A 144,179-nucleotide genomic window follows, 5' to 3' on the forward strand; every position below is an offset into this window, starting at 1 on the left:
TACCCAAGAAACCAGCATGGTCTTTCTACATTTTTACTATCTTAAGATTACAGCCCTATAAACTCATTTATCAGCTATCTTCCTTTTCTATATTATTCTTGGCACTCAATTAAGACTGTTGAAGTCGATCGTACCTTGTAATTTTACATTCTCAAATAAGAACTTAAGATTATAAAATGTGCATAAACATTGTGTAAAGTAATTTTGCCATTCCACATATTTGAAGAGATGAAACTTTTATGCCAGAATTTACATAAGAGGATAAATATTATGAAGCAAGCTTCCTTTTAAAGTCAAATGACAGAAAATTCAAACCCTGTGCATTGTTTTAAAGTCTAATAAAAACATTTCTTGGTCCACCAGTCTTGGCAATGTAGAAAAAGTTAAATATTGGAGATGGGATTATGGAGGAAAATATGAAAATTTCAGATGTCTTCTATCTTATGAAAAGTTATTGGCCCGTTAAAGCCACTCCCTATGTGCCAGGAAACGAGCTGGCATAAACCAGCCGTGTCACTAGAGGAGGTCACAGTGACATTTGCGTTCTTTAGACTTCTACTTTTTCCAAGAATAGAAGAAATATGTTTAATAATTCCCCCACCCCCAAATCCTTAAACTCAATATCACAAGCACAGAGTGTAAGCAGATCTGGGATGTTCTTCAACAGATAAGCAAGAGCACAGCTATGTTATTCTCAAAAATTCTGTCTAGATATTCTTTCCTCTAAAATCAAATGCTCAGTGGCCACACTTCTAACAGTCTACATTAGCTGACATTAAATGCATTTATTGTGCCACAAGTCCATCTAAGCTTCCTTTTAGGTTTTTTTTATTTTTATTTTTTTTTGCGGTACGCGGGCCTCTCACTGCTGTGGCCTCTCCCGTTGTGGAGCACAGGCTCCGGACGCGCAGGCTTAGTGGCCATGGCTCACGGGCCCAGCCGCTCCTCGGCATGTGGGATCTTCCCGGACCGGGGCACGAACCCGTGTCCCCTGCATCGGCAGGCGGACTCTCAACCACTGCGCCACCAGGGAAGCCCTAGGTATTTTTTAATATGTCCAAGAGACAGCACCTGCTTCAGGTTTATTTAGGGCCATTGACCTATTAGGACATCAACTCCATTTTTAAGGTTTGACTAACTATTGTGGATTTACTGAAGAAAAAGGACAGGAGAAAAAATAGCAAATCACAACAAACCTCTTGAGGTCAGTTAAAGGCCATATCTCTAGCTAGGATATTAAAAAAATTAATCTCACCAGCCCACACTCTAAAAGTTAATGCCACTTCTAACAATCAACAGCAGGAAAAATAAACCTGCTAACAACCAGACCACTCATTAGCAAAAAGCAGCTCAACTCAAGTGCTGAGACCAAAGTATAATACTACCTACTCAGACTGTCCCACCTACCCTCAGGCACCAGCGAGGGAGGAAGAAATAACTGCTTAACAGAACCAAATAAGCTTAGTATTTCTTAGGAGGCTAACAATGGTCCAACTCCTGAGCTAATACTCAGAAGGACAATAGGTGGCGTGAAGGCAATGTATAGGGATTAGTATCCCACAAAATCTTGAAAAACCCAAAGTACCACAAACACACTAAACTTGTCTGTGAGTTAGAGAACAGGATATTGCTGCTGCTTCTTCTTGTCCTTTGAAGTATACAATACTTTGTAGACTCTGCCCTTCAATGTGAAAGCAGGACATTAAAAAAAAAAAAATTGAAATTGACACTCAAGTTTTTGGGACCATATATCTTAACTGTGAAACTAAACAGATCTATACCTTCTCCTTCCTGCAATCAACCCACCTCACAAAAATAAGAAAACTAAAACAATCCAAACTCGATTAATAAGTCCTTAAAAGTTTAAAACTTTGAGAGGAAAGGGAAGGAAGTTTTGAAAGGAAGAAACACAAGAACAAGGAAGGGGGAAAGCTTTAAAAGAAAAAAAGTGGGGGGCGGGGGCAATCAGTGGGCCTCTCTTTTATTTGGTGGCCAGCAAGTGCAAGAAAGTTCCTCTGTAATTTGTTCAGTTGTCTGTCTTCTGCACATCTGCGTTCTGGCCAGAAGCGACTTGGAGGTTTTTCTGCAGCACATGAGCATAAGCGGGCTCTATCCTCTTAGAGGAGTTCTTCTTTGTCTCAATAATCTCAAAGCCAAGCTTTCTGTAGAAGTCAACTGCAGACTCACCGCTGATCTGGACATGCAGATAGCTGTCAAAACTGCTACCTTGGGCTTCCCTGGTGGCGCAGTGGTTGAGAGCCCACCTGCTAATGTAGGGGACACGTGTTCGTGCCCTGGTCCAGGAGGATCCCACATGCCGCGGAGAGGCTGGGCCCGTGAGCCATGGTCGCTGAGCCTGCGCGTCCGGAGCCTGTGCAAAAAAAAAAAAAAAAAAAAAAAAAGTGCCATCTTTTTCACAGATGTTTAAGACATGATTTAACATTTTAGTTCCTACTCCTAGCCTTCCGTATGGTGCCAGACATCCTAGTGTCATGATGTAAATAAAGTCTCTTCTGATTCAGTGAATGATCCACCCTACAGCATACTGCACCTACTGCAGTATCAGTGAAATAGGCAAGTTTTGCTAGCTCGCCAACCTCCAGCACATCCTTGTAGAACTTGTCATTGTAGCTGACTGGAAAGTTGACCTGGTTTAATCTCTTCAGCTGTTGAATATTGTGTGATGTCACATCTCCCAGCTCGATCCGGCCTTTCATCTTCCCCGCCAGCTGAGGCCGTTGTTACCCCCGATATCAACGCCGTTGTCGTCGCCGCCCTGAGCTCTCCGCGCCCTGAGCTCGGGCCACTCAACCGGGCAAGCCGGCCTCCTCGCCTAGGGCAGGGAGCTGAGCGGGTGACCGAGGCCGCGAGAGTGCAGCGCGTCTCTGCGTCTCCGGAGGGGGCGGGGGTACCTCCCGCCGCCGCGCTGGTGCAGCCTCTTCTCCACACGTGCACACGGGGCACTCGCCTCCCTCCGGCCACGCCGCCGCGCTGTCCATACATTATCTTAAAGTATCTTCCTTTCAAATTCCCCAATGCTGGGATAGAATAAGAAAATTAACGATGGCAGCGTGTTATTTAATTTGTTAAAATCTTTCTTCAGATTGCATTTTGATCTATAATGGCCAAAAATAGTCTCCAAAAAACTAGTTTGGGGAAATTTCGTCCAAGGCTTTCTGCAGTCGTGCAGAACAAAACATTTTTGTTTCCCTTAAATTTTTCTTTAAAAATACGAATATTAATGCTTTAAAAAGTGAAATACACAAACAACTGTGTATGGTTTTCTTTTGTAAGCAGCAGTTCATACCAAACACCTGCAGACAATGCAAATACAAATACACAGAAAAGTAATTTTATTTTCCACTAAAAACTACAATTCACTCATACTTGAGGATCTTCTATTGTTTCGCTTAACTTTTCAAGTGTATGTCATTCATCTTGTCTCAACTAAATCAAATTGCTTTAACATAGGGAGTAGCTCCAAGACTATGATTTAGAACACAAAAATGGACACTTGGCACAACTGGGAGATGATACTTTGTTATGCAAGAATCTATCACATTAATGCCAAGCGGAAAGGATTTCAGGAGTTATAATTTGTCTTGTCTTTCAGTTAAGTGCTTCTGTTGCTCAGATCCTTCTTGCACTCTGATATGTCACTGTCTTGTGTGTAGGTGGTAGACACCACCCAGAAACCTTCATGGCATCCAGAAGCTGTTGCTTGTTGTTTTGAGGTTGTGGGGTGGGGAGAAGCAATACTGACTTGCTAATTCAAACATTCTACCTTTTGGTTATCATCTATCCTGCTGGTTTCTTAAGGACAGACATCCTTACAGTAGCTCTTCAACATCATGGAGACCTCTCATCCATAAACAACTCTCCCTTCTCTCTAGCCATCTGCCCCATCTGTCTTTATTTTCTTATCCAGCTTGAAGCCCATGGCTGATTCATCTTTTTCATAACTAATCCAACTCCCCTTCCACTGCACGCATCTGACAAAACCCCAGCTTTAGAGAAACATGATCATCTATATCAGGGCAGCTGCATCATCCTTGAAACCTTTCTGTCCTTCACCTTCAAACTTTAACCCATCAAGTCCTGTCCATTCAAATGCCAAAAGAAGGACTTCCCTGGTGGTCCAGTGGTTAAGAATCTGCCTTCCAATGCAGGGGACATGGGTTTGATCCCTTATCGGGGAACTAAGATCCCACATGTCACGGGGCAGGTAAGCCCGCTCACCACAACAAGAGAGAAGCCCGAGCACCGCAACGAAAGGTCCCACTGCAACGAAAGGTCCCGCCTCAACGAAAGGTCCCACATGCCTCAACTAAGACCCGACGCAGCCAAAAACAAATAAATAAATATTTTTTTAAATGCCCAAAGAAACCTGCAGTCTACCACATCTTTCTATGACCATTACCGTCCCCATAGTCCAAGCCACCATCGTCTCTTTCCTGAAGTATTGCTTTAACTCCCTAATTGGTCTCTCCACTCTTTCCTTCCCTATAGGCCACTCCCCTCAGGGCAGTGAGATGCTCCTATAAAATGTAAGTTACATCTTACAGCACTTCCTTACCTCTTTTCCATTCAAACAGAAACACAGAATCCTCAGCAGGACTTACAAGAGTACCCATAACGTGGCTATTTCCTACCTTTCCTCCAAATGCCATATCCCTTTCTCTCTCCTTCACGCCACTAGAGTCTCATTACCTTTCTTTCAGTTCCTAGATGATGTCAAACGCTTTCTGCCTGGAAAGTTCTCTCCCTAACTTGTTGACTAACTTCTACTCATCCTTTTATCTTGGCAGAAGTACACTTTTTTCAGGACGATTCTCCTTGATCACCCAAAGTAAAATAACTTTCTCTGTTATGCCCTCTCATAGCACCTGCTATCAATATTTTCCTTTATTGTGCTTGTCAGGCTTTGGTTCCTGTGGTTAACTGTTAAATCTGGACACTTCAGAGGACTGGAAACTCCATGAGGGGCAGAAACCCTTTTTGTCTGTTTACTCTTGTAGCCCCAGCACAGTGCCTGAACACATAAATATTTGTGAATGACTGAGTGAAAGGAATAGGCTAGCAACAGGGTGCTGGTTGGGAAAGCCTTTATCCTACAGCCTCCTTCAGCCTGATGTCCTTTCCTTCAGCTCCTAGATTCATCAGGTTTACAGAAATAATCTGCATCATTATCTTTGTTCCCCTGCTAGGATGGAATTTGGATTCAGATGCTAAGATATAAAAGGAAGGAACAAAATCCAACATGGAAAGAAATATCGAATAGAGAATACTCCCCCGAGTGGCTACACATCTTCGCTGTAAGCAGTAATCTCAGTGTGCAGCTATGGAGGCTTGAGTTATTTACATATCTCTAATCCTTTTACCTTCTAAGTGAGATCATTCCAATAGCTTTGCCTTTAGACTTCCAATTGCCTTATGCATTCACAAGTCATTTCTTTGTCAAATGCTGTATTGTAATCTCCTAGGGAGATTATAAAAAAAGTATTCATTCTTCTTTATCCTAATATAGTTTATCTGTCTCCATCGAAGTTCTGTTTTAAATTTTTCTGTGCTAATGCCTTCATGAAATTAATAGTAAATTTAAAATGAAATAGAAATTAAAATAATTAAAATTAAAACATCATCTATAGGTCTGTATGTTGTCTACCACAGCTTGTCTGATTCAATGAGTTCAGACTTGACCACTTAGAGGAAGCATGTACGGTCTGTGGAGTTTTTCATATAATTTCTCATCTCTTCTTTCCTCTTCCTGCTCACCTCTGAGCAATTTCATTTCTTTCTAACAATGCAAGAATTAGGATGAAAAGATGTAAAAATGGCAATAATGTTTGCTTTCTCTTAGGAAAAATGTATCTCTCATCATACAGATGATGTTTTAAGAGTTGACTAAAGAAAAAAGGACTATTGATATAAAATAAGATTTCAAGTAGATTTAAGGTAGTCATGCATTTATTCATTCAAAAATGTTGAACAACTCTAATGAAATATTCTGTGGGAAAGGTGACATAAAGGTATTTAAAGCCATAATAAACAAAGACTAATTCTTAATGACAAAATCTCTGTGCCATGACCTCCACCCCCATTTTAACTATTTTAGATAATTAGCTACATATTTATTTTGTAATTGTCTTTCTTGATTCTAATCAGAACATACACAATTTTGATACATATATTTATTAGGGAGATATTTATGAGGGGGAGGGAGTCGAGTGGTTGTGATGAGGTAATGTAATGGATAGGCTTTGGGGCTTAGGTACTTGGGCCTATAATGGGCATTGCATCCATTTCAACCTCCCTACTTGACCCCAGATTTTATTCTTGCGTCCCACTCTGAGTACCAGGGGTGGGCCTCATTTTCCAGGAATAAATCCATACCCTTTCCAGTAAATGGCTCTGGAATTCAGGCGCAAATGCCATGTAGACTGGTTCAGGAATGAGTCAATGAGACATTGGAAAAGAAGTATGCTGAGGACTTCTGTGAAAGAATTTGCTTGCTCACAATAGATGTCTACCAGAAGTCATGGGTCCTCTTCTTCTGGACATTGTTGTCCAAATATGTTGGCAGCCTAAGGATGAAGCTTGCAAAAGAGGAGATCAGGTCAAATAACAAGGCAGAGAACAGAGCTGGAGACCTGACTGAACCACGCCTCACCTTTGCCCTTCCTAGACCTTATGAGTATGTTAGCCAAGGAATAGCCTTGACTTTTAAGCAATTTTTTACTTGAGATTTCTGTTTCTGGAAGCCAAAATAAATATTTTAATGTACAGAATCCCAATTTATACATTCTTAATATTGTTTTTATTTTTTAAGGTTGTTTTTCTGATTATAAAAATAATACGGACTCACTGTAGAGAATATAGAAAAGATCGAAAGGTACGAAGAGGATAAAAACCATCTATAAGCCTATTAGCCCTAGATAATTGCTATTGATGTTTTGAATTAGTCTTCTCTTTACATAAACAAACTTACATATATATTTTACATATATATGTATTCTGCTAAATATAGATTTTTTTAATAATGGTGTGTTTAACCAATTACAGTTTAAATAAATGTCTTATATTGATTATTTTGGCAGTATACATGTAAAGGGTTCAGTGTTCACCGGTATGCTGGGTAAAACCCCCTGGAGTAGGGCCTTACTAGATGGAAGTTATATTGCTGTGATAGTACCAATCCCTTCAGTTCTAAATGTCTTCTAGTTTCCATCATGATTTTCTGACCCATATGTTGACTGGAAGACTAGAAATATGGGGGTTTACTAGCTGTCTGTTGGTTATTGATTTCTAACTTAACTACACAGTGGGCAGAGAATGTGGTTGCTATGATACCAGTCCTTAGACATGTTGAGAAACTTGCTTTATGACCCAGTATGTTCAATTTTTGTAATGTTTCACATATTCTTGAAAGGAAAGTATATTCTGTAGTTGCTGAGTGCGATATTCTATAGGTATTCATTAAATCAAGCTTGGTAATTGGGTTGTTCAAATCCTCTAGTCCCTTAAAGATTTTCTGATCCCTTTGATCTGTGTGTTAGTTTCCTGTGGCTGCTGTTAACAAATTAGCACAAATGGGTGGCTTTAAACAACAGAAAGGTATTCTCTCCCAGTTCCAGAAACTAGAAGTCTGAAATCAAGGCACTGGCGGGGCTGCCTTCCCTCTGAAGGCTCTAGGGGAGAATTCATTCTTTGCCTCCTCTGGCTTTGGGTGGCTGTAGGCATGTGGTGTCGGAGTGTGGCTGCATCACTCCAACCTCTGCCTCCGTGGTCACACTGCCTTCTCCTCTTCTGTTTCTGTCTCAGATCTCCTCCTCCTTTCTCTAAAGAGGACACTTGCCATTGGTTTTATGTTCCGCCTGGATAATCCAGGAAGCTCTCCTCATTGCAAGATCTTCAATTACATCTACAAAGACCTTATTTTCAAATAAAGTAACACATAGGTTCCAGGGATTAAGACACTGGAGATATCTTTTTTGGGAGCTACTATTCAACCCACTGCAATGTGATACAGAGATATGTAAAAATCACCTACTCTGATGATAGATTTCTCTTTCTTCATCTACTTCCGTCAACTTTTGCTTCATATATTTTGTGACCATATTTTTAGAGACACATTTATGACTCTCATATCTTGTGTATTGAGTGTTATCTAGGCACACCCACCCACCCACCTCAGAAGTCTATTGATGACAAACTATCAGCGGTTGTTTGTCTGAAAAAGACTATAATTTGTCTTTCCTCTTACATTCTTTACTTGCAGGGCATAGACTTCTAAGGTTGCCTTTTTTTCCTCCTCAGCATTTCACTCAGGTGTCTTTTACTTGAAAAAAATTTATTTTCATATTCCCAAAATGTCCCAGGGCCAGAAAATTAGTACGGTTCCAGGCCCAGAGAATCAAAACCGTGTGCTGATTCAAAAAATATATGTCATTAATTAATATGAGGGAGCATTGTCTGAAATTAAATCATTCTAAGTGATTGGTCAAAACATTTCATTTAGTGCAGAATATATTGGGAAAATATGTGTAGGGAAGATGAAACAAATGTGGACACTGAAGTATATCAGAGACAATTTCTCAGTGACTGAAGTGATTCTTCACTTCACACTAATTGCATATCTGTAGAAATATTGATTCATTATTCTCGTATAATATACTGTTATTGCAGGGCTTCCCTGGTGGCGCAGTGGTTGAGAGTCTGCCTGCTGATGCAGGGGACACGGGTTCGTGCCCCCGTCCGGGAAGTTCCTACATGCCGCGGAGTGGCTGGGCTCGTGAGCCATGCCACTGAACCTGCGCGTCCGGAGCCTGTGCTCCGGCAACGGGAGAGGCCACAACAGTGAGAGGCCCGCGTACCGCATAAAAAAAAAAAAAAGAAAAAAAAAAAAAAATATATATTGCAGAGGAATCGAATAAATTATAATAGAGTTACACAATCTTTCTTCCTTGTCCCTCAAGACTCTCATACGTAATCTCAAATTTGTAGTTAGATTTGTGAAACATACGGAGAGTGGCATTTTTAAGTTTAAAATTTCTGGCCTCAGTGTACGGAAGAGTTAAGGAACTTTTTAAAAGTTCTTGATTAGCTCAAACACATTTATTTTTTAAGCCACTCTGCTGTCTCGGTTGTTTTCCTCGATTTTGAGGGTTTGGGTCGTGTGGGCTGAGGCTCAAGAGCAATCCTGCCAAGGGCCGCCCTGGGCACTCCCACCCGTTTATTATGGCGAAGCGGAGCTTCTACTGGCCCCCTAGCTCCATGGTCAAGCAAAAGCTGGGGCTGCAAGACCCTCTGCAGTGCGAAACCCTGTAAATTGGGTGAGCGGGAGAAAAACACCGGTGAGACGGGAAGCCTGGGGCACACCGACCGAGGGGCAGGCTTTAAGCGCGTCTTCAGTCATCCGCTCACCTCCCCGTAGTCCTGGTAACCAAACTCTGAACGCGCGTGCGCAGCCAAACTCCCTTATCACGTGAGGCCGGGCCGGGGGCGGAGCCGACGAATGCTCCTCCGGACTGGTTGCCCAGTTCCTCTCCGCATGGGACCAGCCGAGGCGGGGCGAACCTCTGCTGTACTGCGTTGGGTGGCTCACAGCTCCCGCCCCTTTTCGTTTAGCTTTCTCGCGGCTGGTTCCTCGCACCACGTGTCCTCCGGGCCGCTCCCCCAGCTGCCTGTTGGAAGCTGCTGTAAAATGTCGTGACGGGCGCGGCTGCTTTACGGCTGCCTCTCCCTAAGTGGAGCCCTGGAGCGCCCACCGCCGTCAGCCCTGTCTCTACGAGTCGGCCGGGCAAGATTGAGAGACACGGCGCGCCGCTGCCCTCCCCGCCGCGCCCGTTCCGGCCCTCGGCGATGTGAGCTCGAGGAGGCTGCGGTGCCCCCCCGGCCTGGGGTTGAGACGGGCGGCAGGTGCCTGTGAGGCAGGCGGGTGCTGGGGGCCTGCAGGATGGAGGAAAGCATGGAAGAGGAGGAGGGGGGCAGCTACGAGGCGATGATGGACGACCAGAACCACAACAACTGGGAGGCCGCCGTGGACGGCTTCCGGCAGCCACCCCCACCCCCTCCGCCCCCCTCTTCGATCCCAGCCCCTGCCCGAGAGCCTCCGGGGGGTCAGCTGCTGGCGATGCCTGCGGTCTCCGTGGACAGGAAAGGCCCCAAGGAGGGGCTCCCGATGGGGCCACCGCCGGAGCCGAATGGGGTGATCATGATGTTGAAGAGCTGCGACGCGGCTGCCGCCGTGGCCAAGGCGGCCCCCGCCGCCACCCCCACCTCCAGCATCAACATCAACACCTCCACCTCCAAGTTCTGTGAGTACAACCTTTCGTCTGCAGCCTTGGCTTTTCTCCTTCCCACCCGGACGCCGAATCCTTCCTTCTCGGCCATCCCGCTTCCTTTGTTTCAGGCCTGGGTCTCTCCTCTCCTCCCCGCCTCCCTCCCCCGCCTCGTTTGGTGTCCGCGGCCGGCGCCGGAACGGCCCTGGCTTCTTGTATTACCTGGCCTAAAAGAGCAGCCTGGTTACGCACACAGCCCCAAGTTCTCCTACAAACGCGAGCCGTATCATGACTGGCTATCTCTCAGCATCAGGAAGCTCTTTTCTTCTCCGTTCCCCCTTAAGTTTCACCCTCAAACGTGAAGGGAAAATAAGGCTGTCCGAGTTTCGTTAGGGAGAGGCCTTCAGTTTGTTTTTTGCAACCAGGGGCAAAAGAAATCTGGCCACTTGTGTTTCTGTGCCTTTAGCCAGCCTGCGTTAAACAAGTCAGGAATTAGAAAGTTGACCTATATCTACGCTTCGTTCTTTCCCTTCTCCAGTGCACGCTTTCTGCATCCCGATAGGGAAATGTATGAGTTGCTTCTTGAGTAACAGCAGCGCAGTGGGAGCTGCGACATCCGTTTTGAAGCTAATAATGTATAAAATTACTTTTTCAATGTCTACACTCATAAGAACAAGCCATTCGGTATGTGTCCAAATCTAAGATTGTGTTCAATGTTGAACTTTTATGTTAGTGATCTGCCCTAACGCTCAGCTGCAGGCAGAAAGATTTAAGACCAAAATCTGTTTTGTAACCGAAACTATCTCCAACCAAGGATGTATGCTTCCACAGCTAGGAAGAAAAGTGCGTTTGCTTTAAGTGGTATTTTTGGGGGCTGGTGATGGTGGAAATTGACCGTCATAGCGAGATTTTTCTCTCCTATTAATAACTGCAAGTTTTGAATGGCATCTGGTAAAGAACTGGAGATTTCATTTCTAGTTGCTAATTTTATCAAGCTGTACCAGTAATTGTCCAGTTAGCTGTGCAGAGAAAATATCTGCCTTGGTTCAGATGTATAGTCATAGCCTTACACATTTTTTTTGTTGTTGTTGGAACAAGCACATAGTCTTATTTATTTGCCCTCAAGATACTGCTTTAGTCAGAGACATTCATATGTAGGTATGGTTGGTAAGATTTGTCTACGATTTTTTCCGTATTATGTGTACATGAAAATAATGTTTATATTGTATAATTTGTGTGTTGAAGTCTATGTAGTGAAACCAGACCTAGGACACAGTGGCAGGGTGACTTATCTAAATGCTGAAGGAAACTTACTTTAGTGTTTCAACCAAGTTCATTTTAAGAGTTCAAAAAACAGCATACAGCTAAGAGCAAAAATTAGTGAAATTAGGAACAAAAGAAAGATTTGCCAAACCAAAAGATTGTTTTTTGAAATTAATAAGCTAAACGGACCTCCGATTTTTTAAATGCAAATACAATAAGTGATAACTGGGAAATAGGTACAAACATGAGGTGTTTAAAGAAGAGTTTTATGAATTGCTATGGGTTTATAAATTTGAAAGCCTAGAGGAAATGTGTAAATTCTTAGAAAACTACAAACTATGAAAGTTGGTAACAGAAGAAGTAGATAGCTTGAGCTAATAATATTTTTTTAATTTATTTTATTTTTATTTTTGGCTGCGTTGGGTCTTTGTTGCTGCGTGTGGGCTTTTTTCTCTTTGCGGCGAGCGGGGGCTACTCTTCGTTTGCGGTGCGCGGGCTTCTCATTGCAGTGGGTTCTCTCGTTGCGGAGCACAGGCTCTAGGCGCGCAGGCTTCAGTACTTGTGGCACACGGGCTCAGTAGTTGTGGCTTGCGGGCTCTAGAGCTCAGGCTCAGTTGTTGTGTCGCATGGGCTTAGTTGCTCCACGGCATGTGGGATCTTCCCGGACCAGCGTTCGAACCCGTGTCCCCTGCATTGGCAGGCGGATTCTTAGACACTGCGCCACCAGGGAAGCCCGAGCTGACTAATAAATATCTAAAAACTGAAATAGTAAAACGTCCCCTTTCAAAAACTCTGGATGAAGATAATCTTATAATTGAGGTGCAGTGAGCTTTTAAATAACAATTCCTTTTTAAAAGTTGTTCTGGGAAATAGGAAAAAGAGAGAGAGAGAGATGCCAAGCTCATTTTATGAAGTTAGTGAAATCTTGATTCCAAAACTAGGTAAAGTTGATATGAGAAAGTTATACATCTGTTTTCAGTTATTAGCATAAATGTAAAAATCCTACACAAAATACTAGCTCTTCAAACCCAACAATGTGTTAAAAGAATCTTGATCCATAGAGTTTGTTTTAGGAATGTAAGTGTGGTTCAACATCCATTTATCTGTTAATGTAATTTATCTTATTAGTAGACTAAAGGAGAGCATATAGGTTCATCATTCTCTCTACTTTTGTATATGTACTTGAAAATTCCCATTAAAAAGTTTTAAAAAAATAGACTAAAGGGAGAGAATTCATCATTATTTCGATACCATAAAATTATTTGATAAGATGCAGCACCCATATATGATAAAAACTCTTGGCAAGCTTGGAACGCAGGATAACTAAATGATGGTCATTACCAAAAACCTACAACAAATAATAATACTTAACAGAGAAATTTCAGATACATTTACTTTAAGGCCAGTAACAAGGGACTTCCCTGGTGGTCCAGTGGTTAAGACTAAGCGCTTCCACTGCAGTGGGCACGGGTTCAAACCCTGGTTGGGGAGCTAATCCTGCATGTGGCACGGCAAAAAAATAAATAAAAAGATCAGTAACAAGATAAGGATGCCCTCTGTCATTGTTACTGTTTAACATAAGAAAGATTCCAACGAACACTACAGGGGGAAAAAATTAAAAGTGTAAGTATAAGAAGGGAAGCAATAAAACTCATTATTTGCAGATAATATCACTTATCTAGAAGAACCATTAGAATCAAGAGACGCTATTAGAACTAGTAAGAGTTTAGCAAGGTTACTGGACTTAAGATCACCCTACAAAAGTTAGTAGCATTTACTACACTAGCAATAACCAATTAGTAAAGGTAATCAAAAGTAAATATTGTAGGGCTTCCCTGATGGCACAATGGTTAAGGATCCGCCTGCCAATGCAGGGGACACGGGCTCAAGCCCTGGTCTGGGAAGATCCCACGCGCTGTGGAGCAGCTAAGCCCGTGCACCACAACTACTGAGCCTGCACTCTAGAGCCCACAAGCCACAACTACTGAGCCCACGCGCTGCAGCTACTGAAGCCCGCATGCCTAGAGCCTGTGCTCCACAACAAGAGAAGCCACCGCAATGAGAAGCCCGCGCACCGCAAGGAAGAGTAGCCCCCACTCAACGCAACTAGAGAAAGCCCGCACGCTGCAACAAAGACCCAACACAGCCAAAAATAAATAAATTTTTTTTAAAAAGTAAATATTGTATACAATAATAGCAAGAAAACTATAGTCTCTAGGAATTACCCTAAGTACATAAGATCTTTAAGGAGAGAACTTTAATAAGGAGCTAGAAGAGGACCTAAATAAATGGGAAAACTTTCCATGCTTTTGGGATTGGATTACTTATTGTTGTAAGGAAGTCAGTTTTTTCCATTTTAATCTATAAATTTGATTAAACTGCCATCAAAATTCCAGTTGGTTTGTCTGACAAACTCAATAACCTGATCTAAAATTTATATGGCAGGTGGGATAAAGTCTGTGAATAGCTAAATCAGTCTTAAAGTTTTGCTTTCGTGGGGGCTTACCTTACCAGAGGTTAAGATACTGTTTCAAAACTATAGAAATAAAAGTATAAGTGCAAGAACCTAAAAAATACACTGGGGGAACAAATTGGAGAGCAGAGACTTACCTATATGTTCAGGAACTTAAGATAAAGGTGGTATCATAAATCATCAGAGAAAGGAGTCATGTTGCTAGGAAGAGTGGCTTACTTTATGGAGAAAAACCTACCACCACAGATGGGATGAACTATGGATAATTAAAGATCTAAATGTGAAAGGAAAAGTTATAAAATTAATGGAAGACAGTGTTGAAGAAGCTCTTTCCCTAGGGAAAGTTTTATCTCCTAAAACTTACAAAGGTGAAAAAGTAATGACTTTGATTATATAAAAATTAAAGGTTTTCATTCAGTGACAGACAGATGAAAGAATTAGGGAAGATATTTGCAGTGCCCAAAATTGCCAAGGAATTTAGCCTTGAATTTATTCAGCTTTTGTTTGTCCCCAAAAGCATTTTACCTTCATTTTCTAAGGATATTTTTGCTGGATATAGAATTCTAGATTGATAATCTTGTTTTGTTTTTGTTTTTCCTTTCAATACTTTAAAGATATCTTTCCGTTGTCTTCTGGCCTGCATTGTTTCTTTTAATAAATGTCTGAATATTCTTATCTTTGTTCCTCTCTAGTAATGTGTCCTTTTCTGGCTGCTTTTAAGATTTTCACTTTATCTTTCACTAAATCAAATTTAATTTGATTGTGATATTCCTTGTGGTAGAGTTTTCTGTAGGCTTATTCTTGTTAGTGTCCTCTGAGCTTCTTGGATTTGTGGGGTTCTAGAATTTGTCAAATCTGGAACATTATCATTCATTTTATATTTTTTCAGAATTACTGCCCCATGCCCCTCAGTTGCATATATGTTACGCCACTTGTTATTGTACACTAAATCACTGAGGCTCTGTTCATTATCTTTTTCAGCTTTTTCACCCCCCTCTGCTTCAGTTTAGATAGTTTCTATTGCTGTGTTGTCTCTGGTGTCTAATCTGTTGTTAATTCAGCAAGAGTTCCAACTGTTTTTAACATAGACTCTCATTGAGTCCAGGTTTCAGTCAGTTAACTGAGCAAATTGTTACAACCATATCTGGTTTCTTGAGATACTGCAGTGAATGAAGAATCTTCAGTAAGTGTATTCCTTTTGATAACTTAAGTCTTACCTAAAGTTATGTTTCAGTCTTTAGAATTCTTAATGTCTTCTGAGAGTCCACAGTGGTGTACCTCAGAGATATTATGGGTTCTGTTCTAGACCACTGCAGTAAAGTGAATATCACAATAAAGTGAATCACACAAATTTTTTCATTTCCCAGTGCGTATAAAAGTTATGTTTACAGTCTAGTATAGTCTGTTAAGTGTGCAATAGCATTATGCCTAAAAAAAATTGAACATATCTTAATTGAAAAATACTTTATTGCTAAAAACTGCTAAATATCATCTGAGCCTTTAGCAAATCATAATCTTTTCGCTGGTGGAGGGTTTGAAATATTGCGAGAATTACCAAAATGTGACAGAGATGCAAAGTGAGCAAATGCTGTTGGAAAAATGGCGCCAGTAGACTGGCTAGACTCAGAGTTGCCGCAAAACTTCAATTTGTAAAAAGCGCAGTATCTGCACAGTACAATAAAATGAGGTATGCCTGTAGTTCTTTTGGAATGAAGGCTGGCTCCTGTTTGTTTAGATTTGGTGCTTCTTCCCCTGGGAAATTTGATTTATAATAGTTGGAGGTTTAGAGGCGGTGAGAGCTGCTTGGAGTAAGGCATGAGGAGAATCTGCATTCCCTTGCAAGGCTCCAGTCAGTATTACAGCAAGGGAGCAGGGGCTTCAGTCAAGTAAAGATTAGCCTCATATTGGGTGGGAGGGGTGCTTCTCAGGTAGGGAAGGCTCAGTGAGTTTTGTGAGGTCGGGGTTCTCAGATTGATCAAACTCTACCAAACTGACCCCATTTCAGGCCTCAGGGTCTTATCATTTCACAATCAGTGCCCTAACTTTTACTTAAGAGATTATTTTTATATGGTAATTCTGTAACTTGCAGAATCACTCTGTTTGATTTTTGGCTATATCAACCCTATACCTATAAGAATTAAGAGGTTCTTTTATGCATTCATGGATGCTCTTTGGTCTTCTGTTTATTGAGTTAATCATTTTCTTAAAGCTTTCACCTGTCCTCAGAATCAGCCCACTCCACAGTCCTTGTCTTTCTTATTTCCATCATAATGCACTTAGCAGTCTGCCATGCTGTTTTCTTCAAGAAGAACTTTATTCCAGGTATCTACAGGTGGTAAGTAATTCTTTGCTGCTACATGCCATATACTATTAGTATTATGTTATCTAATGGTGGCAGTGTCATCATTGCCTTTAAATCCAACTAGATTGGAAAACCAAAGCCAGGTTCCTAGCTTTTAAGAGTCTGTGTCCTGTAACTACTCTGGTACCAAATACTTTAATCAGTCAGTTCAGTGCAAGAAAATACTCTAGGTATCTAAAGCAACAGGAGTTCTAATAGCAGAAATTGGGTCCATTGTAAATTGCTGGAAAGGTCAGAGGTATGAAGTCAGTGAGGCTGCTCACCTAAAGCTGCATTCCAGCGGACAGGCTGCTGCTGCTGCTGCCACCACCGCCATTCTTACATCGTCACACTTGCCTCCCTCATCCTTGAAGTTGGTGACCAGACACTGGAACTTGGAGTTCGGCTGCCACAAATTCTGATGTCTCTAACCTTACTTGCCAGAACCACCAGCAGCAATAATCTGTCCTTTGCCTCCCTTTGGCCTTCCAAATCTCATTCAAATGTATCTCATTGATGGAATGTAATTTGGGAAGTGTAATTACTTAGTTCAGTTTTTCATTGAACATTAGTCAGCTTGATAATTACCCCCAAATTTCAGGAGCTTATGGACCAACAAAGGCTTATTTCTTGCTCATGTTGTGTTAGTGGCTGACGGTTGTGGCTTTTCACATGTCATCCCATTCTGAAGCGCAGCTCTTTTCTGGGTCCTGTCAGTCTTGGCAGAGACAAAGAGAAGAGAGTGGACAGCAACACACAATGGCTTTTAAAGCCTCTGCTCAGATGTAGCATATGTCACATCTGTTTATATTCCAGATACATTAAACAGGCTAGAATGGTTCCCTGTCTGAATGTGTTGGGGCAGGTGGGACTGGAGCGTGAGGATAAAAGGCACCGAATGGGGCTTCCCTGGTGGCGCAGTGGTTGAGAGTCCGCCTGCCAATGCGGGGGACGCGGGTTCGTGCCCCGGTCCGGGAAGATCCCACATGCCGCGGAGCGGCTGGGCCCGTGGGCCATGGCCGCTGGGCCTGCGCGTCCAGAGCCTGTGCTCCGCAACGGGAGAGGCCACAACAGTGAGAGGCCCACATACTGCAAAAAAAAAAAAAAAAAAAAAGGCACCGAATGGCTAGATGGAAGGGGGTTGCGGGGGGATCTTGCCTTGACTGATGGTACTGTGCCATGATCTCAGGATAATTATGAATCCACTGCACCAAAAGCTTCTCCAGATGAATAAAAGCTTCACAGTATTTTTTAATTGAACTCAATGAAATTATTCTTTTCTTTAAATTAATGACTCAGAAGTATGTTAAAATTGACTTTTGAATTTAGTGAAAGTGTTAACTGACTTTAGTAAATCCTAAATAAAGTTGCTCTACTTGATCAGGTCCTACCTGCGTTTCCAGATTGGTTGATTCTTTTACAAGTGAATCAGTTAATGTATTCAGGCCTTAAGATATGCACCGTTTGCAGCATCCGTGGTGGTTGTTTGGTATCTTCCTGCCTTCCAGCTTAGTGGAGCTGTGCTGCAGCAAGCATCACTGTGGTATCGATCGATTGTCCAAATTTCAGGATCTCGTTGGGGATCTTGTCTTGCCGTTTTTTGACATGAATCGCACAGTGACAGTGATGAAACTGTAAGAGAAAGCCATTGTAATGTTTATGTAAGGCCCAGTCCCAAATCCCTAAAGAAAATGAATGCTGTTCCCTTTCTCTTTAAACTGTAACTCTGTAAGCCACAGACCATATATAATCACATTGTGAACTGTTAAATGCTATATAAAAAATGATTGTGGATATTCTTTTATAATATGCCTTGGCAGGGAAAACTGGCCTTCCGTTTTTCTTCCTACTTTTGTAGTTGTTTGCCTATTAACCTCTGTAGTTAAGAGTACAGATAAGTAACTTGTAGTTGCGTGTGTGCTGACTAGAATGGCATTTTATCCAAACAGATATTTATTTATCGTCTTCTGTATGCCAAGGTAATATTTTAGCCTCTGGTGATGAATGAGACAGAGTTTAATGTGGTGGTTGATGGACAGATGATTGTGATACATTATAATTAAGTGCTGTGGTAAAGTTATGTATGTACATGGTAGCATAGAGGGAAAAAGAATCTTTGTTAGGAGGACTGAGGTGGCAGGGTTGGGCTTGAAGAGACTTCCTTTGCAGAGGGAGAAGCCTGTGTGGAAGACCCAGAGTTGAAATTATTGTAGGAACATAGAGTGTGAGGAGGGGGTGGCACAAATTAAACCTAGATCGATAGAAAGGTCTAGATGCGAAGGGCATGCTAGGTTAGAGATGGGATTTTCTTCTGCAGGAATAGGGGCCACTGAAGTATATTAAGGGAGCCCACTTGGTAAAATTTGTCTTAGCATGTTAATATAGATTAGAAAGGAGAGAGAATGGAGGCAGAGAGACTGGTTAGGGGGTTTAATTATTGTCTAGGCAAGAGATGACAGCCTGAACAAATAAAGCATTGGAAGAGAGGTGGTTTCCGACTTTGGAAACATTTGGGGACTACAGTCTGTAAAATTTGGTTGGGAAGAAGGGAGGATAAGGATATGGTAGGCGTATAGGTAGGGGTGTGTGTGTGTCTTTTTTAAGTTGTCTGTGGAACATTTGGGTGGAGAGGTCCAGTAGGCAGTGGGTAAGCTGAGCTTTCTCATTTCATGCACTTTAGAATATTGGAAGTGCTGAAACAAAAATTTAGTTTCACCAGATTTGTTTTTACCTTTCTGAGGATTTGAGTTTCACCAAACTTTTTGGTCTTAGAACAAAACAGCACAGAACTTTGCTTTTATATAGGCTTATACTTTAAAAACTTAAACTGTATGAAAAGATATATAATGAAAATCAGTGATTCCTTCCTTGTTCCTTCCCATTCCTGGACCTGTGACCCAGAGTCAATTATTTTTAATTCATTTAGTTGTCTCTTCTGGTATTTATCCACACATTTCAATGTGTTAATATTGTTATTAATTAATTAGTTAGTTTTATATTACCTGTTGACCTGTTATTTCCACGACGTTTTAGTTCTCTTATACCTCTACACGCCTTACCTCTTTAATTCTTTAAATAACACAATTTTTGGTTCAAAATAAACCATATTTACATTACAACTAAATAATCACTGAAGGGCCAGGAGTGTACTCAGATTGCATTTTCTTTCACATCAAACTCTGCTATTAAGTTGCCTTGTTTATACTTGCATAGTTTTTGAAAAACCGATTCTTAAAGTTTTTCAGCATCTTTATCACATCCACCATATACCTGTCACTGGTGTTTTTGAAATGCTCAGTTAATCAATATTTCCTTTTTGTCTGCTTGTGGAGCTGTTAATCTTCTTGTTCCTGTTTATTTCTTAGGGCCCACAGTTGCCACTCATGGACTTCCCAACAGGTGGAATGATTGTTACTTGATGTCTTCCTTTTTATTTATTTATTTATTGAAAGTTTTGTTAAAAGTTGAAATATAGTTGATGTACAGTATTATGTTAGCTTCAGGTGTACTGCATAGTGATTTGACATTTGCATACATCATGAAATGTTCGTCACAATAAATCTAGTAACCGTCTCTCCCCATACAAAGTTATTACAATATTATTGACCACGTATCTTAAGCTGTATATATGGTACAACATATATACATATGTGATTGTTTTCAGTTGATGATCTCTTAGGTTTGAATGCCTTCTAACAACGATACATTTTTATTCCCCCCATCATGTTGAATGTTTTTGATGTTGTATTTTCCATCTTTTTGTTTTGTATATCCCTTAACTATTTATTGTGGTTTTAGATGATTTTACTACTTTTGTCTTTTAACCTTCCTACTAACTTTATAAGTGGCTGATCTACTACCTTTACTATATGTTCGTCTTTACTAGTGAAATTTTTCCTTTCATAATTTTCATATTTTGAGTTGTGGCCTTTTCTGCTTAGAGAACCCCTTTATCATTTCTTGTAAAGCTGGTTTAGTGGCGCTGAACTCTTAGCTTTTGCTTGTCTGTAAAACTCTTTATCTCGCCTTCAAATCTGAATGACAACCTTGTCAGGTAGAGTATTTTTGGTTTTAAGTTTTTTCTTTCATCACTTTGCAAATATCATGCCATTCGCTTCTGGCCTGCAAAGTTTCTGCTGAGAAGTCAGCTGTGAGTCTTTATGGGAGTTCCCTTGTATGTAACTAGTTGCTTTTCTCTTCTGCTTTTAAGATTCTCTCTTTATCTTTAATTTTGCAATTTTAATTATTATGTGTCTTAGCGTGGACTTCTTTCAGTTCAACTTGTTTGGGAGTCTCTGTGCTTCTTGGAATTGGATGTCTGTTTCCTTCCCCAGGATAGGGAAGTTTTTAGCTACTGTTTCTTCAAACAAGTTCTTTGCCCCTTTCTTCTCCTTCTGAGACCCCTGTAAAGTTAGTATGCTTGATGTTGTACCAGAGGTCTCTTAAACTATCCTCATTTAAAAAAATTTTTTTTTCTCTTTTTCTGTTCAACATGGGTGATTTCTACTACTGTCTTCCAGATCACAGTCTGTTACTCGGTGTCATCTAATCTACTGTTGATTCCTTCTGGTGTAATTTTAATTTTAGTTAATTGTATTCTTCAGCTCTGTTTGGTTCTCAGTATTTTCCAGCTCTTTGTTGAAATTCTCACCATGTTCATCCATTCTTCTGGGCTAGGGAGCATCTTTATGATCATTACCTTGATCTCTTTGTTGAGTAGATTGCCTGTCTCCACTTCGTTTAGTTCTTTTTCTGAGGTTTTGTCTTGTTTCTTTGTTTGGGACATGTCCCTCTGTCTGCTCATTTTGCCCAGTTTTCTGTGTTAGGTTGGTTACATTTCCCAATTTTAGAGAAGTGGCCTTATGTAGGAGACATCCAGTGGGTCCCAGTAGCACACTCCCTTCTGGTCACCATAGCTATATGCTCAAGGGGTGCCCCCGTAGGGCTGCCTGTGCCCTTCTTTTATGGCAGGACTGCCACGGTGGGTGTGCTGGTAGGCGGGGCTGGCCCCCAGCCTGACTGTGAGGCCCTGCCTCATGCAGTGGCTGCCGGGCTGCTGGAGGGCAGGGTAGGCTTCCCAGCTGTCTGCCTGGCCCTGGGGCTGGGGCTGGCCTGTTGGTGGGCAGGTAAGGTGGGCGGGTAAGCCCCCAGTGCTAATAAGCTAGGGGGAGGATTCCAAAATGTCACTTGCCAGTGCGGTGTTATCTTGGTAGAACGAACTGCCCAAAATGGCTACTGCCAGCATCTCCATCCCCAGGGGGAGTTCCAGTTGCCTCCTGAGGAGGCTCTCCAAGATCAGCAAGTGGGTCTCACCCAGGCTCCTTTCAGTTTACTACCTCTGTGCTGAGATTTGAAGTGTGTGAGATTTAACGTATGCCCTTTAAGAGCAGAGTCTGTTTCCTACAGCTCTCTGGCTGTCCTGGACATAAGCCCTGCTGGTTTTCAAAGTCAGATGTTCTGGGGGCTCATCTTTCTGATGCAGGAACCCTGGGCAGGGGAGCCTGATGTGTGGCTCAGAAAGAATCCTCACTCCTTGGGGAGAACCTCTTTGATTGTGATATTCCTCCCATTCGTGGATCGCTGACCTGGAGTTGTGAGTCCTGACAATACCGCGTCTCACCCCCTCTTACTCAGCTCATTGTGGTTCCTTGTTTAGGTATGCAGTTGTGGAATATCTTTTCTGCTAGTTTTTAGGCCGTTGTCATAGATAGTTGCTCTGTAAGTAGCTGTAATTTTGGTGTATCCATGGGAGGAGGAGTGAGTTCAGGGTTTTCCTACTCTGCCATCTTGGCCTCCTCACTTCATGTCTTTCTTTTTACTGGTGTGTTCCCATGTATGTGTGTGTATGTACAGAACATATCTGCTGGCAGTCTGTTGGGAAAATGTGTATGGATAATAATATCAGGTCTTGAATATATAAAAATGCTCACTTGATTGACTGTTTGGGTATAGAATTCTTACCTAAATAATTTTTTTAAAATTTTATTTATTTTTGGCTGCGTTGGGTCTTCGTTGCTGCGCATTGCAGCGAATGGGGACCACTCTTCACTGCGGTGCGCAGGCCTCTCACTGCGTTGGCTTCTCTTGTTGTGGAGCACTGGCTCTAGGCATGCAGGCTTCAGTAGTTGTGGGACATGGGCTCAGTAGTTGTAGCTCCCGGGCTCCAGAGCGCAGGCTCACTAGTTGCAGTGTACGTGCTTAGTTGCTCTGCAGCATGTGGAATCCTCCTGGACCAGGGCTCGAAACCGTGTCCCCTGCATTGGCAGGCGGATTCTCAATTTCTGCGCTACCAGGGGAGCCCCCTAAGTAATTTTTAAAGTGTTGCTTCATTGACTTTAAGCTTGCAGTGTTACAGTGGAGAATTCAGGTGCCGTTTTTATTCTTGTTATTTTGCGTGTGGTCTTTTTTTCCCTTTGGAAAATTATTGGGATGTTTTCTTAGGTAAATGAGTCAGTGTTTTTCTCCCTTTACATTTTCTCTCTTCTCCCTTTTCTCTGGAATTATTGGTAGTCAAATGTTGAATTTTCTGTTTTGATCTTCTAAGTCTGTTAACTATTTTTTAGTATATTCTATTTCTCTTAATGTTCTAGGAGAGTTTCTAGGTGTTTACTTTTTTCTTTTCGATTTTTTTATGATAAAGGCATTTATGATGAGATAAATGCTTTTATTTATTCATTCATTCATTCATTTATGGCTGTGTTGGGTCTTCATTGCTGCATGCGGGGTTTCTCTGGTTGCAGCGAGCAGGGGCTACTCTTTGTTGTGGTGTGCAGGCTTCTCATTGCGCTGGCTTCTCCCGCTTCAGAGCATGGGCTCTATGATGCGCGGACTTCAGTAGTTGTAGCACATGGGTTTGGCTGCTCTGTGGCATGTGGGATCTTCCTGGACCAGGGCTCGAACCCGTGTCTCCTGCATTGGTAGACGGATTCCCAACCACTGTGCCACCAGGGAGGCCCTTCTTTTGGATTTTTAACAATGGCTGTATTTTTAATTTTAAGAGCATTTGGAATTCTCCTTTTTAATTACTGTTACTAATTTTTATCTTCTCAGCATAGTAATTATAGGTTTTTTAAAAAGTTTTCTTTTGTTCTTTTAGTTCTTTGCTTTTATCTTTGCAGTTTTTGTTTGTTTTGATCTCTGATGTCTGAGACTTTGCAAATATTCGTGATCCTTAGCTGTCTATTCCTATTTAAAAGTGAAAAAGGCTAATTGGTAGTTCAGTGTTTACAAGGGACCTTGCCAAGTGTAAGTGTTGGGCTTCACTTTGGGTTAATTGGATGCAAAGCTGCTATTCTTGGGGAACTGCCAAATAGTATGTGAATGTCTTTTCTCTGGGGCTGTTCCGTTTCTCTAGGGAAGGATCTTCTTCCTTTCTGGGAGAATGGTAGGGTTGGGTAGGTGGGGCAGGAAGTAAAGACACTTCTCCTGGCCGATGGCATTCTAGAATTAAAGAAAAGGAGCAGGGTTAGATGTTCGAACATTTCTTATTTTGACTTTTGACTTTACTTAAATCTGTCAGCCCTGTGCTTCCCACACACCCACACACCCACCCGCCATGTATCTGTCCTGAAGTCCCAAGCTTTTACCTTTCAGTTTCTGTGCAGGATAACTCTTCTCTTTTTTACTGTTTAGTCTACAGACTTGCAACCAATCTTTACCCTTCCCACTCCAGCCACCAGCTCTCTGCCTCTAAACCTCGCTCATTGTATCCTGTCCTTAGGTCCTGAACTTCTCAGGGTCCTGCAGGGCAAGATTAGCTCACTATTGGTGTTTCCACCTCAGCACACACTGCCTTATGCTACTACTTCAGAGTTACTTTCCTGGTCTTAATGCCATGGAGAGTTTGACTAGTTTAAATCTTGCAGGAAAAACAGAATTTTAAAACTACGGCAGATGTGCAGTTAGCATGGTTTGCACATATGTAATCACAATTGAGCAGATACTTTCTATTTGAATATTGTGAGATTCTGGATTAGTTGGAGTTGGAGCCATAATGGATGTTTTGATAGCACTTGACCTTTTCATATATGTATTTTCATAACATGTTCATAGTGAGAACTGTGTCACAGGCTCAGATGTGACGTTGTAATTGTAGCATAATGTAGTGCAGTAACTATTCTACAGTAACGTACTGATAGATTTCAGTCTTGCCGGTAGGTCACTGCAGCTACTTTCTAAGATAGTAGTGATGAAGGAAGTTTCTACTGTTCTGTTTTTTCCTCAATTTGAGAAATGTGTCATTTCTAAGCAGTAAAACAACACTGGAGTGTTTTCTATACAAGTTTTACAGTGTTTGGGGGAAAGAAACATGTCATTTGAAACAAGGCAAAGCAGGTTATATGGTTTCATATAGTTAGTATGTTATAAGCCTTATCTGGGCCAAAATGTTATGTAGTTATTTGTTTATATAAATGTAACTTACCCTAAACCCCAAACCCTATAACTTAGAAACTTCCCAAACACATGCAATTTAGAACTTAAAACTTAGAAACTCCCCATAGAGCATATAACTTTTAAAAGTTTTTAGCTTACTTCAGAAACAGTTGCTTCATTAGGACTTAACATTAGCTATCATCTTTTACTGGCGAGTCAAAATATACCCGAGTAGCTGGCACAGCTTTTGTTTTTTTCCTAATATGGAAAAGGATCTTTAAAGGATTTGGTCACCTCTATTACTGTTTTTTTCCCAACTTGGCAGTTCTCTTAGGAGCAGCTAAGTGTTACTTTTTCCTTTGCCAGGATCAAATTATTTTCCTTTTGAGAGAAATAAGTAACAGGGATTTTGTTTTTTTTAAATAAAGAGTAAAACTCCATTTATTTGTTAGACTACACAGCCTTGTTCTGATTCTGATTCTCTTCCACTCTGACTGATCTTTTTCTTTATTCCCAAAGGCTTCTCCCCATTCTGCAGGCTTTGTTCTTGGCCTTCAGCTTCTCTCTGTCCATTACTTGAAAGATTTCAGACATCCCCTTGTGCTGGAGGAAGAATAATATTCTACCAGGTGGTAATGTTTTGGACCACACAGATTTACAAGATTGTTATGGGCTTGCTGTGACAACAAGAAGTCGTAATTTTTCTCTTAGAGCACATACCCTAGCCAGAGTTAAAAGGAAGGCCCAGAGCTTTTTTCTACTAGTCCATCTGTCAGATTATCTAATTGTAATTAGTTACAATTAATCTGAAAGGTCACTATGTTTGAGACACAATTTAGCCTGTTTAATTGGGCTTAATCATTTATTTCATAATTGCCAATACTGTATTCTTCTTAAGGAGCCAGTTCTTAATGAAAGTGGCCTTTTTGGTGGGGAGAAGGGACATGGAAGAGTAGAACTTTAATGCTTTTTTGACATAAAACAGTTCCTAGCTGCCCTTTAAATTTTTTTCTGTGCTACGTTTACACCTTTGACTCTCCAGTTCGAGTTTTTCGGAACCAACAACCATGTGCTAGCAGTGGAGAACAGAGGAGCACCTGTGACCCTTGGCTGTCCTGAGCTTGAATAGGAACATTAGGCAGTGGTTCTCAAAGTAGCTGGCATAAGAATCACCTGGAGGGGGCTCCCCTGGTGGCCCGGTGGTTGAGAGTCCGCCTGCCGATGAAGTGGGACACGGGTTCGTGCCCCGGTCTGGGAAGATCCCACATGCCACGGGGCGGCTGGGCCTGTGAGCCATGGCCGCTGAGCCTGCGCATCCGGAGCCTGTGCTCTGCAACGGGAGAGGCCTGCGTACAGCAAAAAAAAAAAAATCACCTGGAAGGCTCAAATGGATTTCTGTATCATGTGTTATACGCTCCCCACTTTTCTGACTCCCTAAGTCTGGGTTGGGGCCTGGCAGGTTGCATTTACATTAAGTTAACAAGTTTCCAGGTGATGCTGATGCTGCTCTGGTATCGGATTTTGAGAGCCACTGATAGTAGGTAGTGGCCAGTCTTTGCAGTAGACCAAGAATGAATTAATAATACCTGCTATAGTTTCTGAATATATCCTCCCCTTACAAACAAATAACAAGAAAAAAAACTCAAAAGGAATATCTGGTAGGGCTTACCTGGTTTGCTTTAGCCTGTGTGAAACCAAATGCACTTCAATTTTTAATTCCAGAGCTACTAATAAGTAGTATGCCTTGGACTTTTTATATTAAACATTTATTTTGACTTCCATTAAATTAATTTACTTCACATACATTATTGAATACCTGTCATATGGTAGTTTGGAGCTGGGGCTCTAGCGCTGAATTCCTTCTCCAAGGGCCTTATGTGTAGTTTGAGGAAGAATGATAATAAACGCATAATGTGTCAAGTGTTGATAAGTTACTTGGATAACAAAGTATGAGAGTTGAACATATTTATTCCTGCCTGGTATGAATTACATATCCCTAATAGTTTCTCATTTATTAGCAATCTGATAGTATTTCCTGAACCTTAGATTCCAGCTATTCCATGTGTTTTAGATTTTATTTCACTTTATTTTAGTAAAGGTCAGTTGTAGTACTTTCTCAATAGAACTGAGGCTGTGTGAGCTTGTTATCTTATGAGTTTCAAGGTTTAAGCCTTGTGGCGTGATGTTATGAGGGCAACCTGAGGGTTTTTACATTTTGTGAACTTGAATGTCTCTAGAGGGCATATGCCTTCTCCAGCTCATGGAAATGCTCACTGCTCTTTTTTATTCTTATACCAGGCCTGTTTTACTCACTTATGTTAATGGCCTAGGCCTTGTAGGCATTTGAGATTAGAATACCTTCTTTAAACAGTTTAAAAAATAGTGCACTTTTTTCAAGCTGGAAAATCTAACCTAGGTAAAATGTAGTTATTTAATGGTAATTTCATTTTTGTTTAGGTTCCATGTTTCATTTTGGTTTTGGTTAGTCTGAACTTTTTTGTGGGCAAAGTTGAAAGCGATTGATTACATTTCTCTAGCTAGAGGATCTAGTTTTAGAATTCAGGACTGCACGCACGCACACGCACACACGTACACACACTTTGAGGCTGTGCATGTCAAATGTTGGATAAACCAAACAGCTAATATATTTTGTTTGTTTTAAGTCAGAGATTGGGTTGAGATTAGCAAGAAATTCAATATCTTAACATTTTCTGGATTGTCATTTTAAGTGTTGACCACAGATTGGTATGAAAAACCTTCCTAATCTTTGGCTAAGTGTATGAATACCAGCTAGTGCTCGTTCTTCGAACTCCCTGTAGCTCTGCAGATGCTTCTCTGTGTTCTGCTTTCCTTTGCTACTGTGGTGAAGATTGGGTGGCTCCTGAGAAGAAAGTCATGTTAGCCAGTGTCTTAGTCTGTTCATGCTGTTGTACCAGACTATCACAGACTGGGTGGCTTATTTATCTCACACTTTTGGAGGATGAGAAGTCTAAGATCAAGGCGCTGGCAGATTCAGAGTCTGGTGAGAGAGCCTGCTTCCTGGTTCGTAGAAGGCCATCTTCTCACTGGGTCCTCACATGGCAGAAGCGGTGAGGGAGTTCTCCAGAGACTCTAAATCCATTCATGTGAGGGCTCCGCCCCCATGACCTAAAAACCTCCCAAAGGCTCCACCTCCTAATGCCATCACATTGCGGGTTAGTGTTTCAACACATGAGTCTTGGGGGGACACAGACATTCACTCCATAATAGCTAGCATGTAAGTGAATTGGTTTTCTGTTGTTTTTCAAGCAAAATATATGTGGAAATATAGCTTCTTTTTAGATGTGGAAATAGGATTTAAGATTTTCTACTGTGACTTGGTGCCTTTTTCGTTTTGGTTTGAAAGTCTGTTTTCAAAGATATTTAAAACCAGAGCAGTTTTTGTTTTTTTTTTTAATGCCACATGAAAGATACCTGAGAGGCATCAGAAAGCATTGCTTCTGTGGAACTTCATTCTGTCCTTACAGCTGCGGGACTTCACATCTTAGGTTCTTTTTCCTCTGTCACATCTTTGACTTGGAGATTTGCCAAAGTGAAACGTGTGCTTGGGAAGCAGGTGTCTCCCCAGCCGCAGCACAGGGTGGAGTTAATTGAACCGAGTGGTCCAGGAACCCATGGGGTTAGTGTGTTCATTCTTGGCTTTCAGTACTTGAAGATTTCTTTCTGAGCTTGTCACTTACCTTCCTTAATTCCCAGCGTTTGGCGTAGCGCAGGTGTATGATGTGGTTTAGGTGATAAACACTTGATAGGAGGTTCAATAGCCTAGAATCACATAGTGAGAAAGTTCTTTGTTTTTCAGTTACTAAAAAAAAAATTTTTTTTCTTTTAAATCCTTCTGAAAGCAGAAAGGTGGTATTTTGGAGCTAGCGTGTAACACTTCTCAGCATCTGCCGACCTCCTTTATTCACAGGGAAAGCAAGCTTCACTGAGAACCTTTAAAGGCAGTAGGACCTAGCTAGAATTAACAACACTGTTTATTTCTATGTTGCACATGACACTACTTTTCTGTTTTTGATCAATTCTTATTTTGTTTTAAGTGCGAGTAGTTTTATGCACAAGGGGGTGATTCTAGGAAGCGCCTGCAGGAGTGTGGAGACAGAGACAGGGATGGTAAGGAAGCCATAAAGAAGGCGACACTGCGGCGACTGGAGTGGAATCCCAGTGGGGACTTGGGAGTCAGTGCATACTCACCCAGAGTAAAGGGAGACGCTGGGTATTTACACTGAGTTCTCATTAGTCATTGCTTGATGGTGGCTCCTGGGGGTGTTAATTCTCTAGAACTTCCAACTGGCCTCTCCTTCAGGCAGCGCAACCCCGGCAGCCAGAGAGAACACTGGCAAATAATGGTAGGTGTTGACAGTGGCCTTTGTGGATCACTGTAAATGGGTGGGGTACCAACAGTTTCAGCTTCACTCCCAGACGTGCTAAGCTTCTCCTACATCCTCCTCATCTTAGTCAACGGCAACCCCATCCTTCGGTGCTGAAGGCTAAAAACTTTAGAGTCATCCTTGACCCTTCTCTCACATCTCACATCCAAACCATCAGCAAATCTTGTTGGCTCTACCTTAAAATATATTCAAAATCTGACCTCTCCTCTTGCCCTCACTGCTACCACCTACTCCAATCCCCCATCATCTCACAGCCTTCTAACTTAGTTTATTGCTAGTTAGTTTAGTTTATTATCTAAACTATTAGTTAGTTATTGCTAGTTAGTTTAGTTTATTTAGTTTATCTAGCTTAGTTTATTGCTAGTACAGAAGCTGGAATGATCCATAGAAAATCAAAGTCAGATTACATCACTGCTCAAAACCTTCCACATGTCCTCATCTTAGAGTGGAAGGCAAAGTCTTTCCATTGCCCATAAGGCCCTCCAGCATCTGGCCTCCTTCTCCCTTTTGTGTGTGTGCCTGTGTGTGCACACGCATGTACAGTTCTTTCTGTTTTTAGTCTTATATGTAGTCAAAACATTCCTTTCCTCTCCATTTTCTTCCCTATTTTTTTTTTAGTGTGGGTTATGTGATTCATTTGTGAATTAGATTCATTTGCCACAGTTTGCCATTCCATCTTTACCACTACATCCTGGGTGAAATTTTGTTTTTTTTTTCATACAGTGAATGTACTTTTTATAGTGTATAGTTCTGTTGGTTTTGACAAATGCATGGAGTGGTGTATCCGCTACCACGGTTCCATACAAAAGAGTCCATTGTCTTAAAAATTCCTTCCTGCTTCCCCTTTGCAGACAGTCCTTCCTTCCACCTTCCAGTCCCACGGGCAACCACTGATCTGTTTTCCTCCCTATAGTTATGCCTTTATAAATAAGTGAGAATCTTACCATATGTAGCCTTTTTGGTCTGATTCTTTGATTTAGCAGAATACATTTTAAGATTATTCTGTGTTGTGTAAATCAATAGTTCACTCCTCAAGTGTCCTTTAAGTATATTTAAGCAAAAAAAAAGTGAACTGATTTAAAGAAAATATTGAACAAACATGATATAGGTGGCACATAGACATGAGAAACGTCTTGAACCTGAATGACTAAAATTTGGAAATCAGTAGTGTGATAGAAAGATGCTAGGTCAAGGCTTTGCTTTACCTGGTACCTCTGCCAGTGATTAGCTGTGTGCACTTGAGGAAGTCAACCTTCTGCTCTTGAGTTTCTGATAAAAATAAACCGTAAAATGGCTGATCCAGGGTATCTTAGGTGCTTTGGGTAGCTCTTTTTAACATTAGCATTTCATTGTTGTGAAGCACCCATCACCCCTGGATTTCACAGTTGTTAGGACAACCTGTTACGAATGCTTTATTAAATCTATCATGGAGGAATAAGAGCCAGCCATTAAGAATGAGGTACGCCTTCAATGTAAGGCTCCAGTTCATCCACATTTTTTTTTCTGTTGGGCTTTTCTAAAGGATAGGCTAGGGAGAGCCTGAGTCAAGAGCTGTAGTCATGTCCAGGAGGTACTGGTGGTGCGATAAATCTCTGTGAGTTTTTAGCACTGTAGCGTTTGGAATTTAATTTCCATAGTCCTTTCCCTAGGTAGATTTCCCAGAGCTGTCTGTAAAGATGGACTGGAGGTCATAGTTTCCCAGAACTTTATCGTGGTTCATGCATAGGCCATCTTGTCACATCGTTGGCAATGTGTATTTGAGGGTCAGTGCATGTTAAGAACTCTCCACTGATAACGGAAACCGGGAAAGGGAACCAGAGATAATTGCTGTTTTGTTTTTATTTTTAAAGATGAACAGATTCATAGTCATTCTTTTTTAAATCATAATTAATGGCTGCTTAAAATCCCTGGCCAGGTTGGGATTTTTGAAATTGGAAATGGGATAATAATTGAGTTGTATCTAGGCGACACAGTGTCAGTGTAAAATCAGAGAGTAAGTGGGAGGAATTTGAGAATGCAAAATTGATTTGTGTTTATTTTACATGTGGCACATAGTAATATTAATTTTACTTTTTACTTTTAGTAATGAATGTTATAACTATTGAAGATTATAAGAGCACATACTGGCCAAAATTGGATGGTGCCATAGATCAGCTTTTAACTCAGAGTCCTGGTGACTATATCCCCATATCCTATGAACAGATATACAGGTAAGTCAAGATTTAATTTGCTTGGGTTTTAGAGGGTATAGTGAAGTTTACAGCAACTTGAATTATGACAGTTTGTATGCATATAATATATGATACCTACATTAAGGCTCTGTAAGTTATTTATATGTTCCGTACTTGTGGATTGGGGGTTTGATTTATACTTTTTGCTTCAGAATTGGTTTTCAAATGAAGATAGTGTTAATCCTACCTCAGCCTGCCACGCCCACCATACATAATGCAGGAATTATGGAGGTCAGTGGAAAAAGACAAAAATATGTAGTTTTAGAATCACAGGGAGATGTTAGCTTAATCTGTTGATGTTTGTGGCACACAAGTTTAACTATCTTTGGTTATTTTGTTTCCCAGCTCTTGGTAAATGGAAGTAGCAAATCAGTGAGGACTGGGGTGGGTTGTGAGATCAGCCCAGTCACAAGAGGAGGAAGTGACAGCTGTGCTGTTCTGCACAAGTGATGCACAAAGAGGTTATACAGCAGACGTTTTTGTTAGTGAGAAACCTGCTGATTGTCACTCTCTCTTCCTTATTTTGACATTCATTAAAACGAGAGAGAAACTGGCTTATAAGTAGTTATCATAGTCAGACACTCAGATAATCACCCAATATTAGATTATCTAATACTGATAAAACATTTAATAGAATACTCAAAAAGATTATTTGTAGCTGGTGATAATGTCTCCTCCATATGAACACTGATTGGAGCAGGATAACTTTTTGTTTTAAGAGTTGCAATTAGTCACTTTTTGAGGCCTGAATTAATTATTTGACCAGTGGTTACATATTGAGGGTATGCCTTAACCTTAGGTTGAATTAAGTGCTTCAACCTTAAAATCATTAACTTGGTTTTTTCTGTCTCCCCTCCTCCCCACAGTTGTGTGTATAAATGTGTATGCCAGCAGCACTCGGAACAGATGTATAGTGATCTGATTAAAAAGATAACTAATCACTTAGAAAGAGTCTCAAAGGAGCTGCAGGTAAAGAACTTATGGTATTGGTTTTAGCTTCTTTGGGATTTTCTGACTGGTTGGAATTAGCTTGTATATTATACCTTTGGAGGCTTGTTCATTTGATTATGATATAAATATATAAATATTTTATAGATGAATATTGATCAAATGTCTTATCTTTGGGATGGATTAATTTGAAAATTTGACATAAACTGTGGACATTTTTGAATTAAATGTATTTCCGACTTTAATTCTGTTTATTACCATGCAATATTTCTTTTATGTAAAACCTTATTCTGTTAACCTCAGTATTTGGTGACTTTTATATTATAAACGTGTATATTCTAATTTTTTTCTGGAACTTTTTTGAAAATTATTATCTTTGAAGTGTTATTTGCCTACCAGTTTCTAATATTTGCTAATATAAACAACTGAAGTCAGCATTTTGTTGATAAACCCTCTACAGATGAACATCATCCCAGCTGTAAAATCTGGGGCAAGTTGCAGGAAATATTTTATTTAAGGAAGCACTTGGCTTCTTGATCCTACTCTGCCCCTCCCTGCCTCAGTAAAGTTTCCAGTGCTTGAAGGTCAGGTACTGTCTTTATTCCAGGACCAGATCACGTTTTAGTTGTGGTGTAGAAGTTACAAGATGTGCAGAAAAGTCACTCAGCAGTAGATCACCAGGGGCCACACCACAATTAGGAAGTGCTCCAGCAATTCTGAAGTATCTACAGTTTCTAGCAAGTGCTGGGTTGCTATTTGGATATTCTCCTCACTTACCTTGTGTTTTTTGTTTGTTTGTTTTTTAAGTATAGCCAGAGCTGTGTTTATCATAGCCAAATATATCTTTTTCCTGTTGTTAGTGTAAATTGTTTTCATCATCTTTTTGCCATTAAATACAGAACCTTTATTCATTTAATAAATATATTTAGTGCTAGGCATTGTATGTAAACCATAGATGAAACCTAAGATCTGTGCATTGTAGCTTTGAATGATTTGCTTACTAATTCTTGACTCTACCCTCTCTCTGAATCCCCACGTTTGGTTTACTGCTGAATCCTAGTTATGTTCTATTTCTCTCTTGGCTCCTGTCTACTTGGCCACCACCCAGTCCAGGCCACATCATCTCAAGTGTTTTACTAAAATGCTCATCTTAGTTGGTGCTCTGCCTCTAGTCTTAGCACATCTAACTAGAATCTTGCGTTTCAGTCAGAGTGACTGTTTCTAAAGTATAGCTCTGATTATCATATTCCTATTAGAATAAAGACTAAATTTCTTAATATGATTTAGGAAGCCTTTCACTTTCTGACTCCTGCTTATTCCTGCAGCCTGATGTCTTACCTTTCTGCTCCTGCATACTGAACTTATTTCAGTTCCTTGAACATTTTAGGTACTATCTCACATCTTGGCTTTTGCCATGTTTACTTAACTGTCTGAAACATTCTTCCTTTTCTTCTGCGCTCTTATTTTTTCGGTCAGTGTGAACTTAACATTTAGGTTGCCACTTAGACATCATTTGTTTTGGGAAACATTCTCTGATACCTTGTTCCCCAAGTCAGGTTTGGGAGCCCCTCATCTGTGCTACTGTAACACCCAGTACTTCATGGTAGTTCATTGTGTAATTTCTGGTTTAGCTGTTCCCCTTCCCCACATTCCCCACCCCAGTATTGTGTCCTGAGAGGGCAGAGGAGCATGTCTGTTTTCATTATTGTGCTGTTAGTACCTTGCCCAGTATCTCACATATACTAAGCATCACTTGCTGAATGAAATGTATAGCAAATGAGTGTTTATAAATATTTACTCTCTGTTGGATAGTGAAAGCTTTTCTAGTAGAAATCCGAGTTTGATCTCGTTTTTTAACATGAAGTCTTGGTGGTCTTTGGGGTGCAGGGTGTACCAGAGATTTCATTAGATCGACAAAGAACTCATCTCAAAAAAGATTGTTTTATGAATACTGTTTTGCTATTATTAAAATAATATTAAATATTCTAAAACAGAAAGCGAACCATTTCAATTCAAATTATAAGGATAAAATAATTACTTGGCTTGCTTATAAAAGTTATCTATGAAATGTGAATTGGAAATTTTATAATATGTTTTACACGTATGCTTTGCCATCCTGTGAGTCATTAATTTGACTGATAGAATTATGATTTGCTAGTTATTTGTCATATTGCAGTTTCTGCTTGTGTAGAATTTTTTCTTGTACTTAATTTTGTAAGCACTATACGACTACATTTCATTCTTACAATTAGAATATTACTGTAAAATGTTTTTTAAAGTTAGAGGGCACTATAGTACTGCATTATCAAGCTCAGTCTAATTGGCAGTTTTGGAAGGCCACTTGGCTACATTCTCTGGCGTAAATTTGTTTGATCAATTATCAGTAGTACAAAGGTAACCTGTTACTTGCCCAGGATGGGCTGCACAGGGTACTAATACTTGAGAGTCACTGAGGTTCGGAGAGTAAGTTTCTGAGGTTTTGGAGAGTGAGATCCCTGTCAGTGTGTGTAGAGCTCCTTTATTCTTTATCAGGAATGCATAATAGTTCATCGTACCTTGCTTTACTGATGTACCTCAATTTATTTAACCACTTTTTAATCCATGAATATTTAGGTTGCTTCCAGTCTTTTGCTGTTACTAACAGTGCTACAGGGAATAATCAATCTTGTAAGTTTTATTATGCTTCGCTTCATTGTACTTCACAGATACTGCATTTTTTTACCAACTGAAGGTTTGTGGCAACCATGTACTGAGCAAGTCTTTCGGCATCATTTTTCCAGTGGCATTTGCTTGCTTCTTGTCTCTGTGTCACATTTTGGTAATTCTCACAATATTTCAAACTTTTTCATTATTTCTATATCTGTTATTGTGATTTGTGATCAGTGACCTTTGATATTACTGCTGTGACTTGCTGAAGGTTCAGATGACGGTTAGCATTTTTTAGCAATAAAGTATTTTATTATTTTTTATTATTATTATTTTTAGCAATAAAGTATATTAAAATTAAGGTATGTGCCTTGTTTTTTTTAGACATAATGCTATTGCACACTTAATAGACTACGGTATAGTGTAAATATAGTGTCTATATGCACTGGGAAACAAGACATTCATGTGACTTGATTTATTGATACTTGCTTTATTGTGGCGGTCTGCAGTTGAACCTGCAGTATCTCTGAGGTCTGCCTAGCATGTCATTTACTATGTCCGTATTTTGTGGTTCACAAAAGTTGTACCAAGTTATATGCTTCCACTGGTTCTATACGTTTCAGAGTGCCTGTTTTCCCTACCATTACTAATATGGCGTATTAGGTAACTAAAGAATTTTTGCTTTATACTAATAATAAGAATAATTCTTATAAAAATAACATAGACGGGCTTCCCTGGTGGCGCAGTGGTTGAGAGTCTGCCTGCCGATGCAGGGGACACGGGTTTGTGCCCTGGTCCGGGAAGATCCCACATGCCGAGGAGCGGCTGGGCCCGTGAGCCATGGCCGCTGAGCCTGCGCGTCCGGAGCCTGTTGCTCCGCAACGAGAGAGGCCACAACAGTGAGAGGCCCGCGTACCACAAAAAAAATAAATAAATAAAAAATAACATAGACAAGGGTGATAGCTCTTTTGATGCTAGTATTTAAAAAACCATATTGATAAATGTGAAGGTAATATACGATGTAAAACCAGGGAATTTCGCTTGTTTTTAGAATCCATACATGTCCTATTTTGAGTTCAGCAATATGGGACTATAAAAAACTCTTACTTTGAAATGATCTTTTTTGTAAAAGAATGTAAACTCGAACCATTGTTAAATAGCAGGGTAAAGTGGATAAAAACATGGGGACCTGGGCTCTGGTCTCAACTCTGCCACTCAGCAACTGTGTGCCTCTTGATTAAACATGCTAATACCATCTTGTGAATTTTCTCAACGTTAAAATGAAGTGGCTTTACTGAAACACCTGGTTGCTTTAAGCTCAGTTCTAAGATATTTTTTCTTTGCTTCCTGCTTGGCAAATGCTTCTTCATTCTTTTCTCAGGCTTAAACTCATTTGTGTCCACCTGTGTAAAATCTTCCTGGAACCCTCACACTCCCCTCAAACAAACAAACAAACAAAAAGGCCATTGGAACTTTTTCTTCTGTGCATTCGTAGCGTCTTGGCAATAACTCTGTATTGTTTTTGCGACCATGTCTGGCCACCTCACAGCCCTGTCCTCCTTTGAGGGCTTGTGTTTCTATCCTTAGTGCCTGGCAGTTACAGCTCAGCAAATGTTGAGTGAATGCTCAGCGTCAAATTTGACCAGTGGGAAGAGTAGCATAATTAGCCTTGTATGACCACTAATCTTTGTGTCTCTAGGTGCTTAGGCAATGAATTTATTCATTGTTCAGTTAATCCAGTACATTAATGTATTCAGTGTTGCAAGTATGTGGCATAATCCTGGTGTAATCTCTACTTTATAGAGACCTTAAGGGCAGTTTTCATTGGGGACAGAACAAGAGTGTATGCCAGGCCCCATGAGCCAGAAAAGTTTTATTTGGGTGGAGTGTTTTGTTTGCAGTTGCAGCTCTGATTTTAGTAATGATATATTGTTATTATGAGCTAGAACAGGAGTGTGGGATGAGTTGAATTTGACAGATAATCCGAAATTTAGTGTTGGGGTTGATAAAATCAATGAGTTGAACCTTTAGGGCATCAGCCTCTTATCTCTCAAGGGCATCTTAAAATAGCTACTGGTGTGTGTATAGTTTACAAGGCCCAGAGTGACTTACTTATCTCTATCAAAAGCCACATATCAGTGTTGGAGGGACTGAAGAGTATATAAAATAATGTTTCCTATTCCCCAGTTACTGATTTAAAAGTTAGAGAATGCTGGTTTTTAGAGATTGTAAAAGATTATTTTAATTTGTTGAACCTAAATGCTTTAATATAACAACATAATCTAACTTGCTTCCTCTTTTAAAAAAATAAATATTGTTTTCATTTTGGAAACAATGACTTTTTGACCACTTCGGCAACTTAAAAATTTTACTTGTTAAATTTATTAAACTACTTACATAGCTAAACCTACTTAGTATTCTGCTTACTCTTGTATTTTATTATGTGTATATCTATACTTTTTACTTACTACTAGATTGTTTGAACTGTGACATATATTTTGTGTTAGTTTTTTTTTTAAACCGTTATCTCCGCTTGTGCTTCACTCCTCTGTTCTTTAAATGTGGTAATGAACATCTCTATTTTATTTTCCTTTTTCCATGCCTCCAGAACTTCAAAATGTGAATTTCCAGTTCTGATTTTTTGATATACCAAAATTGGTTTATTAGTTCAGTAAACAATATTCTGGTTAGTTTTGGCAAATTCTGTTGAAACTTTTAGCAATCACTGTACTTTTGGTGAGGGCTCAAACCAGCTTTTCCAAATACCTATTCGACATTTCAACTTGGATTTCTTCTTACAGATACTTCGTATTCATGTCTGAATCTGAATTCCTCTTCTCTCAAATCAGTTTTACTCTCAGACTTGAGATTTTATATTCACCTTTGACTCCTTTTTACTCCCTTACCTGTTATTTCCAGGTGATAGTCAAGGTTGATAGAATACGGCAATTTCATTTGCTTCTGTCCCCTTTCATTCCCATTGCTGTCATCTTTTTCCTTATTATTGGTTCATGCCTGCACTAGAGCAGTACTCTCCTAACTGGTCTGCCTTTCTACAGTCTGTTCTTTTGACTGACTAATCCTCTAAAAACACTAATTTTTGATGGGCATACTTTCTTGTTCCCAAACCTTAAAGACTCCTTGTTGCTTTTCTCAATCACAGTTGATTTCTTGCACAGTATAAAAACAACTGAGCTGGTTGACTGGTTACAGGGCTACCTAGTGGGGAACTTAATATAGCTAGCTGTTTCCTATATAACTATGCAAGGTACTCTGTTAGGTACAGCCGTAGACATATGATTGATAAGGCTAAATAATTTTAGACCAACCCTCCTGCTGAGAACAATTTTTAAAATGAGCCAGGGAGCTAATAAAAAAAAAGAAGAATTGTAGGACCAAGACCTGGGAAGAGAAGGAAATCCAGAGACGGGAGACTAACACTTGTGCCATTTCTCTTCTAGAGGCACCTATTTATTCTGGAAGAAGAGGCTACTAGGCTGAGAAATTAATAGAGCTTTGATGTGTTTATGGGGATAGAGTAATAAAAATTGGAGGTCAGGTCCCACCAAACCTAAAGGATCACATCCCAGGTATAGTAAGAATAATAAGTTACAGACTAGCTTGTTGTAGCTGCCACTTGATTCCTGACTGGATTCAGATGGTCTGGATTTGCTGGCTCCTCTAGTTGCTTACCAGAAGCGAAAGTAAATTCTTCCTGGAGAAAGAACATTATCCTAGACATCAAATTGTTTCCATAATTTTTCATAAACAGTGTCTGATGTTCAGTCAGAAATATGTAGTTATATTAGGAGGTGAGATGATCATAAAACCAAGAGAAATACATTTTTTAGACAAGAATTGGGAGAGTGCTTCCCTGGTGGCGCAGTGGTTGAGAGTCCACCTGCCGATGCAGGGGACACGGGTTCGTGCCCCGGTCCGGGAAGATCCCACATGCCACGGAGCGGCTGGGCCCGTAAGCCATGGCCGCTGAGCTGCGTGTCCAGAGCCTGTGCTCCGCAATGGGAGAGGCCACAACAGTGAGAGGCCCGCGTACCGCAAAAAAAGAGAAAAAAGAAAAAAAAATAAGAATTGGGAGAATTCATCACCAGTAATCTCTAACTTTAAAGAAATACTGGAATGTTCTTCAGGTAGAAAGAAAATGTCCCTAGATGAAAATTTGGAGAATCAGTAGGAATGAAGGAAAACAAGGATTAATATGCAAGTGTAGAATAATAATAGTGATAATGTCTTATAGGGTATAATATAAATAACCCAAACACATGACAGTTGCATGGAAGATGGAAGAAGGTAAAAGGATTTAAAATGTTCTAAGGCCCTTGCATTGTTGAGGAAGAAGTAAAAGTACTCATTTATTTCAGACTATGGGAAGACAAGGATGCAGTCTATAACCTTAGGGTAATCACTAAAAAAAATAGTAAAACGTGTAATTAACAAGATAATAGAGAAAATGGAATAATTTGAAAATAAAGGAGTCAAGAAAGGATAGAGAAAGGTACAGAGAACAGATGGGACAAATAGAAGAATAGTAAGGTGTATCAATTACATGAACTGTTAAAGACAAAATGCTGCATTAAAAAAGTAAATAATTATTGGACTGAATGACATTCTGCAGCCTTATTAAATGCTGCTAACATGAGACACATCTAAAATATAAGGAGACAGAAAGATTGCAAGCAAGTGATGAAAAAAGATACACCATACAAACATTAGCCAGAAAGAAAAACAATATAGCTACATTGATATCATAAAAAGTAGACTCACAGCAAGAAGTATTATTGGATATAAAGAGAACCTTTTATTATGACAGAACGTTCAGTTACTAGGCAGATAATAATTCTAAATTTGTATTGACCCAAAATACCCAGAAAAATCAACAGATCCAAAAGGAGAAACAGACAACTCCACAATCATAGTGAGAAATTAACACATCAGTGGCTTTAGCATTTATCTCAAGAAATTAGAAAAAGAACAACAAATGAAACCCCCAAAAAAGAATTAAGTCACAATCTCTGCTAGTGTACCTTTGGAACAATAAGAAATATTCAGGGAACTATGGTACAAAGCAGAATAAAGAAAGTGCTGTATCAGACTAAAGGTGAAATGATCACAGACAGATGGAGGGATGAAGAGGAAGATGGCGTTAAAAATACGTCATGAAAAATGATATTTGGGGAGGGGGTGTTTTGAGCTGAGAGAACTTCCATAAGTAAAGGCTTATGGGTAAGAGAGGTTTGGGTGACAAGGAGTGGTCCTATGTGGATAGAATGTGAGGTATTTGAGGGAGATTGGGAGGTGATAAGGATGAAAAAGGCAGGCTGGGGCCAAATTGTAGAAGGCCTTAAAGGCCAGGAGTTACATTTTAGGAAGATCGATACAAGATGGATTGGAGTAAGAAAGAATGAGATGTGATTACAGTAGACTAGATGAATTACAGGTCCACAATCCCTTATCTGTAAGTCAAAAATAGAAAAAAAGCTTTGAAAATGGATTTGTTTCTCTCTAAGTTTGGTGCCAAAACTCATTTGGAGTAAAATTTGATTTAAACTCGTGAGGAAGGAACTTAGTTGGGAACATTCATGTATTTTCTCCCAGAAATATCAATGGATTGATATTCCCAATCTCTACTGGGTATTTTACATAGTATATGGTATATATACCATAATACCTTCTAAATCTGAAATCCTCTGAATTACGGCACATCTGGCCCTAGGAATCTTGGATAAGAAATTGTGAACCTGTTGGCAATGAAAAGGCAGAAAGAGATGTCTGGGGCACATTGCAGAGATCAAAGAAACAGGATAGATAAGACAATAATTAAGTTGGAAGAGAAGGTGGGATGAGAGGATTTAAAGATCATTTTGGTTTCAGTGGAATTGTTAGAAGTTGGTAGTGGAGACTTGAGAGAGGGAAGGAGAATGATAGTGGTTTTAGAATGTTTAGTTCAGTTAACATTTAGTGTCCACGTGCCAGGCATTGTGCTAGATGCAAAGGGTACAGTGATAAATAAGATGGATTTGTTCTTTGTACTGTTTAGGGGAAATGTGCAATGGTCATTTTAATATACTGAAATGTGATGAGTAGTAGGATAGAGATATGAAATGAGTCACAAGTCTTGCTGATTTTCTCCCTTGTAAAATGTCTCAAATTTATCCCCTGCTACCCTAGTTTAGGTCCTTAGTCGTACTTTCTTGAACAATAGAAAAAGATTTCTAGTTTGTATCTTGACCCTGCACCTTCCCTCAGTCCATTCTGTTTATTTTTTAGACGTGTCATGTCATTCATTTTCCCAACCTTCTGCCTCTCCTTTTACCTACAGAGCAAAGACCGTACTCCTTAACAAGAATTTCAAGGCTCTTTACACCTGAACTCAGCAAGATAGTCTAACAGTATTTTGCTTTTAAAATTTAAATGTGGGAGAGGATGTCTTTTTATCTTTGTGTATTTTCTTAGTTTCTTGTGCCACTATTTCTTTCCTCCCTTCCCTTTCTGCAGAGGGGGCATTCTAGTTGTCTCTTAGGGTTTTCCCAGTTTTTAACTTCTCTATTCCCGGTAGGCTTAACTAATCACTTTCTCTTCTTTGCTGCTGTAGCACTTTATTTGTGTTGCTGCTAGAGTACTTAGTTTAGCACTTGGGATATATTTAGTTACCAGCAGGACGTCACCTTTGCAACACTGGGAGCTTCTTCTTCTTCTTTTTTTTTTTAAAATAAATTTATGTATTTTATTTATTTATTTTTGGCTGCGTTGGGTCTTCGTTGCTGCGCACGGGCTTTCTCTAGTTGCAGTGAGCAGGGGCTACTCATCATTGCGGTGCGCGGGCCTCACTGCGGTGGCTTCTCTTGTTGCGGAGCAGGGGCTCTAGGCACGTGGGCTTCAGTAGTTGTAGCGTGCAGGCTCGGTAGTTGTGGCTTGTGGGCTCTAGAGCGCAGGCTCAGTAGTTGCGGCTCAGAGGCTTAGTTGCTCCACGGCCTGTGGGATCTTCCTTGACCAGGGCTTGAACCCGTGTCCCGTGCGTTGGCAGGCAGATTCTTAACCACTGCGCCACCAGGGAAGCCCATGGGAGCTTCTTAAGGGCAAGAATCCTGACTGACTTGTTTCTCTTGGCCTGTGTGGTATTGAACTAAGTGCTCATTAGGTAAATATGCTGGTCTTAATGCTATTAATCAGATGTTTCCAGTCAGGAGTGTACTTCTCTATCCCATTGAAGTTAGACTTGGTCAAGTGCTTTGGCCTGTGGATTGTAAGAGAAAGAGAAGTGTGCTTGGTGAGGCGTTTACCCAAAGATCTGAGCCTTTAAGATCGGCAGTGCAATTTTCCATGTCTCCCTTTCTCTGCCAAGTGTTCTAGGTGGTAGAGGCTCCCTTAACCTGCATCTCTGGGTGATTATAACATGAAGCAGACCCTCAAGATGGGTATGTAACATGGGAGAAAGAAAACTTTGCTATATTTTTTTTTCTTTTTAAACACATTAAAATTTTTTATTTTTTTATTGAGATACAATTCACATACCCTAATATTCACCTTTTTAAAGTGTACAACTCAGTGGTTTTTAGTATGGTCATGAAGTTGTGCAGACATCATCACTAATTTCAGAACATTTTAGTCACCCCAGAAAGAAGCCAGCACTTATTAGCAGCCACTCACTAATCTCCCCTCCTGTCAGCCACTGGCAGTAACTAATCTACTTTGTGGATTTGCCTATTCTGGACACTTGATAGAAATGGAATTAGTCAATATGTGACCTTTTGTATCTGGCTTAATTAACTTATTAGCATGTTTTCAAGGTTCATTCATGCTTATAGCATGATACTTCATTCTTTTTGGCTGAAAAACATTCATTGTTTGGTTATACCACATTTTGTTTATCTAAGCTCTGTTTTGTTAAGTCACTGAGATTTTGGGGGGGCGTTGACTGGTAAAATCAGTATTTGAATTGATAATACTTAGAAGATTCTGTTTTATCTCACTACCATTTGGATAATTGAACTTCATGGATATAACATCCTTTACTCGTAAAACTGTTTTAAATGACACTTAGACAATTTGATTATTTTTGTGTACATCTGAATCCGGAATCCACTAGAGCAGTTGGGAGGCATTTTCTCCCCACGTAATGTTGATAAATTTATTGTATATGTTAATATACTTCATCAAATTGAGAGTATATTTTCACTTTGGCCAAATAAAAATATTCTGGTATTTTGATCTAGTAGCTTTATAGTCAGGAACCCACTAGCAAGTGTGTTTCTTCCAACAGTTTCTTTGTCAGTGGTTTGGAACTTAGACTGTACATTACCACCAAGAAACAATGTTTAAACAGAGATTTTGGCTCCCAGGCCAGGACGATAACATTGAATTGTTAGGAACAGCACTGATAATACTAACCTGAGTGCAGGGTCCTGAGGAGGAGAGACCACAAAGACAGAAGCAGAAAAGGAAAATGGTGCAGTTTTTATTCTCAAATAAGGCAGAATTTAGAATAGTTTAAATGAGTATTTGTCAACTATTTTAAAGGAAGTTAACTAATTGCATTTAAACCATTCATTTAAATGAATTTAGGGTAATTTTAATGTCTTATAAGCTAAATATATCAAATATATCTTGGTTGAGTTAAATATAATTTAACTCTCAAACCAATTAATAATGGAAATTAATAGAAACTAAATCATAGTCAGTCAACATGACTTAACTTTGATTCAGTCTTCATAGACCCCAGATGACCTGTAAAAGCTTTATTGCCAAACTGCCAGCAAATGAAACCAAGTTTATCTTCCTGTTTAAAATGAGCCAAGGATTGCTTTGCTATTTGTGTTTTGTCCAGTGGGTGGCAGCATAATTCAACTAGTTGTATGCAGTCATTTGAAAGCTTGTATACCTTTTAAAGGCTATAATTTCTATATCTTTTGAGCTACAAAGTGTGTTTAAAAAAATCTTTCATTCTCCCAAAATAATGCTGTTTACTCCTTGCTATAGTGAGGAAGATTTTTAGATAGTGAGAACATTGTTATCCTTTCTACATAGGTTTCAAGTAAGGTAAATATCACTGCCAACTGGTAACTATCTCTTCACAGAAAGTCTTTCTTTTTTTTAAAAAATAAATTTATTTATTTTATTTATTTATTTTTGGCTGCGTTGGGTTTTTGTTGCTGTGCGTGGGCTTTCTCTAGTTGTGGCGAGCGGGGTCTAATCTTCATTATGGTGTGCGGGCTTCTCGTTGCGGTGGCTTCTCTTGTTGCAGAGCACGGGCTCCAGGTGCGCGGGCTTCAGTAGTTGTGTCACGCGGGCTCAGTAGTTGTGGCTCGCGCGCTCTAGAGTGCAGGCTCAGTAGTTGTGGCGCATGGGCTTAGTCACTCCGCGGCATGTGGGATCTTCGCAGACCAGGGCACGAACCAGTGTCCCCTGCATTGGCAGGCGGATTCTTATCCACTGTGCCACCAGGGAAGTCCCCAGAAAGTCCTTCTGAATCAGTTATTTGGAGATCTATTTTTAAGTCCAAACTAGAACTTAAAGTAGTTGTTACAGCGAAGTTGTTCTTAGAGAATTTGCCAGTGAGACGCCTTAACCCTCTATCAGTCTACAGGCTTCCATTCAGACCATGATTCTAATAAGTTTACTACCATCCTTTGAAGGCAGGGTCTGTGTTTTCTTTCCATGTGTCCTTATAGAACTTAACATAATGCCAGGCCCCAAAGAGATCCAGTAAAAGTACTTACTAGTTGACAAAAATAAAAACCATATGCTTGCCTTACAGCTGAGATTATTAAAAACACCTACTTATTCCAGTTAAAACAGCATCCTTAACTCAGGAAATGGAATTTATGATGAGCAGGAGAGTCAAATCACTTAAATAATGAATAATTATTTGCAGTTGTTTATTATCAGAGTGTAAAGAGTACATTTAGGAGTTGTATTCTTTTTAAAACAAACTTTTTGTTTTGAGACAGAGTTATGTACTTAAATTGGAAGTTTTGCTCAGTGGTAAAAGAGATGAGGCATATAGGAGATTGAGAAGTCCTCCTATTTCATCTGACTTCGGATATTTTCTCTTATGAAGTAATCTTGAACCTTTTGTAACTGTTCTTTGTTACCTAGCTAGTCAGTTAAAAAGCTGAGATTAGAACCTAGGTTTATCTCATTGTTATGTGGATAAGCTAAAGGAATCCAGGATCACAGAAGCTTGGCTTTAATTTTGTTTAGTGTTCAAGTCCAAATAGTATTTGGAAAAGGAGGAAAGTCTTATCTTAGAAATAAGCGGGGAAGAAATTTCCGTATAATTGTAATAGTAATGATAGTAGCAGTTAACTTTGAAAGTTAAGAGACCTAAGAGAGAATTGTCTTCTGCTGTCTTTTAGACTCACTTTGACTTTTTTATTGTTGCTTTTAATTAGAGAATCATCCATACAACTTATATTAGGAGCATCAGATATGTGCATTATAGTTCTTACTAGCTCCCGAGATTCATTTACCTTCTACGTAACCTACCGTTTTTTGGATACTTTACTATGGAAACAATATCTACACAGCAGGAATGGGAATGGATGAGAATATAATGCCAGATGTATGTATTTGTCTATTTGGAAAGAAATTCCAGTTTTATGCAGCATCTCTGTCAGCCTTAGGTGTAATTAGTGTTGCTTCTGGAGCCTTGATAAATCTGTCTGTTGGCAGAGTGGTATTGCTCTGGAAAGTCATGGAATAAGTTGGTTAGACTAAAGGTATATTACACACTATTCATTTTTGCTAAAGTTAGTCATGTAGAGGCAAATTTTTTTAAAAAAGTAATTTCCAGTTTCATTCAGAAAATAATATTAAGAGAGCATTCAGATCCATTTGTATCATATCCATAATGCCGAAGTCATACTTGGTAATATAGGAATAAATGTTAAAATGTTAAAAGATTATGAAGGAACTATTTGAAAACTTTCAGCATTTCTGTTTGACTTAAAAAAAACCTTTTCATTTGTCTGCTGTAATTCCCCATCTTTTTATGCACGTTTCCCACCTCTTCTACTGGGTCATAACATACAATAATCATAGTTATTTCAAAGTCTCTGTATGATAGTTCCAACTTGTGGGCATCTCTGTGTCTGGACCTGTTGACTGTTTAACTCTTGACAGTGGGTGTGTTTTCTTACTTTTTTGGTGTTTCTAATTGAATGCTAGACATTGTATAAAAGCATCAGTAGAGACTGACATAAATAATATTTATGCTTAGTAATGGGCCTGCCACTCTTCTGTTGGGCTGTTGGTGTGAGGAGTTGAATCAGTTGTATTAGTAGTTGACTTGGGTTTGTGTTTTATCATTTCAATAACCAGTAAGGCCTCAGATTCTCTAGCAGTGGACAGTGACTGCTCTGTTCCTAGTATGAATCAGGAGGGGGTTTTCAGTGCTCCTGCTCTATCCTCAGCCCTTAGCAGGCCCTGCTTTGTGGCAGGGGCCTTTCTTTGCACTGTTGCCCTCTCCCAGCAGTGAGTGGATGGCTGTTGCTTGTTACTTGGTGCAAGGCTTCGGGGGTGGGGAGCAGGGTTTTTGGTTTGGGTTTTTTCCCTGGTTCTCTTACTCCTGCCTCAGTCATAGGTAGTCCCCATGCACCTGAACCCTCGGAAGTTGGGCTTTCTCAGTGTTCTCATCTCCCTCTTCCTCACCCCACTTGCAGATAGCCTTTTCCTTCTCAGTTCAAGGTTTAGAACTGGGGTTGGTAAACTTTTGCTGCCAAGGGCCAGATAGTAGTTATCCTCACGGGCCTTGTGGTCTCTATTGCAGCATCTTTAACTCTGCTGTTGCAGCGTGAAAGCAGCTGTGGACAATTCATACATGAATGGACGTGACTGTGTTCCAGTCAAACTTTATTTATAAAAACAGGTGGTGGGCCAGATTTGGCCTGCAGGCTCTGGTTTGTTGACCCCTGGTCTAGAGCTCCGGAGGGTTTCTTGCTTTCTCCCTACCCCTTGCACCTCTTGTCCCCTATACCCTGTGGCAACCAAATTTCGCCTTGCATCCATGGGGGGCTTTAGGAGTGAGCAAGTTTCCGGCACTTCCCTCAGCAGCAAGATGCTTCTGTTTTGTAGTAGTGCAGAAACCTGGGCATGAATGGATTTTCTGCCCCCTCCTCGGTGATTGGTGACCTTTGCCTGTGACAGGAGGGCTAGAGGATTCCCTGTCCATCCCCCCACAGTAGACAGTTTTTGCCTCAGGTAAAAGAAGGGTCACCAGGGTTCAGGTGGATCTCTTACCCCTTCCCTTCAACAAATGGCTTTTGCTTTGTAGGTGAGTAGGGTCCGGCGCATAGGCAGTTTTCATTCATGTCTTCCATTGGCAGCTAATCAGCAGCTGTTTACCCGTGATGGGCCCCGCAGTGTGCGTGGGTTTCCTTAGGGACTCCTGCCCCACCCTCAAACCTTGACAGGCCTAGCACATCTGTGCCATAGAAGGCGGCTCTCTGATCTCTTTCACTGCCCTCAATTATTCATCTCAAAGGCCCAGTGGAAACCCAGGGAAAAGAGCTGGGGAGTAGGTATGGACTGTCCTTGTGTTGAGGCTCCCAGGGATTCTATACTGCTAGTTCACACTTGGCCTTTAGTGGTTGATTTCAGCTTCGGTTGTTCTTGTACCAGCTTTTGTGGCTGCCATCACCAGAGAGAAAACAGTTCACGTGTCCTTTCTTTCCTTAGAAGAGCTTGTAACGCTTTGGAATTCAGTTCACCTGGTTGGACATGGCAGTTGTAAAATGTAGTGACCTCAGGTCTCTGATGAGCTCAGAAAATTGATGTTGTAGGTTAACTAGCTTTTTCTTACCATCAGGGCAGGACTGATGTTCTCTGGTGGCTTTCTGCATTCTAAGTGGAGTTAGAACTTCACCATTGCACTTTAATCACTGAAGTTGATAATAATCAAGAAGCTGTTAAATTAAAAAGAACAATTCACCTATAGTTTTAAAACTAATATAATGTTAGTGTATCATATTTTCATTGATTTCAGTATAGTTTGCAGCTGCAGTGTCACTGTTGTCATGCAATAAATGCCTTGTGTAGGCTGGGTAATTACTGCTCTGCTCTCTCTTGGATCCTCTAGACTTCCTTCCCATAGAGCACCTCTCTTTCCTTTGAAGTGGTCTAAGGTACAGGCTTCTAAATGCTTAACAGCTGCTGGGCCAGCTGTTTAAAGAATCCCCTGAAGTTCTCTTTAAAAATATACACTTCTGGAAAGTTTCTGAGTCTGGACTTGTGGCAAAGGAATCTGCATCATTAACAAGCCCTTCAGGTGACTTGGAGAGCAGCATTCTTTGAAATTCACTGGCCTAGGCAAATGTACCATAGTTCCCGAAACTGGTCTCTCTCAAGCAACTAGTGGTGTCATTTTTTGTTTAAATGTAAGACTGTATTGTTGCTGAAGACACGCAACACATTTGCACCACTGAAGTGCTAATCTGGAGTAGAAGTACCATGCAAACCTGGATAATGCAGACAGCAGAGCTTGGTTTTAAGCACCTAATGAAGAGGGACTGATGAAGTAGACAATGGTGGGGCCATTCATTACAATCACGTTGTTGAAATACATTTGGTCTGTGAGGTGTCAATGATATATATAGCTGAGTGATAATAGCAGATTCCAAAATAATTCCATATTTGTTATAAAACATACACACAGAAGAACAGAAGAAAATGTTGATGGTAGTTATCTACCATTCTTGGTAGTGGTTGTTTTCCTATAATTGCATTTTTAATTTTAAAAATTTCAGTGAACATGTATTACTTCCACAAAGATATATGTTAGTGGCCTTGTTATGTTTATTAGATCCCTCCTTCCCATCTTTTCTTCCTCCTTATCTCATTATAACATATGAAAGTCATTTCTTTATTTAAAGACAACTACAACGTTTTTGTGAACATAAAGGCAAATATTCTTGAATTTTTTTCATGTTTCATTTTGGTGGGATGGGGATAGGGCGTAGATAGAAGAGGAGGGATATAATTATGAAACTGTGGAACTTATTTCTATTTTACATCTGCAATGTCCACTTTGGTTACCATTTAGTCACATGTAACTTTAAAATTAAAATGACATAAAAGTTCACTTTCTTAGTTTGTTTTATTAAATACATTTCAAGTGCTCAGTAGTCACACATGACTAGCGGCTGCCATATTGGACAGTGCAGGTATAGGACGTTTCCATCACAGGAAGTTCTGTTGGGCAGTACTGACCTAGACCATAGTATATTTGTCTGTTGGCTAGTAAAATTATTTAAACAAGTCATGCTGTTCTAAAAATTAATATATGTCTAATTAGAGTAACTGACCAAGCTTCCTTATCTAGCTTTCAAAATTAAAGATAACTAAGGAATATACTTAGTAAGCAAATATATATATATATGTGTGTGTATGTATATATATTTTTAAGGGATATTTAGCAGATTGGTTCTATAAAACTCTTAAGTACCAAAATTATTTTGTTTTTATATGATGATACATGATTATCATCTAATTCTACTTCTTTTAAACTTAATTTTTCTTTAAAATTACTCTCTACAAAATAGCATCTGTATGAAGTAATTCATTGCAACATCTTGTGGTAATAAAAGATTAGCAACAAGCTATCAAATGGGGGACTGGTTAAATAAACAGTACATTCAAACATTGTACTTAAAAGAAGAGATTTCTTTCAGAAGTGGTTTGAGGACCTCTAAGGGCCCCTGAAATCTTTTCAGCGGGTCTGTGAAATCAAAACAGTTTTTCTAATACTACTAAGATCTTATTTTCCCTTTTCACTCTGTGGCTGTTTGGTCTGATGGTGCAAAAGCAATGGTGGGTAAAACCGCTTGGTGCCTTAGCATCTTCACTTCTACAAACTCACGGCAGAAAACAAAAGCATTTCACTTAAGAATGTCCTAGATGAAGCAGTGAAAAATATTAATTTTATTGAATTGTGACTTTGCATATACTTAGAAAAATATTCTTTGTGAAGAAATGGGAAGCTGTATACTAAAGTAACAGTGATTGTTTTGAAAAATAGCACTTCTGTGGTTATATGAGTTTTGAGCTAAACTAGCTATTAAGCTAGTGTTTTCCCCTATAAAACATTCCTTTTATTTGAAAGAATGACTGACAAACTATGGTTATTTAGACTGGTGTTTAACAGACATTTTCTGAAAAATGAAAGAAGTGTGTCACTTCAAGGAAAACAACTGACGGTATTTGTTGCCAATGAGAAAATTTGAGCTTTGAAGTGAAAATTAGAATTTTGGAAAACCTGTATCTACAACGATGATCTTGATAACATCCCAGTACTTAAAAAGACTTTTCTGATGAGATAGACGATGATAACTTTTTTTGATGTTGTATAGTGAAATGTGTCAACATTTAGATCTACATAACTCAGTGAGTCAGTATTTTTCAAATGACAGGTTTATAATGCTATAAAATGTATCTGTAAAAGACCCATTCAAAGTAGAAGATAGAACAATGGGTTTTAATGTAATAGAGTATCAAGAATTCATTGATAGTTTCAGATTTCATATCCCAACTAACCTTTAAGAAACTACCACTTGTCAAGTTTCAGAGAAAAATATCTACAATTATTTGAAAAAGCTATTAAAATATGCCTTCCTTTTCTGACTACCTATCTGTGTGAAGGTAGATTTTCTTCATTTACTTTAGCCAAAGCATCACATCACAACTGATTCAGTACAGAAGCAGATATGAGAATCCAGCTGTCTTCTATTAAGCCACTCTCAAGAGACTTACAAAACTGTAAAAACAATACCACTCTTCTTACTAATTTTTTTGGGGGAAAATATAGTTATTTACATACAACTTAGTTTATAATATAAAATATTTAACTGTATTTTAACATTAAAATTGTTAAAATGTGATGAGCTTATTGTCATTTTAGAATATATTAATACATAGTTTTAAAACCCAGTTTTAGTTTCTAATATGGTAAATACTAATAGATACAACCTACATTATAAATAAAAGCTTTTTGGAATTTCCAGTTATTTTTAAGAGTATAAAGGGTTCCTGATATCAAAATGTTTGAGAAACACTAGAATAAAACAGTCTCCAAGCTACATAGTTAGGAAAAGTGCAGATCAGTATGATTGTAAGTTAGCATTTGTGTGAAAAAGGATATGAATGGGATTCTTATTTTTTTGTATATATGTAAAATTCTTCTGGAAGGTTATAAAGGAATTAAGTGTTGGTTTGTTCAATGCGGAAGGAATGAAAGGTAAATTCTTTACTCTAAACCCTTTTGAACTAATTTGAATTTTAAACCAGATGGATGAATTACTGATTTAAAAAAGAAGAAAAAATTAAAACATTCCTACCAGCTATATTACAAATTTCAGGGAATCTAAGTCTGTTATGAGAAGTTGGAGCATGTTTGGAGTAATGATTATTTTTCTGGCCAATTGCTTTTTCTTATTTTATTTGAGAAGAAAATGAAGCTTGCTTATTTTAGGGGTAAAAAATTTCATTTAATGTCCAATCCAAATACATTCATGGTGAAATTATGTAAATCAAATAGGTAGCAATTTCCACAATGGGACCCAAAGTATACTGAACTGAAGTTTTAAGGAGGAACAATTCGATTAGTTTTGTTACTAACAGGTATTTCTAGGTTTCTAGTAAAGAGCATGGATTTATTTTAGAAGACTATTATAATTTGTAGTCTGTCATTTAAGAGGTTTTGAATAAGTGCTGTATGTAATGTGGAAGTAAAAAAGCTAAGTAAACGTTCTGACATTTGATTCAGTACAAAAAGTACTTTTTAATACTCATAACCTTTGTGGCTTTGGGAAGTCTTGAAAAGAATAACTAAGGAATTCAATTTTATTTATTCTGTCTGCTATGAAGTGTGGCTTTTGATCAATGTTCATACTTTTAACTTTTAGATAAAGTATCCTTTTATGAAAAAGGAAAATCATTTTAATGCAAAAACTCTTCAGATTTTCTTTTTTCATATCATACTTAAAATTTATTTCTTTGAATATTGAAATATCATTTCCAGAGTTCTTCAAAGCAGTTTAGAGAAAGATATTACATGTGATTCTGTTCGTTATAGTGAAGTTTGCCCATAATGTGGAACTATTTTCCCCAATTTTTTTAGTTAACAAAGAATGCCTTTAATAATGTTAATAGGTTTTTCTGAAGTATTAAACAAATAGGTAGTTAATTCCTAAAGGAGTTTACTCTTGCTACTTGCATGTGCATGTGTAATAGTTGACATTTTTCTAAGCACACGTTATTTTCTTTAATTATCAGCACATCTTGGAAATAGCACAATTAGTGTTTTTCTTATTTTTTATATGTATGGAAATTGAAATTCAGAGGGCTAAATGAATTGTCATATAACCTTGTTAAATGATAAAATAGCAATTTAGATTTAAGCAAGGCTAGATTAGATTTAAACAATTTTAGATTTAAGCAAGACTGTCCTAAGTACAAAAAAAAAGCACTTATCTATACCTACTATGCTCGGGTTCTGTGGTCTGCACTAGAGATATAAAGATAAGACACAGATCTTGCCCTCTAGGGGCTGAAAGTTTAGTGACAGAGACTACCCAGTGGAGAAGTGAGTAAGTGTGGTGGTGCCCTGTTGAAGGGCCGTATATCTCAGTTTCGAGGAAGTGAAACAGATCTTGAAGGATGAGTAGGAGAAGTTAGCCAGGGTGAATCTGGTTGAGGGTGGTGATAAAAGGTGTCAGGTAGAAGATACAGTGAAGGAGGCCTAAGCAGCACACGGACATTGTTTGGGAACTGTTAGTAGTTCCATGTGAGGACTGTGCTGGGCTACATGGGAGAATGAGCAGGATGTGAAAGCAGAGAGGTAGATAGCGGCCTAAACTGGAAGTCTGAACTTTCTTCTAAAAGTTTCAGGGTGCTAAAACTTGATTATAAATAGTTGGAAGGACTGAGTTTGAATAAGGTTAGAGTCTTAATTCTTGGGCTTATTAGCTGTAGGACTGTAATCAGTTGACCAAATATTTCTGAGCCCCAGTTGCCTCAGATGTTAAATGGAAATAACGTTCAATTTATTGCAGTAGGAGGACTAAGAAAAATAAATGTTTAAAAAAAAAAAGCACCAAGCGTGCACCAAACCTGTATGTAAGAACTCAGTAATGAATTAAAAGTAAGGACAGCTCACTGCACATATCTAAGCTTCTAAGTAGAACTGGAAAAAATGAATTAAATTTTATTTTAAAATATTATTGGACTATTTGGACATTTCTAAAACAGCTTAGCTGAAATGGTTTTATAATTTCAATGTTTAAATTTAATATTTAGGAGTCTTTCAACGTGGTGTTTCTTTATATACTTGTTTGAAAGCCAGACTTTGTGTATATGATGTGGTTGTCAGATGATGAGACTGTCATGAGATAGCCCTTGTGTAGAATCAGTTTTGTTTGTGTGATGTTTTGTGCCATGCCCATTCCCCCAACTCCCTGGCCCAGGAATGAATTCATAGCTGGAAGACCTGGATCTGTCGTTCTAATTTTAGGCAAATCCTTGCCCATTTGTGTGTTTCTTCAACATTAAAATGGTACTTAATTAATTTAGCTTTAGGGAATAAAATGAAATAGTACATGGATACATTTTTGTAAAACACAGTATCTTAGTCTGCTTGGGCTGCCATAACAAAATACTAGAGACTGAGTGGTTTAAACAACAGAAATTTATTTCTCACCATTCTGGAGGCTGGGAAGTCCAAGATTAAGGTGTCAGCTGATTTGGTTCCTGATGAGAGCTCTCTTCCTGGCTTGTAGACAGCCATCCTCTTGCAGTGTGCTCACATGGCCTTTCCTCTGAGTATGCTTTGGGGGAGGGGAGGGAGAGGAAGGGGAAAAGAATGAGCCTCTTGGTGTCTTTTCTCATAAGGATACTAATCCTGTAGGATAAGGGCTCTACTCTTAAGACCTCATTTAGCCTTAATTACTTCCTTACTCTAAATAGAGCTGCACTGGTTAGGGTTTTAACACAGGGATTTGTGTGTGGGGACACACACACTCACATTCATTCCACAACGTGCGGTTAAATTGGAAGTGTTCTCTGTTGATGGCTTTATGACATGGTGTTTGGTAACAATGAGTTAAATGCCAGTCATGTATTATATTTATTTTAACTGCTCTCCAGAGCTGCAGATGTATATGGACCATTTGAGTCCTGCTTTCTAGCCAATAGGTTTATAATTGGCTAGCTACAGGAGTGGTACAACCAAGTTAGTATTAACTTAGAATATTCCTGTGCCTAAGGTAGTTCTAACATGTCAACAGCCATTCTCATAGTATATTAAGCCTATATCACTTCCTTGAATTTCCCCCCCGTTGCAAGCCCAAATATAGTTTGATTCCCATAGTAAATGTCCATAGTTTAGTGGTGATTTAAAAAATCATATCATTTATCTTAAGTGTAAATTCACCTTTTTACTTGTTAACAGAGCAAAGCCTTTTAACTGACATGGGAAGGTTACACACATTTTAAAGGCAGCTAAATCAAACCTCAGTTTTGCATAGCAGATATTGGAATAGAGATAGAAATCTTAACTAAACTTCAGGATATAAGCCTCCTCTTTTTCTTTATTGTGAATTTCAGTGTGAACTTTGATTGAGTTCTAAGTCTGTTTGCATTTTAGATTGTGCCGGAAGATCTTTATACCTGGTTTCCTGGAATGATCACATTTATGTTCTTTTTCACAGGCCAGCCCTCCAGATCTCTATATTGAAAGATTTAATATAGCTCTTGGACAGTATATGGGAGCATTGCAGAGCATTGTGCCTCTTTTCATATATATGGTAAGTTAGAGTTGTTTCCCCTTTCCAAATACCCCTGTTTATTGGTCTAAGTGCAGACAGATGCAGAAAGTTAAGCATATTCTGTTTTTCTTTTACTATGTATTATGTTAGAAATGGAAATTAATCTATTTCAGCAATGTTCATAGTGTTGGCATAGAAGACTTATTTAGCCTTTCACTGTTTCAAAATTTCATAAATACCATTGCTGAAACAGACAGTTAGGCATTAATAATCAGCAGTCACCCAATTAACATTTTGTTTCTGCCATATGGAAGATACAGTGCTTGGAAAATAAAGATATATCAGAAAGATTTCTTACCTTCAGAAAATAGAGAGTTAAGACATGTATCTAAAAACATGATGTATAATAAATGCCAAGGAAGTAACTCTATAAAAAGTAGAACAGTAAAGTTTGCTTTCATTCTGTTAATCTCTTTCACTTGGAAAATTATGCCATGAGTACGTCTTGTAGTCTGTTGACGTTGTTGAAGTGTCCCCGCCCTGTCCCCCACCCCCCCACCCCCACCTTTTAAATATATAAAGCTATAGGATCTTAATGTTAGTGTTCCTGTTGAATGGGAAGAGCCCTTAGAAACCATTGTCCCACTTTCTCTTTGTTGATTAGATTAGGGAATGGGTTCTTTAGGTTGATCCTACAACCTAAACCTAGAGAATGGGTTGTAGCCTAGAGATAAACTGTGTGTAATACCAATCTTCAAAATGATTTATTCTCCATAAGATATGCTTTACTGAAAAAAACAGAACATTGGGAGGAATCTGTGTTATCAGTGGGAGACTACTATTTAAATAATTTATGGAGGATATTTACTGTAGAAAAATACGCAGTTAAAAATAATGACATGTCAAAAACCCTGCAGAAAGTAGGCATAGAGGGAACTTTCCTCAACATAATAAAGGCCATATATGACAAACCCACAGCCAACATCGTCCTCAATGGTGAAAAACTGAAAGCATTTCCACTAAGATCAGGAACAAGACAAGGTTGCCCACTCTCACCACTCTTATTCAACATAGTTTTAGAAGTTTTAGCCACAGCAATCAGAGAAGAAAAGGAAATAAAAGGAATCCAAATTGGAAAAGAAGTAAAGCTGTCACTGTTTGCAGATGACATGATACTATACATAGAGAATCCTAAAGATGCTACCAGAAAACTACTAGAGCTAATCAATGAATCTGGTAAAGTAGCAGGATACAAAATGAATGCACAGAAATCTCTGGCATTCCTATACACTAATGATGAAAAATCTGAAAGTGAAATCAAGAAAACACTCCCATTTACCATTGCAACAAAAACAATAAAATATCTAGGAATAAACCTACCTAAGGAGACAAAAGACCTGTATGCAGAAAATTATAAGACACTGATGAAAGAAATTAAAGATGATACAAATAGATGGAGAGATATACCATGTTCTTGGGTAGGAAGAATCAACATTGTGAAAATGACTCTACTACCCAAAGCAATCTACACATTCAATGCAATCCCTATCAAACTACCACTGGCATATTTCACAGAACTAGAACAAAAAAATTCACAATTTGTATGGAAACACAAAAGACCCCGAATAGCCAAAGCAATCTTGAGAATGAAAAATGGAGCTGGAGGAATCAGGCTCCCTGACTTCAGACTATTACAAAGCTACAGTAATCAAGACAGTATGGTACTGGCACAGAAAGAGAAAGATAGATCAATGGAACAGGATAGAAAGCCCAGAGATAAACCCACGCACATATGGTCACCTTATCTTTGATAAAGGAGGCAGGAATGTACAGTGGAGAAAGGACAGCCTCTTCAATAAGTGCTGCTGGGAAAACTGGACAGGTACATGTAAAAGTATGAGATTAGATCACTCCCTAACACCATACACAAAAATAGGCTCAAAATGGATTAAAGAATTAAATGTGAGGCCAGAAACTATCAAACTCTTAGAGGAAAACATAGGCAGAACACTCTATGACATAAATCACAGCAAGATCCTTTTTGATCCACCTCCTAGAGCAATGGAAATAAAAACAAAAATAAACAAATGGGACCTAATGAAGCTTCAAAGCTTTTGCACAGCAAAGGAAACCACAAACAAGACCAAAAGACAACCCTCATAATGGGAGAAAATATTTGCAAATGAAGCAACTGACAAAGGATTAATCTCCAAAATTTATAAGCAGCTCATGCAGCTCAATAACAAACAACCCAATCCAAAAATGGGCAGAAGACCTAAATAGACATTTCTCCAAAGAAGATATACAGACTGCCAACAAACACATGAAAGAATGCTCAACATCATTAATCATTAGAGAAATGCAAATCAAAACTACAATGAGATATCATCTCACACCAGTCAGAATGGCCATCCTCAAAAAATCTAGAAACAATAAATGCTGGAGAGGGTGTGGAGACAAGGGAACACTCTTGCACTGCTGGTGGGAATGTGAAATGGTACAGCCACTATGGAGAACAGTATGGAGGTTCCTTAAAAAACTACAAATGGAACTACCATATGACCCAGCAATCCCGCTACTGGGCATATACCCTGGGAAAACCATAATTCAAAAAGAGTCATGTACAAAAATGTTCATTGCAGCTCTATTTACAATAGCCCGGAGATGGAAACAACCTAAGTGTCCATCATCGGATGAATGGATAAAGAAGATGTGGCACATATATACGACGGAATATTACTCAGCCATAAAAAGAAACGAAATTGAGCTATTTGTAATGAGCTGGATAGACCTAGAGTCTGTCATACAGAGTGAAGTAAGTAAGAAAGAGAAAGACAAATACCATATGCTAACACATATATATGGAATTTAAGAGAGAAAAAAAAAATGTCATGAAGAACCTAGGGGTAAGACAGGAATAAAGACACAGACCTACTGGAGAATGAACTTGAGGATATGGGGAGGGGCAAGGGTGAGCTGTGACAAAGCGAGAGAGTGGCATGGACATATATACACTACCAAATGTAAAATAGATAGCTAGTGGGAAGCAGCCGCATAGCACAGGGAGATCAGCTCGGTGCTTTGTGACCACCTAGAGGGGTGGGATAGGGAGGGTGGGAGGGAGGGAGACGCAAGAGGGAAGAGATATGGGAACATATGTATATGTACAACTGATTCACTTTGTTATAAAGCAGAAACTAACACACCATTAAATAAATAAATTAATTAATTAAATCCACTCATGCTGCAAAAAAAAAAAAATGACATGTCTGTATGTTATTTTGGAGAGAATCTTTTCAACATACAATGTTAGGTGAAAAAGCAAGATGTAAAGCAGTGTGTGTTATATTTCATTAGCAAGTGTTTTCTTCTTCATTTTAGAGGAAAAAAAAGCATATCCAAAAAAATGTAAGAACATTTTAGAAAGAATATACAAAAGTTTTCGCAGTGCATAATGGGGCCTTTGGGAATGCGACAGAAGGTCTGCTTGGGAGACTCCTTTTTATTGCATACCCTTCTGCGTGGTTTTATTTTGTAATTAATGTGCATGTTATATATATATATATTTGGCTGCATTGGGTCTTCATTGCTGCACGTGGGCTTTCTCTAGTTGCGGTGAGAGGGGGCTACTCTTCATTGTGGTGCCTGGGCTTCTCATTGCAGTGGCTTCTCTTGTTGTGGAGCACGTGCTGTAGGCGCATGGGCTCAGTAGTTGCAGCACATGGGCTCTAGGGCGCGGGCTCAATAGTTGTGATTCACGGGCTTAGTTGCTCTACGGCATGTGGGATCTTCCCAGACCACGAAATGAACCTGTGTCCCCTGCATTGGCAAGCAGATTCTTAACCACTGCACCACCAGGGAAGTCCCTTATGATTTTTTTAGAGAGAAAAAAACATGTTAAGAATTGAGAGAATCAGTGAGCCAACTTATTGACATTCATTCCTCTTTGTATTTTCCACTCCTGTGCATTGAGTTAACATTTAAACATGAACAAATTCAATCTTTTTTACCTGCCAATCATTCTAATTAGGATGCTTTTGGCTGCAAGAAACAGAAAACCTGATTCAAAGTGATTTGTAAATGAGAAAGGTATTATCTCTTGTAATAAAACTTCAGAAATACGGCAGTTTCTGGGTTGGTTGAATCCGTGGTTCAACAATGTTACCAAAGTCTCAGGTTGTTTTTTGTCTCTTTGCTTTACACATCTGTTTCATCTTGTTCTCCTCATGGTTGTAAGATGATTTTTACTCAAGCCTAGGTTTCCCTTAGTCTGGTTGGGTTACCTTGGATCACTTGTCTACCTTTGAACCAAAGACCATCCATCCCTAAGGAATGCCATAAGCTGAATGACTTAGACTAATCATTAAAGTGAAATGTAGGGGAGTCAACCAGTGCATGCCCACTGCATGCTTTCAGCCTAGATCATTGATAAATAGGGTACCTTTCACTAGTGTTTCCTGGTGTTGCCTTTAGCTGATGATGTAGTCATTTAAAAGGGCATATTAAGTGCCTGTCATACAATATGGTCCATTGAATCCCTGTCTAGTTAATGTTGAGTATCTTCCCGTGTTCTTTTGTATGCATTTATAGCATTTTATCTTTATGTGCTATGAACCCCATGCTAGGAAGACTATAACTAATAGTGGCAGGGCTTTTGTTTTCTGATGTTGGGTTTTTATGTTTTAATTGATGCCTTTATGAATTGTTTCCTAAAATAATTTATTTTTTAGTGCTTCAGTTCATTAGACTAATCATTTCTCTCTAATTGATGCACTGAAAAATAACTTATTTTCTTTTTCAGAATAAGTTTTACATCGAAACCAAGCTTAACAGAGACTTAAAAGATGACCTTATAAAGCTGTTTACGGAACATGTTGCAGAAAAGCACATTTACAGCCTAATGCGTAAGTAATTAATCTTACGGGGATGACATAACAGTAGCAGTGTTTTGGGGTTTTTTTTTTTAATCAAAGAGCATTGGCATCTAAACCCCAATGTTAATGTCTTCTGAATCTTGTAGTGATCATAAAGCCCAATTCTATACAGAGAGACACTGAGGAATTGAAAATGTGACATGAAGATCACCCAGTGAGCTGGGAGCAGCCAGGTCATTGGACACTGCCTTCATATCTGGCATGATACTTGCTGCCTTTTTTTTTCTCTGACATTGGGGGAAATATTAAGGAGTTCACCCGTAACTTTGTTACTGGTAATTCTAGAAGGAGTGTAATGTTAATATCTTTGAAATGGTAGTACAGTATCCTCTCAGTTTACTTATTTGTACTAAAAAAAAAGGTAGATGACAATTAAGCTTTTGAGAAAGTAAATCATAAGTTAAATAAAGCGTATGAGAATTAAACATATGTAAAGTACCTAGCACCTGTTAAATGCTCAGTAAGTATTTTCTTCCCTCTCTCAAGCTACTTCTCCCTCAAATTCCCATTTTCTTTTCCTTAAAAGGGGAGTTCAACTGGAAAATTTTACTTTTAAAGACTTTTCCTACAATGAATTTTAAGTGGAGAGGATTTTAGTGAAATATTATACCTTCTTAACCTTACCTTTTGTTACTGAATGTGATTATTTTCAGTTAATTCATCCCAAATTAATTTATGTCCATTTTACGTATAACTTAACCTGTGAATTTATCATTTCCTTATAGCTATCAAATTTGACATAGGTGGTTATAGTTATGTAGAAGTTGTTTGCAAATGTATATATTTGACCACATAATGAATGTGTGATTGAACATAAAGAGTTAGTGGAAACAACACTTACTGAAAACCAAACAATCGGTCAAAAAGTAGGAGGAAGATGGATTAATAGAGATAGACCCTGGGTTTGGGGTACATGTTGAAATTAGAGAGAACCTTGAGTAGACTAGCCTCTAAGAACTTAAAATTTAGAATTTCAATTTTTAAACATGACATTTTAAAATATGATTTTTCTGCATTGCCTAGCATTGCAAATGTAATTCACGTTGCATGTTTGAAACTACAGAAATCATTGCTGGCCAAGTGAGATGGTGTTTCCATTTTTTAAAAGGTGGGGATAGAAGAAAACAACTTATATAATTTTACAAGCTGGCTTAGATGAAAATTATGCCAAGTTTCATGGGTATTTGGTTAGTAAATTACAGATCTTTGAGAGATGAATTAAAAATGAGCTGTTTTGAGCCAGTAATATCTGTCATATTCATTAAATGATGGAGTTCGTTTATATATGCTTTGTCTAGAGGAAGTATTTGTATCCATTTAACATATTTTAATAATATTTTTGTGTGACCATAGATAACCTAAAAGAAAACTGACTCTGTTGTCATGTTTAGTCAGCGTCACATGGTTAGACAGTGTGATCTCTTGCCTTTACCTTTAGTAAGAAAAAGTACCTGCAGTTGTAGCATTTGGGAAAGTGAGTTTCTGACTCTGATCTCAGTTACTAGAATTACTAATAACATGTCTTTCAGAAAAATTCCAAGAGCCTCATATATGGGTGATTTGGGGGAAAGGGAAATGATTGAGGGAGTTAGAGAATATTTCATTCCCCAAATGTAAATCTTTTGAATCGTGAAGTTAATGGGAAGTATTTATAGCTCACTCACTAAGTACCATGAATACTGTTGCTTTTAGAAAGCTTTACTTATTTTCAGAACCTCCATCAATTGAATCATTTCTGTTCGTGTTTCAACAGATACGCACATATCTACTTGTTAGATTGAGCCTCTACTGCACTGGATTTTAAAAAAAAAATCTTTAGTGTACAACTACTTGGTTTGCCCTCTTGGGCTGTTCTTTTCTTGCCCTTGTTTACCCTTCAGTCTTTGGGAGAAATAGTGATGGAAAGTGAAACCTTGACAATCAATAAAGTGTTGTATCATTTTTATAACCCATTTACTCTATTTCAGCTTTACTTTTAGAAGCCCAGTCAACACCATTTCAGGTCACACCTTCAACTATGGCAAATATTGTGAAAGGCCTGTACACTCTCAGACCAGGTAAACATTCATCATTTCTTTAGGGGTTGGACTTGTTTGTTTGTTTATGGCACTTCCAGCCCTATCTGCGAGAGGATAGTGTTTCTTTGTGTTTTCTGAGGTCTAATGGTATTTGGATTTGTTATAGCAAAAAAATTGAGTATATACTCATCGTTGTGAAATGTAAACTCAGGACCTCACTTGGAAATCTTTCTATGCTAGTGAAAACCAACTAGTTTGGGGAATACAAAAATAGTTTGTAGGAGACACTTTAGATAAAGTCGAATCTTATGTCTGGCATTAATCTCTTTTTTTGTTGTGAGGTTCTTCTTCACTTCTACCCCACATTGCAAATATGCACTGGCATATACAGTCACAACTCCATCTTGTTAGGCCTATTATGTAACTTACAAGGAATCTAGAAGTGTTGGTAAAGTTACAGTCATTTCATAAGGATAGTTTGAGGAGAAAGATAGAATAGCAGAGCCAAAAATCAAAGATCACTGTATTCAAAGGCATGGTTTGTAAATTATCTTAATGTATCTGTCTTGTAATAAAAACATTGTGGGACTTCCCTGGTGGTGCAATGGTTGGGAATCCGCCTGCCAGTGCAGGGGACACGGGTTTGAGCCCTGGTCCAGGAAGATTCCACATGCCGCAGAGCAACTGGGCACTTGTGCCACAACTACTGAGCCTGCGTTCTAGAGCCTGCGAGCCACAACTACTGAGCCCTCATGCCACAATTACTGAAGCCCACGCACCTAGAGCCTGTGCTCCGCAACAAGAGAGGCCACCGCAATGAGAAGCCCGCTCACTGCAATGAAGAGTAGCCCCTGCTCGACGCAACTAGAGAAAAGCCCGCACACAGCAGTGAAGACCCAATGCAGCCAAAAATAAATAAATTCAAAAAAAAAAAAAACCCATTGTGAATTTAAAGGACTCTCAAGATGCTTTTGTATGTATCTTTCTGTTTTTAACCCAGAGCCTCAAACTTAGCATAGTTGTCTAGCCAATTAAAAAATGTCCATAGGAGAGAGATTGCAGAAGTTCAGGGTAGAAAATCATTTTTCAGTGTAGAAACTTAAGGTTTGCTTTTTTGACAGCAATTATCTTTTTATGAAATTCTTTTGTCATTTGAGGATTGAATGAAATAAAACGTGATCTAAAGAGCTTAACATAGTACCTGATAACCTAATGAGCATGCTAATATTAACTGTTGTTACTACTATTCAGTTGGGTCCAGTGGTTATTTTATTTTAATTAATTGATGTCTGAATAGTTTACTTAATTTAAAAGATATATCAGAATTTAGCTTGCTAAAATGGAAACCAGTTTAAAACTGATACTAGGGGTAGACTGTGATACCCAGAAGTACCGTCTTTCTCAGGCTACTTTCAGCATTTAGTGACTTCTAGAGTAGTCAAATGTAATGTTACTTAAATTTGGATCAGTTCTTGCTCTATTCGTCATAATTTTTAGACAAATTATTCCTATAAAGTAATTATTTATATAAAGTAGCAAAAAGGTTGCATGTGTCCAATAAACTGATATATTTCTTTTTCCAGTTGCTTAGAATTTTGAATTTCATTTTACTAAATGTGATGAAAATAGCTCATGAGTTTTTCTTTTAGTGCTGGGTTATGAATGATTTTTTTCTTTTTCTTTTGGAAGACATCCAAATACAGTATGACAGATTTCTAAATTCTCCCTCCCAAGTGGGCAGCTTTATCAGCTCTGGGTTTTATCATAAGTAACAAAATTGCAGAATAAAACTAGTCATTAAGGGTAAAAAAACTTATAGATGCTTCTTTATCTAAATGCTATTTTTATCCAGGTTTGAGCTCTTGTAATAGGTTTCATACTACTTGTGAGGAGAATTCTGTATTTGAGAACTGTCCTTATGAAAAGGTGAATTTTATCACAGACTAACCTTTTGCTGTCCTAGCTGTTTTCTGAGATACTATTAAACATATTTTGACATTTACTTGTCTTGCCCGGGCCCATTGTGTTCCTAGTTTGTTAAAGCAGATTTATTCACCTGACAGATTATGGTTAAACTATTTTAAAAGTTGAATTTTAAATGTAAAAGTTTCTTTCATTGCAGTAGTTCTTAAGTGCTGATTTTTATATAATGAATGCATCTGAATCACCCAAAAAAGTTTGTTAAACTGTAGGTTCCTGGGCCCTAATCCTTGGAGGTTCTGATAACATCTATTATTTAGATGTGTTTCTACCTAGTCTTTAGAAGCTCAGTCTAGGAATAGTTCCCATCATCCCATGCTGCACTTCTTCATTTAATACATGCACTTTTCATTGTTTCTTTATCTTTATTTTAATGATTGCCTGGTGTTCCATAAAATGTCAGACTGGTTTGACTCCTTGCCAACTCTGACTGATGGGTTAGTGGTTCCCCAGGGCACTGAGTTGAAACTCTTTCTAAAGCCATATTTGAACTGAGCTTGAAGGAGGGACACTATTGAGAACATTTTGACATGAATTTGTACAAAGGGTGAGTGGATTGGCCTTGGTGGTGTTTGTGGTGTTGGTTTTTTTTTTTTCCCCCATCTCTAATTTAGCTATTCTTTTGGGCATTTTTTTTTTAAATTTGCCAGTGACCCAGCATTGCATAGCATTAAATGTGTTTTTTTCAGATTTAGAATTATTTACTTAGATTACAGTTTTTAAAATGAGCATGCTGGATTAAATAGAGCATTGACATTTTATGGGTTTTTATATATATATATATATATACAGCCAAGATGTTTTCCAAAAGATAAAATTTGAAAGGGCTCGATTAAAAGAATCCAAAAGGGTATAGAGATGGGCAATATTTATATTTAGTGCTCACTGAGTAGGGGAAGAGTATCTGATCTGTTAAAACGCTTTATAATAAAGATACGAATTTATCTTTGTCATGTCTGATGCACATATTTTCCTTAGACTTCTCTTTGTCTTTTTATTTTGATGAATGTTTATTTTTCTGTAGGTTATTCTGTTGATCTTTTATCTTTTCCTTAATAATTTGATAACCATTTAATTCTGTTTTCTTTCACTGTTACATATGTTTAATTTGCTGTAATTTAATGTGAGTCAAAGTAGGTTTATATTTTTAAAGTACTTACCAGTTATCTCTTCCATCTCCCTCCGCATTTTTGAGGTACTTTTTTTATATGTCTGCTTACTACCATATGTACTATTCTATTCTTAGGCCAGTGTATTGTTTTAATTAATGCTTTATAGGGCTAAGTATTTCCACCAAATCCCTTCCCTCCAAGTCCCCTCCTGCTCAGAACTCTTTGGTTATTTCATTCATGTTTTCTTCCATATTTAGAATTTTTGATAAGTTTCCTTCAAAAATTCTCTAGGGATTTTTGTTAATGTTGTTAAATCATAAAAAATATAAAAATACCCACTTTCTGTAAATTCTATTTAGAAAGGAAACTTAGCCTCTTTATCAGAAGGGGTTGCACTAGTTTTTTTCCCCATTTTAAGTTTGGTTTAATACATAATCTTGTTCTTTGGGAAGAAAACTTTCCCTTTTCTACTTAATTTAATTTGTCTATACGATCTCCTTAATGAATCTTTTCCTTCCCTCACAGAGTGGGTTCAGATGGCTCCGACTCTATTTTCTAAATTTATTCCAAACATTCTCCCTCGTGCAGTGGAGTCTGAACTTTCTGAATATGCTGCTCAAGATCAGAAACTTCAAAGAGAACTTATACAGAATGGTTTTACAAGGCAAGTTTTCTTTTCCTTTTGTGACAAAGTATGTCCATTTCCTTTGGCTTGGCAGGGGAGGGTTGCCAGCATTCTTAGAATGGGAGACGGCTGTGCGAGAGTCAAGGTGGTGTTGCTGGGAGAGGTGGTGAGCTCCCTTCGGTGGAAGTGCTGAAGCTGGGTTTTGATTTTATGGGAGCTGCTCTTCACTTAAGTGGAGTTTGAAGAAGGGATTTCTCATTGGGTGGGCAGTTAGGCTGGACAGCCTCCAAAGAGCTCTCCCAACTTTCATCCGCTTATACTAGTTTTGAATATTTGGAAAAACCTTGTAGAAATTTTATGATCAGTTATAATGTACGTTTATGACTAAACTAGCAAATGATTTTATGACTAAACTAACAAGTGATATTGTAACTAAACTGGTAAAGAGCCTTCAGATTCTGTTTTCATATTTCCATTTTTCCCCTAAATTCTAGTTGTTTCTTCTTAAAAAGTAGGTTATCACTTATATGTGTCCACAAAATTTGCCTCCCTCGATTTTTTATTTTTTTAAAAATTTTCTCGTGTTTATTTTTTATTTTTGGCTGCGTTGGGTCTTCGTTGCTGCGTGCAGGCTTTCTCTAGTTGTAGCAAGCGGGGGCTACTCTTTGTTGCGGAGTGCGGGCTTCTCATTGCAGTGGCTTCTCTTGTTGCGGAGCATGGGCTCTAGGCGCGCAGGCTTCAGTAGTTGTAGCACGTGGGCTCAGTATTTGTGGCGCACGGGCTTAGTTGCTCTACGGTATGTGGGATCTTCCTGGATCAGGGATCGAACCCATGTCCCCTGCATTGACAGGCGGATTCTTAACCACTGTGCCACCAGGGAAGTCCAGCCTCCCTTGATTTTGCTATAAACACTTCGCTAATTTTTCTAAAATTTGCAATTCAGTATCATGGCTTTATCCCAGAAAATCTTTCAAAGTGCATATTTTCAACCAAAATTATGTAAAAATTTTGTGATTCCCTATGGGAAAGCACCCTGTTCTGTCACCAAATCATTAAAGGGTACAGTAGTACTTTTTTTTGTTTGTTTATTTTTGTTTTTTTAATATCTTTATTGGAATAAGTAGTACTTTATAGTTTCATAATCCTGGCCCTCTCCTTAGCACTTTTGCATATCTTCTTTTATTTGAATCCCTCGCCATTAAAGGAAGAAAGTTGTAGAAAGGAAGACACCTGGGTTCCTCGCTGAGGCATAGTTGTGACCACAAGCAGTAGGTTGGGTATTGACTCACTTATCTGGCTGGGGCAGAGGGTGGACACTGTCTTCCGTAGACTCTGAGGCCATGCTCATTCTCAGAATACCAGCCTTGATCAAGATCACTGTTCCTAAGTTTCTAATTTCAGCACAGATTAGAAAAGAAAGCAGATAATTTGTTCTCTGTTGACCCATGGATTGGCATTTATTCCCTTTTTGTCCTGGTGGCATCTTTATTTATGTGGCAGAGGGGGCACTGAGTAATCCATGGGTCATTACTCCCCTCACGGGCAGCTCACACTGGAAAGGTTCAGTCAGCCATCACAGGGAAGCTGTGTAGACAAGCCTGCTAACCCTGCCTTTCCTATGGCAAGAAAAGGCCAGTGGGAGATTCTGCATGTAAACAGCTGACTTCCCTCCCTGATGTCCGGTGGTCAGAGGTCTCCTGACATCAATTGTAATATTTCTAACAATTATTTTCATACACGGAATGAGGCCACTTAATGCTATGGTAATTTCACTCGTTCATTTTTGAAGAGCTGATATATTTATTTATAGGGTGTTTTTAAAAAGGTATAAAAAGTACATACTGAGAAGTTTTATTCCCACCTGTCTCCTTCTCTGCTCCCAGCCTTTAGGCAGCTGTTTTTATTAGTGTCTTATGATTCCCTCCAGTGCTTATTTTATATGCAGATATAATCGAATACAGTATATATTCTTAATTTTTATTCCTTTCTTACGCATTTCATTGTGTAGATGTACTATAACTTATTTAACCTGTCCCCCGTAGATGGCAACCTGAATTATTTCCAGTCTTCTGCTGTTACAGAGAGCGCTGCGTGCGTAACTTTGTACCTGTTGTCAGTATGTTTGGAGAATAACTCCCTTAAGTTAGATTGCAAGGTCAAGAGTAAATGCAGCGGTAATTTTGATTAAATTGCCAAATTGCCCCCCATAGGGGATTGTGCCATTTTGCATATCCACTAGCAAAGTTTAAAAGTGCCTGTTCTTCATGGCCTTGCCTAGAGTATGTTGTTACGCTTTGAATTTTCGCCAATCTGGCAGGTGAAAAATAATTAGTCAGAGTTGGTTTCGTTTGCATTTCTCTTATTATATGAGTGAGGCTGAGCATATTTTCATAGGTTTTTATTGCTTTTCCTGTAAACTGTTTTTGGTTTTCTCATTTTTCTATTTGATTGTTAGTCTTCTTTTCCTGGCTTCTAGGAGCTCTTTCTGTAGTGAGGAGATTGATTGTTTGCCCAAGATAAGAGTTATTTTTCTGTTTCTTTTGACTTCGCTTATGGTGGTTTTTTGTCTTATTTGAAGTCATGCAGACGTTTTTTTACTTTATGTAGCTAACTTTATCAGGTTGTTTTCTGTGTGGCTTATGTATTTTGAATTATAGTTAGAAGTTTTTCCTTAAATGTTTTTAAATAAATGCAGAATACACTGAGTATACCTCTTATGTTTTCTCCTAGGCTCACCATAATTTTGAAGTCTTTTATGCTTTTTTTCATGTTTTATTTGAATGTTTGCTTCTAATTTTAGAGATGAGCTTACTGATGCCTTTAACAAATAAACAGCCTTCTGAAAACTTTTATTTCTGTGAAGCAGTGTAGGAAGATAGCTCTTGTAGATTTCTCTGAACATCTTGAATTCACCTTCCAGAAGAATGTGCGGAACTATTTAAACATATCCAGAGAGATTTTTTTTTTTTTTTTTTTTGCGATACGTGGGCCTCTCACTGTTGTGGCCTCTCCCGTTGCGGAGCACAGGCTTCCGGATGCGCAGGCTCAGTGGCCATGGCTCACGGGCCCAGCCGCTCTGTGGTATGTGGGATCTTCCCAGACCGGGGCACAAACCCGTGTCCTCTGCATCGGCAGGCGGACTCTCAACCACTGCACCACCAGGGAAGCCCCAGAGATACTTTTGTAATCCTAATTTTGGAACTGGAATAAGAGAACAGGGTGCAGGACTGTTTGGTGTGTAGTTGCTTGGGATGACTGACTCCATAAATAGTCTCATTTAACATTGCCTTTGAAGGACTAGCCTAGCACTGTTCTGACAAGGCCAAGTTGGTCATATTCAGGGAAACGCCTTGGAGTTTTGGTGTAAATATGAACTTTTGTTTCTCTTAGTGGAATTCTTTCATATGAACTTTAAATGCTAGTATTCCAAAACTTGATAAAATTAAAATGTTTTATTTTACAAACTGAATTGAGCCATTTCTAGAATTAAGCTAACAAATTATTATACATTTACTATGAGGATTAAAGGCTGCCTCGTGACTTATTCTGATGGGTGCTTTGCACAGAGTAGGCCCCGCTTTACCTGACATTCTGGACTCATGCTGGACTGGCTCAGACTGGTCAGAAAGGGTGTGCCTGCACCATATACTTAGCAACTGAAGACAGTTTGCCTGTGCTTCCAGCACTTGTGTATGGACCTTCCATATTCTGCCCTGCCAAACTTGATGCTGCCTTTGATCATTATTTGGCTAGGATTGTTTTGGAAGAAATGTCCACTGATGCAAAAATATAGTCTAAGCTATCTAACAAAAATTCTGTTACTGGCTATCCTGATATGAGCAGTCATTTTATGGTTTGTGTCTAGCCAATCACATGATTCCTGTTCAGCTTTGCAAACTATTTTTTTATTTAAGGCTGTGTTCCATTTATGTGGTATAGGGAGTAAGCAGCGCACAGCTTTAATGTGGATGGCACAGAGAAAGTCTTTGGAATGTTTTGAAATAATATGTGAATATTATCAAATATATCCTCTTTTGCAGTTAATGGACAGATTCTCATTTGGGCTGGAGTTTATGTGAAACATCTTTAGGTTCATGGAAATATAGCGTGGAGTTATTTCAAAGCTAGAAGTAACGTACAAGCTAAGAGCAATATTTTCTTTTTATGTATTACCTGCATAATTGAATTGCTTATTGGGGGAAGGGCAGGTTGGTGTTTGTTAAAGATTACATTACGGAAGATAAGCTCGTTTGGGAACTTCTAGCATGCAGTCTCTCAGATGGAGCATCCCCATTCAAACCAGCCTATGGGCCTCTTCAGAGGGTCTACCAGATAGCTTTTAAAGGCAAGTAAAATGTTCTTGCTGAGTGATTGTTACCTGGATTTCTGGAACAAAATAGAACCTTGTTAGGAGTATTATTGGTCTTTAGCTGAGAGGGTCACTCCTAGCTGAGAGGATTGGGGCTTTTTCATTTAGTAGCAGGGGTCTGGTTTTGAGGGCAGCTTATAGCTTTCTAGACTTGTAGCATTATTAGGTAATGTCTCTGGCAGCCTCTCGCATGCATACACCACACTTACATTCTTTGTGCCTCCCGTTGTTTTCACATCTGCATTTTTCTCCTGTTATTTTTGCATGTTCCGTTTTTTAAAAAATTTTGGGGGGTGGGAATGAAGGCTGTCTGTAGAAGTTGAGGTTCCAGATACAAGATCCATCCTGTGTCTTCCTTTTTGCTCAGCATGAACTTACTTGTTTCAGAATATTTGGTGAATGCTACTGTGATGATACTAGTGTAAGACTCGCAGCAGGCTTTGGCCGGATACTGCGTTAACAATAGAGGTGTTTAAAAGCAGTATTAAGGCAGATCTGTTTAGGGCTCTTTAGACTGTCTAAAGCTAGTTTGTGCTAAGTTTTCCTCCAAATGCTCAGCCTAGAGAAGAGCCCTGCAGAGACCCTTTGGTGTGTTCTCTTCCTGCCGGTCCTTAAGACTCCTCACCCAGCCCAGCAAGAGGTTTCTGTCCTGGTCTTGAGTGTAACCAGAGAAAGAAAGTGGGAAACTTTGGTAATCTGGAGGATTACACAAAAGCATGAAATAATTACTTGGGCTGCATTTTAATCCATCTGTAGAGGCTATTTATGAATTATTCACTTATTAATTCAGCAAATATTTTGTATTTTCTATTATGTGCTAGATGCTGCTCTAGGTACTGGGTGAACAAGACAGGCAGAGTTCCTGTTTTTATGGAGCTTATGCTCTGCTGTTGGGAGTTAAGTAACAAACATGTAAACAGATTATTTCAAGTAATAATAAGTGCTAGGCAGAAAATGAAACAGATTATGGGATAGAGAGTGAGTGACCAAGGCATGCATGAGGGGCTCTTCCAGCTAACTTGGTGATGTAATGCCCCTAAGGAGGAGAATTCCAGCTAAACAGTAAGGAGATAGCCATGTGGCTAACTCAGGGGAAGAGTGTTGCAGGCAGAGAAAGTAGTAAGTGCAGAAGTGCTAACATGTCCAAGGGACAGAAAGAGAGCCAGAGTGGCTGAAGTATAATGAACAGGGGTAGAAAATGAGCTTGGAGGGGTAGACAGGAGCCATGTCTCACAGGACTGGGAAAATGATTTTTTATATATATAAATTCATTTTATTTATTTATTTATTTATTTCTGGCTGCATTGGGTCCTCGTTACTGCATGTGGGCTTTCTCTAGTTGCGGCGAGCGGGGGCTACTCTTCGTCGAGGTGCGGGGGCTTCTCATTGCAGTGGGTTCTCTTGTTGCGGAACACGGGCTCTAGGTATGCGGGCTTCAGTAGTTGTGTCTCACAGGCTCTAGAGCGCAGGCTCAGTAGTTGTGGCGCACAGGCTTAGCTGCTCCGCGGCATGGGGGATCTTCCCGGACCAGGGCTCGGACCCATGTCCCCTGCATTGGCAAGCGGATTCTTAACCACTGCGCCACCAGGGAAGCCCTGGGAAAATGCATTTGAATTGATTTTTTTTAACTGTGATGGAAAGCCACTGAAGGGCTTTAATCAGGGGCATGAAATAATCTTATGTATGCTTTTACATAAGATTGCTCTGGCTCTTGTCTGGACTAATACTAAGACTCTTGCAGTGGTGTAGGGGAGAGATGATAGTGGTTTGGATTGGGATTATAGCCATGGGGCTGAGGAGTGGTTGGTTTTGGATTATGTGCTGGGACAGAATGCTCCAGAGTGAGGGAAAGAGAGGAATCAAGGATGAGCTAGGATTTTGGCCTGAGTAATTGGACGGGTGGTGGTGTGATTTATTGAAGAAGTCTGAGGAAAGAGTGGGGATGGAGTGCATTCTGGCTGTGGTAAATTTGCAGTAGATGGAAGTCGTCCAAGTGACAGTGGCTGTGAGGCAGTTGGACCTACAAGTCCAAAGTGTCAGGAGGAAATCAGAGCTGGAGATAGAAATCTGGGAGCCATTGGCATATGGATCGTATTTCAAGTCATAGGACTGGTGTGACTGCTGTCCTAGACGAAGGAGAATTTTACATGGTGAAGAAAAAGTGGCCAAGGACGGAGTGTCGGGCAGAGCTCGGAGTGTTTCAGGAAGGAAGAGGTCAACTGTGTAGATGTTGCTAAGAGACCGGGAAAGAAAAAGCTAGTGGATTGGTTATTATTACTCATTACTTAAGCATTTTAGTCATTTGTCTGAAAAACTGGAGAGACAAAAATAGGATTTACAGATAGCATAGGACTTAATCAGACCTCTATTTTATTATCTCTAAAGTGGAACTAGAAATTCTGTGGGTGTTTAAGATGAGCTGGTTATTCTCTGTAAAGGTTCACGTTCTTCTATCTGCGAGAAGGGTATTCATGTCCATTAAGATTCTGAGATTTTTCAAAAGCTTTAAGCAGTTTCTGGTCCCGTAATATGGCTTTTAGCGGAAGTTTTTGAATTTTTCTATTCCATATTTGAAATTTGCCCTGTTATATATATGCAGGTCACCAGGGATGTCGATAGTAGAGCCCAGGTTTGTCTTCAAAGATGTTTTAGTCAATCGATTTCTAGGACCCAGGGTAAACCATCTTTATAGATAGTCCTTCCTTTATTTAATAGCTTTCTATATTTAAAAGATAGCACCTTTTAGCTAAGAATATTCAGGTTATAAATGACTCAGCTACTGTTGTAAGTTTAATGTCTGTTTTAAAATAGGTTGTTAGAATTGAAATACCTGCTCTACTTCCATTGTCAATTTTGCCAATTCATTTCTCCTACTTCGTTGTGTGAAGCTATCAGTCAGTTCTGTTGACTCCCTCTTCTTTTTTTTAATCCCCAGAGGTGACCAGTCCCGGAAGAGAGCTGGGGATGAGTTGGCTTATAGTAAGTAATGATGTTCCTTACCATCCTTGATGGTTTTGTGATGTAAGGCAGCCACTGGCTATAATGATATCCAGTGTTCTTGATGGTGGTCTCCAAGGGCACTGTGTGCAGTCAGGGTCAGACTGTTCTGTAAGCTGTGGCAGCTCTGAAGCCCAGTTGCTGGTGGCAGTTTTCAGGCAGTTGTCAGGAGGCTGCCAGTTCTTTAGTCTCCACTAGACTGAGATAAAGGGCCCAGACTCAGCTCCTGATGATTTGGTCCCCTTCACTTCATTCAAAACCACATGGTTTTGAGGTTTTCTCTGATCTCCTTTTGGGGGATTGGGAGAGGGGTGAGAAATAAGTGTCAAATAAACAGACTCCTACCATTATCAAATGCTGCCGGCTGTTGATACTTTAACTCTTCTGATGTTTTTTTCAGACAGCTCATCAGCATGTGCAAGTTCCAGAGGGTACAGATAGTGAATGTATCGAATGTACTTTCCTTCCTGAAAAGAGGACACACTGGAGCTGCAGAGACTGTATTCAGAGCGCAGCGGGGTCCTGCAGACACTCAGGAGCTCTGTCACCAAGCTGTTCTTGGAAAAGGATGTTGGAGTTCTTACTTTGGTTTGTAATTTTAAAAAACAAAAAACTAACAAAACAGTTGCTGCTAGACTTGGGGATGATTTTGAAATGGGACAATCTTCTAATGACTTTATCTACAGATTCCGTGAGGAACAAGCGTCATGAAGAGTGACCATTGCTAAGTGAGATCCAGCAGCCAAAGTCAGCAGCTTCCTCCAAAAATATAAGAGCAGAAGAATCTTTTTTATTTTTTTTAAAGCACTTGTTTTGTTCATTTGCGGACTTGGCACTTTGGCATATTGGTTTCATACAGAAAGATATCTTTTGCTTTAAAATCAAGCAGATCATTACAATACAGTATTTTTCACCCCTAACCAAAACAAACCCCTTTAAAAGAGTTGGTCTTTGTTTAGCATTAGAAAGTCTTCTTACAGGAAGATGCTAACTCTGCTTCCAGTATAACTTCTCCCCCCCACCCCCGCCCACACCATCAGTTCACAACTTTTCTACTCTGTGCCTTCAGCTTTGTGCACTTTGCAGCTCTGTGACCATGTTGTCAAACTCACAAATGCTTCCTGAAAAAGTTGATGGTATCACAGACTAACTTGCCAAGATGTCAGGTGTGACTTCACAGCAGGATGCTAAATAAGTGGGAAAATAGAAACATGGTGCACGTTGGTCAGATTTCCTCCTGCCTCACCGTGGCTTGTTCATGTTAATGTTGGGGACCAACTCTCGTAGACCATTTTCCATTCCCTCCGTCACTTAACGTGCTCTCACCGACTGCTGGAGTGTTGGCATTACGCTAGTTTAGGGCTGGCCGGTACTTTAGCACTAAAGCTCCCTTTTTAATATTGTTGAGAATTACCCAGTGGTAAAAGCTGATTCCTGTGATGCTCTACGAAGCAGATACGGTAATTAAATTCAAACATAGTCAGCGGTGTGGGATTCCTGATCGATTTCATTTTTATGGGTGAGATAAGTACTTAAAAAAAGTTTGCAGGGGCTTCCCTGGTGGCACAGTGGTTGAGAGTCCGCCTGCCGATGCAGGGGACACAGGTTCAGGCCCCAGTCCGGGAGGATCCCCCATGCCGCGGAGCGGCTGGGCCCGTGAGCCATGGCCGCTGAGCCTGCGCCGCAACGGGAGAGGCCACAACAGTGAGAGGCCCGCATACCGCAAAAAAAAAAAAAAAAAAAAAAAAGCATTAAAAAGTTTGCAGTCTGCATCTTTTAAAACATCATATTCGAGTATAATAGAGAAAAAGTAGCACTGCTGTTTTAAGGCGCCCTTCCGGCTGTGGCCAAGCTATATTTTCTGTTTCCATACACCCACGGTGCTACCGTTCCTTGTAAAAGACTCTGAAGCTTATTCCAAGTTGTTTTTGAAAGGCAAAGTAAAATAGAAAGATGCGGCAAGGGAAAAACAGTTTTGCTTAGATCTAAATTGAGCATGTGCTTGACTCTCTTTGGCTGTGTCAGCTATGTTAGACTAATATTTACGTCTTCAGAGGACTAGGGGCAAAAAAAGAAGACACATCAGGGGTACCGACCATCACGCTTCTGATTTTCGGGTTGTTCGTAGAGTTGTCTCTGCCAATTCACTTGGTCCTTTTTTGGGGGAGCAGGCTGGGGGGCGAGTTTGAAGTGTTAGGAGCAATTCAGTCGTCTAATAGAAGAAGTCCTCTGTTTGTAACATGAATATTCAGAGAAGTAAAAGTAAGGTCATCAGATTTATTTTTTTAAGTACTTATCAACCAGGGTTGGTGGATTTTGAGGAGGACTTTGAATTGGGCTCATTTCACTCTGTGAGCATCTTGGGTTATATTGAGAAACACTGAATTACTGTAAGAATATATACAGGCTCTCACTGTGCCCTGTACAGTTTGACTTGCTACACCAGTAACATTCTGATATCAAGGAAGAATTCAGTTTTATCAAGAAGTTCAAATTTTACTTTACTCAATGGAATGCTTGCTGCAGGCTTATAAATAACACCTGCAACTGAGCTCTTGAGCAGTTTTAATAATATTTCTGAAAGGAGTGAAATTGGAATGTTTCTTTAAATGTGGATGAATTCTTCAGTATCCTAGTAATATACCCAAATGCTTTTTCCGGGAAGGGAGTATTCTTTGGCCAACAACGGAACTTTCCCTCTAAAAGCATTGTATTAGGATGTGGGTAGGCATTAAAATCTTTGGATGCTTTTTTCATTATTAAGTTACTGGAGAAATATTTTATATTGTCTTTTTATTATTAGTACGTGTTAACAAAGTGGGCGGAGTAAAGTTTGCAGAAGTTGCACAGTGGCTGCAGCTTGCTGTGGGTGAGGGCTTAGTGGCACAAAGCTGTGATTGGAAGGCACTGTAGAAAGAATATACACATTCTCCCAGTGCATTCGACCTGCTTCTTACTCATTTTGGCCCCTTGAGGTACATTGCAGTATGAAGAAACTATTCCTTTAAGTCATTGTTGACCTTGCTTATATAATTGGGATTCTTAACAAATGTCTTAGTTTGCAACATGAGGGGAATAAGGTTTGCCTCCATTTTGTATTGACTAAGCACTGTTTGCCTAAAAGTATTTTCTTCTTGTGTTTACTTGTATTCTTCTTGCCAGTACAGTATATAGTTTCTGCACTCCAGTTAAACACTGGCTTTTTGTGGGGTCCAATCATCGAAGGCAGAAAATTGTAAAGCAGGTTGATTGTCTCACGAGTCAACACACGCAGTTGGTTTGGCCATACTGACTAGTGTGTGTGTGTGCAGCCTGAAACCAGACCCTCCAAAGAAAGCCAGTTCACTCACCTTGGAATGATGACACGTAACATCAGTACATGATCGTCGTTTTGAGAGACGGTGCTTATTTTAAAGGTTGGCGTTAAGCTTCAGTAACAGTGTCATCTCATATCCTCTGTTGTCAGAGCTGCACCCTAACCCAACTGCTTTGTTTTCTGTGGGGCAGAGAGCAAAACCTGGTGTTGTGATTCTTAATCTACTAGTTCTTAGGTAGAGTTAGTGAGAAGAAACAAAAACCTGGGTGCGTGAGTTGTGCATTATTAAATTTTGTGGAAAAGTTACTTTTTTTTCCTGTCCCTTTTGCAAGTTTGAGGAGGTTCCCCTCCCTTTCTTGGGGGCATGGGATGAAAGCCAATTTGTGAGTAAGTGAGATTGCGGAAGACTGGATGCCCCGTGGTTGTTAACACCGCACGTGCATCTCCAGCACTGCAGCCCCATAAAGCTGTCACTGCCCGTGCTACATGCCATGCTTTCTGTCAGGTTGCAGATTTGCACACATAAAGAGTTCCTCAGGAAGAGTTTGCACATGCACCACCTCACAATAGTCTGTACTGACCGAACAAGGGATTTGAAAGTTTTTCAGCACAAAAGGAGAACTTCAGAGTGGTGGTCTGTGCACTTGTAACTAGCAAAGGTAATGGTGATCTGACAAACACGATTGGTTTCTGGAGTGAACCAGAAGGTTGAACCAGATTGGTTAGAAAGTGAACAGGAGCGCTTGTATCATAGTATTTAAATAAGCCTGTTTAATCTCCCGGGGTAGCCCTTCCAGATTTTGTCATCTTCTCATTGAGACTAGCTCTGTTTTCTTTTATGTTTCTTCTGTTTTATTGCAGTTTATTATTTCCATGATTATTATGCAAGAGGCATTGCTCTTGAGCTAAAATTCAATTGTCTAAATAAAGCAGCTATTATTAGATAACATTGTTTTATGAATGTACACTAATCTGAGATATTAAAAAAAACTTTACAATTAAAAAGCAAAACAGAACCTCTACATGAGCTATTCAGTCATTGTTTCGATGTTTTGGGTTTCTTTCTTTTTCTTTTTTTTTTGGTGTCTCTTTGAGCTTCAGAGTATTATGTTTACTTTAACCCAGGTTTAGGCCTCTTAAGGAGACTTGAAAATTTAAGATTGGAGTATGAATCCCTTGACTGACACCTAGAAGAGGTTTATAAGGACCTTTTTGGTTGTGATTGCTGTTTTCAATAAGATTGCATAAGTTGAAGTTCATGTTTATCAGAAGTTAAAATAGAGGTCATAGGAGTTTGTGGAGAAATGGCTTTCCTGTTATTTTCACTACCTTGTTGAAATTTGCCCGTTTCCGGCCACCAGGATATATGAAAGGACCCTTGTTCTTTCCAAAGGAAAGGATTGCTCTTCTGTCCCCACTGTTTATTAACCAAGTCATTGACACTTTGCCACCTCCACTGGCCAAGACCCTATTTTGAACCTCTTTCCAGAGCTAAGTGGCACAAGTACGTATACTGTTTCTACTTATGTTGGTGGAGTGGCTGTGGGAGAATTAAAGAAAATGCTAGACAGAGGTACATTCTTCTAGGACCCTAGTATATATTGTACCCCTGCTGATTGGAAATTATCTTCATTTCTGGTTGGATTGCATTGTTTAGAAATGCAATGTTAATGGCTTACAATTCTGGAAAATTTATGGTGTGGCTCTGGGGTGAATTCTGTGGTTTGAAAAAAAAATAAATATTTTGTATTGATTCTCACGTCATTTCAATGTTATGACCATGTACTAAATGCAGTAAGACTGGATATTTTCTTAGAAGGGTATGTTTTGTTAAACAGGTGGCAGTTGAGTTGCTCTCATTAGTCCTGTTTGTCAGTATTACAGCTGTGCAATTCAGACGTGATGTGGGGAGCTGTGGCCGGAGACAGGGATGCTTAAGAATAAACGGGAGGCCACATGCAGACAAGAGGCTTTTGCCACCCACCAGCATAGCCAGAGTGAGGATGAAGCAACGAAGTCTAGTCTCTGGTGGTCCTTGTTTGTCGGAAAGCATAGTGGAGCTTAGAACAGGGTGTTCTGTACGTCAACTCTTTTATTAATCCAAGAAAAACAAAGTGGTGGGTGAAACTCCTACTGACCCGGGGATTCAAAGCCACTGACTTTGGCTCTGACCTTTAACTCTTGATGGATTTTGAATCACTCCTTCTGTATTAGGGTGCATACCATCACTCTAAAACATTGTGGTTAATGAAATAAATCTTGTACAGATGTCCTTGGCCTTGTTATGTTGCTACCTGGTTTATCAGAACTTTGCTTTAATATAGAATATATGGTTTTGCTTATAGTACATTCATGATGCCTCATAAACGATAATGAAACTCGGTATTCTACCACGGTCAGTTAGCCCTCAGGATGAGTGTCCATCTTCACCTCTGTACCAGTGGTAAAAAAAAACTGTGTGTGTGTGTGTGTGTGTGTGTGTGTGTGATGATGATCAATGATGACCAAATTGGATTTATCTCAGGAATGCAGATTTGTTAATGTTAGGAAATCAATTAATATGACTCATCTATTAACAGATTAATGTTGTATGATCAGATTATCTATGAAAGTCCAAAATATCTGCAAGGCAAATTAGAAGACTTATGAGTTTATCAAGGTTGCTGGAACAAAATCAATATCCAAATGTTAATTACATTTTCATGCAGCAGCCACAAGTAGTAATGGCTTTAAATATTTTAAATGTTATTAAGTAGAATTTACAGTAGGAACGAAAAAGTCATAAAGTACCTAAAAATCTTAATAAAACGTATATAAGCCTTTTAATGAGAAAATGATAATTTTAAAAAAGCACCTTTGTTGACCTAAATGGGAGACTGTGATGGGTAAGAAGATCATCTAGGTCTCAACTCTTTCTCCAAATTTTTTAATAGGTTAAAGTAATTCCAGCAAAAAATCCCAATGGTACTTGACAAGCTGATCCTAACATATAAATGGAAGAGCAAAGGACCGAGGATATCCAAGATATTCCAGAAAAAGGTGAAGTGTGAGGGGAGCTAGCACTACCAGAGTATAAAACTTACTGTAAAATACCGTGAGTGATTAAAACACTGTGGAGTTGGCACAGAGGTTATAAGTAGATGAATGGACAGGAATAAAGAGCTCGGGAACTGACCCACTCACGTGCAAGAACCTAATTTTTTAAAGGTAGTCGTTGCAGAGCGGTGGGGAGGAGGATGGATTATTTAATAAATGGGGCTTCAGTAATTCTTCACAAAGGAAAAAAATGAATTGGACTTCAGCCTTGCACCAGGCACAAAAGTCAGTCCCCAAGTGGATTAAAGATTTACTGGATTAAAGTTAAAACTTAGAAGATGATACAGAAGAATATTTTTATGACTTTGGGGAAGGGAGGATAGAAAGTGCAAACCATGAGTTAAAAGATAAATCATTTAGCTGCGTTGATAGTAAGTACTTTTGTTTACCAAACATGCCACAGAGTGAAAAAATAAGCCCAAACTGGAATAAGATACAGATAATCACGATGTATACATAACTACTAAAAAGCACCAGCATGCAAATCAGTAACAGAGCAAGGACTCAGGAGAGAAGCAGGCAGAAAAAAACACAAGTAGGCATAGCACAGAAGAAGAAACAGAAATGGCCCATAAACATGAAAAGATGTCCAACCTTATTAGTAAACAGGAAATTTCGCACATTGAAACCATAAATATAATACCATTTCCTAGTCACCAAATTGGCAACAGTTAAGTCAGAAAAGTGGGGAGGGATAAACTAGGAGTTTAGGATTAGCAGATACAAACTACTATATATAAAAGAGATAAACAACAAGGTCCTACTGTGTGGCACAGGGAAACTATTCATTATCCTATAATAAACCATAATGGAAAAGAACATGAACAAGTATATATATATATCACTTTGCTGTACATCAGAAGTAATGCAACATTGAAAATCAAGTACAATAAAAAAATAAACGGGGGGAAAAGTCAGAAAATACCAAAAAGTGGAGAGATTATGACAACAGGAGCTTTCATCTGCTACTCTTGGTGTAAGTCAGTACTACCACTTTGGAAAACAGCATTAGCTAGTGAAGTTGAACAGGTGTATCTTATAGCTCAGGATTTCTGCTCTTAGAGAAACTCATGTCAGGTGTATATACCCAGGAAACATGCCCAGGAATGGTCACAACAGCATTATTTGGAATAACCAAAAAGGAGGGAAAGAGAGAGCCAGCTGTCCCTCTACAGTAAAATGAATAGATGAAGTGTATGTGTGCAGTGGGATTCTGTGGAACGCTAAGTGTAGCGTAGAGCTTTGTGCATCAACAGTGGGTGAGTCTCAGAAATCATGTTGCGTTAAAAAGAAGCAAGTCGGGGGCTTCCCTGGTGGCGCAGTGCCGATGCAGGGGACACGGGTTCGTGCCCCGGTCCGGGAAGATCCCACATGCCGCGGAGCGGCTGGGCCCGTGAGCCATCGCCGCTGGGCCTGCGCGTCCGGAGCCTGTGCTCCGCAACGGGAGAGGCCACGACAGTGAGAGCCCCGCGTACAGCAAAAAAACAAAACAAAAAAAAAAAGCAAGTCGGAAGAGTCCAGTCAGCCTATATTGTTTAAGGATTCGTAAGTAATAAAACTGTAGAGAAAAGAAAGAATTACTAACATTCAAGATCATGGTTTCCTTGGGGGTGAGAATGGAGAGGAACGTGGGCTTATAAGCATTTGAGAATAGGAACATTTTGACCATTGTAAACATGTCAGTTTTTGAGTTAATATCTAAATTCAGCACAAAGCCAATCCAAATGCCAGAAGTATTTTAAATATAAATTAAAAATTCATTTGGAAGTATAAGCTGATGAGAAAATAAAGTCTTCATCGAAAGGGGGGGAAGAAGAGGAACTTGCTGTACCAAGAAAACATTTTTTTAATTACAATTTTTATACTGGTATAAAAATAGACAAATTAATAGAAGATGGTTTAAAATAGAAAGACTCAAATGCTTTTAAGAATTTTTAGTACGTTAAAGGTGGCTTTTTGAAATGATTCTGATCATGACGGATTATTCCGTAAAAGGTGCTGATATAACTGGAGAAAATTCAGTCACACCATTTGCCAAAAAGAAATTCCAGGTGGACTAAAAATGGAAAAATAAGTTATAAAAACTAGAAGATGATGCAGTTTATTTTTTCTTGAGGTGGGAGAAGTTTGTTCTAAGAATGTAAGCAATGGTCTGAAAACAGAACCCTGTGTAAACCACTCACCTGACTGTACTACGTAGAGCACCACCCCCAGTATTTGTATATACATATATATTTTTAAATTAATGTCTGTGCACTATACTAATACATGTAAGACAAAAAATAGAAAAGAAAAAAGATGAGGTGAAAATGTTTTAAAATATTTTTTTGTGTGTATTGTGGTAAAAAAAACCTTTTACTTTTTTTGAAAAGTTTAGTGAGAGCCATATTATTAAAAATGCTTCATTATTTTTGAAACTCCTAGTTTTAACCCTTAATGATAAAAACAACTTAATGTCTGATTCTAAGGTAAGTTTATTTTAATGCTAGTTTTTAATGGCTATTGTAGCTGAAAAAGCCACCTCATTAAGATCTGTGGATCCAGATGACTCTGCTTTCTGAAAAGCAGTACTCAGTTTTCAGTTCCATCTACTAGTCTTAAAAAAAGTGTTTGTTGAAATCTTTATAATAAATTTCCATCTTTCTCACTGTCACTAACTTGTTCTGGCTCAATAATTACAAGTGTGGTATTTTTATTGTTAACAAATGGGTTCAAAACGTACTGAAACTCACTTTTGAATTTTAGTTCCCAAGTTCATGTGTGCACTTATGAGAGTTTTTATAGGTGACAGTTTTTGGTAACACATTTTCATAAAGCTGGAGACATGTCTAGCCATTTTCAAGATGCTCTTAACAAGAATTCTTTAGGAAAAATAGCTGCTTTCTTACTCATAGTTAGTATATCATCTTTACCTTGAAGGGTCAGATAAAGTCTGTTTTTTTTTTTTTTTTTTTAAAGTCTGGGTGGTTTTTTTTTCGTAAGTTTATTTTATTTATTTATTTTTGGCCGTGTTGGGTCTTCGTTGTTGCTCACAGGCCTTCTCTAGTTGCGGAGCAGTGGCTTCTCGTTGCAGAGCACGGGCTCTAGGCGTGCGGGCTCTAGAGCGCAGGCTCAGCAGTTGTGGTGCACATGGGCTTAGTTGCTCCACGGCATGTGGGATCTTCCCAGACCAGGAATGGAACCTGTGTCCCCTGCGTTGGCAGGCGGATTCTTAACCACTGCGCCACCAGGGAAGCCCTTTTGTTTGTTTTTTAAATACCTTCTTGATTGCATATTACTGACAGGGACTTGTCACCTCAAGAAAGGTTGGCAAATTGCAGATGTTTGTGTTTTTATCAATAAAAGAAATAAAACAATATTGACAATACTCTTTTAAATGTTGCTATAACCAACAAACCTCTTTTGGGATTTAAATTTCTCCATCTCATAAAATGTTGTAAAGACACTCTTATGTGAGATAATAAAATCTAAGTCCGGTTGCCTTGTGGGAGCACCCAGGCTACAATTTTCTGGAAGAGAATGACGTCATTGTCCTCTGCATTGTGGAGTCCCACCACTCCTTTCAGGATACCTTGCTTTTTTTTTTTTTTAAACCAACCATGGGGAAATGGGGGAATAGAATAGAATGGGGGAAATAGAAAATCCTTTAGAAAATGGCAGTAATAATTGCTATAGACAAGATCTGCTGATGGATGCTAAATTAGTGGATGGACGTTAGTTTAAGGAGAAATAGGATAGTTGCATAAGTTCAAAGTTATCCCACCCCCCAGATATTTATTAGTTACATTTTAACACATGTATACAAATTCTTTGATATTCCTGTCTTCAGGAGATGGAGCTTAATTACCCTTCCCCTGGGTGTGGGCTGGACTCAGTGACTGGCTTCTGAGTATGGAAAAGAGAAAATACTACCTTCATCACAGAGACACCTGGGGGCAGCCCCGTGACCAAGTGGTCACGGTTCACATCCCAGCGGTGAGTCATGTTGGTATCCTACCCCCTGATATGATGCCCTGAGAAGGACACTTCACCTCTGTGGTATTTTCTCCCAAATCCGTAACCTCAGTCTACACATGAGAAAAGTCAGACAAATCCAAATGGGGGGCTTTCTCCAGGACACCTGACTGCTCCTCTTCAAAGGTGTCACGGTCATGAAAAACCAGGGGAGACCCAAAAGCTGTCACAGGTGAAGGTAACTAGAGGCGTAGTGACTAAACACCATGTGGGATCCTGGGATCAAAAAAGGATGTGAGGGCTTCCCTGGTGGCGCAGTGGTTGAGAGTCCGCCTGCCGATGCAGGGGACACGGGTTCGTGCCCTGGTCCGGGAAGATCCCACATGCCGCAGAGCGGCTGGGACCTGTGAGCCATGGCCGCTGAGCCTGCGCCGTCCGGAGCCTGTGCTCCGCAGCGGGAGAGGCCACAACAGTGAGAGGCCCGTGTACCAAAAAAAAAAAAAAAAAAAAAAAAGTATGTGAGTGGAGAAGCTGGAGAAATTCAGGTAAAATCTGTGGCTTGGTTAATGGTGTTGCACCGATGATGATTTCTCAGTTTTGGTAAGTGTACCTTGGTTATGTGAGGTTTTAACCCTAGGGGGAGCTGGGGGAAGGATTTATAGAAACGCTGTACTGTCTTTGCAACTCTTGCATATGTAAATCTAAAACTTTCCCCAAGAGAGTTGGGGGTTTTTTTTAATCCCATGGATTTCTCAGAGAATTATAAGGGGGCATGAAATAATAGTTCTTGCAGGAATCTGAGCTTTTAATTCCTCTTTTAGAAGCCGTACAGGGAGCCACAGTAATTCCAATGGGCACGTGGCTTTTGGGGCTGGTGGCTCATTTCTAAGCTCTGTCATCAAAAGTCTGTTTTGAGATGAGTTAAAGTGTTCATCTTCAAATTGAAAGGTCTGAGCTTCACAAGCTGTCGTGTGAATCACTTGTGTTTTGTTCATAGCATCCTCTTGCTGTCCTTGATGGTACATGTTGGCTTCCAATCAGGGTTAGAGAATTGGGTTGACATTGGTATCACTGGCTCGACTTTGGAGAAAATGTCATTGCAACCCATCTGAGGAAGTTTTGATGGAGGGGCAGTTGACATCCTGGGCGACCGGTCTCCGAGTTGGAGGTCGTCCCCGGGCACTGAAGGGGCCCCCTCTCTTCTGGGTTACTCACACTGTCCGCTCTCAGGCTTTCCAAGGAAAACCTGGTTAGAGTCAGACCCTCCCAAGTTCCCACAAACCTGGAGTTCTCGAGTCTACCGAAAATCATGCTAAATCAAGTGTGAAGTGGGGAATTACTTCAAAACTACAAGTACAGCAAGAAGATTAAAGGCACCAGACCCATCTGCTAATATAGGAAAGGAGATCAAAGAGAAGAAAGCAGGCGTTGAAAGGGCTTTCCACTATGGGGTGCCATCTTATCGGGGATGCGAGGGGGCCTTGGAAAGAGAAATGGGAAAATTCAGGTGTAAGGCAGATGCTCTGGGGAGGGTTGATGTAAAAGCAATTTTAGGGCCCAAGACTGCCAGTCGCATTAGGCCATCTCGGGCCCGGGACCACGGTGAGCTCTGGTGGGCAAGAGACATGGGGGACCCGGAGACACAGACTGACTAGAGGGCAAGTGCAGACATGGACTAGGACTGCTGAGAGGCCGTGTGGTGCAGTAGAGACGACGTGAGCTCTGGACTCAGGTGCGTTTAGGGTCAGTAGCTCCCCGTCCTTCATGTTGTGTGTCCCCATGCAGGTCACTTCAGCTCTCTGAGCCTCAGTTTCCTCTACTGTAAAACCAAAGTGCTCTCACCTTCCCTTTTTCCATGGCTTCGATGTTTCTCATCCTCAGGTCTCAGAATAACAACTTCCACTACTGTTACTGCTTCCGCTGTTACACTGACCCAGTCTTCACTGCATGCCTGGCACTGTGGGAAACACTCTATTCCTCTGTCTCAATTGACACCCGTGACAGCTCTGTTTTCCAGTGAGAAAGCTGGACCTCACAGGCGTGAAGTGACCTGTCCAAGGCCAGCCAGCTGTCACAAAGCAGCTGGTCCTTAATGATCACACTGGCAGGAGTTGATGTAAGGGCTTCAAGACGTAACCCTAACACAGGGCCCGGTACAGAGTGGGTGCCCAGCAGGTGCTCCTTTCCTCCTGTGGGAGCTGCCTACGTGGCAGGGGTGTCCAAGGGGTGTGACCCCAGCCACCTCGAGACCGGACAGCATCGTCGTCATGGGTGCTGAGCCCTCAGCCTGCAGGCCGTCTCCGTGTCAGCAGCAGTCTCTGCCCCTAAGCTCCGAGTGGCCTCTGGGCCTGCGGACAGAGCTCCGGCCTAGTGCCCCAGCATTCAGCAAGAGGGGACATTTGGGGCACACCAGGAGACGGGTGCCCAACAGGTCTGTCAAGAGTGGGTGCTCTCAGCAGGGCCAGAGACACTCCCCAAGCTAAAACGACTGTCCTGCCACAATTGAGTGACTAATCATTGCTGTTTGGAGGGAGAGAGATGTAGGCCAAGGTCAAAGGTACTCAGGGAGGCTGAACCCTCTTCCCAGAATCTGGATCCAGCTGGGAATTTTGGCTCCACCATTCATTCACCAGGCAAGTCACTGAACCACTCTGACCTCCAGGCTCATCTGTAAAACAAAGAAATTGGCTCACGGTGGCCCACCGTTGCTTGGGTTTGCTCAGCCTACATTCTCCTTCTGCTGGCATTCAGAGAATTGCTCCTCCCCATTCAGCAGTGTTTGGACAGGGCACGTGAAGGTGTCCCGCCTTCCTCGGCCTTTGGATGGGCATGTTGCCTGAGCCAATCAGCTTTCTCCCCTGAAGATGGAATTGTGAATAGAGCCATTTGAAGCCTGAAGGGGCAGGAGCTGGCCCTTCCCAAGGGTGGAGACCCCAGGGACCAGGCTGGCGAGTTCCTAGAGCTGCTGGGCTCTTGTCCTCCGGAAGGCTGGCCCTGCCTTCCACTGGCTGACCACCCTTCGTTCACCTTAAGGGATGAAGGTCAGTGTTTGCTGCTTGCAGCCCAAGTGCCCTAAGGCGCTCTTGCTTTCTGTGTGATCACTTCCCTGTAAATGGGGTCTTTGTTACCCACTTTGGAGCTTTTCTGAAACAAAGTGGCGAACAAATAAATTAGTACATTTAAAAGTTGGAGACGGGGCTTCCCAGGTGGCGCAGTCGTTGAGAGTCCGCCTGCCGATGCTGGGGACGCGGGTTCGTGCCCCGGTCCGGGAGGATCCCACATGCCGCGGAGCGGCTGGGCCCGTGAGCCATGGCCGCTGAGCCTGCGCGTCCGGAGCCTGTGCTCCGCGACGGGAGAGGCCACAACAGTGAGGCCCGCGTACCGCAAAAAAAAAAAAAAAAAAAAAAAAAGGTGGAGACGATTTCTTCTTCCTCTGCATTTCCTCTCTGGAGGGAAATGGGAGATGTCTCAGTTGATTCCAAATCCAAGGTTCCCAGGGTGGAGTAACCAGGCACACAGTCCCTAAGAGCCCCCATCTTTGGTCACCCACCCACAGAGAAACCCCGGTGTAGGCTCACCCCAGACACTCACTGCATGTCTCATAGCCCTGGTCAGCACTGTTTAATAAACTGCAAAACATTTCCAGCCGCGCTCTCCTCCGGCTGACCGTTTGTAAATTGCTTTTGCCCTGGTGCCTGACAGAGTGAAAAGCGCATTTTCAATCTCCAGGCAGCAGTAGGTGTATTTCTTTTTCTTTTTTTTTTTCTGAATTTTATTTAATTAATTTTTTTGTATATAGCAGGTTCTTATTAGTTATCTATTTTATACATATTAGTGTGTATATTTCTATCACAGCATTTCTGAGCTCACAGGGACAACCTGACATCCTGGGCTGGGTCCTGGGTGCTGGGTCCCCTGGGCTTCAGAGTACAGGTGATGTTCTGGGAGAGTGGGAGCCAGGTCGGCGGGGGATGGAGAGGGCGGGTGACAGGCACCGTTTGTTGACCGTTGTCCCCATACACAGCGGGCTCTAATGGCGCTCTCATTCTCTGCCAGGCGAGATCTGGAAGGAGACCCCACTGGCCCCGGGCCTCAGTGGATCCAGCTGGGAATTTTGGCTCCACCATTCATTCACACCAGGCAAGTCACTGAACCACTCTGACCTCCAGGCTCATCTGTAAAACAAAGAAATTGGCTCACGGTGGGCCACCGTTGTTTGGGTTTGCTCGGCCTCCATTCCCCTTCTGCTGTGTGTCCTGAGCAGGACGCTGAATTGAAGGCCTTGGTGTCTGTTCTCGAAATGAGGCCAATTGAGGAATAAAGCCCCCTTTAGCGAGCCCTTGCTTTGTGCCAAGCACTGTGCCAGGCACTTTGCACACTTTGTGTCACGTGTCCTCACTCTGCTACCATTACTACCCCTGTCGTCCACATGAGGCTCAGACCTGGGTCCCGACCGGGGCTGTCTGGCTCCGCAGTGGCTTCTATCATGTGGTGGCCCTGAGGAGCCAGCTGGCGATAAATCCAAGTGCCCCCACTTACCCACAGGGCCATCACCTTCCGACGCTGCCCCATCCACGCACCTGGACACTGCCGGCGCCTGCTGTGACGGTATCATGGTGTCCGCTCACGTAGCAAGTGATGTTGGAGGGCTGCTTTGGGCTGCATCCCTCTGTCCCCTTCCCCAGGGGAAACACAGAGGTGTGAGAACTGGTGCTGTGCCGGCTGCCCTTGGGTTTTCCTCCCGACGTTCAGCGCAGTGTTTGTTAGGGAGGAGCATGGTTCCAGGAAGGCAGATACATTTCAGCTCTGCCACTTAGAGCTGTGACTCCGCTCTGCGTTTCCCCACCTGTAGGTACACTGGGCTTGTACTAGAAATGGGGCTAGTAATTGTCCTGGGGAAAATGAAAGTGGCTACAGTGACAGTGAATGTAAGTGACTTTTTTTCTTTAAGGGAAAAGCAGTTATTACATAGTAAGTGCTGGAAACGGCCGCAGTTACTATCATGCTGTCTGGCCAGAGCCCATTACTCAAGTTGCCATTTAACTTTCTCTTCTTTGGGCTAAAATTAGATTCCTGTTTTCTTTTAACTCAATAAACAGCCACTGAGCAGCCTCTACAGATTAGATTAGACGATCTCCATGGTAATCTGAAGCGCCTCCATCTTAGTACCTCCATACCTAGGCATCCGAGGCTTCGGGAGCGGGAAGGAAGGCCTTGGGTAGAAACAGTAGCTTTCACTTATTGAGCTTGATTGTCGTCAGGCCGTGGGTGAAGCACGTTACATACACTGTGGCATTTAATCCCCAAGGCAGTCCAGGAGGGAGCTACGAGCATTTTCAGCCCCATTCTACAGATGGGGTAAATGGGGTTCAGAGAAATTCAGTAACTTATTCAAAGTCCCTCAGCTGCTAGGGGACAGAGCTATGGTCCAACCTGGGTCTGTCCCCAAAGGCTGAGCTCTCAGTCCTGGGCCACACTGCAGACCCCAGTTTGGGAAGGAGGCTCAGAGCCGCCCCAGCATTTCAGGACCCTCACTAGAAACCAATCATTTACCCCCAAAATGCTGCCCAGATTGGCTCATTTGTCAGCTGGGACGCTATTAACTGCAATGGCCATCTTGGCAGTCTCACTGTGGTCTAACTGATCCTGATGGGCAGCTAAAGATGTGATTAATAAAACAGCGCAGGAGTGAGCACTTAACTGCAGGGTGGGCAACCTCTTCCCAAGCAAGTAGTCTGGTGGGGGCCAGGAACCGGGAAGGAAGTGATGGGGCTCGGCCCCCACACGGGAGGTTTGGGAGGCTTAGGGCTGGGAGCAGAGTTGGAGCTCCCGTCTGCCCCTCCTCCCCTTTGTCTGCTCAGAAACAGGGAGAGATGCGGGTGGGCATCGGGGAACCAGCAAGGACCTGAGAGCAAACGCAACTGAACAGCTGCATCATCTCTCGCCCCTCCCCGCCCCCCGCCCTCAGCTTCCCCAGGGAGCAGGAACCCCGGCTAGTCCCAATTTTTGGTTGAGGAGCTGAGACGCAGAGAAGTACCCAGGGGCACACAGCTGTTGGGTGGCAGAGCCCCACCTGAGCCATTCCCTGCACTGTCTGCTCTGCCGCTCGGTGGCTGCCCCATGGCAGCGGAACCCAGCCCAGTGGATGTGCCCCTTCCCGAAGACGCCCTGGGCTGAGACTCCACCTGCCAGGCTGAAAGAGCTGCCAGAGCCCAAGTCCCCTTAGGTCCAGAACCTTCCATCTACCTGCCTCCCAAAGAATCAAGGCCTGGCCACCACCCCTCTCCCCGCTCAGCAATGGCAGCGTTTCTCAGAGCTGTTCCCCAGGCCTCCTCCTGATGTTACTTTACTGGGGGCCCCTGGCCAGCTGGCTGCCCCTCTTCTTCTCACTGGTGAGAAGAGGGCGTTCCTGAACTTCGGTGAGCAGAGCTATCGCCCAGGGGGATTGTTACCCGCTACCCGCCACCCCAGATATTCTGATTCTGTAGGTCTGGAGCAGGGCCCAGAAACCTGCATTTCAGCCTCACGCTCCAGGTGACTCAGATGCGCGTGGGGCCCAGCCCATGCGGCGACACAGGCTAGACTAAGTCTAAGGTTCTGACTTCTATGAAATCTTCTAATTGAAGACTAATTCTTTTTTTTTTTTTTTTTTTTTTTTTATTTATTTGGTTGCACCGGGTCTTAGTTACGGCACGCATGTGGGATCTAGTTCCCCGGCCAGGGATCAAACCCAGGCCCCCTGCGTTGGGAGCATGGAGTCTTAACCACTGTGCCACCAGGGAAGTCCCTGAAGACTAATTCTTAAGTCATCTTTCAACTTTTCTCACCTAGGGCTAAAATTAGAATCCCAGATTTAGTTGATCTTTTTATTCAGTTCTGTCACTGTGCCCTGGGCACCCACGCTGGTGCCAGGACCTGGGGTGGGGGGCTGATGGGCACCTTGTGTTGTAGGTTTACACACAGAGCCCTTGGTGGCAGCTGGGAGGAGCTGAGCATCTCAGTGAGGGCCCAGCATGCAGGGTACGTTTTCTGGAATTCGTGGTGGTTTTCTCCCTGAGCGTTCTCAGCCTCCCCGGATTGGGGTCCCCCTCTCCAGCAAGCCCTGCTGCTTAGCCCCGGGGGGCCCGTTGTCTGCTGGCCCAGTTAGGGTGGAGTGATTGCCCCAGCTAGCTGGGGACGGATGGGACAGGATGGGAGGAAGCTTTGGTTTGGACCCCCGCCTCCAGAGCCCTGTGCCGTCAAAGGCTTTATTAATGTAGATTAATGGGCATAAACAGGATTCTTGATTTCCTCAAATAAATGGATTTTGAACGGTTGCTCTGGCAACCAGGCCTGGCTGCGTTCATTATCCAGGGGAAGGAGTGAGCTTGGTAGGATCTCTGTTCTTGCCCTTGTATTTTGCAATCTGTGGGTCTGGGGTGGGCAGAGCATTCAGTCCAGCCTGGACAAGGTAATACAGAATCCGGCAACCACTAAATTTGTTAAGGTCAATGCGTTCTCTACGCAATGCCTGCGACAGCAAGGAGACTGCTTCCTTCCGCGCCGGAGGCAAAGAACTTACCTCTTGGATATGGCAGACCCAAAGCCATTAACCAAGAGATGTTTAAACTCTCATCCCTGGATGTTACTCACGCGGCCTTGGTGAATATATTCTGGGATGGTGAGAGGCGGGTTGTTATTCAAGGGGGTCCATTGGCCTCTTGGTATGAGGGGAAATAAGGCAGGTCTGGTGTGGACTCTGTGACCTCCAAGTTCTGGGCTAGTGGGCTAGGGCCCTTAATAACTGGCAGCAGTTGTTCTGACATTTGAAGACAACAGGGGGATTGTCTCTGGAGCACTGACCCTGAGAGGATTTCAGGCCACCTGGCAGAGGGGAGGGCCCTGGCCGGGAGTCAGGATGCCCGAGCAGAGTCTCCCTCTGTGCTGCCGCACCCTTGGGGCTCCCTGTGGTGAGGCTCTTGAGGGGCACGTAGAGCAGGAGCTGGGGAGTGTGGATGGCATCTCCGGACAAGCCAGGCAGGACCCTGGGAGCGCTGGGAAGGGGACCTTTGGCAAGCAGAGCCCAGGTAGGTGTCAAGCCGCCATACCAGCTGCTAGAATTCTCTCTGTAGACCCACTGCTGACCCAGCATGGATGATAAGACCAGGCCGAAGTCAAAGACCCATCAGGTGGAAACCAGTCTTCCAGGGGCAGGTGGACTTTCACCCTTATCACAGCTGCCGCCATTTCTTGAGCACCACGTTACATACGCTGTCTCTTTGCCTGCGTGTCTTTGGCTCATCCTGGCCGTAGCTCTGTGAGGCTCAGAGAGGTTGGGCACTGGTCCAAGGTGGCACAGCCAGCACGCATGGTACAATCTCAGGTGGTCTGGCTGCAGTATCTGCACCCATCGAGGTAGTTGTTCATTCAGCAGTTCTTTGTTGAGTGTCTTATTTTTTGCCAGGTACTGTCCTCGAAACCCATGGGAGTCCCAGAGCCTCTGAGCGTATGTCTGGGACTCTAGCGTCAGTCCCATCCCACCCTTTTCATCCCATTCCCTAGAGAGGTTGGCAGTGTCCCTCTGCTGGCATCACTCATGCGCCACACAGAGAGGTAAATGGCCCTGCCACGGTTTATGGAACACGGCAGATGAATGGTCTTCAAAGGCCTCCCGTCAGGCTCAGACAGGAAAATTGCTAGGGAAGACCTCATTGCCACCCGCAGCTGCCCTCTGAGCCAGGCTGCCAGACAGGTGGAAAACCAGCAGAGGCAGGTCTGGTCCCTGCAGAGGCTGGTGGATGGGCTTCTCATCTGTTCTGGTGGAGATTCTAAGTTTCCCCCAGGCAGTATGTGGGCTCTTGCTTGTGGGGCTGTTAAGGACTCTCGTTGGCTTAGCCTGACTCTTGCTTAACCCTCCCCAGAACAGCCTCCCACTCGCCTACCTCAGGAAGACACACAGCAATGCCTGATCTGTGTCAGGAGACAGACGACCCCCAGAGCAGACTGCACAACTCGTGCCCCTCCCTCCCTCTGTCCCTTCCTCCCTCCCACCCCTCCTTTTTTTCTTTTTATTTAGAAAAAAATATAAAGGAAAGTACAGAGAGTAATTAGATCAAGGTTCTAGAGCAGTGCTGCCCAATAGAACTTTATGTGAAGGTGGGAAGATTCTAGATTTGCACTATCCAATATGGTAGCCACTGGTCATGTGTAGCTTTTGAGCCTTTGAAATGTGGTTACTGCAAATGAAGAACTGAATTTTTAATTTTAGTGAATTGAAAGTCAAATGTCAGTAGCCAGATGTGGCCGGTGGCTACTGGATTGTGCGGCACGGCTCTAGAAGCAAGGAAAGTACTGATAACTGGAGGGCCCCATGTTCTAGGAGATTCTGAGCCATTCTCAGTATTTTAAGACCCTGTTGGACACAACTTGTTTGTACCCAGTAAGGCTTCACAGGCTGAGGTCACATCAGTTCAGTGCCTTTGAACAGATGGTAGGAGGGCAAGGGAGTTGGTAGCCAGGGTTCAAACACAGGCCCCACTACTTCTTACCTGTGTGAATTTGGACTCATTACTTGGCCTCTCTGAGCAGATTTCCTCATCTGTAAATTGAGGATGGGGGTGGGGGCGGGTATTACTAGCATCTGTTCCTAAGTGTTGTTTTGAAGATTAAAAGAAATAATTTGGAAAAGTACACTTGAACACTGGAAGGGGCCAGGCTCACAGGAGGTCTAGACGTACTTCTCCAGAGTCGTCCTGGCCACAGCTCAGGCAAGGAGTGCTAAGAGGACACTCAGTGCTCCAGGTACCTTGCAGGCATTCCTTCTTTACTCCTCCCCATAGCCCTAAGGCATAGCTACTATCTTTGGATCCACTTGGCAGATAGGCACAAAGAACAATAGGCACAGAGCGGTTAAGTAACTTGTCCTAGGTCACACAGCTGGGAAGTGGTGGAGCTGGGCTTCCAGCCCAGGTTTGGTTGACCCCTGAGACTGCTCCACTAACCGTTATGCCAAGCAGTCTGTGATTGAGGGGCTGCTTCAAAGTATATTCTCAGGGGCGGTGGTTCTCAAAGCATGCTCCCCAGACTCGCAGCATCAGCCTCTTGGGCTTTACCCTAGAACAACAGAATCAGAAACTCTGGGGGTGTGGCCAGCAATTGGCATTTTAAGAAGCCCTCCAGGTGAGGCTGGGGTACTAGAGCTTGAAAAAAGTAGTCGCTCAAGGGGCCTTCAAAATCCTGCCTTTGAACTCAGCCGGAGCTCGCGCAGCTCTGGCTCTCTCCCCTGACCCCACATGACTCCCTCTCCCAGCCCAGCAGCCTCCCTCTGGCCCTGGCTGCTCCCTGATCTATGTCTTTTCCAGACCTACTCATGGACCTGAGAGCAGGCCAGGGAGTAAGTGGTCAGTGAGTGCTGGCCTTGCCTCTGTCCGCACTGCTGCTGGCGCAGCTCCTGGTTGGGTCTCATTGATCTGCAATCTGTAGGTGTTGCTTCTTGGACTGTTATCCTGCCAGTAATTAGTCTCATGAAAAGCGGTGTGGACTGGGATGCAACTCGTGGGTTGTTTTGAAAGGGGCGCATCTCCCTGGCTGATGGCTTGTTGTGACTGACTGTCAGCTTCAGATGATAGAAATCGGGTCCCAGTGAGAGCATCTACCACGGCTTGGAGCTCCCAGGTCCCCAGGAGGAGAAGAGGGGAGGGAGAAGATGGAGAAATATAGGCCCCGGACAGCTGTGGAGCTGGAAAACAGGGAACCCAGACCTCACCCCCAGCCAATGAAACCACACCCTCTGGGGCTGGCACCTGGGCACTGACAGTTTTTAAAAGCGCCTCCGATGGTTCTTCTTTTTTTCCCCCTTAGCTTTATCTAGATATAATTGACGTACAACGTTGTGTAAGTTTAAGGTGTACAGTGCGATGGTCTGATGCATGTACATATTACAAAGTGAGTACCACAATAAGGGTAGTTAACAAGTCCATCACTTCACATACTATTTGTTGTGGTGGCAAGAACACTTAAGACCTACTCTCTCAGCAACTTTCAAGTGTACGATACAGTATTGTTAACTATAGTCACCATGCTGTACACTAGATTCCCAGAACGTATCCATCTTATAACTGGAAGTTTGTACCCTTTGACCGACATCTCCTTTCCCCCATCTCTCGGCCCCTGGCATCCACCAGTCTATACTCAGTTTCTACGAGCTCAGTTTTTTGAGATTCCACATGTAAGTATCATACAGTATTTTTCATTCTCTGTCTGACTTATCTGACTTGCTTCGCTTAGCATAATGCCCTCAAGGCCCATCAATGTTATGGCAAATGGCAGAATGTCCTGCTTTTTTTATGGCTCACATTTTCTTTATCCATTCATCTGTCAGTGATAGATACTTAGGTTGTTTCCATATCTTGGCTACTGTGATTAATGCTGCAGTGAACATGGGGGTGCAGATATCTCTTCAAGATCATGATTTCATGATTCTAATGTGTAACCAAGGCTGAAAATCATTGCTCTAAATGAGCATTCCTCAAACTTGAAGACAAGTCGGACTATCCCGGAGACCTTGTTTAAAAATGCAGGCCCTGATTCAGTGAGTCTGGAGTGGGGCCCAAGAATCTGAATTCTAAGAAAACTCACCGATCAACTTGCCAAATGACCGATTTGTCTACATCATCAGATTTCCCGTTTGATTTGGTGAAGGCAATATTTAGGAGCTTATTACAGGAGAGTTTGCTTTTGCAAGATATTTCATCAGCAGAAAGACTATCACCAGCATCGCATTTGAGATTTTTAGCATTCATGCTCATTTTACATGTAAGATATTTTCAGTTCCTTCGGATGATTTGGTATTTGGCAAAATGATTCTTGGTGAATGGGCTGCCTTTGGTGTCCATGGAAGAGTCTCTCAGCCAGCCTTGGGGAGAGGAACCACAAAAATAGGTCTTCGGCTGAGCCCCCGATTGTTCTAAATCCCCCCAGATTTATCAGCCTCTGCCTTCACTTCTTATACGTTGGAGGGCTCTGCTGCTAAAAGTGTTTGAAAACAGAACCTTTTAAATCTAAATGCTGCATTTGACAGTTGAGAAGCATGAGGCTCAGAGAAGTTAAGCAACTTGCCCAAGGTTGCACAGCCAGGCCGTCAGACCAGAGAGGTGCTGCAGGCCCTACATTATCAACTCAGGGGCAAAGCCTGGCCCGTGGCTAAGCAGGCAGACTGCCCAGACCAAGGGTGGGGCCTGGGAGGAGTTTGGACGCAGCACCCTCACTCCCCCTACTCCCCTAGTGGTATTGACTGTCTGCCTCTGAGGCTTTCCTTCTCCATCTCCCTCCGCAGTAGTGGCCAGAAAGGGGGATCAAAGTCTTTTTCTTAAACTTGAACACATCATGGCCTTTGAAGGTCAGAGAACAGAGGCCTGCGTCTGCTGCTCCTCTGCTGCCTGTTCCCTAAAGGAGAAGATCCTCCTGCAGTGACGAAGGACCATGTGCTGGACTGAAGGCGGCAACTCCCTCCTGTGGGGCTGCGCTGCCCCACCTCATCATGAGGGAGCCTCCTTAGCTGGGGAGGGGCTGCTGAAACTCCACCCCAGGGCCAGCGCCACAGACTGGCCAGACAAGCCCTGTCCTGGAAATCAGGAGAAGGATTAGATCCTGCAGCCTTCTCTGTGCACCTGAAGATCCCCAGTGCTACTTGTGACCTGGGAGGGAGGGTACCAGGCCCCAGGATCAGCCCATCAGACAGCTGGGGAGCAGGACATACCTTCGGGAGTTCCTGTGGTCCAGGCCTCTGCCTCCGGGTGGGTCAGTAACTTTCATGTCCATCGCATAGATGAGGCAGCTGAACCCCAGAGCTGATCAGCATTGGAGGGAGACAGACCCAAACCTGGTCTCCTGCCCTCTGATTCGGGGATGGAGGGCTGGGGCTGGACAGGTGTCTCCTGGTGTCTTTCACATCTTGTCATCCCTTCCCCCCTCCCTGGTTGCCAGTGGATAGCAGAGTGAGGAACAGGCCGGATGAGCAGGTGTCAGGGACTAAAGGAAGCCAGGAAACTGGAGTGGAAATGAGCAGGAACCTTCTGCCAGGCTTCTGGGGATGGAGCAGCCTCTGGCGTGTGGGGCTGGGCCTGTACCTCCCGTGGCTGAGCTCAGACCGATAGGGTGGGGAGGCTCCCGGGATGGGCTTCAGCTGAGGGCCCCTGGCCTCCTGGGGAGGCGGCAAGGCCAGGCATGTGTCCAGCCCAGCTGTGGGAGGCTGGGGGCCTCTCCAGCAGATGCTCCATCTGGGCACAAGAACTCAAAGGGGTGTATAAAGACCCACACCAGGCAAGTCTGCCCGATGCCCTGTGCCCTCCGAGAGCTGACAAGGAGCATGGTGACCCCCGTCAGGCCACCATGACCTGTGTGTCAGAGTGTCAGACATGTCAGAGGAGCGTCGGGGCGTGGCGACAGTGGCTGCTCATTGCCACCCCAGGGAGATGCCCTCGCCCACCCTCAGGACCTCCTCCACCGCACCCGCCCGGCCAGGCTCTACTGCACCATGCTTTAGAGTGGGTGCGCTGGGCTGAAAGCCCACTGCCACCACATCCCCGCAGGGCAATCTCCCCAAGCTCTCTACGTCTCCTTTCCCTCATTGTGGGGGAGGACAGCGTTAGGACCTGCCACACAGAGATAAGCTGAGCATTAAGTGAGGAAGGTTCCGGATGATGCTGGGCACAGCAGCTGGGAGTGGCTCTTTTGTCCTCACGCTACAGGAGGAAGCTGAGATCTTAGAGGCAGCCCCGGGGAGGGAAGGGAGGAGGGCTGCCGGCTCAGCTACATCGCAAAGACTGAGGGACTCAGCTAGAGGAGGGAGGCCTGCATCCCCTGTTTCCTGGCCTGCTCTTCCACCTTCCCCCCACCGGGCATACCCTCTGGAGGCCGCAGGGTCCCTGTTTCCAGCTGGGCCAGGCATAGGCACCAGGGCTTTGAGAGCAGGTGGCCTGGGAGCTCAGCGGACCTGCCTCAGCATGGGGCAGATTCTCGTCAAGAGCGCTAGTGGTTGGAGCTGGGCCTCTCACGCCCTGTAACTGGAAGGGGGACTTGTGCCTCGAGGAGGAGGGGAGGGGTGGGTGCTGCAAGCAGCCAGCCTGGGTGGTGGCGAGAACGCTCTCCCAGCCCTAATTTGAAAAATTGAGCTGAAAAAGAGTCAGACTTCTCGTGTGACTCGGATGCACCATTATCCCCATCACGCTGAGAAGGCACCAAACTCTGCCTGGCGAGTTCCCAAGGCAGCAGCTTCAGAGGGATGGGCGTGTTGAGGGAGGGGAGAAGGGAGCCCCTCCCTGGCCGCCGGAAGGAGGCGCTGTGACGGGGTGGGGGTGGGGGGTCTCATCCAGGTGGTGCCTATCCTTCTCTGCCCGAGGCTGGTCCTGGCCCTTCCTGGGTCTCACTTCAGCCAGGCTCAGGATCCTGACCTCAGGGAGCCCCCGCCCCAAGACAGAAAGAAGGCGTTGCTTTGACACACCAATAGCCTCGATTTCAGAAACGCAGTAGAAGCTGAACGTAGGCATTAGAAGTGACAAGGTAGCCCTTACGGGGAAGGACCCCACCAGATGTCCACTCTACACTTTTTTCACTACACATTAAGTGAAAAAAGCAGTTTATAAAATGGTGTGTGGTATATCTTAGTCTGCTCAGGAACCACAGGCTGGGTGGCTTATACAATAGATAGTTATGTTCTCACAGTTCTGGAGGCTAGAAGTCCAAGGTCAAGGTGCTGGCAGAGTTGGTTGCTTTGAGGGCTCTCTTCCTGGCTTGCAGATGGCTGTCTTGTGACATGATCCTCACACGGTCATGCGCGTTTGGGGCTGGGGGGAGAGGGAGAGAGAGAGAGAGAGACGGTCCTCTCTGGTGTCTCTTCCTATAAGGACACTAATCCTATCAGAGCAGACTCCCCTCCATGACCTCATTTAACCTTAATTAGGGCTTCAGAGGCTTCACCTCCAAACACAGCCACACGGGGGGCTAGGGTTGCAGCATGTGAACTTGGCGGGTGGGGGGACCCAAACATCTAGCTCATAACAAGGAGCAAACCCTGGGCTCCAACCAGCTCCTCTGTTTGCATGTGGGGTCACTTGGGTGTAGTGACGTGAACTCTTTGAGGTCCTCAGTTTCCCCTCCTGGACTCTGAGGGAGATTGTACCTTTGCCTCTCACTTTCTGGGACTGTTACAAAGATGAAGAAGATGACCTCGAGACTGTGAGAGCACCTTGGGAATGGTGAGGTGCCTTGGAATGAGAGGTAAGGAGAGCTGGGAGTGGTGTTAGGGAACCCCTGAGGACCACCTCAGGTCAGGAGGAGGTGTTTCCCAGAGATGCCCGGAGGTCCAGGTCTCAGCTACAGCATCTGCGCCGACCGGGAGCATGTCCACAAACGCGTGTAGGCTGACCTGGTGCTGTCACTCAGGGGGAGTGGAAGTGAGCGTGGGCAGGAGGGAGGGTTGCCATGGTGACAAGGCACCTGGAGCCCCTACTCCCCACCTGCTCTAGCCAGCATTTTTCTCGCTTTTTGAATTCTCAGGATGAGATGGAAATTTGACTTGTTCTGCCAGTAGGTGGCTGATTAAAAGCATTAAACACTAGCAAACTGAACAAACCAGGCCCAGTTTGGCCCACAATTCAGCAGTTTCTGACCTAGGTTATCCGAGTTGCTGGTGGGACTGGGCTTGGGAAGGATAAGGGAGCTGGAGGGAGGCAGGCGTGGGGAGCTACTTGCATCCAGTGGGTAGAGGCCCAAGATGTAGCCAGACATCCTCCAACGCACAGAACAGCCCCTGGCCACGCACAGCAAAGAATTAACCAGTCCCAAATGTCATAGTGCCAAGGTGGAGAAACCCTGTTGTGTATTGTGCTGGATGATTCCTGTTCGGGGCTGTCCTGTGCGTTGTAGGACATACACACACACACACACACGCACACGCACGCACGCACGCAGGCATGCACGCACGAGTTAGGGAGCAGGCAGAAGAGGACTGTCCCTTAACATTTAGCCTGATGCCACCTCTTCGTCTGAAACACATTCGGGCCAGTTCCAAGCTGCCCGCTCCGTGTTCAGAAGGCAGTTCTCTGATGGAAGATGTTTGTATAAGTGTAGCCATCCCTGCTTTTTCCCAGTGTCTCTGGAGGAAGAGCACAGCCTAAATACTGGTTATTATCATGTTGACAAGATTGTATCTGAAATGTTTTACCCCAGGTATGATCACGTGGGCTCTCAAGAGAGAAACAAGCTCATTTCATTTATGCCTAACGCTTCCCATTTGGAATCCAGTGTCCTTCCCGCTCCCCGCTCCCCACCAGGAGGGTGGTGCCTCCTCTGAGAGAGGGGCGGGCAGAAGCGCAGGCGCACAGGCCGGGCTGGCTCAGCTGTCTTGGGCTCTGAGTCCCTAACAGCTTCCAGGGCTACTTCTCCATGAACCTGAGCTCTTGGAGCGTGTCTGCCATTTATTATTTGATTAGTCTCTCCAAGGGCATCTTAATTTGTCCTTCCCAGTCACGTACTCCAGCCAGATGGTTTGAGAAATGACATCCCTGGGCCTGCTATATAATAAGACAATTATTCCAGCAGCGTGCTGCGTCACAGCAGTAAGTCCTGAGCTCGGTCATGGCCTTAATTCCCTTCTGGGCTGAGAATGCACGGACATTCTGAGAAGCTGTAGCTTTCAGACGACTGGAGTATGGCGGTGAAATTCAGGCAGGGCCTTGACTTTGGGGGCGGGGCTTGTTCCCTTCGACTTGCTGTGGTCTCCGGAGTCATGGGAACAGTGTGGGGAGCACGGCCTCTGGAGCCCACAGAATGGAGCTGGAATCATAGTTCCGCACTAAGTGCGTGCCCCTGGGAAAATGATTTAAACTCTCTGGGCCTCGGTCTACTCACCTGTAAAATGCATGTTGTTATAACAGGTCCTAAAAATGAGCTGTTTACTGGCTGCTCAACATCTCTTTTCCCTTCTTTGGTAACAGCTCCTTGATTTACTTTTGGGGAATTACCTCCCCACCATGTGAAATCTCCGAGGGACACAAGTCAAGGTGTCCTGCACTCCCCTGGCCATAGTGAACACGTGACCAAACCGGGCCGCCGAAATGACTCCAGGTGGGGACACCCTCAGGATGACCCAAACCCTGACGAGACCACTGCGAGAGCTGCTTCCTAGACCCCTGGATCTGCCTGGGTTCCAGGTTCTCTTTTTTTTGTTTGTTTTCTTTTTTTTTTTTTTTTTTTTTTTGCCCCGGACGCGCAGGCTCAGCGGCCATGGCTCACAGGCCCAGCCGCTCCGCGGCACGTGGGATCCCCCCGGACCGGGGCACGAACCCGAGTCCCCTGCATCGGCAGGCGGACTCCCAACCACTGCGCCACCAGGGAAGCCCTCCAGGTTCTCTTTTGATCCCATGTGTCCAGCCTTCTTGTCACTTCCATGAGCTAACCAATCTCCTTCCAGTAGACTCCTTTGTACTTTCATTCTTCAGGGTTAATTTCTCTTGCTTGTAACCAAAGAACCCTGTCACCCACAGGCTTGCTGGGAGATGAGAGAGCCGGCCTCAGAGCCTGGTGTTGGTGGGTACTCAACCAGGGGACACTCAGTCTCTGCCCAGGAGAGCAGAGTTTCTGGAAGTGGAGGAGACAGCCTGAGACGTGAGGAGCACCCCACGGGTGAGGCTCCGTCTGCTGCGAGGCTGTTTCCCTGCCTGATTCTGCTGCTTTCCTTAGATCCTTTTCTGACTCCCTCTGACTCCTTAGGGTGAGGGGAAAGCTCAGGGGAGGGTTTGAAGAGGGACCACGGATCCTGAGTTGTCCCTACCCCCTGCTCTGGAGGGGGCAGTGGGCTCCAGGGGCTGGGGTTCCCGGTCCACCTCCCCCCAGGCTGCTGAGCCTTCGCGGGGTGGGGAGAGAGGCACTGCCAGGAGCAGAAGCTGTGACGACTTTAAACTGCATCTTCGTATGAGGAGATGAGTTGCCTGAAGCCCCATCAATTTGCCTAAACCTCGGAGAAGCAGGATTTGCTGGGCCCCCCGGACAGCAATCACCGGATCCAGACATGTCAGCGAGAAACAGATGTTCACTGAGTTGCACTAAATGTGCAAAACCACTTCAGCATCACCCACCACGTTTTCTTAAAAAAAATCTATTTTGTGAGAAATTTAAATTGCACAGAAAAGTAAGTACAAAAAGAATATACCAACGACCATACTGTCACCACTTTAATAGCTGTCAACACCTTATCCTATTTCCTTCCATGCTTTTTTAAAAGATAGTGAACGTTAGCAATGACGCCATCCTGTTGGGTCCCATCTCTCCCATTTTTCACTCTTCCACGCCTCGGTTATGTCGAGCGAGATTGCTGTGGACCCTTGTACACTGTAGTAAGCGTACACTTGTGTGTCCATAAGCAGGGCCAGTGCTTTTTGTGTGTGCGTTTACAAAAATGAAACACGTGGTATGGTTCCGTCCATGCCGTTTGTCTTCTTGCTTCTCTCACCCAACATTTTGTTTTTGAAATCGGTCCTGGTATGTGTGACAGGTAACACACATGCTTCCTTTTCATTTCTGTAAAGCGTTCACTGTATAGATAGAGTGCTTTGTGCAGCCCTCATGCTGTAACTTCCCCTAATTCTGTGTCCCCGTGCCTGTTCTTGTCTCTCTGAGCATGTGTGTGAGTTTCCCCAAGAAGGGTTCAGGGTGTGCTTCTCCAGCTTTATGAGATCCTGCCAAATGACCACCGTTGTTTTATTCCCTCCCTCCCAGCTCTCCCCTGCTGCTCCCTCCTCCAATCTCACAGGAGCTTCTTGGGGTCAAATCCAAGGGCCACTGAGCAGCCTCCCCTTCTCTGATGATCCCCGGCCACGCCCACCTTCCTGGCTTCTCTCCCCCTCACGCCCACTCCTGCTTTTCCTGCTTCCTTTGCTGGCTTCTCTTGCCCCTTCTCCCTGTCCCAGGCTCTGCCCAGCCTCTCCAATCTCTGTTTCTGCCAGGACTCTCATGCTTGCAGAGCGAGGCAGGTGTGGCTGAGATGGGTCTTGTGTGGCCAGCATGATTTTCTTGAAAAGTTTAGAATCTGAACCCCCAGACTTCTGTTCCAACCTCCATCTAGGATAACTTCCTCCATGGCAGAGACTGGAAAGCTAAGGTCTGAATTTCCCAAACTCCCTGCGGGTGTGGCTCCAGAAGCGATTCCGATTGACCATCAGATGCACTTGCGGACGCTTGGATTCAGAACTGCGTGAGCATCTATTTGCCACAGCGGATTCCAGCAGGCACGGCGTAACTCTGCAGCCAGCAGCTGCTGGGGGCCGCTCCTGGCCCCCACCACTGGTGGTGTAGACCTCCAGCCAGCAACCGCTTCTTGCAGCTGCAGCTTCCTGACTGTAGTAGAAGCAGCAATTCCCTTCCCTTGGTGGACCAGTGCTGTGCATTCTGGGGAATCGCTTCTCAGACTAGAGATCAATTATTCTTTCCTCCGTTCCGATGGCTCTGTCAGCACTCGATCCCTGGCATTAAATTCATTGCTGCTTCAGCTAGCTATAATGCTTACTGTTATCTGCAGCTGAACCCTTACCAACAGAACCCTAGAGAAGCGGGGGTTTGACCCCTGACTTATCCTATACTTTCCCTGAGAGCACATTCTGACTTCAGTTTCATTCATTTATTTATTGAATCACCCAAAAAGATGTGTTAAAGCATCTACTAGGTACTTCTCACCGTGCTGAACATGGAAGACACAAAACTGGAATCGTACAGGACCGACCAGCACCTGTTCCATTCCCCTGTCTTTTCAACTAGAAACTATGCGTATAGCTGTGACTCCTCTTTTTACTCCCCTCATATGCCTGTAGTCCCTCTGTAAGATCTGGCTTTGTGGTGCCCTTCCTTAAACTGTTGATCTTATTGAACATGACCCGAGGCCCTACCCCATCCAGGCATATCCCTGTGCAGATGAAATGATAGACAAGCCACCGAGAAGGAGGTTGTTAGCTGAGAAGGTCACCTATGTTCTTGAGGTTTTCAAAGAGCAGAATTAGCATCCGCCCCTCCCCCCACAAAGCCCAGGGATTTAAGTCCGAGAGAGATGATAATTTGCTGCTTTTTCCCCAAGACAAAGGGCCTTATCAGCCCATCTGACATAAACAGCTGCTTCCCCTGCAGCTGAATTGGAATTACATCTGGGAAGGTTTAAATCAAACAGACCATTTCTTTTTGTATAAATGGATGCTCTAAATGTTGAGATCTGTCAGGCTCCAAGAGAGGGAGTGGAAGAAACACAGACTATCTTTGACTTTAAATAAGTCAGGGCTGCTGCAGAGTCATACACGCTTTCTTGTCTTTTTCCTTTTCTGAGTGGGAAGGGAGCTTATGAATTATTTAACCTAGACTTCAAGATAAAGAATATTGCCAGAGATAAAGAGGGGCCCTTCATAATGATGCAAAGATCAATTCTGAGAAGACATAGTCCTAAATGTACCCAATAACAGAGCTTCAGAATATAAGAAGCAAACCTGACAGAACTAAAAGGAGAAACAAATGAATCTACTATTCTAGTTGGAAATTTTATTACCCCCTTCTCAGTAACTGATAGAGCAAATAGACAAAGAATACAGAAGATCTGAACAAACCTATCAACCAATTTGTAGAACTCCCTACCCAACAAGCAGAACATACATTCCTTTCTCCTGCAAATGGAACATTCACCAAGTTAGACCCGTATACTGGACTACAAAACATGTCTCAATACATTTTAAAAGGTTAAAACCATATAAAGAATGCTACATAACCAAAATGAAAGGACACTTGAAATAAAAAAACAAGGTATCTAGAAAATCTCCAAATATTGGGAAATGAAGCAACACATCTTTTAAAAATCCATTGATCAAAGAAGAAATCATAAGGAAACCCAGAAAGTATCACAAATTGAATGAATGGTCACGTTCCTTTTCATTTTCAAAAGTAGAATGACCAACTTTCCTGTGTCCTGAGAAACTCCTAGTCCCAGGCAAACCAAGACAGGTGGTCATCCACTGAAATGTTTGGGTTCAGACTATAGGTTATGTGTCACCTTAGATACAGGGCTTTTCTCTCTCTGTCTTTTTTTCTCAGCATTATTGAGGTATAATTGACAAATAAAAATTCTATGTATTTAAGGTGTATGAATTGATGCTTTGATAATGTATACAGTGTGAACTAATTACCACGATCGAGCTAATTAACAGACCCATCCCCTTACATAGTTACCTCTTTTGGTGGGGTGGTGAGAAGTCAAGATTTCTCTCTCAGCAAATTTTAGGTATACAATACAGTATTGTTACCTATAGTCACATTGCTGTACATTAGATAGCCAGACTTATTCATCTTATAACTGAAAGCTGGTATTCTTTGACCAACATCTCCCCGTTTCTTCTACTCCCACCCCCAACCCTTGGCAACCATCATTCTACTCTCAGCTTCTACGACTCTGACTCTTATATTCTACATATGAGTGAAAGCACGCAGCATTTGCATTTCTGCATCTGGCTTATTTCAATTAGCATAATGTCTTCCAGGTTTATCCATGTTGTCACAAATGGCAAGATTTCCTTCTTTTTTTTAGGCTAAATAATAGTCCATATAATATATAATATACCATACTCCTCTCTCTCTTATCTCTATATCTCTCTCCCATTTTCTTCATCCATTCATCTGCTGGTGCACATTGAGGTTATTTCCGTATCTTGGCTATCATGAATGATGCTGCAGTGAACCTGCTGCAGTGGTGCAGAACCTCTTTGAGATCCTGATTTCATTTCTTCTGGCTATTTACCCAGAAGTGGGATTGCTAGATCATAAGGTAGCTCTATTTTCAATTTTTCGAGGAACCTCCGTACTGTTTTTCGTAATGGCTGCACCAATTTAATTCCCGCCAACAGTGCACAAGGCTTCCCTTTCCTCCTCATCCTCACCAACACTTTTTTGCCTTTTTGAGAACAGGTATTCTGACAGGTATAGAGTGATATCTCACTGTGATATGTTTTAAAGATTTATTTATTATGTATTTATTTTTAAATTTTATTTTTGGCCTTAAATTTTTTTTGTGTGTGCGGTACACGGACCTCTCACTGTTGTGGCCTCTCCCGCTGTGGAGCAACAGGCTCCGGAAGCGCAGGCTCAGCGACCATGGCTCATGGGCCCAGCCTCTCCGCGGCATGTGGGATCTTCCCGGACCGGGGCACGAACCCGTGTCCCCTGCATCGGCAGGCGGACTCCCAACCACTGCGCCATCAGGGAAGCCCCTTGGCCTTAAATTTATATAAAACATAAATTTTATATTTTGGGTCTTAGTTGCGGCACGCAGGATCTTCGTTGAGGTGTGCGGGACCTTTTGTTGCGGCGTGCAGGCTCTTCCTTGCGGCACGGGCTTCTCTCTAGTTGTGGCATGCAGGCTCCAGAGTGCGTGGGCTCTGTAGTTTGCCGCATGCAGGCTTGCTAGTTGAGGCGCGAGAGCTCAGTAGTCGTGATGTGTGGGCTTAGCTGACCCACTGCATGTGGGATCTTAGTTCCCTGACCCGGGATCGAACCAGCCTGCCCTGCATTGTAAGGCAGATTCTTTACCACTGGACCACCGGCGAAGTCCGTATCTCACTGATTTTGATTTGCATTTCCTTGATGATTAGTTATGCTGAGCACGTTTTCATATACCTGCTGGCCGTTCGTATGACTTCTTTGGAGAAATGACTATTCATACCTTTTGCCTATTTTTTATTTGGATTATTTTTTTAAATGTTTTGCTGTGGAGTTGTATGGATTCCGTATATATTTTGGATATTAACCTCTTATTAGATATATGCTTTGCAAGTATCTCCTCCCATTCCACAGGATGCCTGGTACTCTATTGAATATTTTCTTTGCTGTGCAGAAACTTTTTGGCTTGACACAATCCCATTAGTCTATTTTTGCTTTTGTTACTTCTTCTTTTGGTGTCATATCCAAAAAAAATCATTGCCCAGACCAGTATCAAGAAGCTTTTCCTCTATGCTTCCTTTTAGTAATTTTATAATTTCAGGACTTATGTTTAAGGCTTTAATCCATTTTGAGTTGATTTTTGCATACGGTGTGAGATAAGGGTCCAATTTCATTCTTTTGCATGTGGACATCCAGTTTTCCCAACACCATTTATTGAAGAGATAATCTTTTCCCCATTGTGTATTCTTGGCGCCCTTGTTGAAGATTTGTTGACTACTGATGCCTGGATTTATTTCTGAGCTTTCTGTTCTGTTCCATTAGTCTATGTGCCTTTTGCCAGTACCACACCGTTTTGATAAGTCTTCTCTCTTTTTACAGAGGTGGCTTCACTGGTATAATGAAAAGATTTGGTTTCCAATCCAAGCTCTCCCATTTATTAATAACCTTGGGCAAATTACTTCACCTCACTGGTCCTCAATTTCGTCATCTTCCAAATAGTGGCTAATATTACATACTTTGCAAGGTGTTTTTGAGAAGTAAATGAAATAATGTGACTCCAGTGCCCAGCACACAGGAGTTTAGTAAACAGTGTCTATGATTACTATCATATCAGCTTCCTAAATACAGATGTTTTGCTTGTTCGGCTATAAGGCAGGAAGGGGCCTTAGAGATGGGTCATTCGTCCAAATGCCCCATTTGACATTATCATTATCATCGTCATCATCAGAATCGCTAATATTCATGGAGCATTTGCTACGAGCCTCTCACTGTGCTAATTGCCTTGTACGTGTCTTGCGAGGAAGGTAAGTCCCAGAGAAGGGCAGTGATTTCCCACGGTCACACAGCAAGTCAGAAGTAGATGTGGTGTCAGCTCCCCAGTTTCTTTGGTGCAGGGAATCTTTCTACACTATCTTGGAGGGTCTCCTAGCGTTGGGAGCATCAGAAAGCAGAGGGCTGAGGGGGCCGTGCAGGTTCCCAAAGCCTTTGTGTGGGCCCCATCCCTTTCTGATCTCCTGCTGCATGTTCAGAAATGACTGTCTCTTTGGGCCACCATCTCTACCACACCCAGCCAAAGCCTGGGGGGGCTCAGGAGTAAGAGGGAGTGCTTTGGTCCTGGGAGTTGCTGTCACCACAGGAGATTCTTTTCTGCTCCCCGATTCAGTGCGGCTGATTTGTAAGCCAGCCCTGAGCCCCCTGCTCCCCTCTGAGCAATGGCCCTATTGCTCAGAGCTTCCTTCTTGCTATAGGGAGGGCAGAAGGCACAGACCCCACTGACCTGCAGCTGGCTCTGTTGTGACCTCCCTGTTTCCTCCCATCGGAGGCTTGTCACAGAGTTTCCATCCTGGCCGTGTGAAGGCAATTATGTTTCCATCCTTACCGTGGAGGGGAAAAAAGAGCCTGAGTGAGGCCACTCGGACGCAACGGGGAGCTGGGGCCCGCGATTTTCTGCTTGTATTTCCTCCCTGAAAGAGTAGCAGGGTGAGATGCAGAGCTTGTTTCCCTGGTAAGAACATGCTGACTGCCCTCATGCTTTGCTGGATGGCAAAATGCTTCTCCATTTCCTTTTTTGCCCAGAACTGGCTGATCCCCACGACTCGGATGCTCCAGTTGCTCCCAGGGTACAGAAGCCCCTATAACAGCAGGGCTGGCAGGGGGTCCACACCCAAGCCTTCATCTTCCCCTAAGTGCACTTCTCTTTCCATCACACAAGCCAGATCCCCTGGAATCTGCCTGCTATCCTTCCCCTCCCCTCGGCCATCATCTTTTTTCGCAATAGGATTGAGTACATGTCATGTATGTGATGTGTATTGGGTGCGTATCTAGTACACGATTGTGATATTGTGACATAACTGTTGATCAGGAAGATATCCATTATAGCATGATCGAAAGGCATCAACGTTACCTAGTAGAAATAGGAGCTCAATTGATAAATTCAGGAGAAACTCCGTGGTCCAGCCAGATCTTGAGGAGAGTAGGATTCGGAGGAGAAAGAAAAGAGAAAGGGTGTGTGTTGGGCAGTGGGGTGGAGAGGGTGGAGTCGGCAAGAAAAAAGCAGGCTGGGCCTCAGCCCCAATATGCATTGGAATCTAATGCATTTGAGTTTCTGGGAATGTTTGGGTGGGAGCTGAGACAAAGTCCGGCAGTTAAGAACAAACTGCTCAGCTGCCAGGTGTCAAGATGGTCAATTAGGAAAATGAACCAAACTGAAAGTACCAATCAACGTTCATTCACTAACTGTTATTGACAGCACAAGCCAGAAAGGTGCTGGGTGAGTGCAGACTGGGGGTTGAGGGAGACGTCTTACCACTGAGCAGCCTTGAACAAAAGGACCCAGGGGAGCTGGATGAAGAGAATGCGCTGGCTGAAAGCCCTCCCCTGCCATAAGGAGGACCCTGAATGGAGGTACATTATGAGTAAGCGCATAACGTGTATTAATTCGTGCTAAAATTTAGGCATTTGAACCAAAACTTCCTGTGGTTGTGACTTCTTGAATTTTGTTTTATTTTTTAGTATGGCTCCCCAAACTCCTGGGGATGGGAGAAAAAATATGATCATTATTTGTAATGATACTGGGAAATATCTAAATGTGAGGTCACTATGGCCTTGAAACTGAAACATAATAATCAAATTGTTTCTTTGCCTTTTCGGGGTTGATTCTCGATTTGCACAGTATAAGTCAATATGGTGGAAGGCATATCAGATATGGAGGTTGTTTTGTAAACTTTCTGGGTGGAAGTTTTAAAATTATTTTACTAGGCAAATGGGGTAGACTGATACCAAAACCCCCTCAATCTCAATGGCTTAATACAGTAAAATTTCACTTCTTGCTCGTGTCACAGTCCAATGAGGTCTCGTACTGGTTATTGGGAAGTGGGCAGCTGGGCTTAGTCTGTTCTGTTCTGTGATTTAGGGACCCAGGTTTCTTCCATGATGTGGGTCTTAAATCTTCTAAGGTCTTGTCCTCTTTACATTCAGCTGGCAGAAAGGAAATGAAACCTCAAGAAGGAGGAATTTTAGAGCTCAGACCTGGAAGCGGTGTTCAACAATTCTTGCCGCATTCCATTGGCCAGCACTTAGTGTACTTATTTTGGTCTTCCTCCAGGGTTCCTGGTACATAACCCCTAAAACCCTTGTAATTCCCTAACTGATAAGAGCTATAGGGGCATCTTCTGTTACAGTGTTTCACGTTTGTTCCCACTTCCTGAAATAGCTCCAGAGCAATGAAGGTAAAATGGGTGTCTTTTATTATTCATAACAATTCTCTTTCAATCACACTTGAGTTCATATTAATGAGATGACTTTTGGAAAAGCCCTAAAGATGAGGGCTGGTTGCCAGGGGAATCAACTATGTGATTAGAGGGCTGAAACTTTCAGCCCCACCTCCTGGGAGGGGAAAGGTGCTGGAGATCAACTTAATCACTGGTAGTCAATGATTTAATCAACCACCACGTGTTCATAATGAAGTCTCCCTAAAAATCCCCGGTTGCTGGATATGTGGAGGTGCTGGGGCTGGGCTGGCGGTGTGCCTGGAGAGGGCATGGAAGCTCGAAGCCTTTTCCCCCCATGCCTTGCCATATTCATGTCTCCCGTCTGGCTGTTCCTGAGTTATAATAGACCTGTATAATGTTCCTTTCAAAACAGACCTGTAATCTAGTAAGTAAACTGTTTCCCTGAGTTCTGTGAGCTGCTCTAGCAAATGATCAAACCCAAGTTGGGGATGGTGGGAACCTCTGACTTACAGCCAGTCAGTCCGAACCACAGGTGATAACATGGACTTATGATTGGCATCTGAAGCGTGGGGACGGTCTTGTGGGGCTGAGCCTTTAACCTGTGGAATCTGGGGCTAACTTCAAGTAGACAGTGTCAGAATGGAGTTAAATTGTAGGACCAGTAGCTGGCTTCACAGAATTGCCTGGAGTGGGAAAATACCCATGCGTCTGGTCAAGGAAGGGTGACCATGGCAGAAGCAGCATGTGAGAGTAAAGGAGAAACAATTTTCTTCCTATTCAAAAACAAATTCATATATGAAACTCCAGTGGAGAAAATTAGAGGAGGATTTAAAAACAACCCTCAGGAGCTAATATTTTCTATTGTTCTCTCTCTTTCATTTTTATCATTTTTTTAAGTGTATAAAAACATTAAAAAAAATGACACTGGGTGCTCTGTACCTTAGGGTGGTTTGGTGTTTCCCTGGGGAGAGGCTTGAGTTTCTCTATTCAGCTTCTCAGTTGGATCTCAAGTGATGCCCTAGGGCAGGGCAGGCCCACAGCTACACACTTTGCAGTCAATTCCAGGAAGCTGAGCCAAGAGTCAAAACAGAAATTTGCAAACCCTGCAGGAAACACAGTTATTTAAGCACAAATTCTGTTTGTTTAGTGAGGAGATTAACAGTACTTATGCGGGGCTTCCCGTTGCCCTCACCCACCGCAACTAGAGAAAGCCTGCAGGCAGCAATGAAGACCCAACGCAGCCAAAAATAAATAAATAGATTAAAACAAAAACAAAGAAACACAGTACTTATGGGGAAGGTGGATTATTTTCAACAGGGTGGTACAAATGTAGAAGGACACATGAAGAGGAGGAGGGTCATTGAGTAACCTGTCTGGGCTTGCTGTGAGCCTGTTGCACAGAGCTGGTGGCCAGCCCTGAGGCTGACGGTGCTGCAGGGTCCCCACTAATCCTCTGGGACTGTTCTTAGGGAGCTGGACCAGAAGCATCTGTGGGGCTGAGTCCTGCCCAGCTCTGAGCGCGCTGTAAGGAGAGCTGTGTCCCGAGTTCCTGTTGGAGAACTGAAGCCCGTCTTGCTTTTCGATGGGGAGCTGAAACAGCATCCTCTGGAGAGAAAGCTCTGATCCCTTTGGGAGGGCAGACAGTCAAGTCTCCTCGATGCTGCGCGGAAGCCCCTTGTTCTGAAGGTGAGTTTGCCGTGGTTCTTCTGCGCCACACCCACCGACACTCCGGCTGGGGGGATCCTGAAGAGGCCCCAGTGGAAGGACTTAAGGGATGGAGAAGAGTTCTTTGTAGAGGAGCTGACACCGAGTCAGTGTCCCTACGATCGGCTGTGTCTCTTCCTGTCCTGAGCGACAGGGGCTTTTAAGGATATACCTCTTGACATCACAGAAGTCCCTGAATTGCTGTGTCAAAAAGGGAATTTGCCTTTTTGTCCTGAAAGAAGCTTACCTTTACAATGAGCAACACAGCACTTAAAAACCATTACAGGGCTTCCCTGGTGGCACAGTGGTTGAGAGTCCACCCGCCGATGCAGGGGACACGGGTTCGTGCCCCGGTCCGGGAAGATCCCACATGCCGCGGAGCGGCTGGGCCCGTGAACCATGGCCGCTGAGCCTGCGCGTCCGGAGCCTGTGCTCCGCAACGGCAGAGGCCACAACAGTGAGAGGCCCGCGTACTGCAAAAAAAAAAAACAAAAGAATCATGAGGCGATTAATAGGTTAGAAGCCCGTGTGTCCAGGAGAGAGAGGGAACACCCTCCTGGGCGCTGCTGTTTCCCCTGTGGACCCTGATAGAGGCCATGGAATAAACATCAGGGCATGGAGCCCCACCTGCTACCTTGTGTGTATTTGGAGGAAACCTAGCATTTGAGGAACCCAAGATGGGCAAAGCGTGGGCATGTGTGCTCTAGGTGCCCCCGGGTAACATGTGGAACAATCCGGAAGGTTGCTACATAGTCCCCGCCCCTTTGATGCCCCTCCCGCCTCAGCCCCAGCCACGCTAGGTTGTGGGAAGGAATGAAGGGCTGGTACTGGGAGTTAGTGGCTCTCCCACCCTGCTTGGGTTCTCCTCCCCTCTCACCTGTACCTCTGCAGCAGGCTCCCAGTGGGCACCCCAGGTCCCACCTATCCCCCTTCAGTTTTCCCTCCGTGCTCCGTACTCTGGAATGAGCTTCATGCCCCTACTTAAGACCTGTCATTGGGTCCCAGTGCCTAGAGAATAAAGCTCCAACTCCTTAGCCTGGCTTGCAGGTTCCTTCCAGATCTGGCCCTGCCTCCCCAGCCTGCCTTTTCTGTACATCTGACCCTCTTCGCCCAAACTGCTCAGCCACCTGCACCACTGGCACTTCTGGGTTGGGTGACTCTGATCTTCCAGGTCTTTGTGTTTCTTTCTCTCTCAGTCTTTCTCATCTTCCAAGTCTCATTCCAAGCATGTCCTGACCCATCCCCTCAGGTTGGAACTAGCCACTTCCTCCTGTGGGCAGGGCCAGGGTGCATCTGGGCTTCAGGAAGAGTGGGATCCAGGTGCTTGGACACTGTCAGACTCTCTCTTGCTCCAAGTTCTTAGCTACTCTGCCACTCAGCTCCATTCAGTTGGGGTCTTATTTCACTTAGTGGGAAACAGGCTTGCCCAGGATTCCCTGTGATGGAGTTCATTCAGGACACAACTACCCCAAGATATGCCTCCTTGACATACTGAATATCTTAAGATGAAGGAATTAAAAAAAAAAAAAAAAAAGTCAGAAGCAGGAAGGTCACTCTGACCCCTTCCACCTTCATTCTTCCCTGAAACAAAAAAATCTCCCAAGTGGAAGGTACCCTCCCTGCACCAGGAGTAAGGAGACATTCTTATCTCCAGACACAGGAATTTGGGGCTGAGAAATCTGTACAAACAAACCTTGTTAAACCACCCCTTATCTTCCTAGCTACTTCGTCATGGCTCATCAGCCCTAACCCAAGCCTTTTTTCTTGTTAGTTGTTCACAAATTTATTGTTTCTTTGTCTAAAAGGTATAAAAGCTTCTTGCTCTGGACACTTCTTTCGGTCTTCGTTCTCTTGTGAAGGCTCCCATGTATGTGTAAAAATTCAGTAAAATGTGTACATTTTTGTCCTGTTGACCTTGGTCAGTTTAGTTTTTAGACCCAGCCAGGGACCCTAAGAGGGTTGAGGAAAGTTTTTTCTTCCCGTACACCTGTCTTACTTCTGGGCTCCTCACTGCTGCAGAGCACAGGCTCTGGATGCGCAGGCTCAGCAGCCATGGCTCACGGGCCCAGCCGCTCCGCGGCATGTGGGATCCTCCTGGACTGGGGCACGAACCCATGTCCCCTGCATCGGCAGGCGGACCCTCAACCACTGCACCGCCAGGGAAGCTCCTGTCTTACTTCTTAAGGGCTCAATCTTAAGAGGGCTCATTCACTTTCTCAGTTTCAATTTGAAAAGTCTTAGGAAAGAATTCCGATTGGCCTTGCTTGGGTCAGCAGGCCACCTCCGACTCAGTCAACCATGGTCAGTGGGAAGGGTTATTATTATTATTCATAATGTCATCTAAATATATGTAGCTTTTTAATTAGTCGACTACTAACCTATTTCTAATGACCTTGATACCAACTAACACAGTGAGTTCACTGTGACTTGACTGAAACTTCTCACGTCTTTGTATCTTTTCCACATGACCTGCCATCAGGCTAATTCACAGACAACCGATTTGCTGAATGGCCACTGTCAATCCACCACCTTGACTGAAAAATTAAAATAAAAAGATAAAACATGGTAGTTTTAATTTACTGATTATCTTTCTGTCTTCACGGAAGTATTTTAAGGAATATTCAGTTTGTTTTTGCCTTCACTCCCTGTTAGCAAAGCCAGAGCCTGAAGAACAGAGACTAATGATGAGGGAAGAAAGCTGGGGACCCCAGAGGGAAAGACGAAAACATGAGGAATCATGAATATATTTATAAGAACATATTCCTAAGACTATAGCCTTAAGATGATCTATTCATTGAATAAAATTAACTCATTCAAAAATATAGTCAAGGAAAATACATGCAAAAGGAATAGTCTTGAATAAAAGAATTCTGCTTGCTATATTCTTATGAATAAATATATGTCAATGACAAGTGTATTTGTGGGAAACTTCATATCCCAGATAATCTTATTAATATATTTTCTTGGACCCCTTGTAACAGGGAAGAGGCAAATCCGACGTGTTGGATCTGTTTCTTTTACTTTAACCTTTGCCTTCTGCTGCTTTGTTCACTAAAAGGATACTGTCTATACATAATGGGCTGCCTCAGGGAACCCTGCCCCTCTGCCTGAATGTTAAACCAAAGTGCCTTTGTTCAGGGAAACATCCGGACCCTGTTCCACCTGGGGATGGCTATAAGAAAAAAGAAATTAACACACCCCCTCTCCAAGGCTGGCCATTCCAGGGGATATTTGCAAAAGGTGTGGCCTTTTTACTTTACTTCCTCATCTCCTCCCCCTCTCTGTGCTGTAAAAGAAACTGGCATCCAAACCCCAGAAGATGGTTATTCTGAGACATTAGTCTGCCATCTTCTGGGTCTGCGGGTTTTCCAGATAAAGTCATATTCCTTGTCTCAACACCTCGTCTCCGATTTATTGGCACATTGGCCTGTCCTGTGGCAAGCAGAGTGAGCTTGGACTCCGGAACACCCTCAGTCTCTTCCCTTCTCTGCCCCAAGCCTTGTTGATTCCTACTTTGTTTCTTTAACCTAAAGGACCTCAGTGCCATGAACTTTTCCTCCTAGGTGTGCCTTCTTTTTATCATATAAACACTACTTTTCCCACTGTGTTTCTTCCTGGCTCCAGGTCAGACTGCCTGTTAAGTAAATAAGTGAGATCATGGGACAACCATCTCCTTTAACTCACACCCCATTCTTCCACTAATCGTCATCATCCTCCTCATAATTATTATTAATGCTGTCTAACAGGTGTTCATTTTCTTGGTAACTACCCCTCACAGTGAGTCAGGCTGGGCTTGCAGCCAGAAAACCCCCCTCCCACCTTTTTCTCTGAAATTGCCACCAGCCTGAGGAAAAGATTCTCTACCCTAGAACTGGGGCCCTTGGAAACTAATATGCCACTCCACACTTGTGTTCCCTTATCTTTGAGTGGGAAGAAACAAAACTGAGATCTGACCTCATTTGAAAATGAGTGTTTGTGCTTCTGGTATTTTAAATTGTTTAGGAAGCATTGGGTTTTTTTTTAATTTTTAAAATTGTTTCTTGGCTGCATTGGGTCTTCGTTGCTGTGCGCGGGCTTTTTCTAGTTGCGGCAAGCTGCAGCGTGCGGGCTTAGTTGCTCCACGGCATGTGGGATCTTCCCAGACCAGGGCTTGAACAAGTGTCCCCTGCATTAGCAGGCAGATTCCTAACCACTGCGCCACCAGAGAAGTCCCAGAAGCATTGGTCTTTTTACACAGTTTGGCAATAGTCTTCAAATGTGTAGAATGTGCTCGATACCAGTTTTATGTTAATCCCAGCAACGCCATGTCTTGATGGCTTGAATCTGTGTGTGCCCACTATACTTACACATTTTCCTCTTTATTAAATCACATCATGGCATCGTTGGAGCTCTCCAGGGCACGTTCTATGACTTAATTATTTAACCACAGAAAAGAAAAGCATATTATGTTTCCAGGCAGTGTTTTCACCTGAACTTGAGCGTATTTCCCACTGTGGTCTAGAATCAGTGTGCTTTCATCCATGCTTTCAACCTGCTTACATTATTCTGATTTTTGTTGCTCAAGGTACACGTCAAAATTAGCCTTTAAATATTGGTTTACCCTTTGTCATAATTACATTGCTCTTCACCCCTGAGACTTTATTTCTTGATCGTGTGCTAAAAAGCACCAAGGCTTCAGGAAATAAAAATACATCTAGTTAATATTTTTAAAAGAATCCCATGATAGTAGAAGGAGTTATGCGTGGATTGAATTAGACGGAGGTGGCTGACTGTTTGGGCAGGTGGCTGACACTGGCACTGAGATGCTCCAGCTGGGTGGATCTGGCCTTGAGCAGATGGGCTGGGCTCTTAAGGGAAGATGGGGAGAATTTTAGAAACCAAGCTTTGAGTTTCTGCCCCTCTCACACTCTTCATCTGTAAACTGTGGATAGTCGGAGCTAATATTTACTGAGTGCTTACTCTGTGCCAGGTGCTATTCTAAGCACTTCAGTCATTCAATCTTCTGAGATGGGTACAAAAATTACTGTGTCCATTTTAGAGACAGGAAAACTGAGGCCACCTAGGAATTAAGTAACAGCCCGCAGTCACATATCTGGTCTGTAGTGGAGCCTCTATTTGACCTCAGCAGTATGGCTCCATAATCTACACTTTTAACCCCAAACTGTACAGAATGAGAGCAGTTATCCTTTCAATTTATGAAGGAATTAAATGAGGGACTTTTTGTAAAAAATTTATTTATTTATTTATTTATTTTTTGCTGCATTGGGTCTTTGTTGCTGCATGCAGGCTTTCTCTAGTTTCTTTTTAAATGTCTCAGGGAAAGCAAAGGCCACCTGCTCTCTGCTCCAGGTCGGACTCTTCCCCAGTAGTGTCTGTTTCAGCTCAAAGGCCATTTTCAGTAAAAAAAAAAAAAAAAAAAAAGGAAGGTGAACAGACATTGTGCAAATCAATTCTTTCTCCTGTAAGATAAATGCTCTGCCTTCGAGGAATCGAAGGAAAAAGGCAAAGGTTGAATTTTTAAAGCAGACAAGATCCTGTCTCCCTCTATCTCCAGGGAAAACTTTTTTTCTTGTCTCATCCCCGCTGGCTGGAACCAACATCGTGTCTTAATGGTCTGCTCCTGCTTCAACTGATTTGGGAAGTTGTCAGTCTCCTTCATCTGGATGTAACTTAACCAGAACCTACCAGATGCCGTGGGGAGCAGAAGGATGAATCATCATCCCTGGCTGGTCTCACGGGGGCAATCAGCCCAACAAATGAAACCCAGGGGAAGGAGAAAGCAGCGCGTTCAAGTGAGAGCGGGAGCCAGAACTGGAGGGGCAGCCAGAGCTGGAAGAGTTGGGGAGAGGAAGAGGTCGGGGTGGGCTTGAAATGGGGAGAAGTGGTCCCTTTTTTCTTGGTTTTATAAAATAAACAGGATTTTAAAAGATAAACATGGTTGAGGATGCCCTTACTTATGGGGTGGGGTAGGGGGGGAGCAGGACACAGCCCAGGCAAAGGTGATGCGTTGGGAGTGAACAAACTTGGCCTCTGAGCACAGCTCATTTTCTCTATTTTATTATTATGTCTGCACAGCCAAAGTGGTTTTCAATTTTGAACGAATAGAAGAGACAGGTCAGAAAGTTCTGGAAAACCAGATGAATTGGTTCCTCTTTCAGGTGGTCATTAGTGTCACGAGAACACCCTCCACCCAGAGGAAAAAGCACTGAGTGTGAGTTCCAGAGAGCTGGGGCATGGCCTCGCTGTGCTACTGGGTGGCTGGGCGACCTTGGCCTGTCCTTCAGCTTGGCCTCAGTCTCCTCACCTGTAAAAACCCCTTTTACCCTGAGTTCCATGTTTGTCTTTTTTCCTGGACTTCTTGGGAAGCACCTGGGTGCCCTGGATGGATTTTGCGGTACCAGAGCTTGGTTGAGTGGAGCCAGTGACCCAGGGACATGGTGCTCTCAGCAGTGAGACACAAAATGCTGTGTGGGATCTCCAGGCATGTGGGCTTCAGTAGTTGCGGCTCGTGGGCTTCAGTAGTTGCGGCTCGTGGGCTCAGTAGTTGTGGCTCATGGGCTCCAGGGCGCAGGCTCAGCAGCTGTGGCGCACGGGCTTAGCTGCTCCGTGGCATGTGGGATCCTCCTGGACCAGGGCTTGAACTCATGTCCCCTGCATTGGCAGGCGGATTCTTAACTGCTACGCCACCAGGGAAGGCCCTGAATACGTAATTCTTTTGTTTGGATCTGGTGAATCATGAGAATCAAACAAAACGCAACTTAACTAAACTCTGAAGCCTGCAGCAATTACACAGGCTGACTTTCCTTATGCTGCTTATGTCTTGAGAGCTGAAAAATTGTGAGGGGTACACATGGACTAAATTATTTCCTTCAGAGAATCTTCCCTCAGGGAAGTTCGACTCCAGGGGCCTAAGGTTATTTCCTAGATTTGTAAGAAGGCCAGTGTGTGGAGAGAAAAACAAAAGTGAAGCTGTGAAAGGATGTCCAGGTGCATTGGCTAGAAGGTAGACCGTCTTTCATTAAGGAGGAACCAGCGACAAGTGGTGTCATCCAGATGTGTGGACAGATAATGTCATCCAGGTGTATGCAGACAAGTGAGCGATGGCGTCCAGGCGTGTGGATAGTTGACGTGACTCTCTCAGGACCACAGACTTGGGCTCCTGGACTATCAGAGCTTGTGGAGACCTTTGGGATTGTCTAGTTCTCCTTCCCCAGCCTGCTCTACCGATGAGGACACAGAGATCCCGAGTTGGGTAGGGCTTGCTCTGGTAGTTACTTTCCGTGCGGGATTTGCAGCCGATGTCCTGAGTCATGGTCCAGGAGCATGAGGCTTGCCTTCCTCTTATACCTCTTCAAGCTGTCTGCTTCTCCTCATCCCAGCTCGCTCTACAAAATCCTGGCTGGTGACGATCCCAGCCTGTCCTGTGGACTCCACCTGGTCCAGGGCTCCACTGGCTTAGATTTTGGCCTCAGACATTATTTGTCATGGGGTTATGAGCTTCAGTGATGTACCCCACGGGTGCCGCATTTCAACAACATATTAAAGTAGAGATCCCTCTGCTGAGCCCAGAACCAAGTGGAAAGCAGAACCTTACTGAGGCCGACGCGTGCACTTGACACAGCTCCTGCCGGCTGAGCCAGTGTTCCCCCAACCACACCCTTGCCTCAGGAGAATTTGTCCTTCCCAGCGGCCATCGTGAGGCCCTGGTTGGCAATGGGCTGTAGGAAGGGGAGCATGCAGGAAAAACCAGGTTGGGGTGTTTGGGGGTTTTCCCAACATCCATGGAAAATGCTGCATTTCCTTTCCACCCTCACCTGACCATTATAAGAACTCAAGCTGTAGTTAATAAGCTGTTATAATTCATGAAGCAAAAGAGAGTCCCCTGTAGTGCTAATAAGTTTGAATTGGGTCACATCTTGTGACTTCTAAATTTTCCTTTGCTGAATGGCCCCTTGGAGAAATCTCTCTAAGAAGGCATATGGGAACATGTTTATTTTATTTTATTTTAATTTCTCTGCATTTGAATCTTGAGTTTTTGCAAAATAACTAATGAATATAGAGCAATATGAGAATATGTTGGTCAGCTAGAAGACATCATCACTCACAGTATGCTTTACTCTCAACCCAAATATAAGTACATGGAATCTTCTTTCCAGCATCATTGAGATACAGTTGACATACAGCCCTGTGTAAGCTTAAGGTGCACTAGTTGATTTGATATACTTATACATCGCAAAATGATTCCCACTATAGTGTTAGCTAACGCCTCCATCACGTCACATAATTACCCTGTCTTTTTTGTGGTGAGAACAAATTTAAGATGTAGCCTCTTATCAACTGTCAAGTATACAATACAGTATTATTAACTATAATCAGCGTGCCGTACATCAGACACCCAGAATTCATTCATCTTACAGCTGGAAGTTTGTACTCTTTGACCGACATCTGGAACATCTTTATTATCTTTATTATAGTGAGGTTTGTAATAACAGAAAGTGGCAAACAACCTAAATGTCCATCAGTACTTTTCTCCGGGTTCAGATATATGCATGTAAATGCACAGAGAAAGGACACGTGTAACCTCTGAGGGAGAGAGTGGGGTTTTAGGCTTCTCTGTTTTATGTCTGTTAAACAGGAGAATGTGTTCAGATGCTACTTATGTCATTAAAAGTAACTTGAAAAAGATGTGCTATAGAGAAACCACCGAGCTAGTACAAGACAATTGTCTTCCAGTGTCTTTCATACAAGGAGAGTGTGAGGGCTGAAATCCACGGTTGCGCTTCTGTGGCAGAAAACCAGGCTGCATTTGGCAGCTGCTTCGTGCCCCCGGGCTGGCATCCCAGTCAACTTTGGGGAAGTAGGGAGCCAGGATTACGCATGGCAGATTGTAGGACAGTGGTTCTCACGCTTGAGTGTGCATCAGGAGAACCTGCAGTACTTGTGATAGCTTCTTTTTCCCAGGTCTCACCATCAGCGATTCTGATTTAATGGGTCTGTCTTTTGGTCCATCAATCTGCATCTTTGGTTTGTTTTTTGGCCCTGCCTCCGGGCTTGCGGGATCTTAGTTCCCCGACCAGGGATCAAACCCCGGCCCACGGCAGTGAAAGTGCTGAGTCCTAACCACTGTACAACCAGGGAATTCCCTCAATCTGCATTTTTAATAAGGGCCAGAGTTGATTCTGATGAAGGTAGTCTTTGGGAGGAGAATAATACGTTTCTGTTCTTCCCCCTTTGCCGAGACACTGCTCACGATGTCCTCACAGATGAAAGCCAGGGCTGTTTCCCTGGTGACAGGCACCCACTTGCTAAGATAAAACACAGGGAAGACACACTCATCCTAGACATTCTAACTGCCAGACTGCCATCCCTAAAAGCTGTGTGTGTGTGTGTGTGTGTGTGTGGTGTGCGCGCACACACACATGAACAATGCACTTGAAAAACACTGCAAGGACCATAGCAGTTCTGTGCTTTGTCTGAAAAAAAGACAGGAAGGGGCCGTCACGTTAGATAGCAACACCAGAATGAACTTAGGTATGTGTACATAATAATTCAGAGGTGGACGTAATGAGGTGCAGTTTGGCTCATCCTGAGACATATATTAATGGAAACCCAAATGAGGGGCTTCCATAAGGTCATGGGTTCCATGTAAATGTGACCACAAAGAGCCCTTCACTGCTAAATGGCACAATGCACATACAAGATAATTTTTACCATCCATAAAAGCCATTTCTAGTCAATAATGAAACGGGATAGGAAGCAAAATGGGAAAGCAAATTGTCTTGTCCCTACCTTAGGAAAAGAATGTAATAGAAATGGCTTTCAAGTGTTTTGTTTTGGTCTCCATGCCTATCTATCTATCTATCATTTATCTACCTATCTATCTATGCACTTGTATATATTTTCTACTTCTAATAGACTAAGGTTAGGTATGCCATCCATGCTGCTAATATCTGGCTATTGGTAAGAGTCCAATCAAAAGTTGAAAAATAAAATGGGCTGAGATCCTGACTTGGGCAGGTTGGTCAAGCCTTATGTCTTTTAAGGGGGTTTTTGTACAGAGTGTCACTAAAGAAGGTGGCCTGACTGTGTCCTAGATCTTCAGGAATTGAGTGAAGTCCAGGGATGGTTGCAGTGAGACTGCCTGTGGCAAGAGACCCTAGATAAGTGAAGGGCAGGTACTACAGCTGCCCTAGAATGTCTCAGAGAGTTCAGGTCCAGCAACTCAGCCAGCCTGGACCTCCCCCCAGCCCTGGATAATCACATCAAAAATAGGCAGCCCTGGCAGCATCAGTCCTGGACCTCTTGGGATATTGTTAAAGACATACATTTGGGCTTCCCTGGTGGCGCAGTGGTTGAGTCCGCCTGCCGATGCAGGGGACACGGGTTCGTGCCCCGGTCCGGGAGGATCCCACATGCCACGGAGCAGCTGGGCCCGTGAGCCATGGCCGCTGAGCCTGCGCGTCCGGAGCCTGTGCTCTGCAACGGGAGAGGCCACAACAGTGAGAGGCCCGCGTACCGCAAAAAAAAAAAAAAAAAAAAAGACATACATTTCAAAGACATACACCATCAAAGGGAGGAGGAAGGAGCTGTGCCATGCAGCACCCTCACCCAGGTGCTCCACACCAGGGCCTGCTAGGGATGCGGGGGTTACTGGGAACACCTCCCCTGGGAAGAAATGATGCTGAGCGGTGGCTGGGGAAAGAAGGGGGATGGATTCCTGACACAAAGCTTCAGCCTGAAGAACATTTTGATAATTAGAAAGACACAGTGAACACTCGCTTCTTGTTCATTTCCTGCCACCTGAACACTTATTTATAATGGGCCCTAAGTTGTTGTGTATGTTTGACATAAACATAAGAAAGGGGACATGTTTAAGCAACCTGTGCAATGTTGATATGGTTGAGTAACAAATGTTGTGAACACTTTGAAGACTCTTGTGCCTTAAAATAAATATGATGTATAAGGGTAAACACCATTCTAATTTACTAAAGCAATTAGTAAATTTCCCAGTGAGCATTCATGTCCCCCTTTCACAGCAGGTGGTGGTAGTAGCATTTATCAAGATCATACAGCATAGTGATTTTTGTAGACTTCTCTCTTACTAGACTGCAGAATTCTAGACAATGTTGTTCTTTTCTTGGGGTCTCTGATTCTTCTTGCAATGTCTCACCCTGGGCTTTGTATGCCTAGTAAACAAGGATGAAATGAAGGAAAGCCTTTAGACTAAAAACTAGCTAATTCTTCTCATTACAAAGACTACCTTCCAGAGTAACATTCAAGTGAAAGAGTTGGAATTGCACGCCAGAAACCCTTTGACAAGAGGTGGTGACATAAGGCAGGACAAAGGGTTCCCCCAAAGTAGCCCCCATTACTGTGAGCCAGCTGTGTGCCAGCTTGTTCACACGTATTGGATCTTCTCAGCGTTCTTCAGAGATGGGCATTATTATGAATTTCTTATATTTTCCAAAACTGGGATTCTTCTGTGAATAGGACAATTCATGCTTAGTAGTGGCGGCGCTGTAACCCAAGCCCGAGAGCTGTATGCTCTTCCTTATTTGGACTTTGTGACCATTTCTGTCCTGCTGTTGGCAATCAACTTGTGCTTATCGTAGGGATTTCTTTTTGTCTTAAACGTCATCTTTCTCCATTTGCCCTGTTGCTGTTTTAAGAAGCAGTAAAGGACAATCTGAGAAAATTCAGTGTTTTTGAGACACAGCTCTGGGGTCTTGCTGTCTGAAGAGAGCCAACTATGAAGGCTGGTAGCACTCCCAAGCAGAGTACTTTGGGAATTTTAAAAGTGCTGTATTGGTGTAGGGCACTGCTTCGCAACCAGGGGTGATTTTGTCTCCTATCCCCACCACAGGGGATATTTGGTAATGCTAGAAACATTTTTGGTTGTTGCAACTAGGTGTGTGTACAACTGGCATCTGGAGGGAAGAGGCCTGGGGTGCTGCTAAACATCTCATAATGTAAAGGACAACCTCCCACGACACAGGATTTATCCTGTCCAAAATGTCACTAGTGCCGAGGGTGAGAAACCCTGGTATAAGGTGTTGCTATATTTCTTATATCTTTGAAAGCTGTTTTTTGGGGGGAGTTTTTCTCATAAAGTGGGGCACAGTTATTACATACATTAGGGTAAACTAAATTAATATGCTCTAAAATGTACATAATACTTTTACATCCTTAATTCTCTCGTCTTAATCTGAGATTTTCATTCAAAATGATGGAGAAGCAGGGTAGCAAATTAAGAGAGCGTATGGGTCTCCTCAGAGCTTTTGGTCTTTTTTTTTTTTTTTTTTTTGCTGTACACGGGCCTCTCTCTGTTGTGGCCTTTCCCGTTGCGGAGCACAGGCTCTGGACGCGCAGGCTCAGCGGCCATGGCTCATGGGCCCAGCCGCTCCGCGGCATGTGGGATCTTCCCGGACCGGCGCACGAACCCGTGTCCCCTGCATCGGCAGGCGGACTCTCAACCACTGCGCCACCAGGGAAGCCCCAGCTTTTGGTCTTTAAAATTGATGTTGAAGACTGATAATAGGGTAGACTGAACATTTGTTATAACTCATGGCTGGTTGTCATCTGCTCTTGTTTGGGGAAATTCCTCATCATCTTCCATCAAAGTGGAAGTCAGAACCCAAACTCCCAGCATATTTTGCAATTAGAACTCAGGTATGGGATCCAGGCTCTGCCCCTCAGATACACCTGAGTGAAACTTTCATTTAGAAATGAGGGACCTGGACCACCCTCATGGTCCAGTGGCTAAGACTCTGTGCTCCCAATGCAGGGGAAGCAATCCCTGGTCGGGGAACTGGAGCCTGCATGCCTCAACAAGATCCTGCATCCTGAAACGAGGATGCCACGTGCTGCAACTAAGACCCAGAGCAGCCAAATAAATAAATAAATATTAAAAAAAAAAAAAAAAAGAAATGTGAGACCTGAGGACACCTAAGGAAATGGGGGCCCCATTTTGTTGGACACAGTGGCTGCAGAGGTGCCTGGCTTTGGGGAACAGTGATGGCTGCAAGATTGAATTCCTGATGCAAAATGGCGTTGGTGGAGGTGACAGCACTGACAGCATCTTTGCATGTGGGGTGGAGATTTCTTCATCAAGGATGGTTTTGGAAGCTGCGTCTTGAGGCTGATCCCCCAGTCCTCTCGGCAGTTACAGGGCTGAGCTGCCATTCTCTTCTACTTAAACCAACCAGAGTGGGTTCTGTTGTTTGCAAGGAAGAGCTCTAACTGATGCACAAGGTTTATCAGTGGTGAAGTTCTTTAAAACCCAGAGTCCTTTAAAAAAGTCTCCTTTCATCTAGTAACATTATGCATATTCAGTTTAGAAGCAAAGACCGAAGGTCCTCCTTTCTTTCCAGGCTCTAGGTGCGGGGCTTTAGAACTTCTGGGAGCAGGTTAAAGACCGGGCAGGGGGAGACCACATCAGGCAGCTCTTCTCTGAGGGAACTGGAAGCCTTCACATTCTGGGCCTAGAAGAGGTTAAAAGAGAACAGGAAGGATTGAGGGCACCTGCCCCACTCCAGCCAAGAGCAAGCAGGTTAACATTTGGCTTGCTATGACGGAAGCTTGGCTTAGAGAATACTTTTATGTTTTATTTTAACATATTGATCACCTTTTCAATGTGTGTTGGAGGTGGGAAGCTTTGTGTTTGAAAACAACTTTTGTGTTTATTTCTTTAAGTGTTTAGATACTGAAGAAACTTGTCCAGAGATGGGTGTGGGAATAGACCAGCCAGGATTGACGCAAATGTGCCCATCAGTATGGAGTGCTTGTGTGCACCTCTTTATTCTTAATACCCTGACTGCTAACTCAAGGTATTATTTCCTTATTTCTAGCTGAGTGGGTAATTCATGTATAAACCATTATGAAAAAAGGAAAAAGAAATTAGAAAAACAGCTCTAATGAAATATATAAGTCTGAAAAGAATTGGGAATCAAGACTCCCAGAGATTGCTAATTTACTAAAGCCACAGGGCTTTTCAGTTTTAACGTCAGGTTTTTTAGAGTAGCAGCATCCTGAGATTATTTTCATAGTTCCTTCTGCTAGCTGACTCTGTTTCTAGAAAATTCTGCCCCAGACTGTGAGCTCTTTGAGGGCAGGGAGTGTGTCATACTCATCTTTCACTCAATGCACCTTGTCCAGGACTTGTCACATATAGATGAATCACAAATAGCTGTTGAATTAGCAGGTTTTATCATTCCCTTTTCTCAGGTGGCAGGGAAGTTTCCTACCACACCCCAGCTCCTCATGTTACTCTGGGGGGTTACCCACTCCTTTCCTGGGGAGATAGCCTAACTTCTGGATCGTTGAAGGTAGAGAAAAGACAAGACTTTGTTAGTCTGGTTACAAAATTATGTAATTAGCAGGAATCTACACTGTAAAAGGAAAGTGTATTTGACTTGTAGATGTTCCACTCTGAGACCTTGCCAGCAAGGATCACCACTGGTATCTAGTGATTCCCTGGGACCTGTCCAGAGTCTGCGTGAAATAAGTATGGCCTGATAGGTGACGAGTGAGAAAAATAATGGGCTGCCTTACCCCATCCTCTGAACTCCACGTGTGTGTGAGATCATCTAACAGTAAGTTTTCTTTCTAGCAAGTTTCTGTGCCTTCTCACCCTTCCAGAGCTAAGAGCATGGTCAAGAGCTCTCACACAAGGTTGACTAGAGAAAGCCCAGAGGTGGCCTAGGTATCCAGGCCCAAGAGTGGCGACCCACAATGGGGCCCAGATTAAAATGAGACAGATGCAAGATGTATGCCCTGCATGCTACTTCAGCGATGACTCTGGGTTAAGGAACACAAGGCCATTTGGCTCCCTTCTGAGTTTTTTTTTTTTTTTTTTGGCGGCACAGCGCGGCATGCGGGATCTTAGTTCCCCAACCACGGATTGAACGCGCCCCCCACTGCAGTGGAAGGGTGGCGTCTTAAACACTGGACCACCAGGGAATTCCCTCCCTTTTGATTTTTGATGGGGTGAGAAGAGAAGACCAAAGAAAGAAAGATGATTTTGGGTCAGAATAATAGCACTGAAGCCTCCACTCTGTGTTTGGGCAAAGCTGAACTGAAGAGTTAAAAAACGAGTAGTGTGTGTGTGACAGAGCTGGAAGCAATAATTAGTATGTCTGGAGTATGAGATGAAAAGAAGCATTTTCCCAAAGTCGTCTAATGGAAGCATATGGGGTTTTCTTTGTGTTCGTATGTGAGGCCGTGTCTGTTCTCACACTGCCTGTCACGGGCTCTCCTCTCCCGTAGGTGACCAGCCTGCCACACTGAGTTGGCTCAGTCTGAGAAGCCAGGGGGTGCCTGGCTCTTGGAACACACACAGGGCAGGCTTAGAAGACAAAACTCATGTCTGGGGGAGGATCTGTTCTGTTATTGTCTGGACTTAAGTTTCAAAAACTGTTCTCTCCTCCCTAGTAATTAAAAAGATGACCTCTAGTGGTTTCTCATAAGTTTGGGCTAATTGCCATGTATCAGCATGCACTTAGCTGTCATAAAATCTTCAGAGCCCTTAAGCAGTTTTCTCAGACTCCTAACTGCAGTCTTCACCTCTGTTGTCTCTGTCTTCTGTTCTCTACATCCTGTTGCCTATTGTCATCATAAAGCATAATACCACCTCCTGAAGTTCATACAGCCCAAGGTTTTGTCTCCTACATGGGATATAAGCAAGGGACATTTGGGTGAGGCATAAAGATCTGTTTATTTATTTTTTAATTTTTATTTATTTTTATTTTTGGCTGCGTTGGGTCTTTGTTGCTGCACTCGGGCTTTCTCTAGTTGCGGTGCGCGGGCTTCTCACTGCGGTGGCTTCTCTTGTTGCGGAGCACGGGCTGTAGAGCGCAGGCTCAGTAGTTGTGGTGCACGGGCTTAGTTGTTCCACCAGCATGTGGGATCTTCCCTGACTAGGGCTCAAAACCCATGTCCCTTGCATTGGCAGGCGGATTCTTAATCACTGCACCACCAGGGAAGTTCCTAAAGATCTGTTTAGCTTAAACACAATAAAGGTAGAGTTGTAACCAAATTTGTTAGAGCTTCCTGTAATACACCACAGTGGAGGAGGGGTTCCCTTTATTTATTCAATCCCATCAGAACCTACTTGTATTTTTCAGTGCATCTGTCATGGATTCAGAGGCAGTGAAGTACAGTAGTGGAGTGTTTGCTTCCAGAGTCAGGCAAATCTAAGTTGAGATTCCAGCCCCACTGCTTATTAGTTGTGCCATTACGGTTAGTTACTTAGCCTTGAAGTACCACTTTCCTCATTTGTAAAATGAACATAATAATCGTTTTGAGGGGAATTTCCTGGCAGTCCAGTGGTTAGGACTCCACGCTTTCACTGCCGAGGGCATGGGTTCGATCCCTGGTTGGGGAGCTAAGATCCCACAAGCCCTGTGGCGCAGCCAAAAACAACACAATAGTTTTGAGGGGATCAAATGGGATGATGTGTGTGAAGTAATTAGCACAGTGCCTGGCATGTAAAATGCCCTCAATAAATGGGGGCTATTTTTATCCATTCAATCAAAAGGGACATTTATTTGGTATCTGCTGGGTTCAGGCATGTTGTAATGTAGGTACAAAAATGCTTCAAGACATTGGCCCTTGCCTGTAAAGAGTTTACATCATGGTTGGTGGAGGCTCTAGAGGAAACACGTTCAGAATTTCAAAGGTATAATGTAATAAAGGACAGAAATATCATGAAAGGGAAAAGGCTTTGAAGCCAGGGTAATCTTTGAGTTGGGCCCCGTCGGATGTGAAGAATGTAAGTTGCGTGGGGATGAAGCAACCAGTATTCTAGAGAAAGGGAATAAACCCCAAGAGAGATGTTGGATGGTGAGGACATGTCTGTGTCCAACAGTCTAGTGTGGCCTGAATATAGGGATTGAGACAGAGGTGGGAAGACAGACCAAAAAAAAAAAAAAAAAAAAAGAGGGAGGATAAGAAGAGGGGGGCATGTGATTGGAAATGCCATGCTAAAGGCTCTGGTCTTTGTCTGATGGGCTATTGAAGACTTTGGGGGTAGGGGAGGTAATACAATCCCATAGTTTGTTATTTAACTATGTGAGGTACTATCTTTCCTTCATTTGTCCTAAAAGTTTTTTGTTTATTCATGATCTCTCAGGTTTCTGGAGCACTATTAATAAGGGAAAGTCTGAACATTAGTATGGTTTAATTGTGATGTCCTAGCTGAGAGGGACCCTAGCCTTAACTCCAATGAGGACCAGAGAGAACAGAGATCTAAAATGGGCTGTTCTATTCTGAGATGTTCACTTTCTTTCCATCTTGCAAAAGCTCACAACACTGAAACCCTTACCAGATTTTATCAGGAGCTTGGCAAATGATCAACTTTCTTCTCTGGAGGGTACCCCAATATTGAACTTTCAAATACTGACATTTACATGGCCTCTAGTTGTTGATAAGTTTGTCATGTTACTATCTTTAGTATTATATAATCAATGATATTGACTAGAGTGATGGGTCTAGTTATAGGCCTAACTGCATCCCGAATCCTTTTCAACTATGTTACCACAATTTCCTCTGTTAGAGATTTTTTTTTTAAAGAATTCTTTTCTTTTTAAATTTATTTATTTTATTTTTGGCTGCATTGGGTCTTTACTGCTGCATGCGGGCTTTCTCTAGTTGTGGCAAGTGGGGGCTACTCTTCGTTGTGGTGCGCGGGCTTCTCATTGCAGTGACTTCTCTTGTTGCAGAGCACGGGCTCTAGGCACGTGGGCTTCAGTAGTTGCAGCTTGCTGGCTCGGTAGTTGTGGCTCATGGGCTCTAGAGCGCAGGCTCAGTTATTGTGGCGCATGGGCTTAGTTGCTCCGCGGCATGTGGGATCTTTCCGGCCCAGGGCAAGAACCCGTGTCCCCTGCATTGGCAGGTGGATTCTTAACCACTGTGCCACTGTTAAAGATATTTTGAAGCAAAAGAGTGCCTCTGCTCTTGGGTATATATAACCCTGTTGGTGAACATGATGAGAAAAATCACTGGGTAAGGGATTAGGCAGGCACAGATTGTATTTTATTTTGAGGTTTTTTTTTTTTAATATCATACTCGCTTTAGCTAAAGTGATTATAACCCAGAACACGTGGGTTTAGAATAAATACAGTTGCATAAAATTGGATTGCTTTTGTTCCAATGTTGACTTTTCTCCCTGTATGAGTGAATCACTTAAATCTGGAGAGTAGAATCATTTTACTTCTTTCCAGCCCAATTGGAATATCTACAGACAGAAGACAAAGTACAAGGGCTTATGAGAGACGGACAGTGAAGCTCCATCCTCTGGGAAAAGGAAAGAAAATGTGAAGGGAGGAGATAGCTTCAAAGGAGGGAGGCTACAAAGTCTCCTTCCTGCCTTCCCCAACTTGGTCCAGGTTAAATGTACATTTCAGTGATGACTTAATACTACTAAAGATTGTATGTAACTTTTAAGTTTCTCAAATGTTTGTTATCCTGGTAGAAATCCTGCATATATATGTGTGTATGTGCATGTGTGTGTGTGTGTGTGTGTATGTGTGTGTTGTGTGGTGAGGCGGCCTAAGGGTGTTTATTTAAGGAAGGAGAGGGTAGGGTCTCAGAACTGACAATCCTTACTGGTATTGTCAGGCAGATACGGATTAGAACTTGGTAGCGGAGAACGAGGGAGAGAAGAAGGGAATAGCAGAGGAGTGGCGAGCAGGTATCGCAGTGAACCTGTCTAAGGTAAATGGCACGGAGGCTGCATTTTCTGACCCAGGGAGATAAAAGACAGCGCCGTCCTTGGCACTATGTGCGGTGACCCGTAGCAGGAGCACAAGTCACCACCCTCCGACCCCCAGAGACCCCGGCCCATCTTCCTCCACTCCGCCCTACAGCTCTTGAAGTCTGCAGCTCCGGCCCAGGATGCAGGCGGCGAGGCAGCTCTTTGAACCAGGCCAGGGACCAGGTTCCTTCTCCAAATGCATAGAACACAGAGAGGGGCTGCACTCCCTAATCGTCCGCTGGCAGGCACTCACGCGCGGCGCAGCCCGGGCCGTGGGAGCTGTCCGTGGTGCTGAACACTTCCTTGGGCTTGTTCGGACCCGCGGGACCCGCGACTCTCGAATCGCGTCATCAGCCTAGGCGGAGGGAAGGCTCAGTGGGTCCCGCGGAGCGCGAGCGCCCGAAGGCCTGCGGCGAATATTTAGATCCCTGACAGAACCCCCTGTGCGACCCTGTTAGCGCAGGCCAGGACTCCATGCAGAATCCATCGCTTGAGGGCGAGTCCCTCATCTTTCCCCTACATCCCATCTCAACTCCCACCCACTTCCTCCCCTGCGCCTTCCTTGTTCAAACAGCACCAGGTCCTGCCGTAGAGCCCTAGAGCCCGGGGCTTCACGCCCCTCCTCTCCCTAGTCCACTGCGCTCTCCTCCAGAGCGGGACTCTCCCGGGGCGCAGCAAGCTCCCGCAGTAGAGGTTCTCCCTCGCCCCTCCGGCCCAGGTTTCCGGCCGCTCCTTCCTCTTCTGCTTCTATTCACCCCACACTATCCACTTCTCCAGTTCTCTAAGTGCCGAGTCGGGAGGTGCGTGCTCCGCCCCTTTTTTCCGTACAAGGGCACGATGGAGTGGGGGGCGGGGCGGAGGGGAGGCGCCGCGATCCCACTGGGAACGCTTGAATCTCTTCAGCTCCGCGGAGAAGCGGAGAAGGCTGCACGGCCGTCTTGGGTGGAGGACCTCTAGGGACCGCCAGAATTCTCCCCCTCGTTCCCCGGAGCGCTTTTCCATCCGCCAAGCCCCAGTCACCAGGTAGGACTGTGCTCCTGGATCTGGCCTGTGGGGACTGTAAGGGCTCTAAATAGAATAGAAGGCATTGAAATAACCTGTGCACATCTAACTCACAGACTTAATTTTACAGAGGTAGGGGTGACGGCACTTTAAATTTTGTTGTTATTTATTGTGGCCAGTCATTCCAGAGGAATATTTGGGTCACTCAAGTGTGTGTGTGCGTTGAGGGGCGCAGTTGGTGTACGAGGGGGCGGAGAGAGAATGGGAAGTGACGGACTTTGATTCTCTTTGGACAGGTGGCCATGGCCTCATTGGCGACTCAGGGTCCCGGGGCCCCTGACTTCTTTTCTGGGCTGCTGCGGGCGGCTTCAACTCCGGCCAACCAGAGCTCAGGAGCGTTGGTGGGCAATGGGTCGGCGGCTGGTCCTGGCGCGCAGGCCATCGCGCCATTCCAGAGCCTGCAGCTGGTGCATCAGCTGAAGGGGCTGATTGTGCTGCTCTACAGCATCGTGGTGGTCGTGGGGCTGGTGGGCAACTGCCTGCTGGTGCTGGTGATCGCACGGGTGCGTCGGCTGCACAACGTGACCAACTTCCTCATCGGCAACCTGGCCTTGTCGGACGTGCTCATGTGCACCGCCTGCGTGCCGCTCACGCTGGCCTACGCTTTCGAGCCACGCGGCTGGGTGTTCGGCGGCGGCCTGTGCCACCTGGTCTTCTTCCTGCAGCCCGTCACCGTCTATGTGTCTGTGTTCACGCTCGCCACCATCGCGGTGGACCGCTACGTCGTGCTGGTGCACCCTCTGCGCCGGCGCATCTCGCTGCGCCTCAGCGCCTACGCGGTGCTGGCCATCTGGGCGCTGTCCGCGGTGCTGGCGCTGCCGGCCGCCGTGCACACCTACCACGTCGAGCTCAAGCCACACCGCGTGCGCCTCTGCGAGGAGTTCTGGGGGTCCCAGGAGCGCCAGCGCCAGCTCTACGCTTGGGGGCTGCTGCTCGTCACCTACCTGCTCCCCCTGCTGGTCATCCTCTTGTCTTACGTCCGGGTGTCGGTGAAGCTCCGCAACCGCGTGGTGCCGGGCTGCGTGACCCCGAGCCAAGCGGACTGGGATCGCGCGCGACGCCGCCGCACCTTCTGCCTGCTGGTGGTGGTGGTGGTGGTGTTCGCCGTCTGCTGGCTGCCCCTGCACGTCTTCAATCTGCTGCGGGATCTCGACCCGCGCGCCATAGACCCCTATGCCTTCGGGTTAGTGCAGCTGCTCTGCCACTGGCTCGCCATGAGCTCGGTCTGCTACAACCCCTTCATCTACGCCTGGCTGCACGACAGCTTCCGTGAGGAGCTACGCAAGCTGTTGTTCACCTGGCCCCGCAAGATCGCGCCGCACGGCCAGAGCATGACAGTCAGCGTGCTCATCTGATGCCGCTGCGCCAGGCCTTGGGGAACTCCATGTCCGCTTGTCTCCGAGGATGCCCACCCGAGGCCGGACTGGAGAGTTTATTCCAGAGCTAAGCTAATACTAAGCCAATAAGGGGCAAAGCTTCCAGCCCAGCCTTCTTGTCCAGCTGTCTTTCCTTGTCCTGTGTCTTTGTAAAATGCTAAGTGGGCTTTGTTGACAGTCTTGTGCTTTGCTTGCAGGAGGCCGGGGGAGAGGAAAAGAGGATTTATTATTTCCTCCGTTTGCCCTTGAAGGCCAAACAAAGCTCCTTCTCCTGGTTCAGAACAGTATTTCAGGACCGTAGCTGCCTTCCTTGTTCCTCTTCTGCTTGCTCAATGGGGAGATGAAGGAGCAATGAGCAGGGGGTTTAAAATGGCTTTGTTGGGGTTGGTAAAGCTTTTCAGGTTGCCTTTTAAAAGGGGCTCAGCCGAGGTACAATTGCTTAGTCAATTTGAACCCATTAATTTCTGGGATTCCAGGGAAATATGTCCTACAACGCTACATCTAGGATTTCAGCATTTCCTGAATAAGACCTTTATATGCCAAAGGGGTTTTAATTTTAAATCCACTTGAATTTATAGTACAAAAACACTTACAAACCACCTTTCAAGAGGTTTTGCTACTGTTTTCCCTCCTCCTTATCCCCCAATTTCTATTTGAAGATGATGAGCTGAATTAGTCGATGAGGATATAGATAAATAGGGATAAAGAGGAAAAGGTTCAAATCGTTTAAGGGGATATATAACTGCATAGGACAGACACCCTATCCGCGTGTATGTTTGTATATACACACCCAGTGTTTGCCACAGGCAGGCACTCAAATATTTGGTTTTCTGGATACTCAGTGTAAGCTGTGTGCCATACATGCTTTTTCCTGATCTCGAAACAGATCAACAGCTGTCAACTGACTGCTCAGCACCTGCTCTGTGGTGACCCACTTGGAACACGATCAACTCAGAATATAAGGAAGGGGAGAAGCTTACTTAAATCCAGAACAGAAAAGTAAAGCGCCACCTACAGGATGCACAGATCAAACACTTAATTCCTTTCAGGGTGAAGGGAAGAGGTGATGACTGTTGGGCCATGATACCAGGCTGCTAATCCTTACCTTAACATCCCAAGAGCTCTTTAAATGAGGAGAAGAGCCCTGGGACAAGGGTTTCCACTTTGATGTTGGAATAATGACAGTGGCAGTGAAGGCAGGAGTCTTGGGAAATGATACATGATATGCAGCTGTCAGATTAGCCCTTGTGGCATATAGGCCATGGAGTGGTGTCTGCAGCCATTCAGCTACCAACTGGAAGATTCCAGTACTACTCCAGCACTAAAGAGCAGAACCAGTGTTTTCCCACCTCTCCCCTTTTCTTACTCTCAATGAGCTCATTCACTCATTAAAGTGTGCCCCGAAAGGAAGGGAAAGAGGGGGTGATTTGGGGATGACAAGGATTATACCCTTTTACTCTGATGTCAGTAACCACAACGGGAGAGTGGCTCCATTCATCGTTGGGCTCGTTAGCAATTATATGACTAGACTTTTCACAGCATGGGGAAGGGCAGGAAAAGGCTGGAGAAAGGAAAAGGCAGGTGAACTTGGGAGATGCCATTACCTCTGGCAATGGCGCTAAAACTAACTTTCAGCTTCGTCTGTGGATTTAGGGAACAAAGAGCCCGTGCTCTAATAATGTGACCCACGCACAGCGTGATGTCACTCCCCGACCCCAAATGAGCTCATCTCCCAGCATCCCAGGGACTTGTTCCTGTGCTTCCAGCAGCTCTACTGTTTGGGAGACTCAAGGCTAGACATTTCCTGTTTCCTCAGATCATTCTTTGGATGGGTATGTGTGGAGACGGGAGGGATTGGGGGAAGGGGTGGAAGTAGTTGGCGGAGGTATCTGATTAATTGTGGTCTCTTCACTGGAGGGTTTAAGTCACTGGTTCTCAGCCCTGGCTGCTCCTAGAATTACCTGGGGAGCTTTCAAAAAACATCAGTGCCTAGGCCCTATCCCCAGAGAATCCAGTTGATTTGAGATGGGGACTGGGTATCAGCATTTTTCAAAGCACTTCAGGTGATTTTAACATGCATCCAAGGTTAAATGCTTTAAGAATTATTCTCTTTCTAATGAACCTCAGAAACATCTGAATGAAGCTTTGGGAATACTCTGTTAGCCTTTAGACAATACCTGGTGGATCACATAGAGGTAAATCCTATAACAGAATATATAGGTATCCATTCAACAGTTTCCCTACACATCTCTGTGTAAGGCTCTGTATGAGTCCCATCAGTTATTTTTTTAAAGTATTGTCATTCAATTTTAGGTCAATGGCGTTATAAAGTTATACACCATGAATTATTCCAAATCCTGGTTGCTGGCATGTTAAAAAAATTGAAATGTTCCCTGATAGTTTGATTTAAGTCAACTGTGAGAGGAAAGCGTTCCCATTAATTACTAGAAAAGCTCCCACCAGTTTCTATCATGCCTACAGCTTAAGTTAAAAAAAATTTTTTTTAACATTGATGTGGACTTTATGGAGAGCCTAAAGAGGCTGGAGAATTGTGTTTATAAACATCTTTACAAATTATGCAGATCGGCAACTAATTAATTCTTCCTCTATCTGAAATCTATCTGAGACGTGTCTGACTACAAAACAAACTGATCAAACAAATCTCTCAGAAGTGAGTCCTAGAGAAATCCACAGAGGGTTGAGGTAGAACTTTTAATTTAATATAGTCGTTCATTTTAGTTAATACCAAGTATCCAGCCCTTTTTCTGCAAGGAGTCGTAAGCCTGGGAATGGAGCCAGCCTGGGGCTTGGCACTAGCCCTTTCTGAGGCTGATGGGAGGTTCTGTACTCCTCTTTGCAAGTGTTGTCTCCAAGTCTTACTTTTGGCAGTCAACCAATAGATTTATTTCACTAAATCGGCTGGGGGCTGTTTCAATATGTGTTGGCCACAGTTACCTGGAAATAGCAACTGTGAGAGATGCTAAGGTAACTATTCCAATTGATGTAACGTTTCTGAATTTTTGTTCTTGTGGATTTTCAGTCTGCTCTTCTACCGGGGGTGCTAAGTTCCAGGTTTATTTTCTCAGGTAGGCTCGTTCACCACCTCTGTCCTGTGGCTTGCATTCCTGAACACCTAGTAGTCTGACAAATATAAGTAAGGCACGGAGCTGGCGTCAAGGGGACCCAGGCAAGAGTGTGGCTAGATCTGGGAGTGAGCCAGGGTCCATCCCCCGCAGATGAGAGGTTAGGAGCACCTTTATTCCCCAAGGCAAGTCCCTGATTGATTTCCCTTCAGGCACTGGCGTCTTCGTTCTGTGCATAGGATGTATCTGTGGCTGACTTCACTGTGTGAAGCTCTTCAGGCTGGGGCTCGTACTGTGTTTCACACGTTGTGGGTTCTCAATAAACATTAAATCAGTAGAACGGTCTCCAGCCGTGGGATTAATAAACTAAGCCAGCTACATACACAGTGTAACCACACAACCTCAGGATGGCCAGGATCAAAGCAAGGATAAATCATGCCAAGGAAAACATGCTACTCAATCTAAATTTGTCAGTTCAAGCTAATTCCAAGAGCGAACTGTTCATTTAGGGCCTGTGACCCCCGGCCCAATCTAAGTAGTGATAGCATTTCTGTACATGGCACCAAGCTCTGTGTTCTCCAAGACTGCAGGTGTCTAAATCCGATGGTCCATCAGAGGGAGAGTAGAGAATTTCATGCTTAATTTCTATATCATCATAAATCCGAATCATTATATAAATGTTAGCATTTAATCACGCACTTCCACCTATGACTTGAGAAATTTAAAAACATTCAACACGTGGGTCTATAAACAAAATTTAATCATCTACATTCCAAAACCTTCATGATAGCATCATAAACAGAATTTTCTGGTACATCTAAACTAAGACTTAAAAATGGATTTATGCATACCTTTCCAGGGATTTTTTTTGCAAAGTGAGAGAAGACAGTATACAGTTGTTGAAAATGTAAAATATTTATTTGGATGGATGAAAGTCGCAATCTTGATTTGTTAAAAGACTGTACATTCCCAGTCAGTCTTTGGAAGTAGAAAGCCTTATTTTGAAAATTGAATGTGTCCACTTCTAATAGGTTTTGAATCGTTCTTCTCTGTTTTCCAAGTCAATTCCTCTTCATTTCCCACTATGTTTCTATTCTGCCTTTTTTTAGTTCTATTTTTCCTTATCATCTATAAATACCTCTGATCTGAAGCTCCCTGCACCCCAGTGAAGGGGAGGTGGTGGGATTCAAGCATCTATTTTCTGGTGAATCAGGCTGGGGAGACACCCTGGCTAATCCCCTTGCGGAGGGCAGGCTGCAACAAATGTGGCAAGGGCAGCTGCTTGTTGAATTTCCTGCCCACTGTGGGGTCTTGGAGCTCATACGATTAATGTTTCACAGACAAGCGCCAGGCAGAGGTGGATAATGGGAGTTTGCACAGAATCTCCGCAGGGCCCCTGACATGATAAATCTCATGCAGAGCTTTCAAGAGGGCCCTAACAACGAAAGGTCAAATGTGTTTCATTTTTATGTTTGGGGCTATAGAGAGGAAACCTGAGCCAGAAAAAGCAAAGGACAGTTTCCTCTTTATATATATATATTTATTTAAAATTTTTATTTATTTTTCATTTTTGGCTGTCTTGGGTCTTCTTTGCTGTGTGCGGGCTTTCTCTAGTTGCGGTGAGCGGGGGCTACTCTTCGTTGTGGTGCGCGGGCTTCTCATTGCAGTGGCTTCTCCTGTTGCAGAGCACGGGCTCTAGGCACGTGGGCTTCAGTAGTTGTGGCACGCGGGCTCAGTAGTTGTGGCTCGCGGGCTCTAGAGCGCAGGCTCAGTAGTTGTGGCGCACATGTTTAGTTGCTTGCTCTGCGACATGTGGGATCTTCCTGGACCAGGGCTCGAACCCATGTCCTCTGCATTGGCAGAAAGATTCTTAACCAAGCCCAAGAATGATTTTATCTGACCTGCACCACAGCGCCTGGAGGTGAGTAGGGCAGGTGTTATCCTCATTTGTGAAGACGGCAAGGGAAGTGACTTACCTGGTCCCAAGGCGAGCAGTGGGGACCTGGGAGTCAGATCCAGATCCCCTGGTTCCAAGTTAAGCCCTCACCCGCCACGCCACGCTGCCCTTATGGTTTAGAAGGCCTGGTGAAGGGTGACCCCTCTCTTTGCCTCTGCCTTCAGCCAGCCACAGCACTTCTCAGAATCACTGCACAGCTCTTAGAAAACACAGGGGCCTGGTCCCTTCTTGAGACCTACTGTATTAGAGCCTCTTGGTGTGGAACGATATATTTAAAAAATGGTGTTTGGGAATCAATCAAAGAAAAGTGTTGCTCTAGTAGACGTGTTAAAAAGAAAAATCTTGCTAGGAAACACATCCCTCTGTTTTTGAACTGAAATTCGTAGTCAATCGGCCGATATCAGGGAGGATGCTTCTCAGGCGCCTTGAACGTGTAAGGTACTGTCTCCTTTGATTATTTTCTCCGCCCAACTTCTAGCAAGAAATGAGGACTCTATCGGGGTGAAGGCAGCCCCGCAGGGGCCTCAGTGCACCCGTGTTCTCTCCAGGTCCCATGGAGCTCCAGGTGGGCCTGGGGAAGTGCCCATGGCGGGCGCTCAGGTCCTGCTGCCCTGGGTATGCCAAGCAGCAGGCATGGTGGCAGTCGTGTCCTTCCGTGAGATTCCCACTCTGTGCCAAGCTCACCACAGCCTTGCAAGGCTGGCATTGCTTGTCCCAGTTTTACAGGTGAAGAAACTAAAGCTCAGAGAAGTCATTTACCCGAAGTCGGTGAGTGGCACTGGCATTGAATCCATGTCTGTCTGGTTCCAAAGCCCCTTCCTGTCACATTGTCCCGCACCACACAAGTGACATGATAATGACAAATAACAGTATGATGATAATAACTATTGCTACATTTTTTGGAAAGTTTGCTTCGTGCCAGGTAGCCTAGAATTTTATAGCTAGATAGTAACACTGTGAGACGGGAACCATGAAAATCCCCACCTCCTGATGGAAGGAGCTACAGAGTGTTCATGGCCATTTGCAATCTACCTACACTGCATTTTATAGGGCAGGAAAGTAAGTCACAGAGAGGCTAGGTAGCTTGTCCAAGATCACATGGCTTGTCAGTCAGTCACAAAGCTGAGTCTCAAACTCAGGCAGACTGCTCCAAAGCGCATATTCCGTCCTCACTAAACTGTGCTCGCTCTCAAGAAGCAGGTGTTTCCCGACAGGGTGATGGGTTGTCCTGAACATGCTCTCTCTCTGCCCCCGTTAGCGCTGTGTTTGCCATATTCTCTTTTTTTCAATTTTTATTGGAGTCCAGTAGTTGGTTTACAATGTTGTGTTAGTGTCAGGTGTACAGCAAAGTGAATCAGTTATACATATCTCCACTCTTTTTAGATTCTTTCCCCATATAGGCCATTAGAGTATTGAGTAGAGTTTCCTGTGCTATACAGTAGATCTTTTTTAGTTGTCTATTTTATGTATAATAGTGTGTATATGTCAATCCCAATCTCCCAGTTTATCCCTCCCCCACTTGCCCCCAGTAACCATGTTTGTTTTCTACATCTGTGACTCTGTTTCTGCTTTATAAATGAGTTCATTTGCACCATTTTTTTAAGATTCCACATATAAGCGATATCATATGATATTTGTCTTTCTCTGTCTGACTTACTTCACTCAGTATGACAATCTCTAGGTCTATCCATGTTGCTCCAAGTTTGCAGTATTCTTTGACACTCGGATAACTGTTCTCTTGTTGTGCAGAGGCTGGCTTTGAGACAAAGCCCAAACCCACAGTGGGTCTTCCAAGCAAACTCATGCCCTCTTTGGATGCTGACCAAGTGAGGTCTGAAATTTTATCATGGGATGGAATTCCCTTCTTTCCTTCCTCCCTTCCTTCCTTCCTTCCTTCCTTCCTTCCTTTCTTCCTCCCTCCCTCCCTTCCTCCCTTCCTCCCTTCCTCCCTCCCTCCCTCCCTTCCTCCTCCCTCCCTCCCTCCCTTCCTTCCTCCCTCCCTCCCTCCCTTCCTTCCTCCCTCCCTCCCTCCCTCCCTCCCTTCCTCCCTCCCTCCCTCCCTTCCTTCCTCCCTCCCTCCCTCCCTTCCTTCCTCCCTCCCTCCCTTCCTTCCTTCTTCCCTCCCTCCCTTCCTCCCTCCCTTCTCCTCTCCCTCCCTCCCTTTCATCCTTCCCACCTGCCTGCAAACATTTGTTGCTCATATTTTTGTTCTTTTGATGCTGGTGATTTTCCACTTGGATGCAAGGATGGAGGATGCTTTGGCTTCTTGAATGAGTGCCCTACTAAGTAGAAAAGTACAAGAGCAATTTGTCAGGCCATTACTACTCAGGTGCTCATTATGCTAATCAAGAGGTAATGACACTCTGGGACTGTAGCCGAAGCCTGAATAAAAAACAGCCTTCCTGGATTAAGAGAGGAAAGATCGTGGCAAGGAAGTATTTGTTCATTTCTTGTGCTTATTGTCAAGGCAGTTCAGACCTGTGTCTTAATGAATCCATTCGTTAAGGGTGATTTCGTTTTGAGTGCATTTAATACTCACAAAGCATACTCATCACCCTTTTCCCCAGTCAGCACACCTGCTCAGAGAACAGTAGCTTGTTATGCTCTCTTTCAACAGCAAACCAGACTCAGTGAACAGGCCAAGTGCCTGATACGCACCGCAGATGAAAGAGACCCTAAAGGGGGCAGGCATAGCCTTACACATCACGGGAACAAGGCTTGTCTCTGGATTTGATTGCAACCTCTCACTCTGGGACAGTCCAAGAACTGCCCACATTACAGAACTCTGGCTACAGCTGTGCCAGCTGTGACTTGGAAAAGATTGAGGGTTGCCCACTGGCTGGTAGTGCTGCAAAAGAAAATACCCTATTCCAGTGGGCGAGAGACTCTGAAACACATGTAAAGTCCAAGACCATGGGAAGGACCCTGAGGGAGCATCTGGGCTCATCCCTGCATTTAACCGTTAAGGTAACTGAAGTCCAGAGAGGGTGTGGGGCTTTTCCCAGGCCACACAGCCTGTGTTGGTGGCACAGCAGGGATATACTTCAGTGATTTTTTTTTCAATTCTGTTAAAAAAGATTTTTTCTGATTTTATAAATAATACAAAAATCTTATTGTTAAAACAAATAATACAAAAAAGTATAAAGAAGAAATGGAAAAATATTAGTGATTTCTTAAGCTCTATAAGCATGTCACTGAGCTTATGCAGAATCAGGCTTATTTCAGACACATTAAGAATAAAGTAGCCAATGGGAATAGAGCAAATGGCAGGTAATTGAATAGCTAATATCCACTGATTAAAAAAAAAATGATTTATATTTGGTTGCACTGGGTCTTAGTTGCAGCATGCATGTGGGATCTTGTTCCCTGACCAGGGATTGAACCTGTGTCCCCTGCATTGGGAGCATGGAGTGTTATCCACTGCACCACCAGGGAAGTCCTAATATCCACTGATTGATGGGTTTTTTTTCTAAAGAATTTATTGAAAACACACACTCACTCACCCAGCCTTTACAATAACAGCAGATCAGTGGGGATCAGTTCCAGGTAAAGTTTATTTAAGGCAAAGATGTTGTTTTATATCCCGTGGCACTATTTAGGGGCATCTTGGAGCCCTGCACTGACTGTAGGATTCTGGTAGGTGTAGAGAAAGGTAAGCGCATAGAAGGACTCACATATGTTGAGTTCCCACTGTGCAAGTGTCCTGTGAAGTGTTTACTATTAATTATTATTTTTACAATAACCTTTGAAAGGTGGATATTTGTGCACGTGTTTAACATAGACTAAATATTTGTGTCCCTCTCCCCAATTCATATGTGGAAATCTAATTCCCATTGTGATGGTATTTGGAGATGGGACCTTTAGGGGATAATTAGGTAATGATGGTGGAGCCCTCATGAATGGGATTAGTGCCCTTATAAAAGAGGTCCCAGAGAGATCTCTTTCCCCTTCTGCCATGTGAGAAGATGATCATCTATGAATCATGATGCTGGCTCACCAAATATTCCAGCCCCTTGATCTTGGACTTCCCAGCCTCCAGAACTGTGAGAAATAAGTTTATAAGCCACCTATGATATTTTGTTATAGAAAAATGAATGGACTAAGACAGTGTTTAATATGAAGAAACTTAGGTACCAAAAGGGAGTTTAACTTGCCCAAGAAGTACAAAAAGAAGTTCATAGAAGGAAGAGTCTGGTTGGGGGCCAGTAGTCTGAATGCTACTTTCAATCTCTGTGTCCCTCAGCTCAAGCTTAAAATTATAAGGAGAGGACATCTGATGGACTTGGTTTTGTTCCCTGATCAGAGAGGGCAAGGAACCTGAGTGTAGTCCCATCAGTCTGGAACCATGGAGAAGGAGCTAAAGGAAGTGAGAGTGCCCTCAGAAAGGGGGAGTGGAGGCTGGGCAGTCCCAAACACAAATGTCCCTAGAATAATCTTCTTACTATGAAGAGAAGAGTGTCTTGCCCCTGTCAGATGTTTTATTCACTCATTCATTCACATACTCACCTGCTTTTTTTTTTTTTTTTTGACACTGGCTAGGTTCTCTGGGTGGTGTGAGATGAAACATGGTCTCTGTCTTTGGGAACATACAATTGTCCTTGGATAAGTGGACAGTCATGAAAACCATGATAAAACCATAGAGGAAGGGGTACAGGCCCCCAAACTAGAGTCGTCATGTCCCAATTCTAACATAAGTCAACCTCCTTTGGATTTAAATAAAATTGTCATGGACATCTATCCCACATTCTGGCCAGTGGGCTCTCCAAGATTTCTGAGAATTCCTAGGGCATGTGTTCTAATGACCACTTGGTGTATATGGTTCTGAATTCCTACCCCAAGAGAACTCCTAGTTTTCCTCGAGCCTTATCTCCTGTGGATGTATTATTCTCTCTGTTTAGGGTCAGCCCTATGTGGACCTCAGCACCTTTTTATTGATTTACCCTCAAGCCTCTCACCTAAGGAGGACTTATACCCTAATACTATAAAGTACTTAAAACATCACAAAATCCCTCAGCAATCCCCCAAATGAAAACTTCCTATTGGTCTCATTTTTCTCCCTTGGGCTCCAGTCTCCAAAGTATTGGTCAGCTCCTTTCCATCAAGATTACCCTCACATCTCATTATTTCTCTCTTCTGGGGAATCTCCTCCACTTAGTCCTTTAGCTGTCTGTATTAGTTTGCAAGGGCTGTGTATTAGTCAGCTCAGGCTGCCATAACAAAATACCATAGACGGGGTGGCTTAAACAACAGGAATTTATTTCTCACAGTTCTAGAGGTTGCAAGTCCAAGATCAAGGTGTCAGCAGATTTGATTTCTCCTGACGCCTCTCTCCTTGGCTTGCAGATGGCCGCCTTCTTACTTGTCCTCACATGACCTTTTCTTTGTGTGTGCACATCCTTGGTGTCTCTTCCTGTTCTTTTAGGGACACCAGTCATATTGGATTAGGATCGCACACTTATGACCTCATTTAATTACCTCTTAAGGCCCTATCTCTGAATACAGTCACTTTGGAGGTTAGGGCTTAACATACGAATTTGGGAGGGAGACACAATTCAGTCCATAACACTCCCCAATTCCTACTTACCTTGGAGCTCATCTTAACATATTCAAAGATAGTGTCACAGGTTAAGTTCCCTGAGAAACACACTCTGATACAGAGATTAGCATGCAGTCTGTTTATTAAGGAGTGCTTTGAGGATCAACAACCTGTGGGAGGAAAGGGAAGGGAAAGGAAGGGAAGGAGGTAATTGGTCAGAAGGAGAAGTTGAGCTGCAAGGCTGTCTCAGTGGAGGCCTTAGCCAACCCTATGGGAATATCTAGGATGTCTGGTCTTGGAGACAGGAAGCATGGAACCCTACCCTGTGTCAGTCAGTCATTGGATGTGGGCTGCCATGGGAAGGAGGCATGACCTTGAATGAATTGGCTCTTTTGAGGCAATCCTTAAAGGGGCTGGTGGTTCCTGCATCCAATCAGGCCATTTAACACCACCTGTGAGTCCACATATATTCTAACCAGGGGCAACTTCTCTTTCCACCCAAAGTGGATGGTCAGGTATACTGCCTGAAGCTGTATTCATACCTCACTATTGTCTTTCCAGACCATTACTAAGAGGGGCTATAATGCAATCACCATCTATTTTTAACTTCTGCAAACATACTGAACTGACCCATTGATGAACAAATGACCATAGGCGTGAGCTAAAGGAAAGGTGCTGATGTAGCTGCGGTGGATGACGTGGGGGGCCTGGCTACTTGCTCATAAACCTTGGGTCGTCTGGCTCTGCTTGGCACTAATCAAAATGTATCAGTTTTATCTTGCTCATTTGGTCCAATTGGCTCGTTAGATCCATTTGGCATAATGTCATTGATAGTGAGCCAGTATGATGTTTTGTTGGATGTCCATCTAGTTCAACATTTTTGGACTACATTATGTTGGAAAGCAGGAAAGTTAACATGATCCTGAGACAAGACTTTAAAATGTATATTAAACGCAAACTGTTTCTGATTTTTTGTTCTGAAAGGGAAGGAAAAGAATGTATTTGCCTGATCGAGGGCTATAAACCATATTAATCTTTTCTAGCAAAGATACCATATCCAGTACAACAGCTGCAATTTAAACCATTACTTGGTTGATTTTACAGTATTCCAATGTCATTCCAGGACCCACCTAGATTTTATAGGGCCCAGACTGGTGAATAAAATGGAGATAACGAATACTCACAACCCCTACGTCCTTCAGGCCCTTAAGGGTGGCATGAATATGTGCTGTTCCTTCTGGAATAAGGTATTGCTTTTGATTTAGTATTTTGGCTGAGGGGGGCTGTTTCAGAGTTTTTCACATGGCCTTCCCCATTCTGATAGCTTTACCCCACAGACCGTGGGACCAATGTAGTGGTTATACTGACTATCAAGTGAGTTTATTCT

At 43.0% G+C, this 144,179-nt stretch overlaps 2 protein-coding genes and 1 pseudogene across 2 annotated transcripts; 2 read left to right on the forward strand and 1 right to left on the reverse strand.

Annotated features, from left to right (window-relative positions):
* Positions 1 to 2,026: 2,026 nt before the first annotated feature.
* On the reverse strand, positions 2,027 to 2,717 carry LOC136136579 (N-alpha-acetyltransferase 50-like; annotated as a pseudogene).
* A 7,238-nt stretch (positions 2,718 to 9,955) lies between these two features.
* CACUL1 (CDK2 associated cullin domain 1) lies at positions 9,956 to 73,230 on the forward strand. The gene is made up of 9 exons (XM_065894717.1): positions 9,956 to 10,316; positions 31,241 to 31,367; positions 32,255 to 32,357; positions 54,698 to 54,793; positions 59,556 to 59,658; positions 61,656 to 61,745; positions 65,324 to 65,462; positions 72,728 to 72,771; positions 73,190 to 73,230. Exons 1-9 carry the CDS (start codon positions 9,956 to 9,958, stop codon positions 73,228 to 73,230), a joined length of 1,104 nt encoding a protein of 367 aa, XP_065750789.1.
* A 57,326-nt stretch (positions 73,231 to 130,556) lies between these two features.
* On the forward strand, positions 130,557 to 132,806 carry PRLHR (prolactin releasing hormone receptor). The gene has a single exon (XM_065894425.1). The coding sequence runs from the start codon at positions 131,083 to 131,085 to the stop codon at positions 132,193 to 132,195; it is 1,113 nt and encodes a 370-aa protein (XP_065750497.1). The 5' UTR covers positions 130,557 to 131,082; the 3' UTR covers positions 132,196 to 132,806.
* Positions 132,807 to 144,179: the final 11,373 nt, after the last annotated feature.

This window comes from Phocoena phocoena, chromosome 16 (genome assembly GCF_963924675.1).
Source record: "Phocoena phocoena chromosome 16, mPhoPho1.1, whole genome shotgun sequence".
Taxonomy (NCBI): domain Eukaryota; kingdom Metazoa; phylum Chordata; class Mammalia; order Artiodactyla; family Phocoenidae; genus Phocoena; species Phocoena phocoena.

Coding starts and splice junctions, on each gene's coding strand:
- PRLHR (XM_065894425.1), top strand. CDS start 131,083: ATGGCCTCATTGGCGACTCAGGGTCCCGGGGCCCCTGACTTCTTTTCT.
- CACUL1 (XM_065894717.1), top strand. CDS start 9,956: ATGGAGGAAAGCATGGAAGAGGAGGAGGGGGGCAGCTACGAGGCGATG. Junction 59,659..61,655: donor GCACATTTACAGCCTAATGC/GTAAGTAATTAA, acceptor ACTCTATTTCAG/CTTTACTTTTAGAAGCCCAG. Junction 61,746..65,323: donor CCTGTACACTCTCAGACCAG/GTAAACATTCAT, acceptor CTTCCCTCACAG/AGTGGGTTCAGATGGCTCCG.